At 43.1% G+C, this 106,111-nt stretch overlaps 1 protein-coding gene across 1 annotated transcript; it reads right to left on the reverse strand.

The window, feature by feature from the left end:
* Window positions 1–307: 307 nt before the first annotated feature.
* Window positions 308–60,042, reverse strand: frem1b (Fras1 related extracellular matrix 1b). Its single transcript, XM_057841424.1, has 34 exons — window positions 59,904–60,042; window positions 59,584–59,831; window positions 58,580–58,674; window positions 56,629–56,885; window positions 56,361–56,560; window positions 53,949–54,272; window positions 51,585–51,693; window positions 51,385–51,516; window positions 44,081–44,425; window positions 39,570–39,712; window positions 39,289–39,485; window positions 37,770–37,857; window positions 37,532–37,699; window positions 36,538–36,746; window positions 36,380–36,473; window positions 33,889–34,141; window positions 30,892–31,080; window positions 28,127–28,315; window positions 26,412–26,608; window positions 23,956–24,145; window positions 23,673–23,817; window positions 17,479–17,620; window positions 17,189–17,405; window positions 14,415–14,679; window positions 11,859–12,279; window positions 8,525–8,726; window positions 8,317–8,461; window positions 6,230–6,432; window positions 6,010–6,159; window positions 4,424–4,662; window positions 4,317–4,358; window positions 2,106–2,234; window positions 1,907–2,010; window positions 308–1,823 (listed from the first exon to the last, which is right to left on the reverse strand). The coding sequence occupies exons 2-34, from the start codon at window positions 59,803–59,805 to the stop codon at window positions 1,604–1,606; spliced, it is 6,225 nt and encodes a 2,074-aa protein (XP_057697407.1). The 5' UTR covers window positions 59,806–59,831; window positions 59,904–60,042; the 3' UTR covers window positions 308–1,603.
* Between the last annotated feature and the right edge of the window lie 46,069 nt (window positions 60,043–106,111).

Consider the following 106,111-nt stretch of genomic DNA (forward strand, 5'->3'; position numbering starts at 1 on the left):
CAAGGGGGCCATTTTGGTGGGGGCAATTCAAGATCAAAGTTTTATCACTGGTAGACGTCCAATTGATCAGATGTCAATGGCAGACAATGCAGTGACTTTGATGGGAATGCGGTCTCATGTTGGTGGGGTTGAAGAAAGAACTGTAGTCATGCATTGACATGAGTTTTACACGAGTAGACGTCCAAGCCACTTGAAACGGGAAGATGACAGCCAGCCTACGAAATGTTGAATTGGACGTCAATCGCTGTCGATTGCAGCCACTGAGTAAATGAAAAATGTTTTGACGTTGCTAAAATAGAGACATAAGCATGTTACAACTTCCTTTTAATGTTAATGCATTGACTTGGATGGGAACGTTGCCTCAGGGCGGCCATGTTGGCAGGGGCAAAGAAAAATCTTCATGCTTCTGCTATGAATGACTTCAAATGGATTGGACATTTGGTGCTGTCAATAGCAGACAATACATAGACTTTAATGCGAATATTGACCCTACAAACATGGCCACAGGGCAGCCATGTTGGTAGGGGCAACTAATGACCATATCATGCGTCTGTCGTTCATCACTAGATGTCTGATCCATTTGAAGTGGGAGAGTTGGCAGCAAATGAATGACTTGCCATCAAAGTCAACGCATTGTTTGCCATTGACAACACTAGACGTCCAATCCATTTTATGTGGAGAGTTAGTAGCCTGTGAACAAACGTTCTCTCACTTGAAATGGGGCCAGTCGGGTCTAGTAAGCTAGTTAGGACTTTATTTGAATGTTAATGCATTGACTGAAATGGGAACGTTGCCTTTGGGCGGCCATTTTGGTAGGGGCAATTAAAGATCTTGTCATGCTTCGCTATCAATTTCAAAGTATCACTAGTAGACGTCCAATTGATCGGTCTATGGCTATCTATAGACTTTAATATCAGTTGACGGGACTTGGGGCCGAGCCGTAGTAATTACATATATATATATGGTGGATAGTATGAACATAAAACGGTCTATATACTTGGTTAAAAGCAAAAAACGGAGTTATTGTTCATTTTACGTAAATATTTCAAGCTAATGTTAGGCTGCAATGCTTTAACCTGGATAAGAATGTCGCCTTAGGGCGGCCATATTGGTAGTGGCAAGGAAAGCTCTTTTCATGCTTTTGTGAATTACTTCAAATGGATTGGACGTCTAATGCTGTCAATAGACTTTGATGGGAATGTCGCCTCAGCGCAGCCATGTTGGTAGGGGCTAGACATGATCGTTTCATGCTTCTGCCGTCAATTTAAATGGTTTTAGTAGACGTCCAATTCGTTTGAAGCGGGAGGCTGGCAGCCGATAAACGTTTGTTCGCAGGTTAGTACCAACCCTTCAATTTCAAATGGATTGGACGTCTAGTGCTGGCAATGGCAAACAATGCATTGACCTTGATGGGTATGTTGCCCCTACCAACATGGCCGCCCTGATGCCTTGGATTGGACGTCTATTGGTGTCCTTGGCATTGAAAAGTGATAACAAAACATTTTAGTATTTGTTTTTAAATTCATGTAGTATTGATGAGAACATTTTTGTATTGTAACAATAAGGTGAAGACAGGTTAGAAGACAGGTGACACGTGACGATCCTAGCCGGCGCGTGGCGGGGCCTCGCAGATAAAGGCGTGCTGCGCATCGGCTCGGCAGCTGTCGCGCGTCCATCGCGACGAGTTGGACGCCAGGAAACAAGACTGGTGAGGCTGCACCTCGTCGGCGGGTCCCATCCAAAATGGCTTCCTGCCGCCAAATCTCCAGAGCCAGCCGAGCTCCCGTCCGGATCGGACGCTCGGCAGGGCGCTGTCGGGGGACCTGTCGATCATCAAATGTAACAGTATATTATGTTTTGTGTATTAAGTTAAAAAAAAAAAAAATATATATATATATATATTTACAGTAAGGAGCAGGCTCGCTGGGCACTGGCCCAACTGCCGATGGAGGAGCCGGCCATGTAACAGCGCCCCCTGTGGTGAGTCCAACCGTGCGGGCAGCTCGCCATCTGAAAGCCGCAAAATACAAAGACGGGAAAACAAAACCTTACGGCAACGTTCCAGAAAAATAAAACGGTTGCCATTTTCGAAAACGACACGGTACTTTGCGTCGGCGCGGCTCCGCCTCCTCGGCACGAGCTGTCCGCGTGGCGTTTCCCGGACGGCGCGCCCGTGGGACGTCGCCCACCGGGCGCCGGTCCTCTTCCAGCCGTAAGGACGTCAGGCTGTGGAACTGGCGGACAAACAAAGGGACAAACGTCAGATTCTGCTTCAGAATCGGTCCCATTCCAATCATTGATAGCCATTTAGAATTGTTTCTTGTTCTGATTCTAATCTGGAATTCTTTGTTTTGCATTTGATTCCCCTTTTCTGTTCACAATCTAGTTCAGTTTCTGATTCAAATTGTTGTTTGAATTTTGACTCTCCGTCTTATTCTCATCTTGTTTTTTCAGGTTTTGGTTTTGGTCAAGAATCCCGTTTTGATTCTGGTTTTGATGTTTGTCCATGTTCTCAATCAGTTTTGGTTCTGTTCTCACTCGTGTTTTCAATCTGACTCTGATTGTGGTTGTTTTTTGTTCAGGGTTAGTTAATGTTTCACATCCTTGTTTAGATTGTGATTCTGTTTTTGAATCTTGTTCTGAATCAGTTTTTGTTCTGCTCTCAACAATGTTTGGATTTTGACCCCGGTTTTGGTTCTAGTTTTTGACTTTTCTTTTGATGCTTGTTCTTTTCTGGTTTTTGTTTAGGTGGAGAAGAATCCTGTTTTGATTTTTGTTCAAGTTCTGAATCAGTTTTTGTTCTGCCCTCACCATGTTTGGTTTTGGTTTATGATTCTGGCTTTTTTGTTCTGATGCTTAAGTTGGACTGATTCTTTTTCTTTTCTGATTTTTGTTTTGGCTGGGAATCCCATTTTGAATCTGGTTTTTATTTTTGTTCATTCCCAGAATCGGTTTTTGTTCTGCTCTCACCCATGTTTGGATTCTGACTCTGATTTTTGTTCTTTTCTATTTTTTGTTTCGGTTGAGAATCCTGTTTTGAATCTGTTTTTGATTCTTGTTCATGTTCTGAATCAGTTTTTGTTCTGCTCTCAACAATGTTTGAATTTTGACCCCGGTTTTGGTTCTGGGTTATGATTTTGACTTTTGTTCTGATGCTTAAATTGGACTGATTCTTGTTCTACACTGGTTTTTGGTTAGGTTGAGAATCCTGTTTTGATTTTTGTTCAAGCTCTGAATCAGTTTTGGTTGTGCTCTCACCCATGTTTGAATTTTGAATCTGGTTGTGGTTTTTGTTTATGATATTTTGAGGCTCAAGCTGGACCGATTCGTGTTCCACTCTGGTTTTTGTTGAGAAACCTGTGTGTGTATTGGTTTAGATTTGTGATTTTTTTTTTTTTTTTTTTTTTTAATTTCTCTTTCTTGTTTTGATTGTGACTGTTTCTGGTCTTGTTTTGGTTTAAGATTTTCATTCTGACTCTGGTTCTTTTTTTTTTGTTTTGGATTTTTGATTTGACTTTCAACTTGAATCTGGTTCTATTCTGATTTTTGTTTTGCTTGAAAATCCAGTTTAGACTCCGGTTTTGATTTTTATTCATGTTCTGAATCAGTTTTTGTTGTGCTCTCACCTTTGTTTGGATTTTAACTCTGGTTTTTGGTTACTGTTTATGATGAGGAGTCTCTGGTTTTGATTTTTGTTCATGTTCTGAATCAGTTTTTGTTCTGTTATCACACGTTTGGATTTGGACTCTGGTTGTGGTTCTTGTTTATGATGTTTTGAGGCTCAAGCTGGACCGATTCTTGTTCTACTCTGGGGTTTTTTTTTTTTGGGTTGAGAATCCTGTTTTGATTCAGGGTTTGATTCTTGCTCAGGTTCTAAATCAGCTTTAAGTGTTTTTGTCTCAACCTAGTTCAGATTTTTGACTCTTGTTCTGGTTGTCGTTTTAGTTCTGAATCTACTTCAGGTCTGTTTCAATTCCTACTTAAGTTCTCACCCTTGGTTGGTTTTTGACTATTGTTCTGGTCCTGATTCTTGTTTTTGCTTTTGATTTGGACTCCTGCTTTTATTCTGGACTGATTCACTTCTGCTTTCTGTTTGGTTGTGATTTCGATTCTGATTTGTATTCAGGTTCTGAATCTGTTCCTATACATCTCTTCTGTTCTGATGCTCGTTTACATTTGGATCCTTGCTGGCAACTTCTAAACCTAATTCAGTGTTCTTGTTTCTTTCTCCACTTTGTTTGCTTTGATTCTTGTTCTGGTCCCGATTCACGTTGCCATGTCCGATTCTGTGATTCGATTCCAATGACGGTGCTTACCGTCCAGACTTTCTGATCGGGCTTTGCTCTCGCTGGCGCCACCTGAGTAGATGCAAAATGTTTTGATTGACAGCGTTCTTCAATTTTTTTGACGCAGCTCCACGTACCTTAAGTCCAGCACTACCGATATTGAACGCGGGCTCTTCCTGCCGCGGTGGTTCATCGTCTAAGAACGGTCTGCGGTTGGGGACGTCCCCCCGGGGAGGGTGGGTGCTCTCCCACAATAGCTCCGCCTCCACATCCAGAATGACGTCATCCTCCGCCGGAGAGGGCGGAGTAACGGGGGGACGAGGCGGTGTCACCGGGGGAGGGGGCGGGGCCTCCTCTACGCTGAGGTCGCAGCTTCCTGATTAGCAGGTAAAGAAATAAGAAAATCTGTGCTATTAAGAGGGCGCTTTTAGGTTTCTGAAGCTTTTGAATTTGTCTATCCAATCATTAATATTAATATGATTCATTATTCATTTGAAATTCAACATATAGCAAGAAGTGACCCAGGAAAGCCCTAAAAATGAACAGGATGTGACCATGAAATGTCCCAAAATCAACAGGAAGCGACACGATATCATAAGGAAGTGAGCCAAAATGTCCCAAATATCAACAGGAAAGTGACACATCAACAGGAGGTGACCATGAAATGTCCCACATATCAACAGTATGTGACTCAACATCAACAGAAAGTGACCCAACATCAACAGGAAGTGACTCAAAATTGGGAGGAAATGACCCAATATCAACAGGAACTGACCTGTTATCAATAGGAATTGACCCGGAAATGCCCTAAATCAATACGAAGTAACCGGGTATCAAGAGGAAGTGGCCCAACATCAACAGGAAGTGACCAAAAATGTCCCAAAATCAACAGGAAGTGACCCAACATTGACAGGAAGTGACCCAGGAATGGCTTAAAGCCATACAAAGTCACCCGCTATCAATAGGAAGTGACCCAAATATCCCAAATATCAACAGGAAGTGATCTGATATCAACAGGAAGTGACCCCAAATATCAGAAATATCAACAGGGAAGTGATGCAATATAAACAGGAAGTGACCCAGAAATGTTGCAAAATCAAAGGAAAATGCCCTAAATCAATACGAAATAACCCTTTATCAACAGAAAGTTACCTGGAAAACCCTTACAATCAACAGGAAGTGACCCAAAATGACCCCAAATCAACAGGAAGTGACTCAAAATGACCCAAAATCAACAGGAAGTGACCCAACATTGACAGGAAGTGACCCAGGAATGGCTTAAATCCATACGAAGTCACCCGCTATCAATAGGGAGTGACCCAAATATCAACAGGAAGTGATCTGATATCAATAGGAAGTAACCCAGGAATGCCGTAAATCAACAAGTAAACAGGAAGTGACCCAGTAATACCATAAATGTCCCAAAACCAACAGGAAGTCATCTGATATCAATAGGAAGTGACCCAGACATGCCTTAAATCAATAGGAAGTGACCAAAAATGTCCCAAAATCAACAGGAAGTGACCGGATATAAACAGGAAGTGAACCAGAAATGGCTTAAATCAATGCAAAGTAACCGGGTATGAAAGGGAAGAGAGACAAAATGTCCCGGAACCAACAGGAAGTGACCTGATATTAACAGGAAGTGACCCAGTAATGCATGATAATCAACAGGAAGTGACCAAGAACATCCCAGTTAAAATGGCCGTCGGCGGTCACTCACCTCCCCTGGGGTCCACGATCACCACCTGGGCGGAGGTGACCCGTCCCAAGACGGCGTTCTTAGGATCGGTCAGCGCGACGGTAAAGTTCTCGTGGTTCTCCTCCAGGCCGTCGGCTTCCACGTAAATCTTCCACGTCTTCTCTTCCACCCCTGCGAGCAAAACACGGGACGTGTATCGCCGTCGACGGTGCCGAAACGTAACCGTTACCGCCGGTCTCACCTGGATCGAACTGGATCAATCTGGCCTTTCCGTGCGTATAGTCCCGGCCCGTTTTGGCGCTGCCGTCGCGTACCCGGACGGCCACGTAGGCCGGGTCGGCGCTCTTCCCTCTCCGTCGGATCGGGACGGCCAGCGTTCCGGCCGTCTCGCAGATCCGGAAGCAGTCGGCCGACAGCTCGATTCGGGACCAGGACACCGCCAGCCTGCCGCCGACCCGACGTTACGTCGCTATGCTAATAGCTAATTGCTTTGGCAACTACTAAATACCATTTCTAGAGAAATGAAAAATAGACTAGCACTTAGCTTCTTAGCATTTTGAACACTATTGAGCAAGGATCTAGCCTGAGAAGGATGTTTATTCCTTTGTTTTTATTTTTGTTTATATCAGGTGACATTGGGTCACTTCCTGTTGACATTAAGTGACTTCCTGTTGATTTTGGGCCATTTCCATGTAACTTCCAATTTATATTGGGTGACTTCCTGTTGATTCTGGGTTCCTGTGTCACTTCCTATTGACATTGGGTCACTTCCTGTTGATTTTAGATCATTAGATTACTTCCTATTGGCATTGGGTCACTTCCTGTTCATATCGGGTGACTTCCTGTTGGTTTTGGGGCATTCCTCTATCACTACCTATTGACATTGGGTCACTTCCTGTTGACAATGGGAGACTTCCTGTTTATTTGGGTGCCTTTGGGTCATTTCCATGTCACTTCCTGTTGATATTAAGTCACCTATTGTTGATATAAGATCATTTCCTGTTGATTCTGGGATGTTTTCGTGTCACTTCCTGTTGACAGTGGGTCACTTCCTGTTTATATCTGGTAACTTCCTGTTGATTTTGGGTCATTTCAATGTCGCCTCCTGTTGATATAGGGTCACTTCCTGTTGATTCTGGGATGTTTCCGTGTCACTTCCTGTTGATTTTACAGCATTATGTCACTTCCTATTAAAATTGGGTCACTTCCTGTTTTTATCGGTTGACTTCCTGTTGGTTTTGTGTATTATTTGTGTGTCTTCCTATTGACATTGGGTCACTCCCTGTTGATTTTAAGGCAGTAGTTTACTTCCTATTGACATTGGGTCACTTCCTGTTGATATTGGGTGACTTCCTGTTGATTCTGGGTTGTTTCTGTGTCACTTTCTATTGACATTGTGTCACTTCCTGTTTATATTGGGTGACTTCCTGTTGGTTTCGGGGCAGTCCTGTATCACTACCTAATGACATTGGGTCACTTGCTGTTGAGAATGGGAGACTTCCTATTGATTTTGGTCCATTTCCATGTCACTTCCTTATTGGGTGACTTCTTGTTGATTCTGGGTTGTTTCTGTGTCACTTCCTGTTGATTTTAGGGCAGTAGGTCCTTTCCAATTGACATTGGGTCACTTCCTGTATATATCGGGTGACTTCCTGTTGGTTTCGGGGCAGTCCTCTATCACTACCTATTTACATTGGGTCACTTCCTGTTGAAAATGGGAGACTTCGTATTGATTTTGGGCCATGTCCATGTCACTTCCTGTTGATGTTGGGTGACTTCCTGTTGATGCTGGGTTGTTTCTGTGTCACTTCCTGTTGATTTTAGGGCAGTAGGTCACTTCCAATTGACATTGGGTCACTTCCTGAATATATCGGGTGACTTCCTGTTGGTTTCGGGGCATTCCTCTATCACTACCTATTGACATTGGGTGACTTCCTGTTGACATTGGCTGACTTCCTGTTGATTTTGGGTCATTTCCATGTCACTTCCTGTTGATATTGGGTGACTTCCTGTTGAGTCTAGGGTGTTTCCGTGTCACTTCCTATTGACATTGGGTCACTTCCTGTTGATGTTAGGGCATTAGGTCACTTCCTGTTGATTTTGGGTGACTTCCTGTTGATTTTGGGTCATTTCCGTGTCACTTCCTGTTGATTTTGTGGCATTCCGTGTGACTTCCTGTTGATTTCAGGCCATTTTGGGGGTCACTTTCTGTTGACTTCGGAATACTTCCTGTTGATTTTGGAGGATTTCAAACAATTGCTGCCAGGCAAAAGGGATTGGAAATCAATGGCATGCAAATCAGTTGAACCCTCATTCAATATGGCCTACGTTTGCGGGTCGGCGGCGTTCCCTGCCGGGTCACTGAGGCGGAATAGGAAGCGGTCTTCCGTCACATCCGTGTCAACGGGAACAACGAAGACCAGCGAGCGGCTCTCCACGTCCCGTTGCGTGAAGCGTCCCCGGACGTAAGCACCTGGATGCGCAAGACGAGACGGTTGGCGGCGGGTGAGGCGGGCGGGGCCGGGGGCCATCTTACCGGTGCGCACGTTCTCCAAGTGGCCGAATGCCGGCGGCGTGAGAATAGAGAACTGCAACCGGTCGGCCGGCGCGTCGTCGTCGACGGCCCGAAGTTGTTTGGACGTGATGTAGACACCGTAGCGACCGTCGCTCAGCCGGACCACCTCGCTGGGCTGCCCCAACACCGTCAGGACAGGGGGCGTCTGGTCCACGTGCTCCACCTCCGAGCAACAACCAGAGGTTTACGCCTTTGCAAAGTACTACTACTGATTGACAAGAAATGTACCAAAATAAACAGTGAGTGAGCCAGTATCAACAGGTAGTGACACAAATGTCCCATAATGAATAGAAAATGAGCAAATATCAACAGGAAGTGACCTAAAAATGCCCAGCAATCAACAGGAAGTGACACACATGACCCAAAATGAACAAAAAAATGAGCAAATATCAACAGGAAGTGACCTAAAAGTGCCCAAAAATCAACAGGAAGTGACACACATGTTCCAAAATAACCAGGAAGAGATCCAATATTCACAGGAAGTGAAATAAATGTCCCAAAATGAACAGAAAATGAGCAAATATCAACAGGAAGTGACCTAAAAATGCCCAACAATCAACAAAGTGACACACATGACCCAAAATGAATTGAAAATGAGCAAATATCAAACAGAAATGACCTAAAAATGGCCAGCAATCAACAGGAAGTGACCCACATGACCCAAAAATTAACAGGATGTGATCCAATATCAACAGGAAGTGACATATATGCCCCAAAACGAACAGAAAATGTGCAAATATCAACAGGAAGTGACCTAAAAATGCCCAACAATCGACAGGAAGTGACACACATATCCCAGAATCAACAGGATGTGATCCAACATCAACAGGAAGTGACATACAGTATATGCCCCAAAATGTACAGAAAATGAGCAAATATCAACAGGAAGTGACCTAGAGATGCCCGAAAATCAACAGGAAGTGACACACATGTCCCAAAATTAATAGACAGTGATCCAATATCAACAGGAAAGGACATAAATGTCCCATAATGAAGAGAAACTGAGTAAATATCAACAGGAAGTGACCTAAAAATGCCCAACAATCAACAAGAAGTGACCTGATATCAACAGGAATTGACACACGTGACCCAAAATGAACAAAAAAATGAGCAAATATCAACAGGAAGTGACCTAAAAATGCCCAAAAATCAACAGAAAGTGACACACATGTTCCAAAATAACCAGGAAGAGATCCAATATTCACAGGAAGTGAAATAAATGTCCCAAAATGAACAGAAAATGAGCAAATATCAACAGGAAGTGACCTAAAATGCCCAACAATCAACAAAGTGACACACATGACCCAAAATGAATTGAAACTGAGCAAATATCAAGAGGAAATGACATAGAAATGCCCATAAATCAACAGGAAGTGAATCAAAAATGTCCCAAAATGAACAGGAAGTCATCCAATACCTACAGGAAGCGTCTCAGAAATGTACCAAAATAAAATGGAAGCACGAAATGAACATAAATTAGCAAATATCAACAGGAAGTGATCTAGAAATGCCCAACAATCAACAGGTAGGGACATACATGTCCCACAGTGAACAAGAAAATGAGCAAATATCAACAGGAAGTGACCTAAAAATGCCCAGCAATCAACAGGAAGTGACACATGTTCCAAAATAACCAGGAAGAGATCCAATATTCACAGGAAGTGAAATAAATGTCCCAAAATGAACAGAAAATGAGCAAATATCAACAGTAAGTGACCTAAAAATGCCCAACAATCAACAAAGTGACACACATGACCCAAAATGAATTGAAAATGAGCAAATATCAAAAGGAAATGACCTAAAAATGGCCAGCAATCAACAGGAAGTGACCCACATGACCCAAAAATTAACAGGATGTGATCCAATATCAACAGGAAGTGGCATAAATGTCCCATAATGAAGAAAAACTGAGTAAATATCAACAGGAAGTGACATAAAAATGCCCAACAATCAACAGGAAGTGACACACATGTCCCAAAATTAATAGGAAGTGATCCAATATCAACAGGAAGTGGCATAAATGTCCCAAAATGAGTAGAAAGTGAGCAAATATCAACAGGAAGTGACCTAAAAATGCCCAACAACCAACAGGAAGTGGCACACATGTCCAAAAATCAACAGGAAGTGACACACATGTCCCAAAAATTAACAGGATGTAATCCAATATCAACAGGAAGGGACACAAATGTCCCATAATGAAGAGAAACTGAGTAAATATCAACAGGAAGTGACCTAAAAATGCCCAACAATCAACAGGAAGTGACCTGATATCAACAGGAAGTGTCCCAAAATGAACAGAAAATGAGCAAATATCAACACGTGGTGACATAAAAATGCCCAACAATCAACAGGAATTGACACACATGTCCCAAAATTAATAGGAAGTGATCCAATATCAACAGGAAGTGACATAAATGTCCCAAAATGAAGAGAAACTGAGTAAATATCAACAGGAAGTGACCTAAAAATGCCCAACAATCGACAGGAAGTGACACACATGTCCCAGAATCAACAGGAAGTGATCCAATATCAACAGGAAGTGGCATAAATGTCCCAAAATGAATAGAAAGTGAGCAAATATCAACAGGAAGTGACCTAAAAATGCCCAACAATTAACAGGAAGTGACACACATGTCCAAAAATCAACAGGAAGTGACCTAATATCAACAGGTAGTACTATATAAATGCCCAACAATCAACAGGAAGTGACATGCATGTCCCAAAATTAACAGAAAGTGATCCAATATGAACAGGAAGTGACATAAACGCCCCAAAATGAACAGGAAGCAACCCAATATCAATCTGTAATGACAGTATGAATCCCTCCAATGCTTCATAATGTATTTGTTTTTTGTTAAATGTAAATTTAAGCAACAAGGGATTCAAAAGATTTTTATTATTATTATTTTTTAAATGTATCATTATGATATAGTTCATGTTTTAGTGGCTTTTTACTGAAAAACTAAAGGACTAGGAACGAATTCCCCGTTTTAAACATTCTTGGCTCACAAAAAGTATTTTGGATTGTTTTTTACTTCCCTCTAGTGGCCAGAACGAACAGAACACCTGAGATTAAAAACAAAAATTCTCCTGGTTGCAGTTGCGTTTAGCTGCCGCTGAATGTCACTGTTCACATATGCTTTCACCCGCTCTTTTCAAGTACTTTTTAATTTGTTTTCAGGTTAAAAAATCGTGTTTCTTTTAATATTTTTGATTATTTTATTAAAAAAAAAAAAAAAAAAAAAAAAGCAATATTATAATTTTTAACAAATAAAAGCGTGTGCAACAAACTCACGTGGATGCAAAAGACGTCCGCTTCCACCCTCAGCCGCCCGAATCTCAAGTAGCCCCGGTTGTGACCGTCTCCCGGTAGGAAGCCGAAGCTGTCGTTGAGCGGCCGACCGCCCGTTTCGTGCCGGTACGCCAGGCCGCCCCCGTCCACGTCCGCTTGTGAGAAGGCGGCGGCGGTGCCGAGCGGGACGCCGCGCAGCAGCAGGCGACCGTATCGCGGGGGGCGGGTCAGCGCGAAAATCAGCTCTGCGGCCGAGGCGTGAGCGTCGCTCAGCCGCAGGTGGCGCGACGTGATGGCCGCCACGCCGCCCCGAGCCACGCGCACGCCCGCGTTGGTCTCCAAGGTCGGCGGGACCCGGTCCACCGCTTCCACCGTCACGTGGACCGTGCCGGTTTGCCGGTGGTCGCCGTTGCTCACTGACAAACTGAAAGAAAAATGACGCTAGCTTGAAGCCGGCAAATCACTGACTCTGATTTTGGGGCGTTTCTAGGTCATTTCCTGTTGATTTTGGGGCAATTCCAGGTCACTTTCTGTCAATTCTAATTGCCTTCCCGTTGATTCGAGATCACATCCTGTTGATCTTGAGGCATTTCTAGGTCACTTCCTGTTCATTTTGGTCCACTTCCTGTTGATTTTGAGACAATTCCAGGTCACTTCCTGTCAATTTTGGGTCACTTCCTGTTGATTTTGGGGCATTTCTAGGTCACATCTTGTCAATTCTAATTGACTTCCTGTTGATTTTGAGGCAATTCCAGGTCACTTCCTGTCAATTTGGGGTCACTTGTTGATTTGGGGCAATTCCAGATCACTTCTGTTCAGTTTTGGGTCACTTCCTGTTGATTTTGAGGAAATTCCAGGTCACTTCCCATCAATTTTGGGTCATTTCCTATTGATTTGTGGGCAATTCCAGGTCACTTCCTGTCAATTCCAAGTGACTTCCTGTTGATTATTGATCACATCCTGTTGATTTTCCTGTCCATTTTGGGTCTCTTCTCGTTGATTTTGAAGCCATTCCAGGTCACTTCCTGTCAATTTTGGGTCACTTCCTGTTGATTTGAGGCAATTCCAAATCACTTCCTGTCAATTTTGGGTCACTTCCTGCTGATTTTGGGGCATTTCTAGGTCACATCCGGTTCATTTTGGATCATTTCTTGTTGATTTTGGGTTACTTTCTATTGACAAGGGTCACTTCCTGTTCATTTTGGGTCACTTCCTGTTGATTATGGGGCATTTCTAGGTCACTACCTGTTGACATGTGTCACTTGCTGTTGATCTTGGGGCATTTCTAGGTCAATTCCTGTTCATTTTGGGTCACTTCCTGATAATTTTGGGGCATTCCTAGGTCACTTCCTGCTCATCACGGGTCACTTCCTATTGATTTTGGGGCATTTCTAGGTCACAATGTTGATTTTGAGTCACTTCCTGTTGATTTTGGGACACACCTAGGACCCTTCCTGTTCATTATGGGTCACCTCCTGTTGATTTTGGGTCACTTCCTATTGATTTTGGGGCATTTCCAGGTCCCTTCCTGTTCATTTTGGGTAAATTGCTAACGATTTTAGGTCACTTGCTGTTGATTTTGGGGCATTTCTAGGTTACTTCCTTTTCTTTGTGGGTCACTTCCTATTGACATGGGTCACTTCCTGTTGATTTCGGGGCATTTCTATGCCATTTCCTGTTCTTTTTGGGTCACTTCCTGTTGATTTTGGGTCACATCCTGTCCATTATGAATCACTTCCTATTGACATGGGTCACTTGCTGTTGATTTTGGGTCACTTCCTGTTGATTTTGGGGCATTTGCACGTCACTTCCTATTCATTATGGGCCACTTCCTATTGATTTTGGGGCATTTACAGGTTACTTGCTGTTCATTCTGGGTCACTTCCTGTTAATAATGGGTAATTTCTGGGTGACTTCCTGTTCATTGTTCACTTATTGCCGATTTCGGGGCATTTCTAGGTCACCTGTTCATTATGGGTCACTTCTTATTGATTTTGGGGCATTTTTAGGTCACTTCCTGTTGATTTTGGATCACTTCCTGATGATTTTGGGTTACTTGCTATTGACAAGGGTCAACTCCTGTTTATTATGGGTCACTTCCTGTTGATTTTGGGGCATTTCTAGGTCACTTCCTGTTTATTTTGAATCACGTCCTGTTGATTTTGGGCTACTTCCTATTGATAAAGGTCACTTCCTGTTCATTTTGGGGCACTTCTTTATCACGTCTTGTACATTATGGGTCATTTCCTGTTGATAATAGGTCATTTCTGGGGGACTTCCTATTGACACGGGTCACTTCCTGTTCATTTTTTCCAGTCTAAATGCATTGGATACTTAGCACCAATGCAATGGCAATTCAATGGGACTGAAATAGGAAGTGACAAAATAAAGAGAAAGTCACTCAGAAATCACATAAAATCAAGAGTAAGTGACAGATAAATGCTTGAAAATCAACAGGAAGTAACCCAAAATGACAGGAAGTGACATCGGTACGGTATAGGCTGATACCACACAGAATGGATACCCAAATAACCGATAGAATACAAAACTCCCACTCACCTGAAGGAGTCACTGCCGTGCCCGTGTCCGTTATCATGCGTATAGCAGACGCGCTGCGCGGCGACGTCCATCTGCGTGAACGTGGCGAGCGGCACGCCGGGCCGCGCCACGTCGTGCAGCAGGCCGTGTCGCGGCGCCGCCGTCACCGTGAAAACCAGCCGGTCCGGACGCCCGCCGCCGTCCGCCGCCCGCAGGAAGTCCGTGTTCAGGACCGCTCGCCGACCCGCCGCCACGCACAACGGCCCGATCCACAGCGAGACGTCACCTGGACAGCGAGCGCCACGTTAATAATTCATCCTTCCAGAAGGTCCCGAGGTGCGCTGTTCACCCGACTGGCAAAACGGGCACTTCGGCGCCGCCATCAATAAGAGATGAGACGGCGCCAACGTGCCAAGACGGCGTGTCGAGCGGACGTTCACCAACCGGGAAAAAAATCGGTTTAGAAATAAGCTGGTTATGACTTCATTTGTGTTAATACACTGACTTAGATGGGAAGGTCGCCCCTACCAAGATGGCCGTCATGAGGCTACGTTTTCATGATTCTGCAGTTTGTTGACATGAGTTTATCACTAGTAGACGTCCAATTCATTTGAAGTGGGAGGGTGGCAGCAAATGAACACTTTTGGGTCACTTCCTGTAAATATTGATTCACTTCCTGTTCATTTTGGGACATTTTTGGACACTTCCTGTTGGCTTTGAGGCATTTTTGAGTCACTTCCTTTTGCTTTGGGCATTTCTAGGTCACTTCCTGTTGATGTTAACCTACTTCCTGCTAATTTGGGGACTTTTGAGGGTAACTTCCTGTCAATTTTGGGACATTTTCATTCACTCCTGTTGATATTAGCCTACTTCCTGCTAATATTGGGACTTTTTATGAGTCACATCCTGTTGATATTTGCTTAGCTCCTGATAATTTGAAGACTTTTCTGGATCACTTCCTATAAATTTTGAGACATTTTCATTCACTTCCTATTGATATTTGCTTACTTCCTGTCAATTTTGGGACTTTTATCGGTCACTTCCTGCTAATTTCTGGACCTTTATGGGTCACGTCCTATTAATTTTGGGACATTTTCGTCCACTTCCTGTTGATATTGGGTCAGTTCGTATTTATTTCCGGGAATTTCTAAGTGACTTCCTGTTAATATTAGCTTGCTTCCTGTTAATTTTGGGACCTTTATAGGTCACTTCCTGTTAATTTTGGGACATTTTTATTCACTTGCTGTTAATATTTTCTTACTTCCTGTTAATTTGAAGACTTTTCTGGGTCACTTCCTGTTAAATTTGGGACATTTTTGTTCACTTCCTATTGATTTTAGTCTACTTCCTGCTAATTCTGGGACATTTTCGATCACTTCCTGTTGATATTGGGTCAGTTCCTGTTTATTTAGGGGCATTTCTATGTCACTTCCTGTTGATATTTGCTTACTTCCTGTCAATTTTGGGACCTTTATGGGTCACGTCCTGTTAATTTTGGGACATTTTCGTCCACTTCCTGTTGATATTGGGTCAGTTCGTATTTATTTCCAGGCATTTCTAAGTGACTTCCTGTTGATATTAACTTACTTCCTGTTCATTTTGGGACCTTTATAGGTCACTTCCTGTTCATTTTGGGACATTTTTATTCACTTGCTGCTAATATTTTCTTACTTCCTGTTAATTTGAAGACTTTTCTGGGTCACTTCCTGTTAAATTTAGGACATTTTTGTTCACTTCCTATTGGTTTTTGTCTACTTCCTGCTAATTCTGGGACATTTTCGATCACTTCCTGTTGATATTGGGTCACTTCCTGTTTATTTCGGGGCATTTCTATGTCACTTCCTGTTGATATTAGCTTACTTCCTTTTAATTTTTGGACATTTTTTGTTCATTTCCTGTTGATATTGGGTCAGTTCCTCTCTATATCTGGCCATTTCTAAGTCATTTCCTGTTGATATTAGCTTACTTCCTTTTAATTTTGGAACTTTTATAGGTCACTTCTTGTTAATTTTGGGACATTTTCATTCACTTCCTGTTGATATTTGCTTACTTCCTGTTAATATGAAGTCTTTTCTGGGTCACCTCCTGCTAATTTTGAGATATTTTTATTCAATTCCTGTTGACGTTTGCCTAAATCCTGCTAATTTTTGGATCTTTACGGGTCACTTCCTCTTAGTTTTGGGACATTTTCGGTCACTTCCTGTTGATATTGGTCAGTTCCTATTTATTTCGGGCCATTTTTAAGTCACTTCCTGTTGATATTAGCTTACTTCCTGTTAATTTGAAGACTTTTCTGTGTCACTTCCTGTCAATTTTGAGATCACTCCTATTTATTTCGGGGCATTTCTAAGTCACTTCCTGTTTATCTTGGTACGTATTTGTCCGATTCGTTCGTTCATTCGCTGCCATCCCTCCCACTTCAAATGAATTAGACATCTAGCGCCCTCAATAAACTAGTTATGAGTTCATTTGATCGTCAATGCATGATTCTAATGGGAAGGTCGCCCCTACCAACATGGCCACCCTAAGGCATTTTGTCGGGGGGGGGGGGGGGGGGGGGGTCAGCCATTTTAGTAGGGGTGATGAAAGGTCTTTTCATACTTCTGCCATCAATTGAAATGAGTATCACGAGTGGACGTCCAATCTATTTTAAGTGGGCGGGTGGACTGGACATCAATCGTCCTCTGCCAAGCCTCCCGCTTCAAATGGATTGGACTTCTATGGCAGCCAATAGGGTAAAGCGAGCTGGAAGATTAATTTTTAGATTTTTGGTCACTTCCTGTTTGCGTACAGACCTTTGTACGGCACGTTGATGTTGATTTGGAACACGTGGGCGGGGCTTTGATGTCGCAGGTCGCTCAGACTGAAGCGAAAGCTGTCGTGACCTTTGACCCCACCCGTGTCGCTTAGCCCCGTGGCGTTCGCGAACGCCGCGTAGCTTAGCCGGTTCTCGTCCACGTCGTCCTGAGTGAAGTTGTGACCCGCCGCCAGCTCCGTCTCGCTCGCATCGCCCTGAAAAGACCGCCACGAATCGGAGAATGGCGAATCGGGGAAGATGACCGCCGGGCGGGCGGGGTAGCGCTACCTTCAGGTGCAGTTTCCCCAAGCGCGGCGCGGCGTCCAGAAGGTAGAAGAGAGAACAAGGCGGCGTGTCGGCGTCTTCCGCTTGCAAGACCACGGCGGAGATGGTCCGACGGGAGCCGGGCTCCGCCTCCACGCCGGCGTTCCTGGAAGCAGGAGAAGGTGGTCTTGAATTTTTCATAATTATTGATTTATTTTAGGACTTTTTTTGTATCACTTCCTGTTGATTTTGGCTCACTTCCTGTTTTTAGCGACATTTTTATGTCACTTCCTGTTGATTTTTGAGCATTTACTTGATATTGGGATACTTCCTATTCAGTTTGGGGCATTTAAAGGTCACTTCCTCTTTGATATCAAGGCATGTCTGTATCACTTCCTTTGGATATTGGGTCATTTCCTGTTGATTTTGGATTATTTAGTTGATTTCGGGACACTTCATATTAATTTTGGGGCATTTAAAGGTCACTTCCTGTTGATATCGAGGCATTTCTATATCACTTCCTGTTGATATTGGGTCACTTCGTGTTGATTTTGGCTCACTTTCTGTTTTGGGGTCACTTCCTGTTGGTTTTACGGTATTTATGCGTCACTTCCTGTTGAATTTGGAGCATTTACTTGATATCAGGATTAATTTTGGGGCATTTAAGGGTCACTTCCTGTTGATATCAAGGCATTTCTGTATCACTTCCTTTTGATATTGGGTCACTTCCTGTTGATTTTGGAGCATTTAGTTGATTTCGGGACACTTCCTATTCATTGTGGGACATTTCAGGCTCACTTCCTGTTAATATTGAGGCATTTCTGTATCACTTCCTGATGATATTGGGTCACTTCCTGTTGATTTTGGAACATTTCGTTGATTTCAGGACACTTCCTATTAATTTTGGGGCATTTAAAGGTCACTTCCTGTTGATATCGAGGTATTTCTGTGTCACTTCCGGTTGATATTGGGTCTCTTCGTGTTGATTTTGGCTCACTTCCTGTTTTTGGGAAATTTTTATGTCACTTCCTGTTAGTTATGCGGTATTTATGCGTCACCTACTGTTGAATTTGAAGCATTTACTTGATATCAGGATTAATTTTGGGGCATTTAAGGGTCACTTGCTCAAGGCATTTCTGTATCACTTTCTTTTAATATTGGGTCACTTCCTGTTGATTTTGGAGAATTTAGTTGATTTCGGGACATTTCCTACTCATTGTGGTGGGACATTTCAGGGTCACTTCCTGTTGATATTGAGGCATTTCTATATCACTTCCTGTTGATACTGGGTCACTTTCTGTGTATTTTGGCTCACTTCTATTTTTCGGGACATTTTTATATCACCTCCTGTTGATTTTATGGCATTTCTGTGCCACATCCTATTTATTTTGGAGCATTTAGTTTTTATTTGGATACTTCATATTAATTATGAGGCATTTAAGGGTCATTTTCTGTTGATTTTGAGGCATTTCTGTGTCAATTCCTGTTTATATGGGTTTACTTCCTGTTAATTTTTGATCATTTCCTGTTGATTTTGGAACAATTGGATGATATTGGGACGCTTACTATTAATTTTGGGGTATTTATGTATCACTTCCTGTTGATTTTGGCTCAATTCCTGTTGTCGGGGCAATTTTTATGTCACTTTCTGTTGATTTTACGGTATTTATGTGTCACTTCCAGTTGATTTTGGGTCACTTCCTGTTGATTTTGGAGCATGTACTTGATGACACTTTCTATTAATTTTGGGGCATTTAAGGGTCACTTCCTATGGGTATCGAGGCATTTCTGTCTCACTTCCTGGTGATATTGGGTCACTTCCTGTTGATTTTGGGACACTTCCTGTCCCAAAATTAATTAATAAGTGTCCCAATATCATCAAATTGCTCCAAAATCAACAGGGAGTAAGCAAAAATTAACAGGAAGTGAACCAATATCAACAGAAAGTGACCCTGAAATGCCCAAAAATCCACAGAAGGTGACCAATAAACAGGAAGTGACCCATGAATGCCCCGAAATCAACAGGAAATCAGACAAAATTAACAGGAAGGGACCCCAAAATCTACAGGAAGTGACCCGTGAAGCCCCCAAAATAAACAGTAAGTGACCAATGAACAGGTAGTGACTAAGAAATGCCCAAACATCAACAGGAAATGATCTAAAATTTACAGGAAGTGACCCGTGAATGCCCCAAAATTCACAGTAAATTAACCAAAATTAACGGGAAGTGACCCAGTAAAGTCTTCAAATTAACAGGTTGTAAGCAAATATCAACAAGAAGTGACTTAGAAATGCCAAGAAATAAATAGGAACTGACCCAATATCAACAGGAAGTGAATGAAAATGTCCCAAAATTAACAGGAAGTGACCCACAAAAAATCCCAAAGTTAGCAGGAAGTAGGCAAATATCAAAAGGAAGTGACCTAGAAAAGCCCAAAAGCAAGTGACTCAAAAATGCTTCAAAACCAACAGGAAGTGACCCAAAATCAACAGGTAGCACTACAGAAATGCCTCAAAATCAACAGGAAGTGTCCGCAAATGTCTCAAAATTAACAGGAAGTGAATCAATATCAACAGGAAGTGGCCCAAAAGTGTCCTAAATGTTCATTCGCTGCCACCCTCCCACTTCAAATGGATTGGACGTCCACTCGTGATAAACAGTTAAAGAAGAAGGACAGAAAAAGCTTCCATGGCCCCTACCAACATGGCCTCAGTGCGGCCATGCTGAAAGGGGCGACCTTTCCATCAAATTCAATGCAATGACAATGAAAACTAGCTTATTCCCCTTGGTTGACGGCTATTGATGTGCATCCCTCCCACTTCAAATGAATTGGACGTCTACAAGGGATAAACTCGTGTCAACAAACTGCAGAATCATGAAAACGTAGCCTCAAGGTGGGCAGCCATGTTGGTAGGGGCGACTTTCCCATCAAAGTCAATGCATTAACCCTCAAATCAACAGGAAGTGATCCCAGAATGCCGCAAAACGTGTAGGAAGTGACCCAAAATCAACAGGAAGCAACCCATAGGTAACCTCAAATGAACAGGAAGTTATGGATTAACCCTCAAATCAACTTTAAATGATCCCAGAATGCCCCAAAATGTGTAGGAAGTGCTCCAAAATCAACAGGAAGTGACCTGTGAATGCCCCAAAACCAATATAAGGTGACCAATGAACAGGAAGTGACTGGGAAATACCCAAAAATCAACAGGAAATGGTCCAAAATGTACAGGGAGTGACCCAAAATCAACAGGAAATGACCCATAAGTAACCTAAAATGAACAGGAAGTGCCCGATGGGAAAGCGAAGCATCCCCATGCAAAAACGGCATGTTTTAGTTAGCTTCTTTATTTACTTGGCATGTTTTCAGTCCTGTTTTTGTCATTTTTATTTATTTATTTATTTTGAAGGATGGATGGCATCACCGGGGAAGCGAGCTCGCGCGTGGAAAGTTTCCAACTTATTTTTGGCTCCGAGTCAGCCGCGGCGGCCGGCGCTGCCACGCGGAAGAACGTCGTTAGCGGCGGTGGAACATGTGGCGGCGGGCGCTCCGACAATGTTTTCATTTGAATGAGTGATTTGGGAATTTGCATCCTTGACTGGCTGTCCCGCGCGCGCACCCCCTCCGGACGGGGGTGCCGGCACCGGCGCCGCATGTCGGGCCCGGGAAGGCGGAACAAACGCGGAGAAGCGCGACCGATTTTACTTCCGAGTCAGGACGCAGACAGACGCTTTTTCGTGTACCCCCCCCCCGGACGCCCCCCGGCCGGCCCGACACCAGCGCGGGCGGACGCCCCGGGGGCCCGACGACCTGCTGTCGCATAAACGTCGCGAGCCGCCGCGACGTTCCAGATGCTCGCTCGCTAGCTCGTCGCGTGCTGTCCTTCCTCGCCTGCCTCGCTTCGTTTCCTCCTTTGCCCTTTATTTTGAAAGACTAAAACATCAACTTTTGAGTATGATTGGGGGGACGCAACGAGATTTGATTGCTCACTTTAGTCATTTTAAATTCAACAAATCATCAAAAAGTGACACGTAAATACTTCCAAATCAACTGGAAGTGACCAAAATAAGCAGGGAGTCACCCAGAAATGACCCATATTTAACAGGAAGTAACCAATGAACAGGAAGTTACCAGTAACTGCCCCAAAACTAACGAAAGTAGTGATTTAAAATTGACACAAAGTGACCAAGAAATGACACAAACTCAGCAGGAAGGGACCCATAAGTGCCCCCCAAACCCACAGGAAAACACCCCGAAATGCCCTAAAATCAAGAGGAAGTGATGGCTGACCTAACCCTAACCCAATGAACAGGGATGACCTGGAAATGCTATAAAATTAACAGATAGACATAACAATGAGTCAAAAGTGAGCCAAAATGAACAGGAAGTGACCTGATATCAAGAGGAAGTGATCCTAAACGTCCCAAAATCAATAGGAAGTAGCCCTGACATGCTCCCAAATCAACAGGAAGTGACCCAAAATTGACAGGAAGTGACCCCGAAATATCCCTAAAGCAAAAGGAAGGGACTTAATAAGAAGATAAGTGACTGTGAAGTGTCCTCAAATAAACAGAAAGTGACCTAATATCAATAGGAAGTGACCCCAAATTGTCCCCAAATCAACAGGAAGTGACCTGATATCAACAGGAAGTCACCCAATATAAAGAGGTAGTGACCTAATATCATCAGGAAGTGATCCTGAGACGTCCCTAAATAGATAGGAAGTAACCCTGAAATGTCCCCAAATCAGGAGCTGACCCAATATTAAGAGGAAGTGACCTAAAATCAACAGGAAGTGACCCCAAAATGTCCCTAAATCAACAGAAAGTGACCTGATATCAACAGGAAGTGATCCAATATCAACAGGAAGTGACAACAAATTTCCCCCAAAATTAAGAGGAACTGACCCAAAGTGTCACCAAATCAACGGGAAGTGAACTGTTATCCACAGGAAGTGACCCAATATCAAGAGGAAGTGACCTAATACCAACAGGAAGTGACCCTTAAATATCCCTAAATAGCCAGGAAGTGAACCTGAAATGTCCCAGAATCAACAGGAAGTAATCTGATATCAACAGGAAGTGACCTAATATCAACATGAAGTTACACCAAAATGTCCCCAAATCAACAGAAAGACACCCAAAATGTCCCCAACTCAATATGAAGTGACCTGATATCAACAGGAAGTGACCCGATATCAAGAGGAAGTGACCCAAAATCAAGAGGAAGTGACTGTGAATTGTCCTCAAATAAACAGAAAGTGACCTGATTTCAACAGGAAGTGACCCTGAAATGTTCCTAAATTCACATGAAGTGAACCGATATAAACAGGAAGTTACCCAATATTGACAGGAAGTGACTTAAAATCAACAGGAAGTCACCCAATATTAAGAGGAAGTGATCTAATATAAAACTGGAAGTGACAGCAAAATGTCCCCAAATCAACAGGAAGTGACCTGATATCAACAGGAAGTCACCCAATATCAAGAAGTGACCTAATATTGACAGGAAGTTACCCCCAGAAATCAATAGGCAGTGACTCTGAAATGCTACCAAATCAACAGGAAGTGACCCAAAATTGACAGGAAGTGACTGTGAAATGTCCCCAAATTAACAGAAAGTGACCTGATTTCAACAGGAAGTGACCTAATATTAAGAGGAAGTGACCTATTATCAACAGGAAGTGACCCTGAAATATCCCTAACTCAACAGGAAGCGACCAGATATCAATGGGAAGTGACCCAAAATCAACAGGAAGTGACCGCAAAGTGTCCCCACATCAACAGGAAATGATCTGAAATCAACAGGAAGTGAACCGATATCAACAGGAAGTGACCCGATATCAACAGGAAGTGACTCTGAAATGTTCCTAAATCAATAGGAAGTGAACCCATATAATCAGGAAGTTGCCCAATATCAACCGGAAGTGACACCAAATTTTGCTCAAATTAAGAGGAAGTGACTCAAAATGTCACCAAATCAACAGAAAGTGACCCAAAATGTCACCAAATCAACAGGAAGTGATCTGATATCCACAGGAAGTGACCCAATATCAAGAGGAAGTGACCTAATATCAACAGGAAGTGACCCTGAAATGTTCCTAAATAGACAGGAAGTGCACAAGGATGTCACGTGACCCACAACAAATTCATTGCTTGCCATTGACAACAACAGATGTCTAACAAGGCAGAAGCAGATGAGAGAAAAGGCGCGTACTTGAGGAGGCGGGGCGGGTGGTCGTCGACGGGCAGCACGCGGACGGCGGCGGTGGCGCTCAGCGAGTGGACGCCATCTGTCAGCCGCAGGGTCAGCCGGTCCTCGGGGCTCTCCGAGTCGTCGTGCTCGTACCACAAGCGGAGACCTCAAAAAGCAGCCATCATATGAACATTGGTGGGTAGTCATTTTTTACTTTTTTTTTTTTTTTTTATGAATAACTTTATTCGCATTTTATCCCCAATTTTTACTATTATTTCAATTGACTATGAAGGGCGGGGCCTACCGTCCCGGAGCTGCCGCAGCGTAAAGGAGGACACGCCCACCAAGGGTTCCCCGTCACGCGAGCCGCCCGCCTTCAGGCCGCCGTGCTCCGGCGCCCCGGTCAGGGTGAAAGTGAGCTCGTCCGAGGGGGCGTCCAGGTCCGAGGCGTCCAGCAGGGACGGCGTCAACTCCCGCGTCCCGCCCTCCTTCACCTGAAAGACGCCGCTAACGTGTATTTACCTCATTTGGCTGCCATTGACGGCAATTCATTTTGACTGGGAGGGAGCGTCTTGTACATTTTGGGGCGTTCTAGTGTCACTTTCTGTTCATTTCGGATCATTTCCTGTGGATTGTAAGGCATTTCCCAGTCACTTCCTTTTCATTGATCACTTCCTGTTGATGCTGGAGTCACTTCCTGTCCGTTTAGATCACTTCCTGTTGATTTTAGGGCATTTCCCGTCAGTTCCTGTCCATTTTGGATCATTTCCTGTGGATTTTAAGGCATTTCACTGTCACTTCCTGTTCGTTGGTCACTTCCTGTTGATTCTGGGGTCACTTCCTGTATCATTTGGATCATTTCCAGTTGATTTCAGGGTATTTTCCGGTCACTTCCTGTTGATTCTGGGGTCACTTCCTATCCATTTTAGATCATTTCCTGTTGATTTTAGGGCATTTTCCAGTAACTTCCTCTCCATTTTGGATCATTTCCTGTGGATTTTAAGGCATTTCCCTGTCACTTCCTTTTCATTGGTCACTTCCTGTTGATTCTTGGGTCACTTCCTGTCCATTTTAGATCACTTCCTGTTGATTTTGGGGCGTTTCCCGGTCACTTCCTGTCCATTTTAGATCATTTCCTGTGGATTGTAGGGCATTTTCCAGTCGCTTCCTGTTGATTCTGGTATCACTTCCTGTCCATTTTGGATCATTTCCTGTTGATTTGAGCGCATTTCCCGGTCACTTCCTGTTCGTTGGTCACTTCCTGTTGATTCTGGAGTCACTTCCTGTCCACTTTTCATATTTTCCTGTTGACTTTAGGGCCTTTTTTGATCACTTCCTGTTGATTCTGGGTTCTCTTTTTGTACATTTTAGATCATTTCCTGTTGATTTTATGGCACTTCCCAGTCACTTCCTGTTCATTGGTCACTTCCTGTGGATTCTTGGGTCACTTCCTATCCATTTTCGAGCATTTCCTGTTGATTTTATGGCACTTCCCAGTCACTTCCTGTTCATTGGTCACTTCCTGTGGATTCTTGGGTCACTTCCTATCCATTTTCGAGCATTTCCTGTTGATTTTAGGGCATTTCCCTGTCACTTCCTGTTCAGGGGTCACTACCTGTTCATTTTGGGTCATTACTGCGTCACTTCCTGTTGATTCTGGTGTCACTTCCTGTTCATTTTGGGTCATTTCCTGTGGATTTTCAAGGCATTTCCCATCCCTTCCTGTTCGGGGGACACTTCCTGTTCATTTTAGGACATTTTGGGGTCACTTCCTTTTGAATCTGGTGTCACTTCCTGTTCATTTCGTGTCATTTCCTTATGGATTTTAGGGCATTTCCCAGTCACTTCCAGTACATTGGTCACTTATTGTTGATTCTGAGGCTCACTTCCTGTCCATTACTGATCATCTCCTGTTTATTTTAGAGCATTTCACAGTCACTTCCTGTTCAGGGGCCACTTCCTGCTCATTTTAGGGTATTTCTGGGTCACTTACTGTTGATTTTGGTGTCAGTTCTTGTTCATTTTAGGACATTTCCCAGTCAGTTCCTGTTCATTTTGGGGCATTTTGGGGTCACTTCATTTTGAATCTGGTGTCACTTCATGTTCATTTGGGGTCATTTCCTGTGGATTTTTGGGGCATTTCCCAGTCCCTTCCTGTTCAGGGGCCACTTCCTGTTCATTTGGGGGCATTTCTGGGTCACTTCCTTTTCATTTTGGATCACTTCATATTAATTTGGGGGGATTTCCTTCTAATTTCCTGTTTGTTGAACACTTTCCTGTTGATTTTAGTGCTTTTCTGGGTCACTTCCTGTGGATTTTGGCTTACTTCTTGCACATTTTGGGGGATTGGTGTCACTTCCTGTTCATTTTGAGTCATTTCCTGTGGATATTAGGGCATTTATCAGTCACTTCCTGTTTATTGGTCACTTCTTGTTGATTCCAGGGCTTTTCTGGGTCACATCCTGTTGATTGGTCAATTCCTGTTGATTTTGCAGAATTTCTGGGTCACTTCTTTGGGCATTCTGGGGTAACTTCCTGTTACAATTGTCAGATTTAATATAAAATAATATATATTTTGAATAATTTCCTGTTGATTTTGGGGCATTCGGGTCACTTCCTGTACATTTCTGACCTAATTTTTTTTTTTTAAATTAGGAAAATCATAACTACTCTTTTTAAAGTTTTTTTTGCATTTATTGATTTTGAATCTTTATATTCATTTGTCATTTGGAATGAACAATAAATATAGCAATCCCTTACGGTAAAGTTGGCGAGCCTCAGCTTGGGCTTCTCATCGTTAACGGGCCGGATGACGACATGGACGGGGACGGAGGCGGAGTGATGCAGGCCGTCGCTCACGCTGATCAGCAACCTGTCCTCCGTGGGCTCCGCCCCCTCGTGCTCCGACTGCACGTAGTTGATGAAGCCCGACGTGAGCTCCGTCAACTTGAAGCGCTCTGCCCGATGTCCAAAAATTTCAAAATGTCACACTACATGTTAGAAATCCCTAAAGAGAAATTGCGACGGTAGCTGTGTTGTAATGGTTGCTATATTGGGTCACTTCCTGTTGATAGTGGGGACACTTCGCAGTCACTTTCTGTTAATATTAGGTCACTTCCTGTTGATTTGGGAACACTTTGCGGTCACTTCCTGTTGATACTGGGTAACTTCCTGTTGATATTGGGTAACTTCCTGTTGATTTAGGAGCATTTCAGGGTCACTTCCTGTTGATATGGGGACATTTTGGGGCAACTTACTGTTGATATTAGGTCACTTCCTCTTGATATTGGGTCACTTCCTGTTGATTTGGGGGACATTTTGGATAACTTCCTGTTGATATTAGGTCACTTTCTCTTGATATTCGGTCACTTCCTGTTGATGTACGGACATTTCAGGGTTACTTCCTATTGATATCAGGCCACTTCCTGTTGAATTAGGGACATTTCAGGGCCACTTCCTGCTGATATCGGTTCACTTCCTGTTGATTTGGGGGTCACTTCCTGTTGATATCAGGTCACGATCTCTTGATATGGGGGCATCTCGAGGTCACTTTCCGTTGATATCAGGCCACTTCCTGTTGAATTAGGGACATTTTAGGGTCACTTCCTGTTGATATCAGGCCACTTCCTGTTGAATTAGGGACATTTCAGGGCCACTTCCTGTTGATATCAGGCCACTTCCTGTTGAATTAGGGACATTGCAGGGTCACTTCCTGTTGATATCAGGCCACTTCCAGTTGATTCGGGGACATTTTAGGGTCACTTTCCGTTGATATCAGGCCACTTCCTGTTGAATTAGGGACATTGCAGGGTCACTTCCTGTTGATATCAGGCCACTTCCAGTTGATTCGGGGACATTTTAGGGTCACTTTCCGTTGATATCAGGCCACTTCCTGTTGATGTGGGGACACTTCACAGTCACTTCCTGCTGATATCGGTTCACTTCCTGTTGATTTTGGGGTCACTTCCTGTTGATATCAGGTCACTATCTCTTGATATGGGGGCATTTCGAGGTCACTTCCTGTTGTTATCAGGCCACTTCCTGTTGATTTAGGGACATTTCAGGGCCACTTCCTGTTGATATCAGGCCACTTCCTGTTGATTTAGGGACATTTCAGGGTCACTTTCTGTTGATATCGGGCCATTTCCTGTTGATATGGGGACACATCACAGTCACTTCTTGCTGATATCGGTTCACTTTCTGTTGATTTAGGCGTCACTTCCTGTTGATATCAGGTCACCATCTCTTCATTTGGGGGCATTTCAAGGTCACTTCCTGTTGACGTTGGGTCACTGCTGATTTGTGGCCATTTCAGGAAAAGACAGTTTTACAAACACAACTACACATATACATACAAACAGAACCCCCCCCCCCCCCCAGCATAAAAGCTACACACAAACACAAGTACAATTGCTGAAAAAAAGCACACAGACACACACACAACTACAAAACGGTAGCAAGCTTGAAAGACAGACCTATGGGTATTCCGGCGTTGCTCTTCTCGTATCCTGGCGTGGGTTGAACGTTCTCCAGAAAACCATGCAGAGGTTTGGCGTCAAGGTGAAAGGTCAACTGCTCGGGATCGGTGTCAGGGTCCGAGGCCCCCAGGACACCTTCGCAAAGACACGCCCGAGAACCCTCGTCCACCGCCAGCGCAGACGCTCCTGTGGTGCGTGCGCATTAGCATCTTAGCATGGCCATTAGCATGCGTGTTAGCGTTGGTCCTTGATTGAACTGACGATATATATTGGATGTTAGCATTATAGCTAATAATTATGTGTCACATGCAAGTAACGTTAGCAACAATCACTGGTTGTGTCAATATTTCCATTATAGGCTCACTTCCGGTTCATTTTGGGACATTTCCGAGTCACTTCCTGTTGATATTGGGTCAGTTCCTGTAAATTTGGAGACACTTCTGGGTCACTTCCTGTTAATTTTGGGACATTTCTGAGTCACTTCCTGTTGATATATGATCACTTCCTGTTGGTTTTTGGGTATTTATAGTTCACATAGTGATTTTGAGTCACTTTCTGTTGTTTTTTTTAGCATTTCTAGGTCACTTCTTATTAATATTGGCTGACTTCCTTTGGGACATTTCACAGTCATTTCCTGTTAGTTTTTAGGTATTTACAGTCAATTTTGGGTCACTTCCTGTTATATTTTTAACAATTGTAAGTCACTTCCTGCTGCTATTGGCTCATTTCCTGTTAATTTTGGGACATTTCCGACTCACTTCCTGTTGATATTAGGTCACGTCCTGTTGGTTTTCAGGTATTTACAATTCATGTTGTGATTTTGGTTTACTTCCTGTTGATTTTTAGCATTTATAGGTCAGTTCCTGCTGATATTGGCTCACGTCCTGTTAATTTTGAGACATTTCATAGTCACTTCCTTTTGATATCAGGTCTCTTCCTGTTGGTTTTCAGGTATTTACAATTCACATTGTGATTTTGGGTCACTTCCTGTGGATTTTTAAGCATTTCTAGGTCACGTCCTGCTGATATTGGCTCACTTGCTGTTAATTTGGGATATTTCTGAGTCATTTCCTGTTAGTTTTTGGGTATCTACAGTCTATGTTATTTTGGGTCACTTCCTGTTGATTTTAGAACATTTCTGTGTCACTTCCTGTTGATATCAGGTCACTTCCTGTTAGGTTTGGGATATTTCTGAGTCACTTCCAGCTGATATTGGCTCACTTCCTGTCAATTTTGGGTTTAGGTCACTTCCTGTTGGTTTACAGGTATTTACAATTTACATAGTGATTTTGGGTCATTTCCAGTTAATGTGGGTCATTTCCAGTTAATGTTTTGCATTTCTGAGTCACTTCCTGCTGATATTAGCTCACTTCCTGTTAATTTTGGGACATTTTTGAGTCATTTCTTGTTGATATCAGGTCTCTTCCTGTTGGTTTTCAGGTATTTACAATTCACATTGTGATTTTGGGTCACTTCCTGTAGATGTTTTTAGCATTTCTAGGTCACTTCCTGCTGATATTGGCTCACTTCCTGTTAATTTGGGATATTTCTGAGTCATTTCCTGTTAGTTTTTGGGTATCTACAATCTACGTTATTTTGGGTCACTTCCTGTCTATTTTAGGACCTTTCTGTGTCACTTTCTGTTGATATCAGGTCACTTCCTGTTAGGTTTGGGACATTTCTGAGTCACTTCCTGCTGATATTGGCTCACTTCCTGTTAATTTTGGGTTTAGGGTTAGGGTATTTACAGTCTACGTAGTGATTTTGGGTCACTTCCTATATTTTAAACATTTCTAAGTTACTTCTTTCTAATATTGGCTCACTTCCAGTTAATTTTTTGCATTTCTGAGTCACTTCCTGCTGATATTAGCTCACTTCCTGTTAATTTTGGGACATTTTTGAGTCATTTCCTGTTGATATTGGCTCACTTCCTGTTAATTTTGGGACATTTCAGAATCACTTCCTGTTGATATTGGCTCACTTCCTGTTAGGTTTGGGATATTTCTGAGTCACTTCCTGTTGATATCTGGTCACTTCCTGTTAGTTTTCGGGTATTTACAGTCTACACAAAGATTTTGGGTAACTCCCTGTTGTATTTTTAACATTTGTAAGTCACTTCCAGCTGATAATGCTCAGTTCCTGTTAATTTTGGGACATTTCCAAATCACTTCCTGTTGATATCGGGTCACTTCCTGTTGGTTTACGGGTATTTACAATTCACGTAGTGATTTTGGGTCACTTCTTGTTCATTTTTTAGCATTTGTAGGTCACTTCCTGCAGATATTTGCACACTTCCTGTTAATTTTGTGACTTTTTTGTCACTTTCTGTGGATATCAGGTCACTTCCTGTTGGTTTTCGGGTATTTACAAATCAATGCCGTGATTTTGGGTCACTTCCTGTTGACTTTCTAGCATTTCTAGGTCAATTCATGCTCACTTCCTGTTAGATTGGGACATTTCAGAGTCACTTCCGGTTGATATTTGCGCACTTCCTATCAATTAGGGGACATTCCTGAGTCACTTCTTGTTAGTATTTGGGTATTTACAGTCTACGTAATGATTTTGGGTCACTTCCTGTTGATTTTTTAGCATTTCTAAGTCACTTCCTGATGATATTGGTGCACTTCCTAATGATTTTGGGGCCCCTCCGAATCCAAATGGAGATTGACCACCGACAACGGCAGCCAATCAGTTCAACGAATGCCCTAAAAAGGTTAAGGACATGTGTTTTAAACTTTTACACACAAACAAAATAAACTCACCCAAAATGACAGTGGGAACTTTGTTATTGACAGGAAGTAGCGTGACGTTGAGGTCATAGACAGGAAGTGTGCCGTGCAGCGGGACAGGCGGCGCGTCCCCGTGGCAACAGTCGTCCGGCACTCCCGCATCACCGTCCGATATGATGAGCGTGACCGTGTCGATGGTGGGGGCGGGGCCGATCTCACCACCTGAACGCCGCGATGGAAGTTGCGCCATCAAGACCCTACCGTGTGTTAGTTTAGCAATGTTAGCAGGTCGCTGTAATTGCTTGGCAGCATTAGCTAAGGTTAGCCTGATAGAATAGCTCAGTGTGTTAGCTTAGTGATGTTAGCACAATAGCTTAAGCAAGTGTATTTGATTAGCAACATTAGCTTAAGTCGGCCTGATAACATAGCTTAGCAATGTAAGCTGTAAACGTTTGGCAATATTAGTGAAAGTTAACAGCATCGCTCAAATCTGTTAGCTTAATATAGTTAGCAGGCCAGCGTGAACAGATGCACTTGTTTAGCAACATTAGCTAGAGTCAGTCTGATGGCATAGCTAAAGAGTGTTAGATGTTAGCAGGACGGCGTACACAGGTGTACTTGCTTAGCATCACTAGCTAAAGTCAGCCTAATGACATAGCTCAGTGTATTAGTTTAGCAATATTAATTGAATGGCATAAACAAGCATACTTGCTTAGCAGCATTAGCTAAATATAACATGATGGACTGGCTTAGTGTGTTAGCTTAGCTATGTTAGCAGGACAGTATTAAAAAGCATTTTTACTTAGCAACATTAGCTAAAGCCAGCCTTTTAAGGTGTGTTAGCTTAGCAACCTGAGTGAACGGTAGTAGTGTTGTATCGGTCGCGAACGATTCGTTCTTTTTGAACGAATTGTTTGGGTGAACGAGACCGAACTAATCACCATCTGCACTGATTCGTTCTATGAAGTTGGTGGCGCTTGTTCGCTGCGTGGGAGGGCGTTGAGCAAGCGGCAGCGTCTTCTGACATCGCACACGACCAATCAGACGCCAGCCTCATCGCGGGCAGGGGAGGGAGCGGAAACAGAATCATGGCGTATGTCACTCATTTCCACGTGTGGCCAATAAGCAGCCAGCGTGCAGGCAGGGGGGAAAGACTGAGTTTTGTCACTTCCCGTTCAGTGATTCGGTCCTCCGGTTCCTGACCTAGCTTGCTGCTAACTTGACTTTCCAGTAATGACTATGCGGTGAACGAGTCATAAAATGAAAGGAAACGACTTTGTCACATATTTGTTAACGTGGAGCCTATCAAATGCTGCTCAAAAAGACAAAAACACCACACAAATCTAGCGAGCATGGTTTAGTGTTCTACTTTTCTCAACAGACTCGGGACTGTGCCTATGACGATATACTATCAAATTTACAGTAATTTAAAACACGCGTAGCTACGAGGCAAGCAAAACCTGAGCTGCGGTCACGTGACGGCAGTGAAGCGGGCAGAGAACTGTCACTATATGGAGGCTTCATGGCAGCGATATGTACCTCATATGTGCACAGAAAAAAAAAATATTTAGTATGATCACCATAATACTGATTTGCAATGAAACTGTATATACATGTCAATTTTTTCCGAGTGTTTTTTTTTTTTCGTGTCAGAGGGTGTCGGTTGGTTTGGCAAATTATGTCAATCCGTCCATCATGTGCTACTCAAGCGCCCCCAAAACAAAGCGCGCGGACACGGGAGATGTCGCAATATGTCTACATTTTTCTTAACAGACTAATGAGAGTAGAAAGGCGAAATCATAAAGCAAACAATTATTTCTCGTCAGCATTTGACGATCTGAGATGCGGGGACGACAGGGGAGCTGACCGGATTATTTTATTTATTAATACCAGTGCAAAAATTCAAAACGATCATCTTAATAATAAAAAACAAAAATACAACAGAGCGAGAGGTTAATATGATGTGTTGGCCGTTCCATAATTAGAAATTAAACTTTCGATTTATTTTTATTTTCGTGACAGCAGGCATGCCGCGTTGGCTGTTAGCAGCAGCATTGTATATGTGAGCAAGATCATGCTAAAGAAAGTCCGTGCGCCCCCGACCCCAAACCCCGACTTCCCCCTCAAAAGGAAAATGTTTAACCGTGTCCTAATTCGAAATGCAAGCACGAGCCATGACTTTGAGCCCATAGAACTAGGACAGACGACGCGGAAGTTCTCCCTCGCTTTTGCAGCAGCGGGAGGGAGACGAGGCTGTCTCTGAGAGCAGAATGATATCGCCTGTCACTCATTTCTGAAACTACGACGAGTGGTCAATGTGCAAGAGAGGGAGGGACCAAGCAATGTCACTTCCCGTTCAGTTATACTGCGAAGCGGTCTTTGGGGATTCGTTCGGCAACGTCACTTCCCGTTCACTAACCGAACGATTCATTTGGGTGGGGAGGGAGATGAGGGGGGCGAACGATTCGTTGAACGATTCGTTTGAACGAATCGTTTTACTGAACGAACCGGAATGGATTCGTTTACTCAAGTGAACGACAGATCCCGTCACTAAACGGTAGCCTTTTAGCAGAGTGGTGTAGGACAAGTGTATTCGCATAGCAGCATTAGCAAAAATTAACCTGATGAAATAGCTCAATGAGTTATCTTGGCATTGTCAGAACTTAGTAGGATGGCGTCTACGCATATGCCTTCTTAGCATCATTGGCTAAAGTTAACCTGATGGGATAGCTCGGTCTGTTATCATATAAATGTTAGCATAACAGCGTAGACTAAGTGTATTTACTAAGCAGCATTGGCTAAAATTAGTCTGATGAAATAGCTCAATGTGTTAGCAAGATGGTGTAACACACGTGTACTTGTTTAGCAGCATTAGCTAAAGTCAGCCTGATGGCTTTATTCAAGTATGTTAGCTTCGCTAATATGAGTGTATTAACTTAGCAATAAATAAAAGGTGTATTTGCTCAGTATCATTAGCTAAAGCATGCTCAAGTGTGTTAGCTTAGCAACGTTAGCCAAAGACTGCCTCACCCGTGTGCACGTAGAAGACGTGGCCTTGTAGGAGGTCTCGCTGCGAGAACTTGTCCACAGGAGTTCCTGCCCTATGCAGCTGACCACCAGCGGGTCGGCGCGCTAACATGTAGCTCAGCTTGTCGTCGTCGCCGTCACGGTCGCTGGCCGCCAAGTAGTCGGCCGTCAGCTGTACGCGGCCGCCCTCCGGGCAGCGCAGATCGCCACGGAGGCCAGAGCCCAAACGCGGGGGCTCATCGTTCACTGGAACGACCTGAAAAAATCAAAAGTAAAGATGGGGCAGCCATTTTGGTTGGGGCAACCTTCTCATCAAAGTCAATGCATTGATATTCTAATAAAGTCGTAACCAGTGTTGCACCAATATCATTTTTTTGGGTCCCGATACGGCCAATGCTGATACTGTAACCATACGACAATTATTGACAAAATATCAACTACAAAAATTAATTTTAATACAAAATTATTGCTCTTTACTCATTAGGTGCCATTGTTCGCACAAGCAATGTTCGTTCATTCCCCGCCAGTCCTCCCACTTCAAACGGACTGGATGTCTACTAGTGATAAAACTCTTGGCAGGAGCACTTTCATCGCACCTATCAACATGGCCTCAAGGCGGCCATCTTGGTAGGGGCCACATTCCCATCCAAGTCAATGAATTGACATTCAAATCTAGTCCCAACTAGCTAATTTGACCCTGTTGGCTGCCCTTAACGGTGCCAGACGTCCAATCCATTTGAAGTGGGAGGGTGGAAGAGAATGAACATTCGTTTTATTTGCTGCCAACCCTCCCACTTCAGATGATTTGGACGTCTACAAGTGATAAAACTCCTGGCAGAAGCATGAAAAGAACTTTCATCGCACCTATCAACATGGGCTCAGGGCGGCCATCTTGGTAGGGGCCCCATTCCCATCCAAGTCCATGCATTGCCATTGAAATCTATTCATAATTAGCTAATTTGACCCCGTCGGCTGCCAATAACGGTGCCAGACGTCCAATCCATTTGAAATGGGAGGGTGGCAGAGAATGAACATTTGTTTATATTCGCTGCCAACCCTCTCACTTCAGATGGATTAGACGTCTACATGTGATAAAACTCCTGGCAAGAGCATGAAAAGTTTTCATCGCCCCTCTCAACATGGCCTCAGGGCGGCCATCTTGGTAAGGGCCACATTCCCATCCAAGTCAATGCATTGCAATTCAAATCTAGTCCCAACTAGCGAATTTGACCTTGTTGGCTGCCATTGACGGCACCAGACGTCCAATCTATCTGAAGTGGGAAGGTGGCAGCGAATGATCAATCCTTTTATTCGCTGCCAACCCTCCCACTTCATATGGATTGGATGTCTACAAGTTATATAACTCCTGGCAGGAGCATGAAAGGAACTTTCATCGCACCTATCAACATGGGCTCAGGGCGGCCATCTTGGTAGGGGCCACATTCCCATCCAAGTCAATGCATTGCCATTGAAATCTATTCATAATTAGCTAATTTGACCCCGTCGGCTGCCATTAACGGTGCCAGAAGTCCCATCCATTTGAAGTGGGAGGGTGACAGAGAATGAACATTCGTTTATTCGCTACCAACCCTCTCACTTCAGATGGATTGGACGTCTACAAGTGATAAAACTCCTGGCAAGAGCATGAAAAGTTTTCATCGCCCCTATCAACATGGCCTCAGGGCGGCCATCTTGGTAGGGGCCACATTCTCATCCAAGTCAATGCATTGCAATTCAAATCTAGTCCCAACTAGCTAATTTGGCCTTGTTGGCTGCTATTGACGGAACCAGAATTCCAATCTATCTGAAGTGGGAGGGTCACAGCAAATGAACAATCCTTTTATTCGCTGCCAACCCTCCCACTTCATATGGATTGGATGTCTACAAGTGATATAACTCCTGGCAGGAGCATGAAAAGAACTTTCATCGTCTCTATCAACATGGGCTCAGAGCGGCCATCTTGGTAGGGGCCACATTCCCATTCAAGTCAATGCATTGCCATTGAAATCTAGTCCTAACTAGCTAATTTGGCCTCGTTGGCTGCCATTGACGGCGCCAGACGTCTGAAATTTTGGACGTCTACAAGTGATAAAACCCTGCCAGGAACATGAAAAGAACTTTCATCGCCTCAATCAACATGGGCTCAGAGCGCCCATCTTGGTAGGGGCAAAGTTCCCATCCAATTCAATGAATGACTGAATCAAATGAAGTAATAACTCACTTTTTTCTTATTTTTAAAAGATTATCTATTTACTTATCACACGATTAGATGTCTATGTGCGTAACTGGCGGCCATTTTGGGTGAGTTAACCGGTGATTGTAAACTAGATCTCCAAAAGTACATATTACACAGCATGGGCACGTTATTTCTTAGTACTCCTTGATACTTATGGCATGATTTTAGTTCCGTATCGGTACCGATACCGATACATGTATCGGTAGTGCAACAGTAGTTTCATCATTCAAACTGTAAAGTGAGCCGTTGCAGATCTACCTGAACAAGGAGGTCCACCAAAATGCCGTTGACGCCGTCAGTCACGCGTAGCCCGACGTCGTCCTCGGTGGTCTCGGAGTCGTCGTGGACGTACCTACGTCAGAGGGAGCGCCGTTACCCTTGCTGTTTTGTTTGTGAGGACGCGTCGGGGGCGTCACCTGACGGCGCGTTCCCTCAGATCAGACAAGAAAAAAGCGTGAGCCTGGGGTAGGCTCCGCCCTCGCAGCTCCAGACGGCCGTGTCGCGCCGGCCTCTCCAGCGCCACCTTGAGGTCCGGCGCACGGGTGTCGCGGTCCCGCACCTGCAGGTGCTCCTCCGTCACGAACGCCCAACCGCCTTCCTCCACGCGCAGCAGATTGGTAAAAGCCTGACGACAACACGCACGCGTAACCATAATACGCTGGAGCTCATTGGCTGGAAGACCCAATTTCTAGAGAAATTGTAATGGTAGCTTTGTTGTGATGGTTGGTAGCTCTTTCTATCATTTTTGGGTCACTTCCCGTTGATATTAAGTCACTTCCTGTTGAATTTGAAGCATTTCAGTGTCATTTCCTACTTATACTGAGTCACTTCCTGTGTATTTGGGGGCCTTTTGGGGTCACTTCTTGTTGATTTGGGGGTACTTTGGGGTCACTTCCCATATAAGCAAGTCACTTCCTGTTGATTTGGGAGCTTTTCGGGGTTACTTCCTGTTGATTACAGGTTACTTCCTGTTGATATCTGGTCACTTCCTGTTAATTTTGGTGCATTTGGGGTCACTTCATGTGGATTTCGAGTCACTTCCTGTTGATTTGGAGTCATTACGGGCTTGTTTCCTGTTGATACTAGGTCACTTCCTGTTTATTTGGGGGCCTTTTAGGGCCAATTCCATTTGATTTGGGACAGGTCACTTCCTGTTGATACCTTGTCACTTCCTGTTGATGTTAAAGGGTTTCCGAGTCACTTCCTAGTGATACTGAGTCACTTTCTATTTGTTTGGGGGCCTTTCGGGGTCACTTCCTGTTGATATGGGGTCACTTCCTGTTAATAATGGGTAATTTCTGGGCCAGATGCTGTCTTTTTTTGGGCAATGTAGCATTAGATTGGGCTGTTAGCTCAGTAGTCAGCACGCACAACTGCCGCAGTCACATTTTACACTGGTTTGCTTGGTACCTCGGGCGCCTGGTCATCCACTGGCGTGACAGTAATATTGAAAAGCACGTCCATCACAGTGCCACCACGATGGTCGCTAACCGAAAAGACAAAGTGTACGTAGAGTTCGTCCGGACCGATATCCTCCACCGGCGGCATGTAGGCCACCTTCAGGTGGTCCACGGCGTGCTGACACACCACACAAACTCAGTTAATGACATCGCGCTCGCTTGTGAACTTTCGCAGTGCGTATACTGACCTGAGTGAATGACTTCAGCACTGGTGCTGTCGGGTCCCGCTTGAGGGCGGCGCCGTCCACAAAGAAGAGCCGACCCGCATCCATTAAACTGCAAACGCAGAAAAGACAGGGGTAGCATTCGCAAAGTTAACATTAGCAAAGTTAATGTTAGTGAAGGTAATGTTTATGCGGTTAATGTTAGTTAACGTTAGCGGTGCTAATGTTAGCAAAGTTCATGTTCAAGTAGTAAACACTAGCAGATTCATGTTAGTGAAAATAATGCTGAAAAATTAACATTAGCGGTGCTAAAGTTAGCAAACTTCATGTTCACGAAGTAAACACTAGCAGATTCATGAAAGTGAAACAATGCTAGAAAATTAACGTGAACGGTGCTATTGTTAGCAAAGTTCATGTTCATGAAGTAAACACTAGTGGATTAATGTTAGTGCGTTAATGTTAGCGAAGTAAACATTGGTGGGTTAATGTTAGCCAAGATAATGCTAGTGAAGTTAAGGTTAGTGTAGTTAACGTTAGCGGAGATAATGCTAGCGAAGTTAATGTTAGTGTATTTAACGTTAGTGAAGTCAATGCTAACGAAGTTAAGGTTAGCGAAGATAATATTAGTGAAGTTAATGTTGGCAAAGTTAGCGTTAGTGAAGTAAACATTAGTGGACTAACCTTAGCAAAAATAATGCTAGTGAAGTTAACGTTAGTATAATTAATGTTAAGTCAATGCCAACGAAGTTGAGGTTGACCAAGGTAATTTTAGTTTTTTATGTTGTTAATGTTAGCAAAGTTAAAGTTAGCGAAGACAATGTTGGTAAAATTAACGTTAGTGTAGTTAATGTTAGCAAAGGTAATATTATGAAGTAATATTCGTGAGGTTAGTGGTGTAGTGAATGTTAGGTAACATTAGCAAAGTTATTGTTAGTGTAGTTAATGTTAGCAAAGGTAACATTATGAAGTAATATTAGTGAGGTTGTTAGTGTAGTTAATGTTAGGTAACATTAGCAAAGTAAACATTGGTGGGTTAATGTTAGCCAAGATAATGCTAGTGAAGTTAAGGTTAGTGTCGTTAACGTTAGCGAAGATAATACTAGCAAAGTTAATGTTAGTGTATTTAACATTAGTGAAGTCAACGCTAACGAAGTTAAGGTTAGCGAAGATAATATTAGTGAAGTTAATGTTGGCAAAGTTAGCGTTAGTGAAGTAAACATTAGTGGACTAACCTTAGCAAAAATAATGCTAGTGAAGTTAATGTTAGTATAATTAACGTTAGTTAAGTCAATGCTAACGAAGTTAAGGTTGACCAAGGTAATGTTAGTTTTTTGTGTTGTTAATGTTAGCAAAGTTAAAGTTAGCGAAGACAATGTTGGCAAAATTAACGTTAGTGTAGTTAATGTTAGCAAAGGTAATATTATGAAGTAATATTAGTGAGGTTAGTGGTGTCGTTAATGTTAGGTAACGTTAGCAAAGTCATTGTTAGTGAAGTTATTAGTAGCCAAGTTTTTGTTAGCGTATTTAGCAAATTCAATGTTACCCGGGATGTCCAGGGCTGTAGCAGGGTCGGGTGACGGTGTAGGTGAGGTCTGTGTGCGGGTGTTCGGCGTGAGTAAAGTGCAGGTGCGCTCGGGTGATGTACGCCACTTCGGTCTCCTTCAGCGTCACGTGTCGCACGCTTCCGGAAGCTTCTGCTGGAAGCTGGTCCTCAACCGGGAACACGCTCACCACCACCGTCTGGACAACAGTGACATTTACGATGCCGGCGGTGTATATCGCGGGGCGTCCAATCATCCTCATGTGGGCAGGGCTCACACTCACATAAGCGTGCGACAGGTTGGGCGGAGTGTGCGTGTCGGCCAACGTGACGTCGAAGGAGTCCTCAAAGATTTCGTCTCCGGAGTGTTGGTAGAAGATAAAACCCCGAGTCAATTCGCGCTGGAGGAAGGCGCTGACGGGGAGGCCTGACAGCACAAAAAGAGAATGAGATGTAAGCACATACACTACCGAAAATGTACCGTTCTGCCAAAATTTGACCAAAATGTCAAATTTGAACAGGAATTGATCCAGGAATGCTTCAAAATTAACAGGAAGTGACTTGTAATTATCCTCAAATTAACTCATTTACTGCCACTGACAGTGATACACGTCTAATCAAGCCAATGAGTTAACAAAAAAGTCCCCCAAATTGAACAGGAAGTGACCCAAAATGAACAGGAGGTCACACAGGTATGTTCTAAAATATATTGTACAGGAAGTACATTTAGTCAATGCCCCAAAATCAACAGGGAGCGACCCCAAATTATTAGGACGTGACCTGGGAATGCCCCAAAATCAACAGGAAGTGATTCAAAATCAACAATGACTCAAAATAGACTGGAAGTGACCAGAGAATGCCCCAAAATCAACAGGAAGTGACCCAAAAATGAATAGGAAGTGAGCAGGGAATGCCCCAAAATCGGCAGGAAGTGACCCAAAATAAGTAGACAGTGACCGGGAATGACGGAAAATCAACAGGTAGTGACCCAAAATGAAAAGGAAGTAACCGGTGAATGCGCCAAAATCAACAGGAAATGACCCAAAATTAGTAGGAAGTGACTGGGGAATGCCCCAAAAGCAACGGGAAGTGACCCAAAATGAAAAGGAATTAACCGGTGAATGCCCCAAAATCAACAGGAAGTGACCCAAAATGAATAAAAAGTGACTGGGGAATGCCCCAAAATCAACAGGAAGTGACCCCAAATGAATAGGAAGTGACCCAGGAATGCCCCAAAATGAAAAGTGACTTAAAATACACTGGAAGTGACCCGACAATGCCCCTAAAATAACAGGAAGTGACTCTTAATAGACAAGAAGTGACCTGGAGTGCCCCAAAATCAACAGAAAGTGACTCGTGAAATCCACAAAATTAACAGGAAGTGACCCAAAATGAATAGAAGTGACCTGGGAATGGCCCAAAATCAACAGGAAGTGATCCAAAATTAATAGGATGTGACCTAGGTATGCCCCAAAATTCACAGTGGCTCAAAATAGACTGGAAGTGACCCGAGAATGCCCCAAAATCAACAGGAAGTGACACATAAAATCCACAAAATTAACAGGAAGTGACCCAAAATGAATAGAAGTGACCTGGGAATGGCCCAAAATCCACAGGAAGTGATCCAAAATTAATAGGAAGTGAGTCAAGAATGCTCAAAATTAACAGGAAGTGACTCAAAATCAACAGTGACTCAAAATAGACTGGAAGTGACCTGAGAATGCCCCAAAATCAACAGGAACGGACTCAAAATAGACAGAAAGTGACAGGGGGTGTCCCAAAATCAACAGGAAGTAACCCGTAAAATCCCCCAAACTAAAATGAATAGAAGTGACGTGGGAATACCCCAAAATCAATAGGAATTGGCCCAAAATCAATAGAATTACCTAGGAATGCCCCAAAATCAACAGGAACTGACCCAAAATTAATAGGAAGTGACCCGAGAATGCCCCAAAATCAACAAAAAGTGACTCAAAATAGATAGGACGTGACTCAAAATAGGCAGAAAGTGCCAGGAATTGCCTCAAAAATCAACAGGAAGTGTCCACTAAAATCCCCCAAATTAATAGGAAGTGACCCGAAATAAATAGGAAGTGACCTGTGAATGCCCCAAAATTAACAGGAAGAGACCTAAAATGAATAGAAATGGCCCCAAAATCAACAAAAAGTGACTCAAAATAGGCAGGAAGTGCCAGAGAGTGCCTAAGAATCAACAGGAAGTGATCTAAAATTAATAGGAAGTAACCCAGGAATGCCCCAAAATTAACAGGAAGTGACTCAAAATCAAAGGTGACTCAAAATAGACTTGAAGTGACCTGAGAATGCCCCAAAATCAACAGGAAGTGACTTGTAAAATCCCCAAAATTAAAAGGAAGTGACCCGAAATTAGTAGGAAGGTACTGGGAATGTCCCAAAATCGAAAGGAAGTGACTCAAAATCAACATTGACTCAAAATAGACCAGTAAGTGACCAGAGAATGCCCCAAAGGCAACAGGAAGTGACTCCAAATAGACAGGAAGTGATCGGGAGTGACCCAAAATTAACAGGAAGTGACCCAAATTAGTAGGAAGTGACCGGGGAATGGCCCAAAATCAACAGGAAGTGACCCATAATTAATAGGAAGTGACCTGGGAATGCCCCAAAATTAACAGGAAGTGACTCCAATTCAACAGTGACTCAAAATAGACTGGAAGTGACCAGAGAAAGCCCCAAATCAACAGGAAGTGACCCAAAATAGAAAGGACGTGACCGTGAGTGCCCCAAAATTAACAGGAAGTGACCCAAAATTAGTATGAAGTGACTGGAGAATGCCCCAAAATCAACAGGAAGTGACCCCAAATTAATAAGAAGTGACCCGGGAATTCCTCAAAATGAACAGGAAGTGATTCAAAATCAACTGATTCAAAATCAACAGTGACTCAAAATAGACTGGAACTGACTAGAGAATGCCCCAAATCAACAGGAAGTGACTCAAAATAGACAGGAAGTGACCGGAAGTGCCCCAAAATTAACAGGAAGTGACCCAAATAAGGAGGAAGTGACCGTGGAATGCCCCAAAATCAACAGGAAGTGAACTCTAAAATCCCCCAAATTAACACGCAGTAACCCGAAATGATAGAAGTGACCGGGGAATGTCCTAAAATCACCAAGAAGTGCCCCCAAAATCAACAGGAAGTGACCCATAAAATTACCAAAATCAACAGGAAGTGACCCAAAATTAGTAGGAAGTGACCGGGAATGCACCAAAATCAACAGGAAATGACTCAAAATAGACCGGAAGTGACCGGGAGTGCCCCAAAATCAACAGGAAGTGATCTGTAAAATCCCCCAAATTAACAGGAAGCAACCCAAAATGAATAGAAGTGACCAGGGAATGCCCCAAAATCAACAGGAAGTGACCCTAAATCAATAGGGAGTTACCTAGGAATGCCCCAAAATCAACAGGAAGTGAACTCTAAAATCCACCAAATTAACACGCAGTAACTCGAAATGATAGAAGTGACCAGGGAATGCCCTAAAATTACCAGGAAGTGCCCCAAAATGAATAGGAAGTGACCCGTAAAATTACCTAAATTAACAGGAAGTGAGTCAAAATAAACAGGAAGTGACTGAGTGTGACCCAAAATTAATAGGAAGTGACCAGGAACGCCCCAAAATCAACAGGAAGTGACTCAAATTAGACAGGAAGTGACCGAGAGAGCCCCAAAATCAACAGGAAGTGACCTATAAAATCCCCAAAACTAACAGGAAGTAGAAACCCAAAATGATAGAAGTGACCGGGGAATGCCCTAAAATCACCAGGAAGTGCCCCAAAATCAACAGGAAATGACCCGTAAAATTTCCTAAATTAACAGGAAGTAAGTTGTAAGTAGACTGGAAGTGACCGGGAGCGCCCTAAAATGAACAGGAAGTGACCTCTGAATTCCCCCAAATTAACACGAATTAACACAAAATGATAGAAGTGACTGGGGAATGCCCTAAAATTAACAGGAAGTCCCCCAAAATCGACAGGAAGTGACCCGTAAAATTACCAAAATTAACAGGAAGTAAGTCAAAATAGACAGGAAGTGACTGAGAGTGATGCAAACTTAATAGTTAGTGACCCAGGAATGCCCCCAAATTAACAGGAAGTGACTCAAAATCAACAGTGAGTCAAAATAGACTAGAAGTGACCAGAGAATGCCCCAAAAGCAAAAGGAAGTGACTCAAAATAGACAGGAAGTGACCGGGAGTGCTCCAAAATCAACAGGAAGTGACCCTTAAAACCTCCCAAATTAACAGGAAGTAACCCGAAATGATAGAAGTGACAGGGGAATGCCCCAACGTTAATAGGAAGTGCCCCATAATCAACAGGAAGTGACCCATAAAATTCCCAAAATTAACAGGAAGTCAAAATAGACTGGAAGTGACCTGCGAATGCCCCAAATTAACAAGACGTGACCCGTAAAATTCCCAAAATCTACAGGAAGTAAATCAAAATAGACTGCAAGTAACCTGAGAATGCCCCAAAATCAACAGGAAGTCACCCAAAATCAACAGAAATACTCAACTTGAAATAGACAGGAAGTGACGGGTGAAAAGGAAGTTATCCAGGAAACCCCCAAAATGAACAGGAAGTGACCAAAAATCAACAAGGAAGTGACCTACAGGAGTTTACGGACTAGAAGAGCAAGCATTCTCACACAATTATCAAATGGCCCTGTTGCAAAATGGCCGACAGGTGCGCTATCCTATCCTGTCAGACATCTAGCTTTTGTTATATACTATATAGTCAATATCTGTGGATAACACTGACCTGGGTCCTCTGGCGAGGTCCTCCTCACGATGTGTCCGGCCCTCGGTGGGACATCCACCCTGAAGACGATGCGGTCGTCGCCAGAGTCCAGGTCGGAGGCCAAGAGCGTGGATTGGTCCAGCCTGAGGGCGCCGCCCTCGGGCACTTCCAGCGCCACGTTGTTCACCAAAAATGGCGGCGCGTCGTCCCGGGGCAGGATGTTGATGGGGAACTTGTGGCGGATGCTGTGCTGGCCGTCGCTGATGCGGAACACCACGTGGTCCCGGGTGGCGTCGCTGTCCGAGTGCTGGTAGAGCACCGTCCCCTCGCGCAGGTCCCGTATGGTGAACTTAAACGACTTGGTACCTGCGAAAACAACCGGAGGAACGTCATCAAGACATGACTGAGCGAACGTAGGCAAACTTGACATATGACGGGGGATGGATTTGTGCTTGGCTAGCAATGGCACCCCCCCAGTGGGCGGCTCTTTCAGGGCCACTGACTGTGATTCCTTTAGCATTACCTGCTAACGTTAAAGCGTGCTCAACTAGCAATGGCGCCCCCAGGGCGTGGTATCGACCCGCAACATCGCTACCCATATACGTCAATGCCATTGATGGGAATATACGACAATTCCATTGACAGGAAGTGACCTGTAATCAACAGGAAATGACCTGGGAATCCCTCAAAATCAACAGGAAGCGACTGAAAATAAACAGGAAGTGCCCCATAAGCCCCCTCAAATTAACAGGAAGTGACTCAAGAATCCCGTAAAATCAACAGGAAGTTACCTAATATCAATAAGAAGTGACCCAAACATGCCCCTAAATCCATAGGTAGTGACCTTATATAAGCAGGAAGTGACCCAAAAACGCTCCAAAATAACAGGACGTGACCAATGAACAGGAAGCGACCCATAAAATCCTGCAAATCAACAGGAAGTGACCTGGGAATACCTCAAAATCAACAGGAAGTGACTTAAAATAAATAGGAAGTGACCCATAACATCCCCAAATCAACAGAAAGTGACACAAAATAATCAGGAAGTGCCCCATAACCCCCAAATCAACAGAAAGTGACTTAAAATAAATAGGAAGTGACCCATAACATCCCCAAATCAACAGAAAGTGACACAAAATAATCAGGAAGTGCCCCATAACCCCCAAATCAACAGAAAGTGACTTATACTAACAGGAAGTGACCCAAGAAGCCTGTAAATCAACAGAAAGATACCCATTATCAACAGGAAGTGACCCAAAAACACTCGAAAGTAACGGGAAGTGACCAATGAACAGTAAGTGACCAATAAATTCCCGCAAATCAACAGGAAGTGACCCAGGAATCCCTCAAAATCAACAGGAAGTGACACAAAATAATCAGGAAGTGACCCATATCCCCCCAAATCAACAGGAAGTGACATAAATTAACAGGAAGTGACCCAAGAATCCCGCAAATCTACAGGAAGTGATTTAAAATAAACAGGAAGTGACCCATAATACCCCAAATCAACAGGAAGTGACACAAAATAATCAGGAAGTGCCCCGTAACCCCCCAAATAAACAGGAAGTGACATAAATTAACAGGAAGTGACCCAAAAATCCCGCAAATCAACAGGAAGTGACACAAAATAATCAGGAAGTGCCCCATAACCCCCCAAATAAACAGGAAGTGACATAAATTAACAGGAAGTGACCCATATAACCCCCAAATCAACAGGAAGTGACACAAAATAATCAGGAAGGGATCCATATCCCCCCAAATCAACAGGAAGTGACATAAATTAACAGGAAGTGACCCAAGAATCCCGCAAATCTACAGGAAGTGATTTAAAATAAACAGGAAGTGACCCATAATACCCCAAATCAACAGGAAGTGACACAAAATAATCAGGAAGTGCCCCATAACCCCCCAAATAAACAGGAAGTGACATAAATTAACAGGAAGTGACCCAAGAATCCTGCAAATCAACAGGAAGTGACACAAAATAATCAGGAAGTGACCCATATCCCCCCCAAATCAACAGGAAGTGACATAAATTAACAGGAAGTGACCCAAGAATCCTGCAAATCTACAGGAAGTGATTTAAAATAAACAGGAAGTGACCCATAACCCCCCAAATAAACAGGAAGTGACATAAATTAACAGGAAGTGACCCAAGAATCCCACAAATCAACAGGAAGTGATTTAAAATAAACAGGAAGTGACCCATAAAACCCCCATATCAACTGGAAGTGACAAAAAGAATAATCAGGAAGTGCCCCATAACACCCCCAAATCAACAGGAAGTGACAAATTAACAGGAAGTGACCCAAGAACCCCGCAAATCAACAGGAAGTTACCTAATATCAACAGGAAGCGACCCAAGAATCCCGGAAATCAACAGGAAGTGTTTCAAAATAAACAGGAAGTGCCCCATAACACCCCCAAATCAAGAGGAAGTGACCCAAGAACCCCGCAAATCAACAGGAAGTTACCTAATATCAACAGGAAGTGACCCAAGAATCCCAGAAATCAACAGGAGGTGTTTCAAAATAAACAGGAAGTACCCCATAACCCCCCCAAATCAACAGTGACACAAATTAGCAGGAAGTGACCCAAGAATCCCACAAATCAACAGGAAGTTATTTAAAATAAACAGGAAGTGACCCATAAAACCACCATATCAACAGGAAGTGACACAAAATAATCAGGAAGTGCCCCATAAACCCCCCAAATCAACAGGAAGTGACCCAAGGGTCCCGCAAATCAACAGGAAGTTACCCAATATCAACAGGAAGGGAACCACAATGTGACTGAATTTTTGCGACTTCATTTCATTGCTGAAAAAAATTGCCAGCTAGCATTTCTGTGCTAAAAACAATTCAGTGTTAGCAACTCAAACTGTGACAGAAGTTCCGCTGCGACATGTGTTGTTGTCGACGCCCACGCTTGGCACTTTGATTCAATTAGCGAGCGGCGCGGGCGACGCGGTGTCCGTCCCGGCGGCCGCCCGCGTGCCAGGACCGACGGGCGCCGCCGAGAGCGACAGAAGGCCTGCGAGCAAACTCGTTAGCGGCGGCGTCCGGGAGACGAGGACCGGGCGCTAATTGGGCCCGAAGGCACGCCCGCCCGGGGGCCATTTGGCTGAAGGCCGTGATCGCCGCAGGTTGGAATCCTGACGGCGCCTCTTTTAAAGGATAAATGAAAAAAATGAAGCCATTCTCAACAATCTACAAAACCTCACATTTCAATTGTCATTTTGAAATCAATCAATCAATCAATCAATTTCCAGTTCGCTTCCTGTACTTTTTTGTGTCACTTCCTGTTCATTTAGTGATTGTATCTGTAATGCGCTTGTGTGTTTCTTAGCCAACGTGTGTGCATGTGACTTTAAGCAGGCGGAAAATGGGTGTCGGGGCCAACAGATTGCCGGACGTATGTCGCTTGGCACGCGCGCACGCACGACTAGCGACATGCTAAAACCTCAGAGGCATCCTCGTCCTCTTTGTCATCTTCATCCTCTTCCTTGCTGATATCACTTCAGTTGATTATTTTCGAGTTGATTTTTTTCAAAACTTTTGCACGTCGACTTTTGTCCCACCGGGCGGCGTCAGCCTCCTCCTCTTCCTCAAGGATGGCGGCATCCCCGGGGGCGGACCTCTTGTCCCGCGTCCAACGCCTTCAGCCAATTGGACGACTGCCCGCCCGTCCGGCCCGTGACGGTCCACCATAGGGACCAATTACCAACACGTCTTTTCGCGTCGTCGTTTCGTTTTTTGGTATGTGTGTATGCTAGTTTGTTTGCGTTAGCTCATTAGCTGCTAACTGATAGCCGTCAACATAGCAAATAAAAGCAAAGATTAACAATATCATGACATTTTATGAGAAACCTTTGCGTATTATCTCAATGACCGCAATAGACGTCCAATCAATTTGCAATGGGAGGGCTGACAGTGAAGGAGCCACCCTCCCACATCAAATGATTTGGATGTTATCAACTTTTTTTTGAAAAAGGAAAAGACAAAATAAATCATCAATATATAAATACAATAAGAAGTGAGCCATAAATGCTGTAAAAAGCACAGGAAGTGAACCATAAAAATGTAGCGAGCAAGTGGCTCATAAATATCCAAATATTAAGTGGACGTCAACCAATATCAACAGAAAGTGAGCCAGAAGGTACCCCAAAATAAACAGAAAGTGACTCTGGAATGCCCAAAATGTATAGGAATTGACCTAAAACCAACAGGAAATACCCTAAAATCAACAGGAAGTGCCCCAACATCAGCAGGAAGTGACCAAACAACAGACGCGACCCAGAAATGACCAAAAATCAATAGGAAGTGACTCAGAAATGATCCAAAATCAAAAGAAAGGACCTAAAATCAACAAGACGTGCCCCAAAATAAGCAGGAAGTGGCCAAAAAGCACGACACGACCCAGAAATGACCACAAAAAAAGAAAATAAAGCCACCCAGAAGTGACTAAAAATCAACAAGAAGTGACCCAAATGAGCATAAAGTGACCATGCAACAGGAAGCAACCCGTAAATGACCAAAATTCAACAGGAAGCATCCCAGAAGTGACCCAAAAATCAACAGAAAGTGACACAGAAATGCCCCAAAATCAGCAAGAAGTCACCAATAAATAGGAAGTGACACAAAATGATCCAAAATCAAGAGAAATGCCCTTAAATCATGAGGAAATTGTCCAAAAGAAACAGGAAGTGACCTAGAAATGATCCAACGCCAAGAAAATTGCCCTAAAATCAACAGGAATCAACAGGAACTGCCCAAACATCAGAAGGAAGTGACCAAACAACAGAACGCGATCCAGAAATGAACAAAAATCAATAGGAAGTGACCCAGAAATGATCCAAAATCAAGAGAAATGCCCTGAAATCGATAGGAAATGCCCCAAAATAAACAGGAAGTGACCAAGCAACAGGAAGCAACCCAGAAATTACCAAAAAACAACAGGAAGTGATGTAGAAATGCCCCAAAATCAGAAGTGACCAAGCAACAGGAAGTAACCCAGAAATGACCAAAATTTAACAAGAAGTGACCCAAAATCAACAGAGAGTGACACAGAAATGCGCCAAAATCAACACGAAGTGACCAATAAATGACACAAAATCAACAGGAAGTGACACAGAAATGCTCCAAACTAATCAGGGCGCACCCATGTGACCCAGAAAGTACCCGAAACAAACTAGAAGTGACCCAAGATCAACAAAAAGTGACACAGAAATGATCCAAAATAAAAGAGAAATGACCCAAAATCAGCAGGAGGTGACCAAGCAACAGAAAGCAAACCCAGAAACGACCAAAATTCAACAAGAAGTGACCCAGAAATGACACAAAATCAACAGGAAGGGACACACAGATGCCTCAAAATAAACAGGAAGCGCCCAAGTAACTGGAAGTGACCCAGAGAGTACCCAAACAAGCAGGAAGTTCCCCCAAAATGCACAGAAATGCCCCCAAATAAACAAGAAGTCACCAATAAAAAGGGAGTGACTCAAAAATGATCCAAAACCAAGAGAAATGTCCTTAAATCACAAGGAAATGCCCTAAAATCAACAGGAAGTGCCCCAACATCAGCAGGAAGTGACCAAACAACAGGACACGACCCAGAAATGACCAAAAAATCAACAGGAAAAACAGAAATGATCCAAAATGAAAAACAAGTAACCGATAAACAGGAAATGACCCAGAAATTATATAAAATGAACAGAAATGTGTTACACTCAACAGGAAGGGCCCCAAGATAAACAGGAAGTGACCCAGAAATGATCCAAAATCAAGAGAAATGGCCCAAAATTAGCAGGAAGCGACCACGCAACAGGAAACAATCATCAAAATTATCAAAATTCAACAGGAGGTGACCCAGAAATGACACAAAATCAACAGGAAATGCCCAAACAACAGAAAGTGACCCAGAAATTAATCGAAATGAATAGGAAGTGACCCAAAATAAACAGAAAGTGACAGAGAAATGCCCCAAAATCTGCAGGAAGTGACCCAAAAATGACACAAACTCAACAGGAAGTGACACAGAAATGCCCCAAAATAAACAGGAAGCGCTCAAGTAACTTGATGTGGCCAGAAAGTACCCAAACAAGCAGGAAGTGACCCAAAATCCACAAAAAGTGACACAGAAATGCCCCTAAATCAACAGGAAGTGACCCAGAAATGATCCAAAATCAAGAGAAATGCCCCAAAATCAGCAGGAAGTGACCAATCAACAGGAAACAACCCAGTATTTCTCAAAATTCAACAAGAGGTGACCCAGAAATGACACAAAATCAACAGGAAGTGACACAGAACTGCCCCCAAATCAACAGGAAGTGCCCAAACAACAGAACGTGACCCAGAAATTGATTGAAATGAATAGGAAGTGCCCCAAAATCCACAAAAAGTGACACAGAAATGCCCCCAAATCAACAGGAAGTGACCCAGAATTGACCCAATATCAGCAGGAAGCGACCAAGCAACAGGAAACAACTCAGTATTTCTCAAAATTCAACAGGAGGTGACCCAGAAATGCCCCCAAATCAACAGGAAGTGCCCAAACAACAGGAAGTGACCCAGAAATTAATTGAAATGAGAAGGAAGTGAGCCAAAATAAACAAAAAGTGACAGAGAACTGCCCCAAAAACTGCAGGAAGTGACCCAAAAATGACACAAACTCAACAAGAAGTGACACAGAAATGCCCCAAAATAAACAGGAAGCGCCCAAGTAACTTGAAGTAACACAGAAAGAATCCAAACAAGCAGGAAGTAACCCAAAATCCACAAAAAGTGACACAGAAATGCCCCAAAACAAACAGAAAGTGACACAAAAATGCCCCAAATTAAACAGGAAGTGCCCAGGTAATACTGAAGTGACACAAAAAGTACCCAAAACAAACATGTGGAGACCTAAAATCAACAGGAAGTGACCTAGAAATGATCCAAAATCAACAAAAAGAGATCAATAAACAGGAAGTGACCCAGAAATGATTCCAAATAAAGAGAAATAACCCTGAAATCACCAGGAAATGCCCTCAAATCAACAGGAAGTGCCCCAAGATCAGCAGGAAGTGACCAAACAACAGGACACGACCCAGAAATGAGCAAAAAATCAACAGGAAATGCCCCAAAATAAACAGGAAGTGACGCAGAAATGATCCAAAATGAACAAGAAGTAACCGATAAACAGGAAGTGACCCAGAAATTATATAACATGAACAGAAATGTGTTACACTCAACAGGAAGTGCCCCAAAATAAACAGGAAGTGACCCAGAAATGATCTGAATGCCCCAAAAATGAACAAGTCGTCAACGAGTCGATGGAACGCTGACCTCTGACGCTGAGACGCCCGTGCAGAGGCCCGTCCACGGCCACCAGGAAGACGGCGTCGATGTTGTCGCGGTCGACGATCTGCAGCTCCGCCCACGTGATGGCCCGCGACTGGCCCTCCAGCAGGTCCAGACCTGAGCGGACGGACGGACGGACGGTGAGCTCGGTGACGGTGAGGCCGTTGCTCTTTCTCATACGGTACCCGTGTTCCAAGACACCCGCGGAGCGTTCGTCTCCGCCGCCCTGATGGACACGTGGACCACGATGGGCGGACTGCTCGCGTACCTCTCGTCCACCGCCCGGAACTCCATCTGGGACACATCCGTTGACATTTCCGTTAGGGGTATGACGGCAGTAGAGGACGTCTATCTCAGTCGACGGCAGACGATGACTTCGTAAGCGCCTCACAACTTTTCCGTAATGAATTGTATCGCTAATGCCAAGTACACGTTGTTGTAGTACAAGTACACATTAGTGCACATACGTCTAGTACATGTACAAGTAAGTAGAGGTTGTGATACATACTTACAAGTACACCTACTTGTAGTACATGTACACACAAACACGCATATTTGGAGTACAAATACACAGTTGTACAAATACTTGTAGTACAGTACATGTACATACAAGCAAATACAAGTACTTGTAGTAAAGGTACACGCAAGTATACATACTTGTAGTACAAGTACATGCAAATAAAAGTACTTGTAGCAAAGGTACACGTAAGTACAGGTATTTGTAAAAGTACCCATACACGCAAATACATGTACTTGTAGTACACATCCACGTAAGTACACGTACTTGTAGTACAGTACAAGTATGTACACGCAAGTGCACATACTTGTAGTACACATCCACGCAAGTACATGCAAATACAAGTACTTGTAGTACAGGTACACAAATACCCGTTCACGCAAGTACCCATACGTGCGAGTACATGTAGTACAGGTACGCGCAAGTACACGTACTTGTAGTACACGTACGCGCAAGTACATGTACATGCAAGTACATATACACGCAAGTACAGGTATTTGTAGTAAATGTACGTGCAAGTACATGTACTTGTAGTACACGTATATGCAAGTACATGTACTTATACTACCCATAAACGCAAGTACAAGTACTTGTAGTAAATGCACATGCAAATACACGTACTTGTAGTACACGTACTTGTAGTACATGTACACGCAAATATACGTACTTGTAGTACACGTACTTGGACAAGTTAACACAAATGCATGTACTTGTAGTACACCTACGTGTAGTACATGTACGTGCAAGTACACGCAAGAACATGTACACGGAAGTACACGTACACACAAGTACATGTACACGCAAGTACATGTATACACAAGTACAGTTACTTGTAGTACACATACACACAAGTACATGTACTTGTAGTAAATGTAAATGCAAATGGACGTACTTGTAGTACATGTACACGCAAATATACGTACTTGGAGTACACATACTTGGACAAGTACACGCAAATGCATGTACTTGTAGTACACCTACATCTACATGTAGTACATGTACGTGCAAGTACATGTACTTGTAGAACACTTACACGCAAGAACATGTACACGGAAGTACATGTACACACAAGTACAGTTACTTGTAGTACACATACACACAAGTACATGTACTTATAGTACACAAACACACAAGTACGTGTACTTGTAGTACACGTACTTGTGGTACACGTACACGCAAGTACACGTACTTGTAGTACAAGTACTTGTACACGTACATGCAAGTACACGTATATACTTGTAGTACACATACTTGTACAAGTACACGCAAGTACATGTACACCCAAGTACACGTACACGCAAGTACAGGTACTTGTAGATTACATACACCCTTGGAGCCTTGGAGTACACGTACTTGGAGTACACGTACACGCAAGTACATGTACTTGTAGTCCAAGTACTTGTAGTACACATACTTGTAGTACACGTACTTGTAGTACAAGTACTTATAGTACAAGTTCTTGTACAAGTACATGTACACGCAAGTACACATACATACTTGGAGTACACGTACTTGTACAAGTACACGTACACGCAAGTACACGTACTTGTATTACACAAACACACAAGTACACATACTGTACTTGGAGTACACATACACACTAGGACACATACTTGTAGTACAAATATATACAAATACAATTACTTGTAGTATACATACACGCAAGTACATGTACTTGAAGTACACATAGACATAAGTAGGCCTCAATGTACTACATGGAAATACAAGGACTTGTATTAAAGGTGCACACAAGTGTACTTATAGTACACATACACAAGTACACATGGTTGTTGCATAAGTACTCATTGTTGCACAAGTATATGCAAGTACACTTACTTGTAGTGCAAGTACGGATAATTGTAGTACAAGTACACGCAAGGACAGAACTTGTACTCTAAGTACACACACAGTAGGTATTTGGTAGTGGTTTAGAGTTTAATATGAATGGGAGCCAATAGGGAGTTTATTGGTTAATCGCTCCTAATAGAACCGAATGGAAAAGGAATTTTTGCTGAAAAATCAGCGCGTTTACCTGAAAATTCTCTCGCGTGGGACGGCTGGTGTTAGGGGGCTGGTAGGCCACCTTGAGATGGTGCAAGTCGGACCAGGTGAAGGAGCTCACGGGCCTGCTGTGCCGATCCAAGTGAGTGACGTATCCCCGGGGGGGCGGAGCGCTCACGTTGAAGAGCAGGCCCTCTTTGGTGCTCTCGGGGTCTTCCGCGTCCAGGGCGGCGGTGGTGATGGGGGTCAGGACGAATTGGTCCACTTCCAGGATGAGAGATGCCAGGAAGGCGGCCCGCGGCGGCTGGTTGGGCGCCGCTCCCTCGATCCGCACCGGCAGCCAAAGAGTCTGCGTCTTGAGCGGGGAAACAGAGAGACACACATTCTTTAACATTTCTTGCTAATGTTTACAGGTGTTCGGCTCGCCATGGCGTCCCCAGGGAGTGATATCGACCAACAATATCTATACTCATACGTACATGTAAATGCCACTGATGGCCATATAAGTCAGTTAGATTGACAGGAAGTGAACTGTAATCACCAGAAAGTGACCTAGAAATGCCCCCCAAATCAACCAGAAGTGACCCGTTGTCAACAGGGAGTTATCCTGAAATTGACCCAAATCAACAGGAAGTGGACCGAATATCAACAGGAAGTTACTCTGAAATGACCCCAAATCAAAAGAAAGTGACCCAATAGCAACAGGAAGTAACCCCAAAAAGCCATAAATCAACAGGAAGTAACCCGATATTAACAGGAACTGACCCTGAAATGACCCCAAATCCACAAGAAGTGACTCAATATCAACAGGAAGTGGCCCCAAATGACCCCTCTAAATTGACAGGAAGTGACCTGATGTCAATAGGAAGTACCTCTAAATTAGCGCAAATCAACAGGAAGTGACTCCAAAATGCCTCCAAATCAACAGGAAGTGGCCTGATATCAGCAGGAAGTAACCCCAAAATGCCCTAATCAACAAGAAATTACCCTGAATGCCCCAAAATCAACAGGAAGTGACCCCAAAATGCCTCCAAATCAACAGGAAGTGGCCTGATATCAGGAGGAAGTAACCCCAAAATGCCCTAATCAACAGCAAGTAACCCAATATTAACAGGAAGTGACCCTGAAATGACCCCAAATCCACAAGTGACCCAATATCAACAGGAAGTGGCCCCAAATGACCCCTCTAAATTGACAGGAAGTGACCTGATTTCAATAGGAAGTACCTCTAAATTGCCGCAAATCAACAAGAAGTGACTCCAAAATGCCTCCAAATCAACAGGAAGTGGCCTGATATCAGTAGGAAGTAACCCCAAAATGCCCTAATCAACAAGAAATTACCCTGAAATGCCCCAAAATCAACAGGAAGTAATCCGATATCAACAGAAAGTGACCCAGAAAAGCCATAAATCAACAGGAAGTGACCCTGAAATGCTGCCAAATCAACAAGGAGTGACCCAATATCAACAGGAAGTGGCTCCAAATTCCCCTCAAATTTACAGGAAGTGACCTGATATCAAGAGGACATTACCCCAAAATGCAGCAAATCAACAGGAAGTGGCCCAATATTAACAGGAAGTGACCCCGAAAAGCCCTCAAATCAATAATAAGTGAACCAATATCAACAGGAAGTGACCACAAACTGCCACCAGATCAATAGGAAGTGACCTGAAATACCCTCGAATCAACAGGAAGTGACCTGATTTTAATAGGAAATGACTCTGAAATGCCTCTAAATCAACAGGAAGTGGCCCGATATCAACAGGTAGTAACCCCAAAATGCTCTAATCAACAAGAAATGACCCTGAAATGCCCCCAAATCAACAGGAAGTAATCCGACATCAACAGGAAGTGACCCTGAATGCCTCCATATCAACAGGAAGTGATATGATACGAACAGGAAATTACCCTAAAATGCCTCCAAATCAAGTGGAAGTGGCCCGATATCAACAGGAAGTAACCCTGAAATGACCCCTAATCAACAATAAGTGACCCAATAGCAACAGGAAGTGACCCCAAAATGCCAACAGATCAACAGGAAGTGACCCAAAATGCCCTCAAATCAACCGGAAGTGATCTATTATGAGCAGGAAATGCTGCAAATCAGCAGGAAATGACCCTGAAATGCCCCCAAATCAACAGGAAGTGACCCGATGTCAACAGGAAGTGACCCCAAGATGCCCCAAAATCAACAGGAATTGATCCGATATCAAAAGGAAGTGACCCGAAATGCCCCTAGAACAACAGGAAGTGGCCCAGAAATGCCCTCAAATCAACAGGAAGTTATCTGATATGATCATGAAACGACCCTAAAATGCTTCCAAATCAACAGGAACTTAGCCCAAAATGCATCAAATCAACAGGAAGTTACCCTGAAATGCCCCCAAATCAACAGGAAGTGACCCGATATCACAGCAAAGCAACCATTGCAATTTTTCCTTACCTCCAGCAGAGCCCTGGTGTCCCGCTCCCGCAGTTCCACGCTGATGGCGATATAGTCCAGGTCGGGCGAGGGCGGCCTGAGATGTTGGTACCTGAGGCCGGAGGTCAGAAAGTCCTGGCAACTGGTCTTCAGGACGCCCACTTCCTTGGTCCCGCGCACGCAAGCTTCGTTGCCCGGGCAGAGCGCCGCCGCGTCGCGACCTGGATGTCCAAAAAGGGGAAAAAAATTGGACTTCTTGTCACATGGTCGCCTGACAGAAGAACCATACCTTTCCTTTGGGCGGCGTCATCCCCCAGCACGAGCTGACCGGCGGTCAGGACCCCGGGGGACGCCACAGAACGCACGGCGCACGCCGCGTCCCCCGTAATTCGGACGCGGACCACCGATTCGTCGATGGCGTTGGACAGACCGTAGAAGGCCGGCACTACCAGAAGAGTGGGCCCAAAGTCCACCAGACCCGGCGACGGGTCCACCACCCGGACGTGCAACACGGCCGACTCCACCGTCGTTCGAGAAAGGCCCAACCTAGCGCCAGGGCAACATTAAAAAAAAATTCGATTCTGCCAAAATTGGACAGAAAAATTCCACATCCATTTTCAAATTGCCCCAAAATCAACAGGAAGTGACCCGAAATCAACACTTTGGGTCACTTCCTGCTCATTTTGAGGTATTCCCGCGTCACTTTCTGTTTTACTTCCTGTTGGCATCGGGCCACTTCCTGTTGATTTAGGGACATTTTCGGGGCACTTCCTGTTGATATCGGGTCACTTCCTGTTGATTTGGGGGCATTTCGGGGTCACTTCTTGTTGATATTGGGCCACATCCTGTTGATCTGGGGGCACTTCGGGTGAATTCCTTTTTCTATCGGATCACTTCCTGTTGATTTGGGGGCATTTTAGAGTAATTTCCTGTTCATATCAGATCACTTCCTGTTGATTTGAGGGCATTTCGGGGCCACTTCCTGTTGATTTGGGGGCATTTTGGGTGAATTCCTCTCGATGTCGGATCACTTCCTGTTGATTTGGGGGCATTTTAGAGTAATTTCCTGTTCATATCAGATCACTTCCTGTTGATTTGAGGGCATTTCGGGGCCACTTCCTGTTGATTTGGGGGCATTTTGGGTGAATTCCTCTTGATGTCGGATCACTTCCTGTTGATTTGGGGGCATTTTAGAGTAGTTTCCTGTTCATATCAGATCACTTCCTGTTGATTTGAGGGCATTTCGGGGCCACTTCCTGTTGATATAAAGGCATTTCGGGGTCACTTCCTGTTGATTTGGGGGCATTTCAGTTGACTTCCTTTTGATATCGGATCACTTCCTCTTGATTTGGGGGCATTTCAGGGTCACTTCCTGCTGATTTGCGCGATTTTGGCGTTACTTCCTGTTGGTATCAGGCCACTTCCTGTTTTTGGAGGCATTTTAGGGTCATTTCCTGTTCATTTTAGGGTCATTTCCTGTTCATATTAGATCACTTCCTGTGGATTTGAGGGCATTTTGGGGTCACTTCCTGTTGTTATTGGGCCACTTACTGTTTTTTTGCAGGGCATTTTGGGGTCACTTCCTCTTCTAATCTGTTCACTTCCTGTTTATTTGAGGACATTTCGGAGTCACTTCCTGTTGTTATTGAGCCACTTCCTGTTTTTTGCGGGGCATTTTGGGGTCACTTCCTCTTCTAATCTGTTCACTTCCTGTTGATTTGAGGACATTTCGGGATCACTTCCTATTTTTTGGGGGGGATTTCGGAGTCACTTCCTGTTCTAATCGGGTCACTTCCTGCTGATTTGTGGCATTTTGGGGTTACTTCCTGTTGGTATCGGGCCACTTCCTGTTGATTTGGAGGCATTTTAAGGTTATTTCCTGTTCATATCAGATCACTTCCTGTTGATTTAAGGGCATTTCAGGGTCACTTCCTGTTGATTTCGGGGCATTAATGGGTCACTTCCTGTATATTTTGAGGTATTTTCATGTCACCTCCTGCACATTTTGGGTGACTTCCTGTGTTTCGGGGCATATGCCACAAAAGCATTGGGAAGACCTAAAACCAACAGGAAATGACCTGTAAATGGCCCAAAACCGTTAGGCACAAATTCAACAGGAAGGTACTGTAAATGATCCAAATCAACACGATATGACCCAGAAATGAAACTAAATCCACAGCAGAAGGATGATTGTACACAAGTCAAATGGATAGAGCTACTAAAATGATTGCTGTACAGACCAGTAGATGCGCAGTAAGACTCGGTCGGTGTCCAACAGAGGACTTCCGTTGTGTTGGTACATGACTTCCTCCGGCGGGAAGTCACAGTCAAACACCTGAGAACAACAAAAATCATGCCGTCATCATTGTGAAAACAAACAACAACCAGAAAAGGAGGAGATCTGAAATGCCCCCAATACGCCCCAAAATGAACAGGAAGTGATCCAAAACAAACAGAAAGTGACCTGGTAATAATGACTCCAAATCAATTGGGCGTGATCCAAAATCGACAGGAAGTGACCTGAAAGAAGTTACCCTTCTTAAATGCCCCCAAATCAACAGGAAGTGAACCTAAATCGAGTGGAAGTGGGAAGGGAATGCAAATCAACATGGAGTGACCCAAAACGACAGGAAGTGAACCGTAAATGCCCTCAAATCAACAGGAAGTGACCTAGAAGCAACAGGGAGTGACCCAAAATTAACAGGAAGTTACCCTGAAATGCCCCAAAATCAACACGAAGGACCTAAAATCAACAGGAAGTGACCCATGAATAGGAAGTTACCCATAGAGACCCCAAAATCAACAGGAAGTGACCTGAAAACGACAGGAAATAAACCATAAATGCCCTAAAATCAACAGGAAGTGACCTGAAAACGACAGGAAATAAACCATAAACGCCCTAAAATCAACAGGAAGTGACCCGAAATTAACAGGAAGTGACCCATTAATGCCCCGAAATCAATAGGAAGTGATCCAAAATGAACAGGAAGTTACCTATAAATGGCCAAAATCAACAAGTAACTCAAATGAACAGGAAGTGACCTAGAAGCAACAGGGAGTGGCCCAAAATCAACAGGAAGTAACCCTGAAATGCTCTAAAATCAACACGAAGTGGCCCATGAACAGGAAATTACCCTTAGAAACTCCAAAATCAACGGGAAGTGACCTAAAATCAACAAGAAGTCAACCAGCAGAAACCAAAGCATCCCCACGCATCGACAGTATGATCGCCGTTATTCCCGACCTGAGGCGTGAGTCGTCCAACGCGCTGCGTGATTGGCTCGTTGAGGACCACCTCCACCTTGCAGTGGACGTCGGCCTCCGCCCGGACGCTCAGCTGCTCCCTCCGGAGGTAGACGGAGCGTCCGCGCGCCACCTCCACCACGCCGGCGACCGCCTCCTCACCTTCGTCGGCTTGGCACGCCACCGCCAGCCACAGCAGGAAGAGGGCGCTGACGGCGGCCATCTTAGAACAGACTGCTTCAAAATTTCCTATGAGAAGAAGAAAGCATTTGAAGCAGGGAGGGAGCCATCTGCTCCGTCACTTAGCGGGCACGACAATACTTTTTAGCTCAGCTCCGCTTGTCTTTGTCTTTTTCTTCTGGCGGGGGTGCGTGTTTGGTCCACGTGTGACCGGACGGACCCTACGTGCATGTCCCCCCCTCCCGAATAAATACGCTGAGGACAACAGGGCGACCGCTCCTTCGGGCTGGGAAGTAAAAAGAAGACAGGAAGTGAGAGCTCAAGACTTGGACTTTTACAAGCAGGACCCCCACTTAATGAGCCCCCCTAACCCCTCCTCTACATTCCACTTTGGTCTGTTTCAGTACTTAACTCCGTGACTGCCATGGACCACGATAGACATCTAAACCATTTGGACCCAGGCCCAGTTTAGAGCATAACTTAGGTTTAAAATCTGAGTTAAGGTTTCAATGTAGGGTTAAAACCTGAGGTAAAGTTTTAGATTTAGGTTTCAAACTAAGTTGAGGGTTTCACAGTTGAACCTTGGGTTAGGTTAGGGTTTTAAGTTTGGGTTTCAAACTAGGTTGAGAGTTCCACAGTAGGGTTTAAAACAAGACAGGGTTTAAAACTTGAGTTAAGGTTTAAACTGGGGTTTAAAACCTGAGCTATAGTTTTAAATTTGGGGTTCAAACTAGGGTTGGGGTGCCCCAGCAGGGTTTCACACTAGAGTTAGTGTTTAAAACCTGAATTAAGGTTTCGAATTTGGTTTTCAAAGTCAGAGTTCCAAAATAGGATTTTGAACTCTGGTTAGGTTTTCAATTTTGGTTTTTAAACTGGCTTTTTTTTTTTTTTTTAGAAATTTGGTTTAAAACTTGAGTTCAGGTTTCAAGTAAGGGTTTCAAACTTTCACGGTAAGGTTTCAAGATAGAAGTAGGGTTCTAAAGTAGGGCTTAAAACCTGAATTAGGGTTTCAAATTAAGGTTTCAAGCAAGGGTCAAGGCTCCAAAACAGGATTTCAAGCTTGGGTTAGGTTGAGGTTTCAAGTTGGGGTTTCAAACTAAGTTGAAGTTTTCACAGTAGGGTTTAAAACATTTGGATATCAAATTCGGGCTTAAAACCTGAGTTGAGGTTTAAACTGGGGTTTCAAACCTGAACTAGGGTTTTAAAGTTGGGTTTCAAACTAGATTGAGGGTTCCCGACCAGGGTTTAAAAGTAGGGCTTAAGGTTTAAACTAAGGTATAAAACCTGAACTGAAGTTCTAAATTTGAGTTACAACCAATAAGTCAGGGTCCCGGGCTCCAGCCTTCCTGTGTGGAGTTTGCATGTTCTCCCCATGCCTTGGTGGGTTTTCTCCGGGTACTCCGGTTTTCCCCCACATCCCCAAAACATGGTAGGGTGATCGACCACTCTAAACTGTCCCTAGGTATGATTGTGTGTGCGAATGGTTGTGTGTCTCCTTGTGCCCTGCAATTGGCTTGCAACCGATTCAGGATGTACCCCGCCTACTACCCATAGTTAGCTGGGGCTGGCTCCAGCACCCCCGTGACCCTAGTGAGGATAAGCGGCTCAGAAAATGAAAGAATGAATGAATGAACTAGGGTCAGGGTTCTGCAGTAGGGTTTCAAACTAGATGTAGGGTTTAAAATTTGAATTAAGGTTGTAAACTTAGGTGATGGGTTTAAATGCAAGGTTTAAAACCCGAGTTAAAGTTTCAAATCAGGGTTTCAAACTCGGGCGAGGGTTCCAAAATAGGATTTCAAACTTGAGTTAGGGTTTCAAACTACAGTTAGGGTTGTAAAGAAGGGTGCAAAACCTGTGTTTCAAATCCATCCATTATCTACAGCTTATTCCGGGGTCGGGTCACAGGGGCAGCAGCTTTAGCAGGGAAGCCCAGACTTCCCTCTCCCGAGCCACTTCAATCTGCTCCTCCAGCAGGATCTTAAGACGTTCGTTCCCAGGCCAGAAGAGATATGTTCTCTCCAGCATGTCCTGGGTCGTCCTCCCGCCAGTGGAACATGCCTGGAACATCTCTCCAGTGAAGCCCGAGCCAGCTCGGCTGGCTCCTCTCAAAGTGGAGGAATAGCGGCTCCACACCGAGTCCCTCCCGGATCAGTGAGCTTCTCAACCCATCTCTAAGAGAGAGCCAGGACAACCTTTGGAAGCTCATTTTGGCTGCTCGTATCCAGGATCTTGTTCTGTTGGACACGCCCCCTAAATGTCCCCAAATGACCTGATATGACCGGGACATGTCCCCCAAATGACCTGATGTGACCAGGACACCCCCCAAATGTCCCCAAATGACCTAATATGAACAGGACAATAGGACATGCCCCCAAATGACCTGATATGACCAGGACAAGGCCCCTAAATGTCCCCAAATGACCTGACATACTAAGACCCCCCCAAATGTCCCCAAATGACCTGATATGACCAGGACACACCCCCAACTGTCCCCAAATGTCCTGATATGACCAGGACACGCCCCACAAATGTCCTCAAGTGACCTGTTATGACCAGGATACGCCCCCCAAATGACCTGATATGACTAAGACACGCCCCCCAAATGACCTAATATGAACAAGACATGCCCCCAAATCACCTGATATGACCAGGACATGCCCACCAACTGTCCCCAAATGTCCTGATATGACCGGGACACGCCCCCCACAGGTCCCCAAATGACCTGTTATGACCAGGATACGCGCCCCAAATGTCCTGATATGACCGGGACACGCCCCCTAAAGGTCCCCAAATGACCTGTTATGACCGGGATATGCGCCCCAAATGTCCTGATATGACCGGGACACGCCCCCCAAAGGTCCCCAAATCACCTGTTATGACCAGGATACGCGCCCCAAATGACATGAGATGACTAGGACACGCCCCCCAAATGTACCCAAATGACCTGATGTGACCAGGACCCCCCCATGACCTAATATGACCAAGACACGCCCCCCAAGTGTCCCCCAATGACCTGATATGACCAGGACACACCCCCAAATGTCCCCAAATGTCCTGATATGACCAGGACACGCCCCCCAAATGTCCCCAAAGGACCTGTTATGACCAGGATACACCCCCCAAATGTCCCCCTAATGACCTAATATGACTAAGACACGCCCCCCAAATGACCTAATATGACTATGATACGCCCCCCAAATGACCTAATATGAACAGGACATGCCCCCAAATCACCTGATGCCCACCAACTGTCCCCAAATGTCCTGATATGACTGGGACACGCCTCCCAAAGGTCCCAAATGACCTGTTATGACAAGGATGCTCGCCCCAAATGACATGAGATGACTAGGACACGCCCCCCAAATGTACCCAAATGACCTGATGTGACCAGGACCCCCCCATGACCTAATATGACCAGGACACGCCCCCCAAATGTCCCCAATGACCTCTTATGACCAGGATACGCCCCCCAAATGTCCCCAAATCATCAGGAAGTGACCTTATATTGTCCCCGAAATGTCCCCAGACCAACCTGGGCGGGGCTAAGATCAGTATCTCTCCACAGCAAAGCCCCATAGTAATTCTTCCTGAAATTGCAGTTTCTAGTTTTATTATGCTGTTTAGCGAGCTAACACCAAACTCGAGCTAATGCTAATCGCGAGCTAATGCTTATTGCGAGCTAACGCTTATTGCGAGCTAACACTAAAACTAGCGGGCTCAAGCGCTAATGCTAAGATAACCTAGCGGTTAGCTAATGAACAATGTCTTGTTGATTTTATGTGACTCATTGGGACGGTTGAGTTGTACTGTGGCAATTTAAAAATGTTTCTGTTTATTGACATGCTATGTACCTTTTGTGTGTTAGTTTTACAAAAAAAGAAAGATAAGAGGAAATTCTGTGAAAAGGAGGTTCAGTAAAAACACTGGAAGTGAAGCGACTGAGTCCTTTCTTCCTTCTCTTTCTTGTTCGCCATCTGTCTACTTGTTACTCTCAATGTAACGCCAAGACAGAATAAAGGACAACCGTGGCGGAGTCCAACCCCCACTGGGAACGAATCCAACTTATTGCCGGTAATGCGGACCAAACTCTGACACCGATCGTACAGGGACCGAACAGCCCTTACCAGGGGGTTCGGTACCCCGTACTCCCGAAGCGTCCCCAGCAGGAGTCCCCGTGGGGCAAGATCAGAAACCTTCTCCAAATCCACAAAACACATGTAGACCGGTCGGGCGAACTCCCGTTCACCATGGAGGACCCTGAGAGCTGTTCCACTGTTCCACAGCCGGGAACAAAATCACACTGCTAAGTAAGTAAGGTTTGAAGCCTGAGTTAGGGTTTTAAACTTGTGTTTCAAACCGGGATCAAACTTCAAAAGTCAATTTTCAAATCAAAGCATTGGTCTCAAAAGTCGGATTTCAGGTTTAGGTTTCAAATTAGGGCAAAAGACGTGGTCGGCATTTTCCAGGTTTAACAGAGGGTTTAAAATGAGAGCTATGAAGCTTTCAAGACAGCCTACCAAATGCAAACAAGATGAAATTGCCACTTTGATTGACAGCCGTCTGTCACGTGATCAAGTCGCTGCCGCCGACCTTGGTTGTCGCGTCCCATCAGTCGCTCCTCGTCGACGACCGATCGGGCGCAAATCCCGTCGGCTCTCCCGTTAGCGTGGGCGCTATCTCAGTGGGGCTATCACCTCTACCGGAGGGGGCGGTGTCCCAAATTGGGGGGGCGGCTCTCATCCTCAAATTATGCTAATCAGGCGTCGCTTTGATGCAAAACAAGCCAGACCGCTCGCTAATGTTTGTCCAGTCGTGAAAGGCCGAGACTCCCTGCGAGAAATACCAGGAGGGGGGGGGGGGGGGGGTGGCGATTGTGGGCAAAGGGAGAGGGGCACAAGGGCACTCTGGGTAATAAGGAGGGGAATGGGGGGGGGGGGGGGGGGCGTCACCCCAAGCGTTGTACATTATCATATTTCCACGTCATTACTTCTTTTTCCACTTGAAATGAGGAAGCAGATCGACGGTGCGTTCGATGCCTGCGGAAGACCGGGTCCCCCCCACAAAACCAACCAACCAACCAACTACACAACAGGGTGACACACTACACACAAAACTACACAACATGACTACACTATGAAACAAAATGATTACAAGTACAAAACATAAATACACACAATTTCACAACATTGTTAAAAAAAATGACCACACAGCACAAGACACAAAAGGTTTACAAAAAAGTGACTACACACATAACTACACACAACACACAAAATGTAAAAACACAACATAACTACACGATGATCACAACTATTAGACAAAATGATTACAAGTACAAAACATAACTCCAGACAACTACACAACACTGCACAAAAAATAGCTACACACCTAACTAGATAACATAATTTCATACAACACCCCAATATAACTAGACAATAATGACACAAAATAATTACAACTACAAAACATGACTAAACAACATTGTTCCAACAAAACGACTACACACAACACAACATGACACAAGACAACAGGACAACACACAAAATGACTGTACTAATGACTACACATTCAAAAAGTATACACAATAAACCCACAAATCACACACAAAAAGCCCGCAAAATGAGTAGACACAACATGAGTACAAGTACACACAACACACAACATAATACAAAAATGACTACACACAGCACACGAACAAATACACAACATCGTACCAAAAATGACTACACACAAGACACAACAGGACGACACACAAAATGACTGTAATAATGACTACACATTCAAAAGGAATACGCAACAAACACACAAAATGACAAACCAAGCCCGCAAAATGACTAGACACAACATGAGAAGACACACAACATGATTACAAGTACACACAACTACACAACATTAGACAAAAAATGACTACACACACCACAAAAAACAATTAGACAAAAAAATTACAAGCACAATGCGTAACTACACACAACTGTACAACATTATTCAAAAGAAAATGACTATACACAACTACACAACACTACACAAAAATGACTACACACATAACTACATGTCTTCATGCAAAACCACAACATGACTACAAATCTACGAGACAAAATAATTACAACTACACAACATTGTACCAACAAAATGACTACACACATCACAAAGCATGCCATAACACAACAGGACAACACACCAAATGACTGCACTAAGGACTACATATTGAAAAAGTATACACAACAAACACAAAAAAACTACAGACCAAACCCACAAAATGAGTAGACACAACATGACAAGACCCACAACATGATTACAAGTAAACACAACTACACAACATAGTACAAAAATAACTACACACAGCTCACAAAACAATAAGACAAAATGATACAAGTACAACATAACTACACATAACTATACAACATTGTTCAGAACAAAATTACTACACATGAATACACAACATAATACAAAAAATGACTCCACAAAGCAAACAAAAAAATTACAGACACAAAATGATTACAACAACACTACACAACACTGGACCAAACAACACAGCATGACAAGACATAACAGGACGACACACAAAAATGACAGTACTAATGACTACACATTCAAAAAGTATTTATAACAAACACACAAAACTACACACCAAATCCACAAAATGAGTAGACACAACATGACCAGACACACAATATAATTACAAGTACACACATCTACAAAACTATTAGACAAAATAATTCCAACTATAAAACATGACTACACATCTTTGTGCCAACAAAATGACTACACGAACACAGAGCATGACATAACACAACAAGACAACACGCAAAATGACTGTGCTAATGATTACACATTGAAAAAGTATACACAATAAACACACAAATCATACACAGAAAGCCCGCAAAATGAGTAGACACAACATGACAAGACCCACATGATTACAAGTATACACAACATCATACAAAAATGACTACACACAACACACAAAACAATAAGACAAAAATGAAACAAGTACAACATAACTACACGCAACTATAAAACATTGTTCAAAAGAAAATGAATACACACAACTACACAGCATAATACAAAAACATGACTACATACAGCAAACAAAACAATTACAGACACAAAATGATTACAACATAACTACACACAAACTACATACAACTACATGTCATTGCACAAAAAAAGACAACATGACTGCATGCAAAAAAAAAAACAGAAAACATAACTACACAAGATTTTACATAAAAATGACCACACAGCACGACAACACCCACAACAGCACTACAAAAAAAGTGACTGCCCACATAACTACACAACAAGACTACATGCATAAACACAACATGAATACACACAGCACATAAATGATAACAAATACACAACATAACTACACATTTTAAATAAAAATGACCACACAACCACACGGCCATGCAAAACCAAAACATCAATACACACAGCACACAAAATAATAACAAGTACACAATAAGAGCACATAAATACACAGCATTTTACAAAAATGACTACACAAAAGGACAACAAAAAAGTGACTACCCTTATAACTACACAAAATACATAACTATACAAAAAACACAGCATAACAAGCCACAACAGGACCACAAAAAAGTGACTACACAGATCCAAAAACAACATGACTACACACAGTGCACAAAATGATGAGACACTACATAACTACACACAACAACACGGAACGACCAGACAACATGACACTGTACTAGCGAGTACGCATTCAAAAAGTATACGCAACACACACACACAACAACACACAAAGCCCACAAAATGAGTAGCCGTAACGCAAAAAGTGACTACAAATACACACAACTACACAACATCGTACAAAATTGATCACTCGCCCACGCACAACATGATGACACGCAACGTGACTAGGAACAAATCGACATTTTATTACACAACATGACAGACACACAAACCACTTACAATGAGAATTAAGTGTTTGTTTTGCACTTTATGCGGTCGTGTAGTTGTGTTGCTATCCATCAACACGTCGTCCCGCTGACATCTCTGTCCGATGGCGCCCGGGGGTCCCGATGACGAAAGTTCAAGGCGGGCTCTGAGACGTACTGACGGACGGACGGACGGCGCGTCGGCCGTGGGCGCGGCCTGGCCGAGCGCCCGGCCGGCCAACGAGCGCGCTCAGCCAGGCGGCAGGCCGTTCGGCCGTTGCCGCCGATTAGCGGCCGCGGGCGAGAACCGCGCTGGCACGGCGACAACGGCCGCTTCCTGTCCAAAGGCCTCAGCGTGATCCGCTGACGCGCGCGGCCGTTTCCCGTTTGGCTGCCAGGAAGGGGAAGCAGAAAACGCTCACACGCACGGCATCGCTGGTTGGCCTGGTGTTCGATGGCGGCCAATGAAAAATGCCCCAAAATCAACAGGAAGTGAGGTATATGTGCCAATAAACAGGTGACTTGATACCAATAGGAAGTGGCATGAACAAGCCCCAAATCAATAGGATTTGACCCAATATATGATATAAGAATACCCCAAATTTAACAGGAAGTGATCTTATCTCAACAGGAAGTGACCCAATATGGAAAGGAAGTGATATTGAAATGGCCAATAATTAACAGGAAATGACCTCTTATCAAAGGAAGTGACATAATAATACCCCCAAATTAACAGGAAGTGACGTAATATTAATAGGAAGTGACATGGAAATGCCCCAGATCAATAGGAAGTGACCCAGTGTTGAGGTAATTATCGAGGGTTGATTGATTGAATATTTGCTTGTGCTCATATACTGTATACCATAAATAATACATATTGCCATATTTTTCTCTTATTGATATAACCAGTAAATGATTATTGCTTGCTATACTAGGTTGTAGTATAATGTTTAAGTGTTACAAAGAGTAAAGAGGGTCGAGATGACAACTGCTTTGCTTCATGGCCGCATCATTGCGTAACTAGACCTTCCGAGACATCTTCAGCACCTGGCGTCTGGACTTTCGTCTAGACCTTCGACGACAATTTGTTAAGGCAAGGTAGGCAAAGTTGATTTGGACCAAAATGCGAGCCGGAAACAGATGAAGTGTGAAGTGGTATTTATTGTACAAGGACAGAGTGTTGAGCAGCTGGTGGGTTGAATGGTCAATGGCTGTGGCTGCGAGGGCTTTGATGGGTGGGTGTCCTGATGGCAAAAAACAGAATTAGTAAAAAGTTCAAAGACCAGAGTCACAAACTACAAGCTTAGTTGGCCGATGTACCAATGGTGACTGGCAGAATCATCTGGCACCTGCTTGCTGCCCAGGCCGCTCCTTAAAAGCAGAGTTGATTGTGATGAGCTGCAGGTGCACTCCCAGGTCTGCCAAGGTTGAGCTCATGCCACATAAAACAGGAAGTGTAACAACAATAAAAGCCAGTAGAGGGGAGTGTGGGCTAGGACCACCACACAATTTTCCATTTGAGGACATCTTCCATGGCCGCAGCGTTGCATAACTGAAATGTCTGGGTCATTTTGACCGTTGTTTACATGTGCCTTTGCTTACACACGTGTACTTAGTTAGTTCCACCTACATGCTCACACATAGTCAACCCAAATCATATGGGTGTCTCCAGCTTGCTCCCCCCTCCCTCAGGGCGGCACCCTTCTGTGTTAGGACAAACCCCTAAATAAAAATACCAAGGAGGGTTTTTCCTTAGATCAATTTCGGTGACTATACAGCGTAATCTAGCATTCCTCTGTCTACACTGTAAAATATTAAAAGTTGACTTTACTAAAAAAATATATGCAAACTTGCTGCCTTAAAAAAATTAATTTATGTTGACTTAGATGAATTAGATTTGATTAACTTAATTATTGTGAGTTGGCAGTACTCAAATTAACTTAAAAAATTTGGATTATAATCACTTGTTTTTATTGAGTTGGCAGTACTCAAACTAACTAAAATAACTGGATTACAGTAACTTGTTTATTTTGAGTGCACAGTACTCCCATCATATTCAGGTCAACTTAATTTTCTTGACCTAAAAGAATTCCACAATAGAAATTACATCTGCACATACTAATTTCATTAAAAACACATTATCTAACAGTAATGACCCCCAAAACACAATAAATGGAGATCACTCATTGGATTAATTCAATGGAATTAAAATTTACTTTAAAATGCTCAAAAGTGCATTTAATGAGAGACACTGGCTCCTGGCAGGCTGAACGGTGTTTGGTTAATGCTCAGTATCAATGAACAATCAGTGGATTAATTATAAACCTACTTTTGCAAACATTTTGCACCTCATACAAAGTACAAGTACCTAAAATAACCTTTTGCTACAGAAATTACTGAATAATACCTGAACTGCATCAATGTCCACTCCTATCCTGTAATTTCCAAAGACTAACAGGCGAGATCCTATTATCATAATTTCAGGACATTAACTCAGCATTGAAGACATGGCGTCAAACTAGTTTCCCATTACAACATGAGCTTGAGCTCTGGTAAAGCTAACAGTTCTGATTTCTCCAACAATATTAGTGATCAAAACTGGAACTACAATCAACATTGTGCCATGGTTTAAACTGTGCAGCAGTGATAAAATAAACATAAAAATACAGAACTCTTTTTAAAACACACAACTCAGTTCAAATTCAAATTTCACTTTAACACCTGATACAGTAAACAAGATACTTTGTTTTTTTCACATCACTAAAAGAGTAAATGCAAAACGTGTACTGGAGTTATACACCTGAGAAACCTAAAATCTTACCAAGAATATGTGTCTTATTTTTATTCAAATTCTAATTTCATATTAAGCTTTTTCCTCAAAAAAAAAAAAAAAAAAAAAAGTAATTTCTATTCAAAAATATTTCATTAGTATATATATATTATTATTATTTTTTCAATCAAAGAAAAAGTCATGTCAATCAAAAAAATTTGTTTGAATGCAAAAATAAATTTGTAAGTCAAAAAATATGTTTGAAAACTATTTTTCTTTGAAATTTTTTTAAAAAAATTTAATTCTTTTTTTTTTTTTATTGAAACAACTTTTTTGATTGATGTAATTCTGCATTTGGACCACATTTTGGCTAGGACATTTGTGTCTTTATTATTCAATCCAAAAATAAGTTGCTTCAAACAAAAAATGTATATTTTCAAAATAAAATCACTTCAATTAAAAAAAAAAAAAAAAAAAAAAAAAAAAAAACAATTGTAGAAAAAAAGGTTTGAATGTGAAAAAATATTTGAGACTCAGAAATTTACGCTTTATTTTTCATTGAAACTGTTTTCTTTGATCGAAGCAATCCTTTTTGTTTTTGAGCCATATTATGGGTAGGACATTTGTGTCCAAATTATTCAATCCCAATAAAAGTTGCTTCAATCAAAAAACTGTTTTTAATCAAAGAAAAAAAAAACGTTTGCAAAAATATTTTTTGGAAAAAAAATTTTTTTTTTAATTTTTATTTTTTAATTGACGTGTCACTTTTTTTTGAAAAGCAAAAAGTTTTAAACTTTTTTTTTTTTTTTTAAGGTGGAAAAAGTTTTGAAGGCACTTTTTTTTTTTGAAGTGGAAAAAGTTTTGAAGGCACTTTTTTTCGGTTGAATCATTTAGACACGAAGATCCAACTTCAACGCTACTTCTGACATGTTTGAGTGGCAGGTGATTACGCCAATGGCATAAAAGCAGGAAGCAAAAATAATGGCCACCAGGGCTCCATCCAGCCATCGGACTCTGCTCGAGTCCAAGCCGAAAATAGGGCACCGGTACGGGGGTGTGACATCGGCATCTCACCGGTGTGCCGGCGATGGTACGGTGCCCTGTTGCGGCACACTGGCGGACCCCGATATCACTACCCCGGCGCGGAGGCCAGCTGTTGAGTAGACGGCCCGCGACTGACACGACACTCATTCAAAGCTGAAGCGACGGGGCTCCCGGCGCGGGCTACTGGGCAGGCTAGTGTCGGGCCACTCGTCGGCCACTCCCATACCGGCGCGTCGCGACACTGCGGTTGGACCCCGATTGCCAACCGTCACGTCAGGGCAGTGGGTGAAGTTCCCCTCTTGAATCACATTAAGCAGCAGCGCACCATACCAGCGCGGGCAGTCCAGTGAGATACCAATGTCACCCCCCCGTACCAGTGCCCTATTTTCGGCTTGGACTCGAGCAGAGTCCGATGGCTCGATGGAGCCCTGGTGGCCATTAGTCATTCTTTTATGCCATTGGTGTAGTCACCTGCCACTCAAACATGTCGGAAGTAGCGTTGAAGTCGTATCTTTGTGTCAAAATGATTCAATCGGAAAAAAAAGTGCCTTTAAAACCTTTTCCACTTCAAAAAGAAAAAAAGAAATGCGTTCAAAACTTTTTCCACTTTAAAAAAAAGTTTTAAACTTTTTCCTTTAAAAAAAAGTGACACGTCAATAAAAAATATATATATTTAAAAATATATATATTTTCAAAAAAATATATTTTTGCAAAAGGTTCTTTTTCTTTGATTAAAAATAAGTTTTTTTTTATTAAAGCAACTTTTATTGGGATTGAATGATTTAGACACAAATGTCCTACCCACACTATGGCTCAAACACATTTCACATTTCTTTGCTTTTGTGTGCAGTGAAGGTCGAATAAATACTGCTCTGAAAGTTAGTCTTGATATGGGCAAGTAACCATTTGCCTCAGCTTAAGATGTCCTCGCAAATGGGTAAAGAAGTCTGCTTCTGAGCAGGGCTCCACAAAGTTGCACAACTGACGGTCAAATGCAGTTTCTCCACTTTTGCCTGCATCTTTTTGAGAGTGCCATGTCGATAGGTGTACTTTGAGTGCATTAAAAGATTTAAATGTGCAGAGGCAGTCCTTATGAAGACATGGGAGTAGGGATGTCCGAGTGTGGTATCCATGTTTTAAGCGGTAATGCTTAAGCAAGTAGGCTCTTTTCAGCAGAAAATGTGCAGTACTTGCAAGTCCACTGCATTAGAGAATACTGCTTTGGTTGACCTGAAAAGACATGATAATTTCAGCATTGAGAACTTGTTAGAAAAAAAAAAAAGTTAAATTTTTTCTTAACAGTCACAAATTAAAATGTCCAATTATTTTTAATCACAAATTAAAATCTGCAATAAATTATTTTAATATTCACAAACTAAAATGTTTAACAATGAGTTATTTTTAAATTAACGTAATTGATTATTTTTGAACATTCAAATTGAGATGTACAATTAATTTCTTAATCCATCTGTAAAAACATTAATGCATGTTTGTTATCCCAACCCATGAAACAAATACAAATATTAAATGATTCATTGATCAGTGTATGAAACATACCTGTAATTGCTGAGACTGAGGTATGTGTGGACTTTTGACCATTTGCTTCAGCCTGATTGGGGGATGGTGAAAAAGAACACAAAATTAAGGCAACAATTTCAAAATATAGGCACATAAATGACCAACCTTAAACACACCAGGTTGTTATGGCGTCGAGTGTGATCTCTGCACTCTTTCTATCTGTATTCCTATATTAGGTTAGACCAAAGTTAAAGTGGTGAAATAACAGGGGGAAATGTGATCTAGTCCTCTGATTTTTGCGATTAATGCATTTTAAAACAATTTCAAATTATCAGTGCAGTTTGATCAAACATGGAGGGGGAGCACTGCACATGAAGAAAAGCAAATGGAAGGGCAGATGACAAACACTCTAAAGCAGGGGTCCCCAAACCTTTTCCTATGAAGGCCACATGACTTTTCCCTTCTCTGATGAGGGGCCGGGTCAGTTTGTAACAGAAAAAGTGTGACGATTGCAGCAGTGCCTAAATGTAAAAAAATTATTGTTTTTCAGAAAGCCATAATTAAATAACCCTTTCTGAAATAAAAATAATTATAACATAATATAATATCATATAATAATGAATAATAATAACACAATTAATTAAATAGATAATAACCAAATAACCCTGTCTGGGTTCTTCACAGAAAAAAGCCAGGAAATAATAACACTATTGGGGGGGTTCAGGGGGCCGGACCAATTGTGGAGGCGGGCCGTATCCGGCCGGCCCGCGGGCCGTAGTTTGGGGACCCCTGCTCCAACGCAAGAACCGATTACGTTGGCGCACATAAGGTCTGACTGTGCATTTAGCTCTTACCTGAGCCGAAATAGAAAGGCTGAAGCTGACTTAATTCTAGCACTAACTCTGTAAATAAATCACTTTATCGACATTTCTAACATTTTTACGTGAGAAAGTAGCCGTTTAGATCCACAACGTGCAAATTCGGCGCTACTCAAGCTAGCCGTAGTGATTAAGGCACTTCCTGTTAGTTTCACAAAATAAAACACCCGCTAACGATAGAATTAGTGTTTTTATTTTTAAAACAGGAAGCGAACCTCCCCTCGGTCTAGCTAACTTAAAACCGCTCGGTAACTGTTTTAAATCGGTTTTAAAAACCTCTCCCATCGCCTAAAAACGTTACGAGCCCCGTCTGTCAAGAATTCAAAACGCCGGCCGGTATAAAATGGGAGTCTACCATAAACTGTAGTCTACATTTGTTTCTGAAAATGATGAGGTTCCTGTCACGGTCATATAGCATGCTTGCTAGCGGTGATATTTGATGTAATTGACACTTCTCCTCCCTGGCAGCACACAGGCTACTACACTACAACAAGACAAATCGACGGTTTACAAAAGAGTAAAATATGTACTTACCAAATCAGTGTGCTGAGGACAAGTAAACCCACAATGGCGAAAATAACTGAGAAAGGTGTTGGAAAGAGCGCGAAAGTGGGCAGGGCAGATCTGCGCATGTCTGATAGAACGCCCAAAGGACACTGGGTACAAGAAATTATTTTTTCTAATTTGACTTAACTGGGATATATCAAGTTAAGCAAGTTCTCCAACCCCAAATTACTACTTACTTATTTAAAAGTAGTGTTCACAACAGGTTGATGAAAATTGAGTTTAGTTCACTTATCACATTTAATTAATTTGAATGTTAGCATTTACAGTGTAGTTACTCTTTTGCTCTCCTTGGCCAAGATCACTGAGTGTCTTCTCTCCTTATTTTTGGGTAATTTTACAAATGTATACCTAAGGGTCTATTTTTCAACTTGACACCCAGTATCAACAGGAAGTGACATGTAGAAGCCCCAAATCAATATGAAGTGACCCAATATATACAGGAAGTGAGATAAGAATACCCCAAAATTAACAGGAAGTGATCTTATCTCAACAGGAAGTGACCCAATATGGAAAGGAAGTGATATTAAAATGCCCCAAAATTAACAGTAAATGACCTCTTATCAAAGGAAGTAACATAATAATACCCCCAAATTAACAGGAAGTGACGTCATATTAATAGGAAGTGACATTGAATTGCCCCAGATCAATAGGAAGTGACCCAGTATCAACAGGAAGTGACAAAATAACACCCCAAAATTAACAGGAAGTGACCTCATACAAACAGAAATTGACATGGAAATACCCCAGATCAACAGGAAGTGACCTATTATCAACAGGAAGTGTCATATATGTGCCAACTAACAGGTGACTTGACCAATAGGAAGTGGCATGAACAAGCTCCAAATCAATAGGATGTGACCCAATATATACAGGAAGTGATATAAGAATACCCCAAATTTAACAGGAAGTGATCTTATCTCAACAGGAAGTCACCCATTATGGAAAGGAAGGGATATTAAAATGCCCCAAAATGAACAGGAAATGACCTCTTATCAACAGGAAGTGATATAATAATACTGCAACATTAATAGGAAGTGACATCATATTAATAGGAAGTGACATGGAAATACCCCAGATCAACAGAAAGTGACATAGAAATGCCTAAGGTCAACAGGAAGTGAACTGTTGTACACAGGAAGTGACATTACATTGTCCCTAAATTAACAGGAAGTGACATCATATGAATAGGAAGTGACGTGGAAATGATCAACAGGAAGAGAAGTGTTATATAGAGAAAGTGACGTGAAATGCCCCCAAATTAACAGGAAGTAAATTGATATCAATAGGATGTGACATGGAAATTCCCCGAATCAACAGGAAGTGGCACAGTAATGCCCCCAAATAAACAGGAAGTGCCCCGATATCAATAGAATGTGACACGGAAATGGCCCAAAATTAATAGTATGTGACCTAATAGCAGCAGGAAATGATGATTATATGCCCCAAATCAACAGGAAGTGACATATTAATGCCCTAAAAATAAACGTGAAGTGACCTGGCATCAACAGATGACATTGAAATGCTCTAATTCAACTGGAAGTGACATAGTAATGCCCCAAAATTAATACGAAGTGATCTGTTATCAACAGGAAGTGACACTGAAATACACCAAATCAATAGGAGGTGACTTACTATCAACAGGAAGTGAAATGGAAATGCCACAGATCAACAGGAAGTGACATAGTAATGCCCCAAATCAACAGAAAGTGGCCTATTATCAACAGGAAGTGACATGGTAATGCCCCAAATCAACAGGAATTGACCTAGTATCAACAGGAAGTGACATGGAAATGCCCAACAGCAACAGGAAGTGACTTCATACCAGCAGGAAGTGACATAGTGATGCCCCAAATCAACTGGTCGTGACCTCTTATCTCCAGTAAATGACATTGAAATGCCCCAGATCAACAGGAAGTGACATAGTAATGTCCCAAATCAAAAAGAAGTGGCCCATTAGCAACAGAAAACGACATGGACATGCCCAATATTAACAGGAAGTGACTTCACACCAACAGGAAGTGACATAGTCATGCCCCAAATCAACAGGAAGTGACCTGTTATCAACAGGAAGTAACATGGAAATGCCCAATATAAACAGAAAGTGACTTTATACCAACAGGAAGTGACACAGTGATGTCCCAAATCAACTGGACGTGACCTATTATCCACAGTAAGTGACATGGAAATGCCCAATATCAACAGGAATTGACTTCATACCAACAGGAAGTGACATAGTAATGCCCCTCATCAATAGGAATTTACCTATTATCAACAGGAAGTGACATGGGAATGCCCAATATCAACAGCAAGTGACCTCATACCAATAGGAAGTGACATGGAAATGTCCCAAATCAACAGGAAGTGACATGGAAATGCCCAATATCAGCAGGAAGTGATGTAGTAATGTCCCAAAAGTAACAGGAAGTGACCTAAAGTAACAGGAAGTGACATGAAAATTCCCCAAATCAACAGGAAGTGACCAGTTAACTATAGGAAATGACAATGAAAGAATACATTCGCCCAAAAACAGGACTAGCTAATGTAGCTGACATGCTAATTCATTCTCAATATTTGAACTAAGCGCTATAAAGATAAAAAATGAATTTCCCAACACTAAATTTATGGAGATATACGCGCGTGAGTGATTATGTGTGTGATACGCGGAGGCGGGGCTTTGTGGCGTGGCTCCAGTGCTCTGGCCGCCGCCCAGTTGCTTCTTCATCACGGCGAGCGCTCAAACGCACACTTTCACAGCCAGATGACATCACGCGCGGCCAATTGTCGGGGATTCCCCCCACCCCTGGTGGCGGTCTCACCTCGCGGCCGGCCGGCGCGCCCGCGTGGAGGTGAGGCCCACAGGTGCCAAGAGGGGGACGGCCGCGTGCCAAGCGCCTCCGCTGACCCCGGCCCGCTTGCGTGCGCGTCTTCTGGGGTGTGAAAAGAGCGCGCGGCGGCGGTCCAACATGGCGGCTGCGAGCGATGGGTGACGCCGTGTCCACCAACTGTTGCGTTGTGGGGAAATTCTGGGAAGCCCAGCCAATTTTCCACCAATAAGCAGGCTGGAAAAAGACGTTTTGGCTATGAATGACTCTTTGGCTGCCATTTGAACTGGCACGCTAAAATGGAAGACCTCTGTGACCTTTGACCTCATTGATGCTAGCTTTGCATGTAATGCAAAAAAAAATCCCATTCATACAGTCTTTCAGCTTAGACAATGGCCATGTACGCCCATGCTAATGTTGCCCATATACAAGATCCCATTGACGGCTATGTACGTCATTGCAATTGACAGAAAGTGATCTGATATCGCCAGGAAGTGAGCCTGAAATGCACCCAAATTAACAGGAAGTGATCTGTTATTAACAGGAAGTGACCACGAAATACCCCCAAATGAACAGGAAGTGACCTGTGACAACGGACAGTGAACAGATACCACCGGGAAGTGACCGCAAAATGCTCCCAGAATAACAGGAAGTGACCTGATATCCACAGGAAGTGACCCCTAAATGCCCCCAAATGAAAAGGAAGTGATATGTTATCAACAGGAAGAGACCCCGAAACCTCCCCAAAACAACAGGAAGTCACCTGATATCAAAAGAAAGTGACCCTGAAACCTCCCCAAAACAACAGGAAGTCACCTGATATCAACAGTAAATAACCCTGAAATGCCCCAAATTGACAGGAAGTGAACAGATATAAACAGGAAGTGACCACTAAATGCCCCCGAATTAACAAGAGGTGACCTGATATCAACAGGAAGTGACCCTGAAAACAACAGCAAGTGACCACGAAATGGCCCCCAAACAACAGGAAATGATGTTATATGAACAGGAAGTGACCCCTCCCAAATCAAAAGGAAGTGATATGATACAACAGGAAGTGACCCTAAAACCTCCCCCAAATAACGTGAAGTCACCTGATATCAACAGGAAATGACCCGGAAAAGTAAATGTAAATGTCTTTATTTTTTTAATTTTTTTTCAAGTAAAAAATATGAATCTTTTAAATACACATTTATGTTGTTTCATGAAAATAAATTGAAAAACATAAAATAAATGATTATTTCTAAAATATTTATTTATTTATTTAAAATATATTTATTTTAAAATTACTGTACTTTTAAAATTTAAACTTCAATATAAAATAAAATTACATAATGAAAAAATATTTATATAAAAATCATTTTTTAAATACAAAAATAGCACTGTAGCTTTGATATATATATTTATATATAGATATTTTTGTATATTTAAAAAGAAATATGTGTGTAATATGTTTTTTTTTTTCAATTTTAATTAAATAAGTTTTTATTATTTAAAAAATATTTATCTATTTAAAATGTTAAATGTTAATATAATTATACAGTACTTTTTTTTGAACGTATAATTTTTAAGTTAAAAAAAGCACTGTTGCCTTTTCGTCTTTATTTACTGATCAAAAATATTTATAAAATTTTTTAAATTTAAGATAAATTAATGATATAAAAATACATTTACTTACTGTATGTTCAATATTCAAATAAAAAAAATAGCATTAGAGACTTTATATATTAATCTTTTAATAAAAAACTTATTTTTAATTCAAATAAGATTTATTATGTTGAAAAATATGTATGCATATATAAGTATATTTTTAAAAGATTTTTTTTCAGTCTTAAATAAGCTTTAATTATTTAAAAAATATTTTCATATAAATAATTATACAGTATTTTTTTAAGTGTGTAATTTTTAAATAAAAAAAAATTCCAGTTACCTTTTCATATTTATTTACTGTTTCAAAAATATTTACAAATTTTTTTTCATTAAAATTTTAAGATAAAACAAATTAATGATATAAAAATAAATTTACTTTTGTCCAATTTAAAAAAAAAAAAAAATGCACTAGAGCCTTTATATATTCATTTAGTCTTAAAAAAAACTTATTTTCAATTTTAATAAGATTTATTATGTTAAAAAAAAAAGATTTTTAATTTTAAAAAATTATAGTAATAAAGAAACAGCACTGGAAGATTTTGCTGCCACCCCTTCTAGTTCAAATGAACTGGCCGTCTCCTAGTGACAAACTCATTGACATCTATTGTCGTCGATGGCGCCAAATCGAGCAAGTGCGCCTTCCTGCCCGCACGTGGCGTGCAAGCGATCCCGCCTTCGGATGAGCGACTCGGCGGCGGAACGGCGATCGTTAGCGACGCGAGCTTCCTGCTCACTGAACGCCGAGCGCAGCGTGATGCTAATGACGCTAATGTGCACAGCGGGCGCCCGCGGCGCCGCTGTCACGCGACTCCGACCGGTGGCGGCGCGGCGCACACAAACGCAACGGCGTCATGGTCCACATCACAAAGATGGTGTGGATGTTTTCAGGTCACATGCTAATCGGCGTGCGACGGGGCGCATCCGAAAGGTCAGCGGTGAGCGCGATGAGCTAAAAGCTAATAAGACGAAGGAAATGCAGCCCAAACTTTTTGCCGACGAGCGCTCTCTGACAATTCCGTGCATAAAAGTGGGAGCGTTGATATGTCGTAAATCGGTTTGACAGCAATGAGGTCAAAGGTCACGCAGGTCTGAAAAGGAAATTGAGTCCAAACTTTTTGCCAGTGACCACTTTCTGACACTTCCGTGCTTTAAAATTGAAGAATTGACATGTCGTAAATCGGTTTTGATTCAATGAGGTCAAAGGTCACACAGGTCAGAAAAGGGAATGGAGTCCAAACTTTTTGCCAGAGACTGCGTTCTGACAATTTCGTGCATCGAAATGGGAGAGTTGACATATTGTAAATCAGTTAGACTTCAATTAGGTCAAAGGTCGCACATGTCAGAAAGTCTCAAATTTGTGATAATTTGCATGGTTTGTGATCATAATATATTCATGTTCAACATAATTCCAGATCAAATAAAGATTATTATATAATTTACACTACATTATTGCTATTTGAAACGGAAGAGGTGAGTCCATTTTGGGGTGCTGAGGTCAAAAGTCACATGGATCAGAAATCTTTTAGTGTTCGAGATAGCTCAAGAACGAACAAAAGGGATTGTGGTACATAATGTGTTTGTGATATGAAATGAAAATGCTCTCACAGGGTCAAAGGTCACAGAGGTCAGAAACAAATGTATATAAAACTGATGTAAATCGTCTGTGCTGTAAAAACCTTTTGTCTGTGCTGTCATCTTTTTAAAAATATTTGAGGTCAACAGGAGGTCAACGAGCCCTCCATTTTGGTTCAAAATGGCTGAAATGGTGTCAATGTTGCTTCATTTTTTGCTGCTATCGTTTTATAGATATTATGATATTAATTTCGAGTGATGACTTCAATCACAGCCCTTCCATATTATGTATTTATTATTCATTTCAATCTTTTATCTATTCATTTAATTGGAAAAATGAATTAAAATAAACAGATTTCTGGCCTGCATGACCTTTAACCTATTAAGCCCAAATGGAATTGATCAAAACAAATAAATCTGATAATACCCCCTTTATTCGTTCTTGTCCTTGTTCACATATTTCTGACCTCTGTAACCTTTGACCCCATGACAGCATAATCACTTCCTATCATGAACGCATTGTGTACCTCTGATAATAATCCCTTTTATTCGTTCTTGAGTCACCATGAACACTAACAAACATATTTCTGACCTCTGTGACCTTTGACCCCGTGACAGTGTTTTCATTTCGTATTATGAACAAACTGCGGACCTCTGTTAATAATCACTTTTATTTGTTCCGGAGCTATATAGAACACCAACATATTTCGGATCTCTGTGACCTTTGACCTCAGCACCCCCAAAAATTCATCTCTTCCAATTCATATAGCAAAAATTTCATGTAAATTGATAATAATCCTAAATTGTTCTTTATTCCGACGCGATTTCAACACGTCGAGACCCGCCCCTTCATTCGTGTTGTTTGCGCGAGCCGCCGGTGTCTTTGATGGCGGTTATGCAAATGAGGCGCTAAATGTCAAATTAGCATAGATTAGCTCCCTGGGCGGACGAGACGGCTGCTTTCCATACGCCGGGACGCCGTCCGGACGACTGATGGAGAGCGACGGAGCGGACGCCCCGTTGACGGACGGACGGACGGAGGGAGGAAATCCAAATTATGCAAATGAGCTTGTTAATTGGAGGGAGGGCCGGCGGGGCACTCCGGCACCCTCGGACGTCGTTGGCACACGCGCATTAAACATACATCGAGTCCAGATGTTGAGTGTGTTGTCACTTGAATAGTTAAGCCACTTAAGCACCTTTCATTTATTCATTCAACATTTTTCAAACGCTAAGCGCACAGTTGGCATGCAAGCACAAAAATGTGCATGGAAAAGTTCTACATATATATGTTTTTCTATATTTATTTTTAATTATTATTTATATATAAATATTTACATATTTAATATTAATTTATATATCTAACAATGTAAATAGCAGCTAATGAGTAAATAGCAGATGCTGTGACATTGAACAAATAAGCTAGTCATGACTTCATTTGAATGTCACTGCATTGACTTTGATGGGAAACTTGCCCCTACCAACATGGCTGCCTTGTTGCCTTTGTAGTCGGGGCGAAGAAAGGTCTTTTCATGTATCTGCCGTCAATAGAAGGGTTTAACACGAGTGCGCATCCAATCCATTCAAACAGATTGGACTTCTAGTCAGTAGTCAATGTCAGTAGAAGAGGTCAGTTGGAGTTGGAGAGATAGCGAGAACCAAAAGTGGTATTTGCCATGTGGTAAAATGGATTTCGCCATGTGGCAATTTTTTTTGCCATGTGGCATAATAATTTTGCCTTGTGGCATTTTTTTGCCATGTGGCAAAATGGATTTTGCATGTGGCATTTTTATTTGCCAAGTGGCAAAATTGATTTTGCAATTTGCATTTTTTTGCCATGTGTAATAATAATTTTGCCCTGTGGCATTTTTTATCCATGTGGCAAAATAGATTTTGCCGTGTGGCATTTTTTTTTTGCCATGTGGAAAAATGGATTTTGCCATGTGGCATTTTATTTTTACCAGGTGGCAAAATTGATTTTCTCATGCTGCATTTTTTTTGCAATGTGGCAAAATTAATCTTGCCGTGTGGCATTTTTCTTGCCATGTGGCAAAATGGATTTGCCATGGGGCATTTTTTTGTCATGTGGCATTTTTCTGCCATGTGGCAAAATTGATTTTGCCATGTTGCATTTTTTGGGCCATGTGGGAAAATGGATTTTGACATGCAGCATTTTTTTGCCATATGGCCAAATTGATTTTGCCATGTGGTGTAATAATTTTGCCTGGTGGCATTTTTTTGCCATGTGGCAAAACTGGATTTTGTCATGTGGCATTATTTTTGCCATGTGGCATTTTTATTTGCTAAGTGACAAAATTGATTTTGCAATTTGCATTTTTTTGCCATGTGGCAAAATGGATTTTGACATGTGTATTTTTTTTATCCCATGTGGCAAAAAAAGATTTTGCCATGTGGAAAAATGGATTTTGCCATGTGGCATTTTTTTTACCGGGTGGCAAAATTGATTTTCTCATGCTGCATTTTTTTTTTGCCATGTGGCAAAATTGATTTTGCCATGTTGCAAAAATTGATTTTGCCATGTTACATTTTTTGGCATGTCACAAAATTGAATTTGCCATGTGGCATTTTTTTTGGGCCATGTGGCAAAATGGATTTTGCCGTGTGGCAAAATTGATTTTGACATGCGGCATTTTTTTGCCATGTGGCCAAATTGATTTTGCCATGTGGCATTTTTCTTGGTCATGTGGCAAAAGGGATTTTGCCATGTGGAAATTATTTTGCCATGTGTCAAAATGGAATTTGCTAAGTGGCATTTTTTATATTTATTTGGTATGTAGCGTTTTTTTTGGGGGGGGGGGGGGGGGTACATGGCATTTTTGTGGGTCATGCACATCCATGCCAATGATGGCTGTGCATGTCCAAATTTTCCATTCATTTTAAATGGCAGAAAAACACATTTTTGGCAAAATCAGTTTTGCTACATTGCAAAAAAATTCACATGGCAAAAAAAAATGCACATGGCAAAATCAATGGAGCCACATGGCAAATACCACTTTTCGTTCTCGACCCTGAGTTCAAATGGATTGGGCGTCTAGTGCCATCAGTGGCAGGAAATCAGTTAATCAGTCGCAATGACTTTCCATTCAAATGAGTGTTCAATGATCTAGTATTGAATCAAAATGTAGCATGGATAAAGTATCGGCCAATAGCACAAAAGTATTAATATTTCACGATTGATTTTAGGGGGTAAGCGTTGTTGTGATGAGAAGCAAAGCAAAGCAAAGCAAAATGAAGCTGATTTTTCAAGTCAAGTCAGGCGTGCGGCGTGCGCGCAACGGGGCGCGGGTGGCGTGTCCCGCGGGCGCAAAGTCAGCCAGGCCGTAACCGCCGCAATATGTCGCATTTGCATTTTTACACTTTTACATTTTGGGGAAATGTTTGACCCCGGGCGCCGGCCGCCGGCCAAACCGCCAGCCGGCGTGGCTGGGCTCCAGCGGCCATTTAAATATTTTACAGGCTAACGTTCACGCTCCGGATCACGTTGTTTACATCCGCCGTCCGCGCTTGCCTGCCTGACTTGCAATTTGGGAGCTGCTGTTTTCACTGGAACTGAAAAAAAAACTGAATTTGACCTGATATCTACAGGAAGTAACCTGGAAAAGCCCCAAAATTAACAGGAAGTGACCAGTGATCAGGAATTGACATGGGAATGCCCTAAAATCAACAGGAAGTATCACAGAAATGCCCCCAAAATGGACAGGAAGTGACCAAAATAAACAGGAAGTAACCTAGAATTTACCCAGAATCACTTTGTTGTCACTTCCTGTTTGTATCAAGTCACTTCCTTTGGATTTGGGGGCATTTTGGGATCATTTCCTGTTGATTTCGGGTCATTTCCTAATGATTTAGGGGACATTTTTAGGAAACTTCCTGTTAATTTGGGGGGGGTTCGGGGTCACTTCCTATTGAAAATATGACACTTACTGTTGATTTGGGGACTTTTCAGGGTCATTTCCTGTTGATATCGGGTCACTTCCTGTTGATTTAGGAGCATTTGGGGGTCACTTCCTATTTATATCAGGTGCCTTCCTGTTAATTGGGGGGATTTTGGGGTCACTTCCTGTTTATATCAGGTCACATCCTGTTAATTTTGGGCATTTTGGGGTCATTTCCTGTCAATATTGGGTCACTTCCTATTGATTTGAGGACATTTCAGGGTCGTTTCCAGTTGATATCGGGTCACTTCCTGTTGACTAAGGGGTATTTGGGGGTCACTTCCTGTTGATTTGGGGACATTTCAGGGTAATTTCCTGTTAATATCGTGTCACTTCCTCTTGATTGGTGAAATTTTGAGATAATTTCCTGTCAATATTTGGTCACTTCCTATTGATATCAGGTCACTTCCTGTTAATTTGGGGGCATTTGGTGTCGACTTCCCGGTGAAATCAAGTCACTCTCTGTTAATTATAGGCATTTAGGGGTCACTCCCTATTGAAAATAAGTCACTTCCTGTTGATTTGGGGACCTTTTAGGGTCATTTCCTCTTGCTATCGGGTCACTTCCTGTTGATTTAGGGGCATTTGTGGGTCACTTCCTGTTGTTATCGGAACATTTTGAGGTCACTTCCTGTTGATTTGGGGGCATTTTGGGCCAATTCTTGCTGATATCAAGTCACCTCCTGTTAATTTTGGGCATTTCGGGGTCACTTCCTATTGAAAATAGGACATCTTCTGTTGATTTGGGGACCTTTCAGGGTAATTCCTGTTGATATTGTGTCACTTCTGATTGATATGAGGTCACTTACTGTTGATTTGGGGACATTTGGGTGGCACTTCCTGTTGATATCAAGTCACTTCCGGTTAATTTTGGGCATTTTGGGGTCACTTCCTATTTAAAATAGGTCACTTCCTGTTCATTTGGGGGTATTTCGGGGGCATTTCCAGCTGATATGGGTTCACTTCCTCTTGATTGGGGGCATTTTGGGGTCATTTCCTGTCAAAAATGGGGCACTTCTCATGATATGAGGTCACTTCCTGTTTATTTGGGGACATTTCAGGGTAATTTACAGTTAAGATCTGATCACTTCCTACTGATGATGTCACTTCCAGCTGATCTGGGGAAATTTGGGGGTAACTTCCTGTTAAAATCAAGTCACTTCCAGTTAATTTTGGTCATTTCTGGGTCACTTCCTATTGAAAATAGGTAACTTCCTGTTTATTTGGGGACATTTCAGGGTCATTTCCTGTTGATATCTGGTCACTTCCTCTTGATTGGTGACATTTTGCGGTCATTTCCTGTTAATATTGGGTCACTTCCTATTGATATGAGGTCAGTTCCTATTGATTTGCGGACATTTCAGGGTCATTTCCAGTTGATATCGGGTCACTTCCTGTTGATTTAGGAGCATATAGAGGTGACTTCCTGTTGAAATCAAGTTTTTTCCTGTTAATTTGGGGACATTTCAGGGTCATCTACAGTTGATAATGGGTCACTTCCTGTTGATTGGTGGCAGTTTGCGGTCATTTCCTGTCAATATTGGGTGACTTCCTATTGATATGAGGTCACTTCCTGTTGATGTACGAGCATTTGGAGTTGACTTCCTGTTGAAATCAAGTCACTTCCTGTTGATTTAGGAGCATTTGGAGGTGACTTCCTGTTGAAATCAAGTTACTTCCTGTTAATTTGGGGACATTTCAGGGTAATCTACAGTTGATATTGGGTCACTTCCTGTTGATTTAGGGGAATTTGTGGGTAACTTCCTTTTGAAATCAAGTCACTTCCTGTTCATTTTGGGCATTTCTGGGTCACTTCCTATTGAAAATAGGTCACTTACTGTTGATTTGGGGACATCTCAGGGTAATTTCCTGTTGATATCTGGTCGCTTCCTCCTGATTGGTGGGAGTTTGCGATCATTTCCTGTCAATATTGGGTCACTTCTTGTTGATTTAGGAGCATTTGGAGGTGACTTCCTGTTGAAATCAAGTCACTTCCTGTTGATTTAGGAGCATTTGGAGGTGACTTCCTGTTAACATTGGGTCACTTCCTATTGATATGAGGTCACTTCCTGTTGACTTAGGATCATTTGGAGGTGACCTGTTGAGATCAAGTCACGTCCTGTTAATTTGAGGACATTTCAGGGTCATTTCCTGTTGATATCTGGTCACTTCCTGTTGATTTAGGGACATTTACGGGTTATTTCCTGTTGAAATAAAGTCACTTCCTGTTAATTTGGGAGGATTTGGGGGTCATTTCCTGTTGATATCAGGTCACAACTTCCTGTTGATAACAGGTCACTTCCTATTGATATTATTTACAAATAATGTATCTTATAAAGTTTTGTAAATTGGCCTTATTAGTTCTAGGCCCATCAGTCCAAATGGATTAGGCATCTATCACCGTCAGTTGCGTTCAAGGTCCCGCCCGGGGGTTCGGCAACACCTGTGCGCGCGCGCGTGCATCACCCGCGACGTCCGCCACCTGCTCGCCGGGGCTAACGCAATATGGCCGCCCGCTGTCGTTAGCGTAGCGCGCTAAGCGCTTTGACAGAGGAGGGAGGTGACAACTGATTAGCCTAAATTAATAGTGCTTAATGTTAACTTGTCATTGCTAACTGCATATCATTATCGTGTTAGCGTCATTAGCCTCCGATGAATACGTTCTGTTGTTCACGGGAAAAAATCGAGTTTTAAGGACTATGTGTGTTCAAGTGTTGTTGTTTGTGTGTGTAATTGCGCAACATTGCGCCTGTTTTGTTTACGTGTAGCAGTGTTTGTACGTTAGTGTGTCGTTTTATAATTGTGTGTTTGCTTGTGCGTGTGTTTTTAGTGAAAATATGCAGTCACAGTGTGTAGTTCTGCAATTGTGTACTTGTGTAGTGGTGTGCGTGTCTGATTTTGTGCACACGTGCAGTTGTGTTTTTATGTAGTTGCTTGTGTTATCGTATAGTTTTGTAGTTGTGTAAAAACGTGGTAGTGCATATGTGTGTTTGTGTTTGTTTCTTTTTGTGTACAAACTGGGTTGTGTTTGTTGTTTGTGTGTACACGTAGTTGCATGCTTGTGTTACTGTGTAGTATTTAAGTTGTGCACAAGTCTAATAGTGCGTTTGTGTGTCTGTTTTTTGTGCGTTTGAGGGTTTTTTTCTTTGGACACATGTCGTATGCGTGTGTGTTGCTGTGTAGTTTTGAAGTTGTGTAAAAATGTGGCTGTACATATGTGTGTTTGTGTTTTTCTCTTTTTGTGTACATGTGCAGTTGTGTTTGTGAGTTGTTTGCGTGTACACGTAGTTGCGTGTGTGTTTTTGTGTAGTTTTGTAGTTATGTGTTGTCGTGCTGTGTGCTTCTTTTTATTTAAAATGTTGTGTATTTGTTATCATTTATGTGCTGTGTGTATTCATGTTGTGTTTTTGCATGTAGTCTTGTTGTGTAGTTATGTGGGCAGTCACTTTTTTGTAGTCCTGTTGTGTGTGTTGTCGTGCTGTGTGCTTCTGTGGTCGTTATGTAAAATGTTGCGTAGTTATGTTGGGTACTTGTAATTATTTTGTGTGCTGTGTGTATTCATGTTGTGTTTTTGCATGTAGTCAGGTAGTGCAGTTAGGTTTGTAGTTATTTTTTTTAGCCCTGTTGTGTCTTGCCATGCTGTGTTGTTGTGTGTAGTCATTTTTTTTGGTAAAATGATGTGGTTATGTTGTGTAATTGAAATCATTTGTTTGATGTGTGTATTAATGTTGTTATTTTGTATGTAGTCATGTTGTACAGTTATGTGTGTAGTCCGTTTTTTATAGTTGTGTACAAGTGTAGTTGTGTGTTTTTGTGAGTGTCTGTTCAGTGGGCAAGTAGTTGGTAGTGTGTTAGTGTAGTTTTTTAGTTGTGTGTAATAGTGCAGGAGTGCGTTTGTGTGTCCATTTTCGTGTACATGTGCCGTTGTGTTTGTTTTTTTGTAGTTTCTTAATTGTTTCTGTTTGTGTGTACATAAAGTTGCATGTGTGTGTGTTTTTGTGTAGTCTTGTAGTTGAGAACAAGCGTAGTCGGCATTTGTGTGTTTGTTTTTGGGTCAAAGTGTCGAAGTGCAGTCGTGTTTGTGTGTTTTTGTTTGGACACATGTCGTTGTATGCGTGTGCTGCTGTGTAGTTTTGTAGTTGTGTAAAAAAATGGTAGTGCATATGTGTGTGTTTTTTCTCTTTTTGTGTACATGTGTAGTTGCGTTTGTTTTTTGTAGTTTCTTAATTGTTATTGTTTGTGTGTACATGAAGTTGTGTCTGTTAATGTAGTTTTTTTTTTTTTTTAGATGTGTACAAGTCTTGTAGTGCATGTGTGTGTTTTGCATGTCTGTAGTTGTGTTTGTTACTGTGTAGTTTTGCAGTAGTATACAAATGTAGTAGTCCATCTGCGTGTCTTTTTTTTGTGTACATGTGCAGTTGTTTTTGTGTGTCTGTTTCTGTTGAGAAGACACTCTAGTTTTTTTGGTTGTCTAGTTGCCTAGTATCTGCATTTGTGTTGTCGCGTGCGTGTTTTGGAGAGCGTTGTTAAGAGGGCCACTTGAAAAGGCGCTCATCTTGCTTTCTCCTTCCACTTTGTTGAACTTGCCGAGGAGCAAAAGGCTCCATCTGCACGTCGCCTTCAACATGGCCGCCGTTCCACCAAGCAGATTGACGCGCGTGTCGGACATCTGCTGGCGGGGTGGCAGGGGTGGGGGGGGCTGACGATGGCGGACGGGACGAGGGGGGGGGGCACATATGCCCCTCCCCACCCCCATCCCACAAGGCTTTGACTTTGAAAGACAGAAAAGGTCATTTTGACTGCTTTTATTTTGTTAAATCAACTGTGTTCGAAGACAAAGATGTGCCTGTTTAAGGACAGTGGGAATTCTCACTCACGCCTACTAAAGACTAAGGCAGTGCGGCGCGCTTGAGAATTTTTTGTAAGCGGGACGGGGCGGACGTGATTCCCAGTGGCAGGAAGTTTGTCCGCTGTGGGCCAATCACATTAATTATGTAAATGAGGCATTCAAGTGGGGGAGGGGCCTTATTGTTTCCATGTAAAGCCGGAGCGGCGACAGCCGAATGCTAATGGATCAAAAGCTCGGGCTAAGCTAGGTTAACCCTCGCAAAACGAACGCTATGCTTAGCTACGCTAGTCAACAATCATGTTTCAGTGCTGTTGACGGCGACTCGGAGATGTTGATCTGGGTCACTTCCTCTAAATTTTAAGTCGTTTCTGGGTGACTTCCTGTATATTTTGGTCTGTTCCGTTTATCTTGGTGCATTTCTGTCACTACCTGTTTATTTTGGAGTAATTACAGGTCATTTTATGTTGATTTCAGGTCACTTCCATTTAATTTTCCATCTCACCTTCATTTTAAGTCATGTCTGGGTCACTGCCTGTTTACTTTGGGTCACTTCCTGTTACTTTTGGGGTTACATCCTGTTGATTTTGGGGCGTTTCCAGGTGCCCCCACCCTGTAAATTTCTTTGAATGTTATGGCATTTCTGGGTTACTTCCTGCTCATTGGTCACTTCCTGTTGACTTAGGCTTATTTCTGGGTCACTTCCTGTTGGTTTTGGGTCACTTCCTGTTACTTTTGGGCACTTCTGAATCATTTCCTGTTGATTTTAGTTTACTTTTCTATCAATTTTGGGGCACATACGGTTCACTTCCTGTGGATTTTGGAGCATTTCCGGATGTCACTTCCTGTAAATTCCTTTGAATGGCATGGCATTTTTGGGTTACTGCCTGTTCATTGGTCACTTCCTGTTGATTTAGGCTCATTTCTGGGTCACTTTCCATTGATTTTGGGTCACTTTCTGTTAATTTTGGGCATTTCTGGATCATTTCCTGTTACTTTTAGTTTACTTTGTATCGATTTTGGGGCACATACGGGTCACTTCCTGTGGATTTTGGGGCATTTCCGGATGTCACTTCCTGTAAATTCCTTTGAAGGTCACAGCATCTTTGAATTACTGCCTGTTCATTGGTCACTTCCTGTTGATTTAGGCTCATTGCTGGGTCACTTCCTGTTGACTATAGGTCACTTCCTGTTACCTTTGGGCATTTTGGGGGCACTTCCTGTTGATTTTGGGGCATCTACGGGTGTCACTTCCTGTAAATTCCTTTGAATGTTATGGCATTTCTGGGTTACTTCTGCTCATTGGTCACTTCCTGTTGACTTAGGCTCATTTCTGGGTCACTTGCTGTTGGTTTTGGGTCACTTCCTGTGGATTTTGGGGCATTACCGGATGTCACTTCCTGTAAATTCCTTTGAATGTCATGGCATTTTTGGGTTTCTGCCTGTTCATTGGTCGCTTCCTGTTGATTGAGGCTCATTTCTGGGTAACTTTCCAATGTTTTTGGGTCACTTCCTGTTACTTTTGGGCATTTCTGGATCATTTCCTGTTGATTTTAGTTTAGTTTCTATCGATTTTGGGGCACATACGGTTCACTTCCTGTGGATTTTGGGGCATTACCGGGTGTCACTTCCTGTAAATTCCTTTGAGTGTCATGGCATTTTTGGGTTACTGCCTGTTCATTGGTCACTTCCTGTTGATTTAGGCTCATTTCTGGGTCACTTCCTGTTGATTATAGGTCACTTCCTTTTACTTTTGGGAATTTTGGGGTAACTTCCTGTTGATTTGGGGCATTTCCAGGTGTCACTTCCTGTAAATTCCTTTGAATGTTATGGCATTTTGGGTCACTTCCTGTTGACTTAGGCTCATTTCTGGGTCACTTCCTGTTGGTTTTGGGTCACTTCCTGTGGATTTTGGGGCAATTCTGGGTGTCACTTCCTGTAAATTCCTTTGAATGTTATGGCATTTCTGGGTTACTTCCTGCTCATTGGTCACTTCCTGTTGACTTAAACTCATTTCTGGGTAACTTTCCATTGATTTTGGGTCACTTCCTGTTACTTTTGGGCATTTCTGGATCATTTCCTGTTGATTTTAGTTTACTTTATCGATTTTGGGGCACATACGGGTCACTTCCTGTGGATTTTGGGGCATTTCCGGATGTCACTTCCTGTAAATTCCTTTGAATGTCACGGCATCTTTGGGTTACTTCCCGTTCATTTGTCTCTTCCTGTTGATTTAGGCTAATTTCTGGGTCACTTCCTGTTGATTATAGGTCACTTCCTGTTACTTTTGGGCATTTTTGGGGTCAATTCCTGTTAGTTTTGGGCATTTCTGGATTACTTCCTGTTGATTTTGGGTCACTTCCTGTCATTTTTGGGCATTTTTGGGGTCACTTTCTGTTGATTTTGGGGCATTTCCGGGTGTCACTCCGTGTAGATTCCTTTGAATGTTATGGCATTTCTGGGTTACTTCCTGTTGATTTTGAGTCACCTTTTGGGCATTTTGGGGGTCACTTCCTCTTATTATTGGGCATTTTTGAGGAACTCCAGCAGGTGCCTGAAGCCGTCACTGTGCTGCATGGTGAAGGGGATAGTATCTCTTCTCGTATTTACTGTTTGACTGTTTGTATTACTGTAACATACCCAATATAAAAGAAATAGCAGATATATCATGGTTTAAGGAAAAAAAGCAGAAAATATTTGACATGGGGCATAAGAAATACATGACGCCTTCTGACCACGGAAGCACAACACGTGAGCAAGATGGACGCCGACAACCAGGTAATAGGCAAGACATCTACAAGCCGATGTCTGCAACACCAAATCCCACAATCAGCTTTTCAGGACAGTCCAGAACAAATGGCGGGACGTCCTGTCCCAACACAAGGAACACCGGAGAACGCCCGATATTAAACTGACAACACGACTGATAAGACCCCAAGCGCCCCTTTGACGCTGAGGCGGGCAAAATCTCCCACTGCGGTTGCCCCAGTAATGGTGACGCACGAGCCAAACAGCACAAACTGTGGTAGAAGATTATCCTAAACAACTGCCAAACACACCCTTCTTCGGGACACGGACCACCTCACCAGAGCCTTTAAAAGACTGAATGCTTAATTAGTCGTGGTCATTTTTGTTGGGAACCTTTTGTTGACCTGTGATATGGTGAGCTTGGAATGAGTCTGACTCCTCGCCTGGGTCTGTTGCTGTTTTGCCTTGCTGTTTGATCGCTGTCGACCTGAACAAATTTTCAACTTGTGTTTCGAAGCCTTTTTCCAGCTTTCAAAATGGAGGTTAAGTCTAAGGCGAACGCGCAGAGTAAGGCCTTTTGACCAGGTCGTTGGGGTTGCGCCAGCATGGTTCCGGCGGTTCGGCTGGCGTGATTCTGGCAATCTGGCTAAAAGGTCAGATTCCTTCAATGGCAAGGGAGAGGAACCTAACCCTGGGCTACTTCTGATCCTTCCTGCACATCAGGGAGTCCCACAGTGACATCCAAAAGGACGTCATGTGGGCCATGGGGAGAGATGGCCGCTTGAGGACCGCCCGGCCTGTCTCCAGCTCTCCCTTGTCAACCAGCTCGACCTGGGCGCCGACGGGGAGGTCACCCCTCTCAAGCTCCACGGTGATTTCCATGTTCACCTGCTGGGCAAGCTCTTGCTTGCAGCACTTAGCCACAGAGGACTCGGCCTGGACCTTCCCGGCCAGGTAGCCGGCATAGTTGCCGACTGTGGCGAGGAGCAACTCATCCGTGGGCGGGTCCGGCTGATCGTCGGCCAGCTCCCTGGCAAGCTCGCCCAAGATCTCCTCATCATCCTCTTTCTCCTCTGCCTTGCCGTTCGCCCGTAAATGCCGATTTTTCGATTAAAAAATGTTTTTTTTTTTTTTACATGTTACTAGTCCTACAAATTCATTAAAATCAATTATTTGGACATCAAAAATTCAGGGATGGGGAGGGGCATAAAAGTTACAGAATTTGGAAAAAAATTACAGTTCCCCGGAAATTTGCCAAAAACTTTCCCATTCATTTTTAATGGGATGCAACGTTGGTATGAATTTCCCATTCACTTCCATTGGCATTTCCAATGGAATACACAGTGCATTGATGTCATTGACGGCCATGTATGTCGAATCTATTGATGCCAATGTACTTGGATTCCATTGACATATATGCAAGTTGATGTGATTGACGGCCATGGACGTCCAAATTTCCCATTCATTTTCAATGGCAAAAAAATGAATGTCCCCAAATCAACAGGAAATGACCAGGTATCAATAGGACGTGTCCCCCAAATGTCCCAGATTCCATTGACGTATATGGAGGTCGATGCCATTGACGACCATGGACGTCCAAATTACCCATTCATTTTCAATGGCAAAAAACAAATGTCCCCAAATCAACAGGAAATCACCAGTTATGACTAGAACAAGCCCCCCAAATGTCCCCAAATGACCTGATATGACCAGGCCACAGCCCCCAAATCTCCAAAAATGACCTGATATGACCAGGCCACGCCCCCCAAATGACCTGATATGACCAGGACGCGTCCCCCAAATGTCCCCAAATCAACAGGAAGTAACCTAATTTTGTCCCCAAACCAGCCTGGGCGGGGCTAAGATCTGTATCTCCACACAGCAAAGACCCAGGGTAATTTCTCCAGAAATTGCAGTTTTTAGTAGTGATGCACGATAATACATTTTTCAACCGATACCGATAACCGAAAATTTCCTCCTCGTTCCAACTGATAACTGATAATGTCAAGCTGATAATTCTATCAAAACATTTACGTAAAATAAAAGTCAATAAATGTATACACAAGGGAAAACATTACTGTGCAAAACTATAATTTATTGCTCTTTTTTCAGCATCAAATGTGAACAAGTAGCCAATTCCAACATCTAAATAAAGACAGACTGTCTGACATTGTGTAATGATAAAATTTTGGCAACAATTACTGACAGAGTAAATACCTAAGTTGCACAAAAATGCCTTTAAAAGTAAGCCATTCCTAACAAAAAAACATTACAACCCTGCAAAAACACACCTCCTTCAAACTAGTTAAATTCCCTTGTTTTCAGTGTAAATCTATTGGAAATAAGTGAAATTATTATATATATATATATTATTATATTTCACTCAGATTTCTTGAAGAAAAATAGTGAGCTGAAAATAATCTTAACAGCCTTATTTTTAAACAAATTATTATACTTAATCCTAAAAAAACATGTCAGAAATGTTTTTAATTCAAGAATTTTTCATGAGTTAGGTGAAAAATGACCTTTTTTTTTTTTTTTTTTTTTTTTTTAGATGTATGGGCTTAATGAGAACAAATGGCAATATTTACTTCAAGGGTCGGTTGCCAAAGGGCTTACAGTCACAAGGGATTCACACGATTACTGGGTTGTAGATCACAGAGTTGATTTGTGTACACTCTACCCCTCCCAATTGAGACTACCCCACCCCCCCTCCCCTTCTTTCCCTGGTCAACAGGCCCCACACATGGTATCGACCGGAAATACATCTAGCTGACGATAGCACCAACATATTCATAGTTAGTGTAGGCGTTCAATGTATTTATTGTTATTGTTTGTGTTTCGTTTCTTTCTTGTGTCTTATTTTCTTCTGTTCCCCCATAACCCCTTCCTGTTCGCTGCTTTGTCATAATAGTATAATTTGCAGAAGTGGACAAAACTGCTTCGGTTGCGCACATTTGGAGGCTAAATCACGTATATAATTATCGGGTTGCATTATCGGTTGAATTTTTTTAAAATCTGGATTATATTTGTTGACTTTAAAATGAATAAAAGGAGGAATAAGTTCTAGTTCTGCACCCAAATGATACTCTAAAATTGTTGAAGTTTTTTCAACATACGCCCTGTAATGACTCTGAACTTCATCTGCCTTCCCCTAATTTGCCGCGTTGGCGTGTCAGGTGTTTGATTGACAGGCGTGTTCGTGCGTCCCCCGCGTCCCCGTCGCGCCGCATTAGGAGGCGCCGCTCATCCGCCGCGACGTGCGGGAGCGCCGGCGTCGCCGCTCGGTAGCCCCGAGAGGCCCCCGGGACGGCGGCCAAGTGGCCGACGCGTGATGGCCCACGTCCATCTTGGCCCATCGCGGACGATCAGGCCGAGCGACGCTGAGCGGCGGCCAAGACCCTCGCCGCCCACGGCCGCTCCCGGATAGGAATAAAAATAAACGTCGGGCCTTCTCGTCTCACCTCCGCTCGAAAATGGCGGGCGAACGGGACGAACCGTGACTCGGTAAAGCGGCGACCTGCACGCCAAGCTCGACGCTTTCGCGCCACCTCGATGAAGGCGATTTGGGTGAGAATACTACAGAGGCCTTTAGGTCACAAACTTCTAGTTTGATGGAGCCAATCCAATGGCTGTCAAAGTCAATTTTGTCATTACTTCTGAGAGCCGCCATCTCCATACTTATCACATAAATTATATAAACATCTAGTTGGGTGACCAATGAACAGTAAGTGACCCTTGAATGTCATGAAATCAACAGGAAATGATCCAAATTGTACAGGAAGGGGCCCAAAATGGATAAGAAGTCACCTGAAAAGCCCCAAAATCTTCGGGAATACCAGGAAATGCCTTCAAATCAACAGGAAATGATTTAAAATTCACAAGAGGTGACCAGAAATCAACAGGAAGTGATCTGAAAAAGTGCCAAATTTGACAGGAAGACCTGTACATGTCATGAAATCAACAAAGCCACACAAAAATCTACAGGGGAACAAGAAATGCCCTAAAATAAACACGAAATGATCAAAGATATGCAGAACAGACCCAAAATCGAGAGAAAGTGGTCTGAAAAAGCCCAAAAATAGACAGCAAGACAAAAAATACCCTAAAATGAACAGGAAATGGTCCAAAATGTATAGGAAGTGACCCAAAATCAACACGAATCGACCTAAAAACATCGTCAAATCTACAGATACCCAGAAATACTCTAATATCAACAGGAAGTGACTCGAAATCTACAGGAATTTACCTGAAAGTCATAAAACCATTAGTGAGACCCAGAAATACTGTAACATCGTCAAGAAATGATCCACACTATACAGGAAGATACCCAAAATCAACAGGAAGTGACCTTAAAAGGCCCAACATTTTACAAGAAGATCCCCAAATGCCCGATAATCAACAGAAAAATGTTCCAAAATATACAGGATGAGACACAAAATCAACAGAAAGTGACCCAAAAAAGGCCCAAATCTCCAGGGAGTGACTGAGAAATGCCCTAAATTCAACAGGAAATTATCTAAAATATACAGGAAGTGACCCAAAATCAACAGGTAATAACCCAGAAATACTCTAAGATCAACAGGAAATAATCATAAATGTACAGGAAGTGACCCCTGAATGCCCGTAAATCTGTAGGGAGAACCAGAAATATCCTGAAATTAACAGGAAATGAGACAAACTCCACAGGAAGTGACCTGAAAAAGGTCCTAATCTACAGGAAGATCCCAAAATGCCCCAAAATCAACAGGAAATGAGCCAAAATGTACAGGAAGTGGCACCGGAATGCCCCGAAATCTATAGAAAGACACATAAATACCCTAAAATTAACAGGAAATGAGACAAAATCCACAGGAAGTGACCTGAAAAAGGTCCTAATCTACAGGAAGATCCCAAAATGCCCCAAAATCAACAGGAAGTGACCTGCAAAAAGCTGTAAAATCTACAGGAAGACCCACAAAAACTAGAATCAACAGGAAATTATCCAAAAGTGACCCAAAATCAACAGGAGGTTACCTCAAAAAGGCCCAAATTTACAGGATGATCCAAAAATGCCCTAAAATCAACAGGAAATTATCCAAATTATACAGGAGGTGACCCAAAATCAACAGAAAGTGACCCAAAAAGGCCCAAATCTCCAGGAAGATCCAAAAATGCCCTAAGATCAACAGGAAATGATCTAAACTATATAGGAAGTGACCCAAAATCAACAGGAAGTGACCTGAAAAAGCTTTAAATCTACAGGAAGACCCAGAAAAACTCTAGAATCAATAGGAAATGATCCAAGATATACAGGAAGTGACCTGAAAAAGGCCCAAATTTACAGGATGATCCAAAAATGTCCTAAAATCAACAGGAAATGATCCAAATTATACAGGAAGTGACTCAAAATCAACAGGAAGTGACCTGAAAAAGGCCCAAATCTCCAGGAAGATCCAAAAATGCCCTAAGATCAACAGGAAATGATCTAAACTATATAGGAAGTGACCCAAAATCAACAGGAAGTGACCTGAAAAAGCTTTAAATCTCCAGGAAGACCCAGAAAAACTCTAGAATCAATAGGAAATGATCCAAGATATACAGGAAGTGACCCAAGTCAACAGGAAGTGACCCAAAAAAGCCCAAAATCTCCAGGAAGATCAAAACATGCCCTAAGATCAATAGGAAATGATCCAAGATATACAGGAAGTGACCCAAAATCAACAGGAAGTGACCTGATAAAAAGGCCCAAATTTACAGGAAGATCCAAAAATGCCCTAAGATCAACAGGAAATGATCTTAACTATATAGGAAGGGACCCAAAATCAACAGGAAGTGCCCTGAAAAAGTTTTTAATCTACAGGAAGACCCAGAAAAACTCTAGAATCAATAGGAAATGATCCAAGCTATACAGGAATTGACCCAAAATCAACAGGGAGTGACCTGAAAAAGGCCCAAATTTACAGGAAGATCCTAAAAATGCCCTAAAATCAACAGGAAATGATCCAAATGATACAGGAAGTGACCCAAAATCAACAGGAAGTGACCCGAAAAAGGCCCAAATCTCCAGGAAGATCCAAAAATGCCCTAAGATCAACAGGAAATGATCTAAACTATATAGGAAGTGACCCAAAATCAACAGGAAGTGCACTGAAAAAGCTTTTAATCTACAGGAAGACCCAGAAAAACTCTAGAATCAATAGGAAATGATCCAAGATATACAGGAATTGACCCAAAATCAACAGGAAGTGACCTGAAAAAGGCCCAAATTTACAGGAAGATCCTAAAGATGCCCTAAAATCAACAGGAAATGATCCAAATGATACAGGAAGTGACCCAAAATCAACAGAAAGTGACCCGAAAAAGGCCCAAATCTCCAGGAAGATCTAAAAATGCCCTAACATCAACAGGAAATGATCTAAACTATATAGGAAGTGACCCAAAATCAACAGGAAGTGCCCTGAAAAAGTTTTTAATCTACAGGAAGACCCAGAAAAACTCTAGAATCAATAGGAAATGATCCAAGATATACAGGAATTGACCCAAAATCAACAGGAAGTGACCTGAAAAAGGCCCAAATTTACAGGAAGATCCCAAAATGCCCTAAAATCAACAGGAAATGATCCAAAATATACAGGAAGGGACCCAAAATCAACAGGAAGTGACCTGAAAAAAGGCTCAATTCTACAGGAAGATCCAAAAATGCCCTAAAATCAACAGAAAATGATAAAAAATATACAGGAAGTGACCCAAAATCGGCAGGAAGTGATCTGTAAAAGGCCCAAATCTACGTGAAGTGACCCATAATTGGCCTAAAATCAGCAGGAAGTGAACTGTACTGTACGTACCCTAAAATGAACCAGGTTAGTGACACACAACTAATTCATTGGCTAAACATCCAATTGATTTTATGTTTTAGTTCCATTGACGGCGCTGGCCGTCCAATCCTTTTGAACGGCTTTGATGTCTAGCGCGACCAATCACTTAAAGAGGAAGTGACCCACGAGTGCTTTTACTTGACAACAACAACACTGAGATACCAAAAAAACCCCAACAACAATCGGCCAAGACGACCCGCTCGCACTCAAGTGCTGGCACGCAAGCTAACAGGCAGATGGTACGCTGGCGCACGCGCACGCACGTGCCGTCGTTTTGGAACGACGTCTCTACGTCCAAAGCGTTTGTTTACGCGCAGGAAGAGCGAGCGTGTTGTTGGCACTCCGTCCGACCCAGCTGGCGCTACCGCCCGGGCGTCGACAACACATCAGAATTGATTAACCTTTCAACCGGGCCTCCTCGTCCGACATTCATCACGGTCGTCGCCAAACGTGGCGTTCCTCCGGGTGAAAGAGAGATTTCTGGCAGCCCGCGTCGAAAAAGTCTCGGCGGGAAACTCGCGGGACGCTCCGTTTTGTTGTGCCCCAAAACAAGATGGCCGACTGACCTCTTGAACATCAGTCGGTGTGAGCGAGTGCCAGCTAGAAATGATGCCAACACTTCAGTCGGTATGTCCCATAATCCTTCATTTTGTTTTGGAACCCAGTGCCCAAAACAAAGATGGCCGACTGACCTCTTGGACACCAGTTTTTGTGCACGCGTGCCAACTAGAAACGGTGCCATCGCTTCAGTGTAGCTGTTGAAAAAGCTTACGGCACATACCGGTATCCTCCGGTTTGTTTTGGAAACACGTGCCCTAAACAAAGATGGCCGACTGACCTCTTGAACACCAGCTTGCATGCAAACCTGCCAACTAGAAATAGTGTCATCGCATCGGTGGAGTCATTGTAAAAAGCTTGCAACAAATCCCAGGATCCTCCATTTTTATGTGGAACCAAGAGCCCCAAACCAAAATGGCCGAATGACCTCTTGACCTGGGTGCGCATCTATTACAAACAATGCCAACGCTTCAGTAGAGTCATGAAAAATGGCTCACGGCACATTCTAGGATCCTCCATTTCGTTTTGGAACCCAGTGGCCATAACCAAGATGGCTGACTGACCTCTTGAAAAACATATACCCCAAACAAAGATGTCCGCCTGACCTCTTGCATATCGGTTTGTCTGTGTGTGCGCCTATTAGAAAATATGCACAGGAGAGCTCCGGCAAAGGGCGGTGGGACGGGCGGCTGGACAGAAACTCCATGCTGCGGTCCCACTGCCCCAAGCCAAGCTCTCCTATTTTAATGCATACATTGCACTACCCTCCCCTCACACCCCCATCACGGTGCTGGGTGATGGCTGCCAGTCGGGAACCTGGCAGCCACAGTAATAGGGTGGTAGGTGGGTCCCACACTTTTTCTATATGGCGTGGCTCCCGGGGTGTGGCCTCCCCTCTGCCTCGGCTGCCGGCCGCGGGAGTGGGTTGGGGGGTCGGGTCTCCGATCTTGCATCGCCCCGTGGCAGTTCCTGGGCGTTCTCCTGCCTCCGCCTTCCCCTCTCTTCTCTGGCTGGGTGTCCGCCCTGCGCTCCGTCGCGGGTCGCTGGCTGGGCGCCGGTGTATCAGCGGGGTGTCGCCTGCACCGGTGGGGGACCCTGCCTTACCTGGGGCTTGGTGGGCCGCTGGGGGTCCCGTGGCGTGCCGTGCCGGTAGGGGGGCTGTGGCTGTGGCTCGTGGCCCGGGTGGGCGGGCGGGGGTGGGTGTAGGCGTGGGGTTGGTGATGCATCCCCTCCTGCCATCCCTGAAGGCCGGTTGATGGGCGCGCGGGTGGCCCGGGGGACCACCCTGGGTCCCGGGGGGGGGGACGGTGGCTCCTTTGCTGGGCGGTTGGAGGAGGGATGGGCTGCGCATGGCCCCCCCACACCCCCGCCCGCCCTCCCTCCCTGGGCTGGCTGGGTGGGGGCCGTGGCCCTGGGTTGGCGCCCGCGCGGTTTCTCCGCCCGTCTGCGTGGCTGTCGCGCGCCCGGTGGGGCTTGCGTGCTGCTGGATGTGGTAGGGCATGCTCGGGTTGGGGGTTCCGGTGCCGGGATTGGCGATGCGGCGGCGTAGGGTTGGTCGCCAACGGGCTTACACTCATAAGAGATTCACACGATTACTGGGTTCTAGATCACAGAACTGATTTGTGTACACTCTACCCCTTTCAATCACTTAGCTTATAGTCTTATAGACACCCCCACCCCCATTCTCCTCTTTCACTGGCCAATAGGCCCCCACATGGTGTAAACCGGAAATACATCTCGCTGACGATAGCACCAGCATATTAGTAACTAGTTTAGATGTTCAATGTATTTCTTGTTGTTGTTTGTGTATGTGTTTCTTTTCTTTCTTCTCTTGTATTTCTTTTCTTCTGTCCCCCCATAATCCCTTCCTGTTCGCTGCTTTGTCATAATAAAAAGGTATTTTGAATGATCACAATGGGAGTATGTCAGACTCTCAATGTGAAACATTAAAACTGTTCAGAATCCGGGCACTTAGACTTCCATTCTCTGTGTCAAACAGCTGAACAGGACAGGTTTTAAAAAAAAAAAAAAAAAAAAGAAAATATGCCAACGCATCAGTGGAGTCATGAAAAACGGCTCACGGCACCTTCTAGGAGGCTCCATTTTGTTTTGGAACCCAGTGCCCATAACCAAGATGGCCGACTGACCTCTTGAATATCGGTTTGTCTGCGTGTGCGCCTATTAGAAACAATGCCAGCGCTTCAGTGGAGTCATGAAAAATGTCTCATGGCACATGCCAAGATCCTCCATTTTGTTTGGGAAACATGCCCCAAACCAAAATGGCCGACTGAGCTCTTGAACACCAGTTTGCCGGCATGCGTGCCAAAAAGAAACGGTGCCATCGTTTCAGTGGAGCCCTTGAAAAAGCATACCGGTATCCTTCATTTTGTTTTGGATACACATGCCCCAAACAAAGATGGCTAACTGACCTCATGAACATCGGTTTGTCTGCACGTGTACCTTCTAGAAACAATGCCAAACTTCAGCTGAGTCATGAAATATGTCTCATGGCATGTCCCAGGATCCTCCATTTTGTTTGGGAAACATGTTCATCAAACAAAGATGGCTGACTAACCTCTTGAACATCGGTTTATCTGAACGTGTGCCCATTAGAAACGATGCCAAACCTTTAGTGAATTTATGAAAAATGGCTCGCGGCAAATCCCACAATCCTCAATTTTGTTTGGGAAACCGGTGCCCCAAACCAAGATGGCCGACTGATCTCTTGAATATCAGTTTGACTGCACGTGTGCCTATTAGTAACGATGCCATAGCTTTAGTGAAGTCATGAAAAATCTCACATGGCACATCCCAAGGTCCTCAATTTTTTTTGTTTGGGAAACATGTGCCCCAAATAAATATGGCTGACTGACCTCTTGGACACCAGAAACAGTGCCATCGCTCCAAAGGAGCCGTTGAAAAACTTGCGGTAGATACCGGTATCCTTAGGTACCACCGGCAGTTCCAATCAGAACGTCCTAAATTCTATGAGGTCCTGCGCAATCCGTGACTGTTAGCAACCCTATGTATCCTACATTTTGTTTCGGAAACACCTGCCCCAAACAAAGATGACCGACTGACCTCTTGAACATCGGTTTGTTTGCACATGTGCCTTCTAGAAACCATGCCAAAGCTTCAGTTGAGTCATTGAAAAAGCTTGCCGCAAATCCCAGGATCCTCCATTTTGTTTTGGAAACAAGTGCCCCAAACCAAAATGGCCGACTGAACCTCTTGAATATAGTTTTTATTCTGTTGGTGCACCTATTGTCCAAAAATGTCAAAGCTTAAGCTGAGTCATGACAAATGGTTCACAGCACATTCTAGGATCCTCAATTTTATTTTGGAACCTATTGCCCCAAAACAAAATGGCCGGCTGTCCTCTTGAACAACAGTTTGTCTGCACGCGTGCCAGCGAGAAATGGTGCTATCGCTTCAGTGTAGCCGTTGAAAAAGCATACCGGTATCCTCCCTTTTTCTTTGGAAACACGTGCCCCAAACAAAGATGGCCAACTGACCTCTTGAACATCAGTTTGTCTGCACATGTGCCGACTAGAAACAATACCTAATTTCAGTTTAGTCATGAAATATATCTCATGGAATGTCCCAAGAGCCTCTATTTTGTTTGGAAACCAGTGCCCCAAACCAAGATGGCCGACTGACCTCTTGAACATCAGTTTGTCTGCACGTGTGCCCATTAGAAAGGATGCAAAACTTTTAGTGGATTCATGAAAAATGTCTCATGGCATGTCCCAAGATCCTCCATTTTGTTTGGGAAACATTTGCCCCAAACAAAGATGGCTGACTGACCTCTTTATCATTTCTTTTGTGTTGGTGCACCTATTTAAAAAATGCCAAAGCTTAAGTGAAGTCATGACAAATGGCTCACAGTACATTCTAGGATCCTCCATTTTATTTTGGAACCCAGTGCCCCAAAACAAAATGGCCGGCTGACCTCTTGAACATCAGTTTGTCTGCACATGCACCTATTAGTAACGATGCCATAGCTTCAGTGAAGTCATGAAAAATCTCTCATGGCACATCCTAAGATCCTCTATTTTGTTTGGGAAACATGTGCCCCAAACAAAGATGGCCGACTGACCTCTTGAACATCAGTTTGTCTGCACATGTGCCGACTAGAAACAATGCCTAATTTCAGTTGAGTCATGAAATATATCTCATGGAATGTCCCAAGAGCCTCTATTTTGTTTGGAAACCAGTGCCCCAAACCAAGATGGCCGACTGACCTCTTGAACATCAGTTTGTCTGCGCGTGTGCCCATTAGAAAGGATGCAAAACTTTTAGTGGATTCATGAAAAATGTCTCATGGCATGTCCCAAGATCCTCCATTTTGTTTGGGAAACATTTGCCCCAAACCAAGATGGCTGACTGACCTCTTAAACACCGGCTTACGTGAGCGTGTGGCAACCGGAACTAGTACCGCTGCTTCAATGGAGTCATTGAAAAAGCTTGCAGCACTTCCCGGGATCCACCATTTTTGGGGGGAAACGTGCCCCAAACCAAGATGGCCGACTGACCTCTTGAACATCAGTTGGTGTAAGCGAGTGCCAGCAAGAAATGATGCCAACGATTCAGTGGATTTGTGAAAAATGCCTCACGGCACATTGTAGGATCCTCCATTTTGTTTTGGAAAGTAGCGCCGCAGTCCAAGATGGCCGAATGCCATCTTGAACATCAGTTTGTCTCCGCGTGTGCCAATTAGAAATGATGCCAAAGCTTCAGTGGAGTTATTGAAAAAGCTTGTGGCACATCACAGGATCCTCCTGTTTGTTTTGGAAAAATGTGCCCCAAACCAAGATGGCCGACGAACTAAATCTTTCCTCGTGAAACATGAAACTGCTCCTACTAAAACACATTTCTGGCATTCACCTATTTAAAAAATGTTTATTGGAAGTTCCTGGGACCCTCCATTTTTTGGGGGGGAAACAACCTGCCCCCAAACAAAGATGGCCGACTAACCTCTTGAACCTCGCATCTGTGCGTGCGGGCTGACCCGAACCACACAGGAGTCATTTCCTGTGTGCAGGAAGTAACCCGAGGCGCACGCGAACCCGCAAGTCGTGAACCAATGGGAGAAGCCGATTGAAAGCACATGTGACCGTGAAGAAGTGGAACAATTCAGGTAAGCGAGGAAGACGCCAAAGCACATGTGCGCCTGTCTCGGGGGCTGATTAAATATGGCTGACGCGGTCACCGTGTGGTCATGTGGACCAGGAGGCGGGACCTGACGCCGTGACGCCCTCTGGCGAGACTGTCCCCGCCCCCCACGCGGCCAAAGACAAAACAGATGTCCACAATTGTGCACTTTAAAGGTCCTTGAGAGGAATGTGTCAAGGTTACGCCATCTTTCAGCGCCAATGGCGTTTGGACTGCCGCCACTCCCCCATTCCAAATGGATTGGACGTCTATTGCCATCAATGGTACTGAAATATGAATCAGTCCTCCCAGTTAAATTGATTCAGATGTCTATCACTGTAAATGGCAGGCAATGAGTTTATTGTGGGTCACTTCCTGTTTTATTTTGGGGCTTCTGGGGTCATTTCCTGTACACTTTGGATCATTTCCTGTTGGTTTCAGGGCATCTCTAAGTAACTTCTTGTTCATCAGTAACTTCCTGTTTATTTTGGGGCATTTATAGGTCACTTCCTGTTTTACTTTGGGACTTCTTGGGTCACTCCCTGTACATTTTGGATCATTTCCTGTTGGTTTTAGGGCAATCCTGAGTAACACATTGTTCATTGGTAACTTCCTGTTTATTTATGTGGTATTTTCAGGTAACTTCATGTACATTTTGAGGTATTCACGTGTTACTTCTTGTATATTTTGGACCATTTCCTGTTGGTTTTAGGGCAATTCTGAGTAACATCTAGTTCACTGGTAACTTCCTGTTCATTTTTGGGGTATTTTCAAGTCACTTCCTGTAACATTTTGAGGTATTCACGTGTTACTTCCGGTGTATTTTGGATCATTTCCTGTCGATTTTAGGGTATAACCAGGTGACTTCCTGTTCATTGGTCGCTTCCTGATGATACGGGAGCATTTCCAGGTCACTTCCTGTATCTTTTCGGGCTTCCGGGGTCATTTCCTGTTGATTTGGGGGCATTTCCAGGTCACTTCCTGTATCTTTTCAGGCTTCCGGGGTCATTTCTTGTATATTTTGGGTTACTTCCTGTTGATTTTAGACTATATCTAGGTCACTTCCTGTTCATTGGTCGATTCCTATTAATTTGGGGGCATTACCAGGTCACATCCTGTATATTTGGAGGCATTCATGTGTCACTTCCTGTACATTTTGGATCATTTCCTTTTGGTTTTAGGGCATTACTGGGTCACTTCCTGTTCATCTGTAGGGTTAGGTTATTGTGCTTATTGTGGGGCACTTTCAGTTTTATTTTGGGGCTTCGGGGGGTCATTTCCTGTACACTTTGGATCATTTCCTGTTAATTACAGGGCATTTCTGGGTTACTTCTTGTGCATCGGTAAACTTCCTGTTCATTTTGGGGCATTTTCAAGTCACTTCCTGTACATTTTGTGTCACACCGTGGTGAGGTTTGTTGTGTCATGGTTATTTCCTGCTTTATTTTGAAAGTCTTTCCCTCCTTGTTTCAGAGCACTTGCCCTTCCTCATGTGCTCCCTAATCACC

This window comes from Corythoichthys intestinalis, chromosome 7, assembly GCF_030265065.1.
Source record: "Corythoichthys intestinalis isolate RoL2023-P3 chromosome 7, ASM3026506v1, whole genome shotgun sequence".
Lineage (NCBI taxonomy): Eukaryota > Metazoa > Chordata > Actinopteri > Syngnathiformes > Syngnathidae > Corythoichthys > Corythoichthys intestinalis.

Bases quoted from the DNA above. Each gene is read 5' to 3' on its own strand.
- frem1b (XM_057841424.1), bottom strand. From the start codon at position 59,805: ATGGCCGCCGTCAGCGCCCTCTTCCTGCTGTGGCTGGCGGTGGCGTGC. The intron at 51,694-53,948 runs GTAAACGCGCTG...GATGTGTCCCAG, and splicing joins CCACGCGAGAGAATTTTCAG to ATGGAGTTCCGGGCGGTGGA. The intron at 31,081-33,888 runs GTGAGGCAGTCT...CGCGGCGTTCAG, and splicing joins CGTCTTCTACGTGCACACGG to GTGGTGAGATCGGCCCCGCC.